Source organism: Halichoeres trimaculatus, unplaced genomic scaffold (assembly GCF_033239565.1).
Source record: "Halichoeres trimaculatus isolate MK-OKI-2021-1 unplaced genomic scaffold, fHalTri1.1 fHalTri1_scaffold_8, whole genome shotgun sequence".
Taxonomy (NCBI): Eukaryota; Metazoa; Chordata; class Actinopteri; order Labriformes; family Labridae; genus Halichoeres; species Halichoeres trimaculatus.
Window position 1 is genome coordinate 7,351,498 of NW_027437186.1, and position 138,352 is coordinate 7,489,849.

Sequence of the window (138,352 nt, forward strand, 5' to 3'; positions counted from 1 at the left end):
TGGTAAGTGTTAACAATAAATATGCACTTGCATTACTGCACAAAAGTTTGATCACTTGCACTTTACTTTTTGCAATCACAAACAGTTTTTATCCATTTCACAAACTTAAAATGCTGCAGATGATTTTCAAAGAATGATCCACTTTTTTGCAACTTTCAGTCCTCTGCATCAACTCCTAATATGGCTGCTAATCTAAGTTAATCATTTTATAAGGCTAATTGATTACAAAACACTTTTGAAACTGTGTGGCCTAAAACAGTTTTACTAATAAAGGAACACAAAGGGAGCATGGCAATCTTCAAGATGAAGTTTCTGCACTTGTTTTAGGTTAACAGGCTCAAAATGGCAAGGAAAAAAAAGCTGTCTTTAGGGGCCTGTAAGTTTATTGTTGTGTTAAAAAAGTACAGCTATTTAGTGCTAGAAATCATGAGACAGAACCTTTAAATCTCTTAGGAATTGGTTAACTACTCCCTTCAGAGAGCAGCACAAATTGACTTGAACAGAGACAGATATAGGAGAGGGAATCCTCGATGCACAACTGTTTAAAACAAATATCTAAAGAGTGCGTAGTTTAATACAAATAGGCCTTACAGGCCCTCAAATGGTGGTTTAGCAGTAGTATGTTCTTTTATTTAATAAAGAACATCAGAAATGTGTCAAAAAAAGGTCAAAGTGATTCAAGGATTTACATTAACATACTTTCAAATATGTTTCATATCTTCACAGGCTGTGGATGAGCAAAATGTGCCTGGCTACCAGCATGTGGACAGACTTGCTGAGTTTTTGGTGGAACTGCGGAGTCAGACGTCTTTGTGTCTCACCAACCAGCAGGCCAGCACCATCAAAGCACTGTGGGAAAGCCTGGATGAGCACGACAAGCGGCGGGTCATATACGCAGCTCGACATCAGGAGAGACTCTTGAGTGGGCGGTTTCGAACACCGAAGAAGCCCACAACTACGCCTGGTGTTGAGAGCACCACCCGCTGCATGTTAGGAGCAAGTAGCTCACCTGCACAGTGGCCGGACTGCTGTCGGTTGGTGGAGAACATTTTTATAAGACTCTGCAACCTCCACACAGGCCCAGTGAGAAGAGGGAAGAGGGCAGACTCAAGGTGGTCCCTTATCTTGAGGGATTACCACAAGATAAGGCAGCTGGTCCTAGGGAACTCGCTAGTGATGCAGCAAACTGAGATCCAACTGGTGGAGGTAAACCAGAACACCCTGATACAGTGGCACAATAACAGGCTGAAAAAACAGGAGCTGTCTGTGCTGCTTCAGGGTACCACCTTACCTCCAGCCGTCTCAGCTTCTGCGGAGCCTCTTCAGGATGCCAGAGTGCTACCTGCTCACCCTGTACCAGCACAGCAGGAGCATCAGTACTGGTTGCCTGAGAGCACAGCTGGCCAGGCACATCAGAGGCAGAGAGCTCCCAGTCAGGTCCAGCGCAACATCTTGCCTAAACCAACAGGCAAGAGGCCTTTGATTGTCAGCCCCCCTGCACCAGGACCCTTGCTGACCACACAGCTTGTTGCGCCTGCAGGACAAAATGTGGGACTGGTACCAGTTGTCTTGGCAGTTTTACCGGGTACCAGTCCACAGACAGGAGCACCTACCAGCAGCACCATGGAAGGAGTGACTCCTAAAAGGCCGTACCAGCGGACAGTGGAGGCAAACACTTGCAAAAAGTGTGGTCAGTTCCGCACTGCTGACACTGGACACAGCCAGTACTATGGCAAAGTGTACTGTCCTTCCTTTGAAACGAAAACCAAGAAGCAGTGGTTGGAGGAAATGAGGAAGGCAGTACCCAAAAAATAATTTAAAAAATTATTTGTAGTGTAAATATTGTACATATTTTTGCAGTGTAAATATTGTATATATTTTTGTAGTGTTAATATTGTATATATTTTTGTATTGTAAATATTGTATATATTTTGTAGAGTTTCATATTGTAAGTTATTGTAAAGTATGAGTGTTGTTAGTATTATTTTAGTATTAGTGTTGTGAATAAAATAGCATAGCTGTTGTGTATATATGTGTGTAAAATGTGTTGCATTCAGATTTTTTTATTACCATAGTTTATTATCATAGAGGTGTTGTGTTTGTTCTTTTTTACGTAATCTGTAATAAGTTGTTTCTCATTCTCTTCCCTGTGAATAAACAAAGCTCGAGCTAAAAGTGTATCTTTATTCAACACTGGTAAACACACACACAAAAAAAAAAAAAACATACCCATTGATTTTAACAACAGTCAACAACTGTAATAAAGAGTGTTATTTGTCAATGTTGCAATATCTATAAGATAATGATCTTTGATACAGAAAAAGAATTATGCTAGAAAGAGGGGTTATTTAGTATCATATAAAAAGTGGTTTGCAGTAGACATCAGATAAACTCCTGAAGATCTCAGGTTGAGGAGCTGCTCTTCAGGTCATATGGTGGGCTTAAGGCAGCTTCTTTTCCTATAGAAAAAGGAAGAAGTAAACAACGATTATTTCCGATGATAAAAATATTTAAAAAATTATTTTAACGTTATTAAAATGCATTATTATCATTTCAACATATGCATTTTCAAAAACCTACCATAAAGTGCGAGACATAATAAAGCAATCAGTTAGGAGCACACTTGACCGCCATTAACCCTAATTTTAAAACTGGGGAATCCCTTTGTGTTGACCCGGAAGTGAAGTCCATATATGGGTATGTGCGTCACACGGCAAAAAGTGTAGCGTCAAGTTATCCGTTTATGAAGTTCGTCGGTTCGTGTCCCGTGCGCTACTTGTTCAAATATCTAAAGTTTTAAATCACCTTCTGTAAGCATTGAAAACACTCTTTTAAAAGTTAAATTGCTGAAAAACCTCGGATTTTTTCGTTTTCTTTCTCTTTTTCTTCTTTTCCTCTTTTTTCTTCCCTTTTTCCTTCTTCCCCCTCCTCCCCCCTTCTCCCCCTTCTTTGACGGACGAATGTTCCCCAGCTTGAGCGCAGGGCGTATTCAGACCTGGACAGTCTGGTCCACTTTAAACGGACCAGGGTTCGTTTCCCACGCTGGTGCGGACTCTTCCTGCAGGTGTGAATAGACACAAACGAACCCTGGTGCGGACCAAACAACCGGACCGAGACCCATTTTTTGAGGTGGTCTCGGTCTGCTTCCAAACGAACTCTGGTGCGGTTCGTGGTTCTCCGGTGCAGGTCTGAATACAAACCAAGGTCCATCCGAACTAACTACAGGATACATGCGCCTTTTTGGCCTGTAAAGCCACTGTAACCTGACCGTCTTTGGTCCATACCTGATCCTCCGTCTTCTGTTTAGCCACGCTGTTGCTAGCATGTTGTGGGTCAGGACACTCAGAGCATAGCGTCTCTTTGCTGCGCGCATTCGTCTTTGCTGTTCCAAAATCTGAAACGGTGTTGTTAAGCCTGCTTTGAAGGAGCTGCTCTTGAAACTGAAAATGATTTAGCAGCTCTAATAAGAGCACAAACACACATGTTTACCTCCATTTCCGGGTCTGTATTCTGTGTGTCGCCCTTTGTCAGTGCTGTCCAATGAGAGCACTGATCGTCACACACGTGGTTGTGTTTACAGAATATAGTCCACTTGCTAAAAGTACAATCTGAATACGAACCGCACCAAACAAAAAAAATAAAGTCCGCTTTTGGTCCGGACCAAACAAGTGGACCAAAGGACTTTTCTGGTCTGAATACAGCCTAAAAGACATAACCAAAGGCTAAAAGCCGTTTGCTTTTTGAGCGGTCGGCACTTCTTCTGAAATGAAGGCTTTTTCCAATAATAAATCCAACTTTAACATAGTACATATTGTTACAAAACGTTCAACAACTGCATGTTGCATCCTTACCTGCCCAACAGAAAACAGGCAACTTTGGCGTCGTTCTTCAAACATAAGTTTGTGGTGGTGGAGGTGCCGGAAGATGCCAAGCACTGTGTTTTCTGGCAACAGAAGTCAGCGCTTTCTGTGCATTCAGCGTGGCTCATAATGCTGACAGTGCACACAATAGTTAGCAGCAGCAGTGCATGTGAGACAGGCTACGATCATTTTCTGGAGTTTAATGAACAGATCATAAACACAGAGGCTAACGGGAGAAACAGACTGTGCCCACCATAGCACACAGGGATTCATTTGTTTTGGGAATAGGTTTGAGGGATAGGGACTAAAGCAGAGGTGGCTCTACTGGAAAATGAGAAAGTTCATTTTTTTGGATCATGATCTCATTTAAAAATTTTAAAAAATATACAATGACCATAAACTACTTTGTTTAAACTGGTCTGAACTGAACTTTGAGCGTCAACTTACCCACTCGCTTATCTAACCCTACTCTACTGTACGAATCTGGTTAAAAAACAAACAAACAAAAAAAATCAAGCAAATACACATGCACTACAAGTTCAAAAGAAAGACTGATACTTTGGTTTTCAAAGGGAAACCAAGAGCCACAAAAATTACTGTGGCACTACAGAGAGCCACATCACACATGTGGTCTTAAAAACACACTTCCTCTCACACATAAACAAAATGACATACAAAATGAAAATCAATACATTTCCAATTTTTTAAAGCGAGGTTTATTGTGTTTGTGTGTTTAAATTCGTACTAGTGAAGAGAAACTGAAACTTAAGTATCAATCCCAATTGATCCCTATGTTGGCATCCATATGTATATATATATATATATATATATATATATATATATATATATATATATATGTGTGTGTGTGTGTGTGTGTGTGTGTGTGTGTGTGTGTGTGTGTGTGTATGTATATATGTATATACGTATATATGTATATATATATGTGTGTGTGTGTGTGTATGTATATATGTATATACGTATATATATATATATATATATATATATATATATATATATATATATATATATATATATATATATATATATATATATATATATATATATATATATATATATATATATATATATATATATATATATATATATATATATATATATATATATATATATATATATATATGATATGTAGTTTAGATTGATGGCACACCACTACTCATAATGACATGTATTTTTTTGTGAATGGATCAGAGAGCCACACACCCAAAGGCAAAGAGCCACATGCGGCTCGCGAGCCACAGGTTGGCCACCCCTTATCTACCATATGTAATATGGGTAGATTGTGTGTTATTTAAGTGTTTTAGGTGTTCGTATATCATCTCTCTTCACTGTGCTGTTTGACTCTTGGCTCCATATGTCAGCGCTGCAGCATTGAGTCATCAACAGTTTAACATAAACCTGAGCAGACATGAACTGCACCTGTTGTTTCCATAAGTAACCGAAATAAACCTCCATGATTCGAAGGCCAACACTTTATCAATATCACTCCTGTTCCTGTACAGACATGAACATGTGAACACAGTATTTATTCTGCTCTCTGTCACAGTAGCTAGCTCCATGGTTAACAGCAAACCATTACTCTCAAATAGTTCAAACAACATCTACAAGGTTCAGGTGTTCCACAGAAAAATGAAGAAACATTCAACTGATCAACTGTCTCTCAACATGTAACTCTCTGTGCCTGACTCAACCTTTCTAATGGCCTGTGAAAGAGACTTTTGGTTTAACAACATTTTGAGGACGTTAGCAGCAACCCAATGATTTTTTTTAAATCTCTGTTTAGGCTCATACTGATTATGCTGCATTCAGGGTCAACTCTGAAAGCAGATATTTTTCCCCAGTCACAGCAGTGGACCGGGCTGGAATTGCCTATAAACTGATGTCAGGGGGGCTGTATCTGGCCTGTGGGCTGTTCATTCGAGACCTCTGGTTTAAGATGTGAATACATTATTCTCATTTCTGAGCCCCTAGACCAGGCGTGGCCAACCTGCGGCTCGTGAGCTGCATGTGGCTCTTTGCCTTTTGGTGTGCGTGTGTGATTGATACTTAAGTTTCAGTTTCTCCTCTCTACATGTGCTCATAGATAGATGAATTTTCAGCAGTAAAAACAGAAATTTGTCCTCAACACAGCTCCAAGTATAAATTTAAACACACTTACACAGTAAATCTCACTTTGAAAATTGGAGATGTATTGATTTTCATTCAAAGTCATTTTATTTATGTGTGAAAGGAAGTGCGTTTGTAGGACCACGTGTGTGATGTGGCTCTTTGGAGTACCATAGTAATTGTTATGGCTCTTAGTCTCTGACTGGTTGGCCACCCCTGCCCTAAAGGAAGCATGTAAACTTTAAGTTCAACCGTGATAAATATATCAAGATTAGAAATATTAGAAATATTTATTCACTGGATGAGAAAGAAAGAAAACAATGTGGATTATCTAATAAGTTGGTATGACAGGGAGCGATAAAGTGTCAGGAACTCATGTAATAGTTTCTTCTAATGTGGAGTTTAACAGAAGAAAATGCCAAAACATCATGTTTAAGATATTTCTGTCTGAATGATCAGCTCATGTGTCTGAAGTTCCTGACTCAGGATGCTAATGTTAGCGCTAATGCTTTACTGTAAGCTCTGTTGAAAGGCAGCTAAAGCGTCTGTTTTTTGGATCATTCAGCAGACCACATGTACTCCTTGTATTTAAAGAGTCTGAACTTAAAAACTCAGTTTATTCTCTGCTTAGCCAAAGCTAGCACCTACTAGCTTATGTTAAACAGCCAAAGCACTCATAACAAAGCTAATGGCTTGATTTTTTTCCCTTTTGACAGTTTTCTATAAATTGCTGATGTTACCAAGCCTTTTTAATAAACCACCTGTACCATCACTCTCTCTGTTTGAGCTCCCAAAGGATCATCATGACCTCAGATCCTCCTCATACCCTCCAAAGCTATTTAAGGCTAACCAAATAAAATCCTCCTTAACCCTGAAGATTCCTCTGAAACTGGAGATCTGATTGTGAATCTGAGCAGCTGATGTTACTTTTTTTACTCAAACAGTGTGTTCATTATGTTTTTTAACATTTCCAAGCTTTTATGTGTTTAATGGCAGTGCCTTGATGTTGTTGTTTTAATATGATAGTCTTACATTCAGCACTGTTACTCTGAAGCTGTTTGGTTGACATGTTTAACGACTTTAAGAAAGAAAACTGAAATCCCAGGTTGTTGTTTTTTGTATTCTGTGATCATCTGATGTCTGCTGGGTTGAACGTTTTAATTATAGTGTGATATTACATCACAGTGTTGGAGCCACAATAATAAAAAAGAGCTAAGAGATGAGAAATGAGGTGAAGTGAAAATATTATTCTAAAAAAATGATTTGAAGAGAATAAAGTTGTACAATCACCAGGATGCTTATTCCAGATGATCATGTGCTGCCGATGAATTTAGTATTTAGTTTAACTTCAGAAGACACTCCATGCTCATTACTCTAGCATTTAGCTGGCTGTTCTTCCCACACTCCTCTTCTAATATCAAACAGACTAAAACAACAACCCAACAAAGATATGAAGCTAGTTAAAATGTTCAAAATAAACTAAACAAAAGATCTCTACGGTTGGGACAGAGACATGTTTATAGTTGTGCCTCATCACCTCTTCTTTTGACCACACTCTGGAGACCAGTTTGTGTACCCCAGGGGCGTAGCTACAAACACAGGCAGTTGCCTGGGGCCCCAAGATTCCCAGGGGTCCCCAGAGCATCTCTTAAAAACTGATTTATGAAGTTCTCTTCAATTGAAAGCATTTCTTTTTTCTGAATCTTACTTCACATGCATCAAAATACATCAAAAGGCTTAATCTTTAATTATGGTTTTGGGTACTCCCCCTCCCTTCTTATTCAATGGGCTATTCCATGTTACAACACATCTGAAAATTTGATTCAGGAAGAAAGTGGTAAAAAACACTTTTTTTCCTATTTTTTTTTCTTATTTTCAACCAAGTCGGAGATAAAAACAATGTTGCTCTGAGATCTGAGATAAACATATCAGACTTTCAGGATTTTAAGGACTTTATCTAGCCCCGGAAACAGGATAATTTTCTCAAAATCAAACTTTTTGAGTTGGTGATAAACATTATTGTACAAAATCTCTTTTTTTGATACATAACTCACTGGACAGGGGGTCAAATAAAAATACATTAACTTTATAAAATAATAGTACCAAAAAGTATGGTAACTGTAAATATCACCTCTTTCAGTAGATTTAGATTTTTTCCAGTTTTATGTTGTGATTGATATTTACATATTTTTTCTTTACTAAATTATTTTTTTCAATATTTACCTATTGTAATGTTTTTCACTTCATACTTTCTTGTTTGTTACTGTTACTCTGTAAATTCCCCACTGTGGGACAAATAAGCTGTCAATTGACCATAAAAGATTTCAAATCCAGGACAAAGTGGACTAAATTATGTATTCACTTTTTTCAAAATCAAACTAAAGTACAGAACTTGAGGAAATGCATTTAGTTGCGTTAAGTTACCATGTACAAGATTAGCACTGTCTCGTGCCTTGATTCTCAGAAAGAGACAGTGGACCCAGGGAAGGCCAGTCTAGCTCTGAGGAAGATGAGTTACAAGGACATGGAGGGCCCCATTGACTGGGTTTGCCTTGGCCCCCAAACGACTAAATACGCCCCTGGTGTACCCATGAATGTTTCTGGAGTCTAGAAAGTCAAACATTGTTCAATTTTTGGCTGATAGAAGATTTCAGCTGCTTAAGTTCATAGCATAAACATTCAGCATTGTTACTTTATATGTTCAAATATGGAGAAGCAGAATACCCCCTCTTTAAGTGCATATTCTAACTGACTACAGTAAAACAGCCTTTGTTTGAGGTCCTAGTAAATTGTTGTTAAAGCTAAACTGAAATGAAAACACACCTAAAAATGGGTAGCCGAATTAAACTTGGCGATAGTGAATAAAAGCTGGACAGGTTTCTGGTGTTTGATTTTGAGGTAGTCAGACATACGTCACACAGTGCTTGTTTTCATTTTTATTTGGAACATAATCCTATAATAACGACAGAATAGTGATAACACTTATCAGTTCACATCAGACTTTTTCCATAAAGACTGCCATTACAGTAAATCAAAAACTGAACAGCCTTACAAAAGACATGGTCACAATTTACATTACATCTCATGTCATTACACGGGAGTAGCACTCATGAGGTGATATTTTCATGTACAAAAGAAAGACACGGAAAACAAGAACTGTTCACTGAACATGTCATTTCTTTGGCAAGAACGGTGTGAGTCATTTTGGTGGTGAAACATGAAAAAGCTCTTTGACATTTCGAAGGGCACTATCTAAGTAGAAACTTTGAATTTCCAGAACATGTGAAGCATTTTGCTTTTCGTCCACTCAACCCCTGATGTCTACAACAGGTGATAGTAAATATGTCCCCATTTATTCCCGGGCTGGAACAAGATCGTTGCAGTGGCACATTCATGGTTCGAGACTATTGTAGAAGCAGCACAGGCACTTAAAAGACATTTACACTGGCATACAATCTGGTACAACAGTCATGCAGTGTTATTACTTGGCCAACATGACCTATGAGGTAATAAGTATGACTAAAGAGCTGAACAAAGCATGGCCTATATTGATCCAGCTGCTTTTGCACTTGACTGACCCCATTGAACTGTTGAACACCGTGCGACAGAAACAGAAGGGAACCAACTTCAGTATCAGAGAACATATATACAGTCTTTGTGAAATATACACATCAGTTGACTGTACATGAAAATAAATATACAGTCAACTTCGAAACAGGCTTGAATCGTGTCTAGCTATCAAACTTGTCCACAGCTTTTGCAGGTGAAGGCAAAGCCATCCAGTTTGCATAAACACTATCATTGGCATATCTTGTAAAGACTGGATTAGTGGCATCATGTCTGTTGAGTGGTACCGGGCTCTTCTCTGGCCAGTTCGGGTATGACATGCCTAAAAATGAGAACACATCATTTTTCTGAACTCAGGGAAAGACAAACAGTGTACAGTAAGGCTCCCAATTCAAACTCTGTGCCATCTCTCTCTGAAACAAAGACGTGTAAAGTCAGAGCTTTGCATACGCTGCATGAACTGATATATATACAGTTTATTTTTACACTTATTAACTTATTCTGAGACTATACTTTTGCTCATGACTGTGTATAGCTGCCTTCCTGTAACTTTTCAAAAATGCAAGCTGAAGAAAATGAACAAATCCAATATGTTCTTGACTTTAAATCAAGAGAGTTGCATTTAAGAGCTTTACTGTGTCTCTGCTCAGCATTGTAAAATCATTATGATTAATTGCTAAAACACACATTAAAAAGACAGGACATTTAGGAAATCAAAAACACAGAGAGCGATTGATTAAGCATGGACCTGTTTCAAATGTTATGCTCCCTCAGTACAAACAAATAAAGTAATGATAGCAATGGGAATGTGATGGGATGAATAAATAGCCATCTTAAAATTATAAGCACATGAAGCATGAGTTTGGGCAGTGCCAGTTAAATTAAAATGAAGTTACATTCAAAATTTACAACCTAGCATTTTGGTCAGTGTACATTAGAAGCAGGTCCAGACGAAAGACAGAGATCAACACAATCATTTACACTAAACCTCTCATTTACAATGGAAATGGGAGATATGTCAACAAAAAGTCAAAGTCACAGAGATGTGACTTTGGAAAGCCAAAGGCAAATAGTTTAAAAAAAATAGTGAGCTTTGGTTTTGTGTTCTGTTTCTAAAATCTGGTAAATGCGTGGGAGATTCTACCATAGAGCTTGTTTTCAATCCATGTGGAGGGGAGGGTTCGAGGGAGAGGGGCGTTATTACAGTCCACAAGTGGTGTGTCCTCTTCAGAGAGGGCGTCATCATAGAGCAAGGCATCTGCTGGTGTGGATGCCGCCAGGTCCAGGTAATCCTGACAGAAGCAGATCAAGGTGTGATTAGGCTGGTAACTATAGGAACTACAAGACAGGGCTTAAAGACTTGAGTCGACTGAGAAGATCCTGCAAAACTCCAGATAACATCTTTTACCAACCTTTACTTAACCTTACTTTAACCCCTTGATTAGGGCTGAACAATTTATCGTTTTCAGATCGAAATTGCAATTTTAGACAATGCAATTTTGAGATCCCCAAAGTAGCAATTTTTTGCAGCGCTCCTGACTGACTCAGGATCTGTTGTGTCAAGTATTATACACATTCTGTTTTACAAATTTGTAGACAATCTATATGTTAAAAGTGCTGGTAAGCAGGTCAACAACACAAAGCCTCTGTTTAGGAGTAGAAGTTGATGAAAACAGATTATTTATCATCATTATTGATGATTAAAAAATCGTGAATTGCAATATCTGCCAGAAAAATTAGATCTTTTCCTAAAACCGTTCAGCCCTACATGTGAATATCCCAAAGCTTGATTTGAAGAAAATCGTGAATCGAATTGAAATCACAATATCTGCCAGAAAAATCGCAATTCAATCTTTTCTTAAAATCGTTCAGCCCTACCCTTGATGCATGTTGTCTCAAATTTGCGGCATACCCTGTCAGGTCTTGATGCAGCTGAAATGACCTTTGTATCTCATTATTGCCTATTGATTCATATTCTACACAAACCAAAGATCGTAGCAGATCCACTATGTCTCAATATATTGGTCAGGAGATGAACTTCTCAGTTATAACCATTGTGTGAACTATACTCAAATTTACAATATCCACTTAATTTAACATCTGTAAGACTGCAAAAAAAAACAAAAAAAACAATATATTTTTATAGTTGTTAGTAAATTCTGTCAGTAAGGGGTTAATGGGCATGTCTACAGACATACCACACATTCTAGAAAGAATTAAAATGTGGCCACAATATTGCTATAGCTTGCACACAAAATGCTAATCAACACTAGTATTATGATGCCTGGACAGCCGGGTAAGCAAATTGAGCGCACCTTCTCCAGAAACTAAAATAGCCGATTTAAAGTCTGCAAGGTGAGAATCCTCTTGTTCTTTTTCAGTAAAAATCTAGTTATCCTAAATTTGTGCAGTTATTTAATCAGATTTATGTTTGGTACTTTGTCACGATGGGCAGCCTATCTGCTGACTTTCCACCTGACTAACAAACTTTTCATCCTCATCCTTTTACTACAGGTTTTCCTGTTACTTTTCATGTAGAGCTGAGTGGTGTACTACTGAGCGAGGTATGTTGCACAGAGTTTTCCGTGTCACAAAGGCGTCTCTCTTTTAACCTGGCGAGAGCAACAGATAGATTCTGATCACTGATGGGCCATAGGTTGCCTTGGCAACGTGATGGATACAGCGAGCGCTACTCTAACTGTACAGTTTTGTTCGATGGCATCATTAAAGGCTGCGGCTCATGTAGCTGAGAGTCTGACACACATGATGATACTTTCAAAGGAGATGATCAATGACAGCTGACTTAATGCTCAACATACCTTATTTCATGACCACGAATTAGTATTCTGTGCACAGGTTATAGCTATACCGTGGCCACATGTACTATTTCTTTTTGCCCCTGTCATGTCTGGGTCTTTGTACCTTAACTTCTCCTTTGCCTCAGTTTAACACCAGAGACCCAACACTAACTACACCATTGATGAAGGATGGCTCTCTGAACACTTATCACGCTATCTAAAGGGTCCTGAAAGAGTGAGACCTTTCAAAGTGAAGCACTGTCAGAGAGCTAATACTGATGTGAATGTGATTAAAAACAGTAAACTCTAATGTAGTCCAGTACAAATAATATTGTGCTTCACAGACATGGATCAGTTACTCCCACATCTTATTGTAATGTATTGTGTGGCATCACCATACTCGACTTTTCACCATCATCTTCTCCAGTTCTTTGCTGATGTCTGAGAATAACGGCCTCTTGTCTGCTTCTTGTTTCCAGCATCGTATCATAAGGCTGTACCTAAAAGAGAATAAGAACAGTGGGTGTTAGAGTCACAGAAATGTATTCTCTACCTCTGACAGACTCTTAATGCCCAGGGAAGAAATAAGGTGATGAAAGGCAGAAAAAGACAGAACTCACATTTCCTCTGAGCAGTTCTCTGGTCTCTCCATCCTGTAGCCAGTCTTTAGCAGGTTGAAGAGGCGTTCAGGGGCGATACCTGGGTATGGATTCCCTCCAAGCGTCACAATCTCCCACAACAGCACACCAAAGGACCAACTAGAGGTAAAAACAGAAGCTCAGGACAACCGTCTCATCTACCTGTCCGTCTGCTGTGTTTTATCAAGTCCAAAGACAACACAGCTGGGTATCAGGAGCACTTCATGCTGTCACAGCTTGACTTGGCACCTGTCCACACTGCCAAAACTCACAGCAACAGTTAAATTGTTGTGAAGGAAGCTGAACCATGTACTTAATGATTCATGTGGATAAGCAATAAACATCAACCTGTAAACAAATATCTTGAAATATTTCAGTTGACATATTTATGAACAAAGAACAAATGAAAATTCACCTTTCCAAATTCAACTATTTAAAAAATCTTTTGAAGGATTTTCAATATTTTTCGTATGTAATTGGGACACTGGCTTGTATATATATATATATATATATATATATATATATATATATATATATATATATATATATATATATATATATATATATATATATATATATATATATATATACTGAACTGGTTTTGTCTTAAGTGATATTTTTAGTAATTTTGCTCCGGTGTTTGTCTGGAGATCCTACACGTAACCATGACTGCATTGTTTACATCTGAAATCAGCTGTTAGCAGCCTGTAGCATGTCAATGCTAACTGGTGCAAGGCCTGATGTTTCCCCACAAGGTGAGGAGAAGAAGGTGAGTACAACGTGCTGGTTCTCAGGTGTGAGCTAAGACATGACGGCATAGACCTGTCCTTCCATCCAACTTAAGATGAGTTTGAGTTTGTACTACTGTACCTTACTAAATGGTCTCTACTAATGGTGGGTTAAGATGAGATCAGACTCTGGTTTTCATGTTGAGTCTTTGCTCATAATATAACATTAGCAGATCTAGACCTGGGAAACTCTTTCAAAGCGTCTTCAGATAATGTGATTCGTTGGCATCATTTTTTTGCACTCTTCCTGACTGCACTGTTTTACGGTCAACAAACTGTATAGGGTGTATAAATTAAATATAGTTTTAAAATATTCACTACCTCTGGCACTACATTTTTAGATGTCTGATGCATTTATTGATGAATTTTATTCTTTTAGTTATTTGTAATGTGACTGTTTTCACCTGATTCCTGTTTATTCCAGGCTAAGATTACAACCAATTTAAAGTAGATTTGTATCTATGAAATCGATATGTGGTGTGTCAACCTTATCTTACTTGTGACATGATAATAACTGTTGAACTTACACGTCACTTTGTGTTGTGTAGATGTGATCAAACAGAGACTCTATCGCCATCCATTTCACAGGTATACGGCCCTGAAAATCAGACACAGACCATGTTAGCCTTCATTCAAAAGTCTGTGGTACTATCAATGAAATGACAGCTTCTCTGTTTAATACCTTGCTTCTTTTCACATATGAATCCTCTTCGTACACATCTCTGGAAAGACCAAAGTCTGAGATCTTCATCTTCCGTCCTTCAGCCACGAGGACGTTTCGTGCTGCCAGGTCTCTGTGAACAAGCTGTGAGAGCAGATTTCTCATTAACGTGCTGGTCACTGGTCAGAAAACCAAACAGCATTTTAAACCTACAATAAATGATTAAAGTGGTAGTTTGTGTGGTAGGGACATTTTCATAAATGTGTCTATTTACCACACAATCCAATGAAAGAAAAAACAATATAAGCGAGAGCGACAGAAACTACACAAACACTGACTCGTGGTGTCCTTCATCAACAGAGACATTCAGAGCTGTCTTTCCTGAATCACACAGCCAGAGCAGAGAGCTATGTGTGGTGGATCAGCACAACAGCTCTGACTGCAGATGGTTAGGGTTGTTGGAAACAAAGTTGTGTCAAACACCTTCTGCAGTATGGATGGTAGCAGGTGCTGTGGTCTCAATCCTTCCTCTGCTGGGCCCTGCCTGGTGATGCTTGGGGCATCTTTAGGTAAAACAGCTTTCACCAACTGAACAGTTGGAAAACCTAACCAATTTAACCCACAGATTCTTGGATTATCCCTGAGACTCAGTTGGACTTCGGTGCTTTGCTACATGAAGTGAATTTTCATTTAACAATTAGAAATCATCATTACTATTACATATTCTTTCATTTATTTTATAATTTACAACTCTATTCATTTTTACATTTTTTATTTTATTTTATTTTATTTTATTTTATTTTATTTTATTTGTGTATTCATAGTATTTGGGCACAAATTTTGAATTTTGTATGGGCATGTGAATTCGTATCTGTATTCTATCTATGTATTATTCATGCGCATATATATACCTGTTTAAACGTAAAAGATAGAATTGAAAAAATGATAAAATAAATAAATAAATAAATAAATTAATTAAAACATAAATAAACAAACAAATTGATAAATAAATAATTAAATAAATAATTTCTGTGGTATGACTGAATAATTGGTTAAAGAATGAAGAATTTTTAGGTTTAAAAATGTAGACATCAATAATTTGAGAGTGAGAAAAGCAAAAGCTGAATTTTATTTGAGATGAAGAATTTGGACAAAGTTTGACTTTGCAGAAATAATATTGGTTAATCATGTTTTTCTGATGGTGTTTAAACTTGCTGCTTTTTTTTAATTTGCTTTTTAATAATAATAAAAAAAAAATATATATATATATATATATATATATATATATATATATATATATATATATATATATATATATATATATATATATATATATATATATATTTTGTTTGTTTGTTTATTTTTTTACTTATAAGAAATGTGTCCAGTTCTCTTTTGAGTGGGTGTCCCAATCGGCATTTTTTGCACCGGATACTGGTCTGATTTTTAAAAGTTTATCCAATCTATTTTATATGCTCTCCTGTAGGACGCCCCCTGAACTTGTGTGCATACGTTACAACACGCTTAAACCCGAGGCTGCCCTGACCACAACTCTCCTGAGACGATGCCAGACTATGGACGAAAACATTAGACACTAATGCGATTATCTCATGTTTTACCCCTTTCATTGAAATGTTTATTTTGCCACAAACTGGATTACAACTTTAACCTGAATCATCAAAAGTAAAAGAATCAGTCCAGTGTGCTGTGGGGCTCAGCAGGCACATGGGACAAACATCTATTGTTTGTTCTCACCTTTTTAAACCATATGTCCCTGGAGAGTTACTGTTAGATGCTTTATAGCAGATATTGTTGCTGTGCTGCAATGTGTCTGATTGTGCACATGTGCTCTGTAAAGCAAAGTCTGGCTGCTGTTCTACATTAATGTTCCTCTATCTTATTATTTGGGTTGAGTCAGAGCGTAGTCATAGTGACGGGTCAGCGTTCAGCGGCAATTTTTCCTCACTAGATCACTTCTGGGTGACACCACACATGTTGCAGTTTTTCTCAAGCTAAGTGAGGATGGCAGTGTTTCCACCAGGGGGCGACAGCGTGCTGTGTTTGATGTAAAAGGTTTAACTTGTTGATAACAGCAGGAGTGTCCTAAGTTCACAAACAGGTGGTAGAGGTTCTCCAGAGGAGCCTGTCTGCCACAGATTTAATGAATTGTGTAATATTTTTCTGTCAAAGATTGCCTTTTTATTTTGTAACACTGCATTCACACTGCTAATTCTAAGCTTCTTTTGGTTCTCTCTCTGTACAGATGATCTGATCAGATGTAACGTGTGCATGTTACTGGCAGCATACATCAGAAGCCTGAGGGGAGAGGGACCAGTGTGGGGTATCTATGACTAAAGGAATTAAAAATAAATTGGATTAAATGGCTGATGATGATGTAGATGATGGTGTTTCAGGTTACCCTCTAATCTCATTTTGTGGTACAGCGCCCCTGACTGTTAGGACCCACTGATCTGAGGTCACAGTGGTCAGTGAGCTGACTGCTGAACTCAGACTGACCTCTCCCAAAAATGATTAACTTACACCTTAATTTCAGTTTAACTGCTTTTCCTGCTCATTTTTACCACAATCTGACAGTTGCTTCATCCGTTTCAGTGTATTTGTGCAGCAAACAACAGCAGACTATCTGAGGATTACCTTCATTTCAGCCAGGTACTGCATGCCTCTGGAGATCTGCCATGCGAAGGAGATCAGGTCCCCCATGGTGAGGGCCCTGTCGTCTGGGTTCTCCAGGTAGCTGGAGTTTCGGTTGGCGTCCCTGCCCATGTAACTTGGGCCAACTTTCCGACTCTCCCGCAGGAAGTTGCGGAGTGACCCATACTTGGCATACTCCACGATCAGATACAGAGGGCCTGTTCAGAGAAACGCAGCACTCAGGCTTTGTTTGGACACATACAGGGGGGGACGAATCTTACACTGTCAGGCACACTGAGGTCTTACCGTCCTGGCTGCATGCTCCGTACATCTTGATGACGTGGGGATGGTTGACTTGTTTTAGCAGAGTAAATTCTGACAGCAGGTCTCGCAGCTCACTGTTGGAGGCATTTTCTGGTACAGAGGAAGAGGAAGGTCAGCAACCATGAAACCATTCACTCCTCATAAAGCAACAATTGTCCGATCCTTTTGGTCATGTCTCACCTTTAAGCATTTTTACAGCCACGGTCGTGTAACCAGCTTTTCCTTTCAGCCTAAACGCTGTTGCTTTGACAACTTTGCCAAACTCTCCTTCGCCCAATGTCTTGCCAAGTACAAGGTTTTTACGAGGAAACTCCCACTTAGGATCCTCCTGTTGAAAAAAACATACCAGCATGATTGACATCTTGAGCAGTTCTTGATACATGGCTGACCAAAAGTCTTTCACAAGCTGTGAGAATCGACTTACAGGTATTTTAAAAGTGTCCGTTTCGATGGATTCCTGTGAGCCTCGTCTGACATTGTTTGCAGGGAAGCTGATGGGGTAAGCTTGGGCCGGCCGACGGAAAGTCATCTCAGCAGAGGCGATCGGAGGCTTAGAGGAGTTCTTGTGGTACCGACGGATGAAGTACGATGACATGATGATTGAGACGATGAAGGAGAGGAGCAGCGCCGTAGCAATGACGGTTTTACACATCTCGTCACAAAAAGACTCTGGAGGAAAATATGTTTCACAACAGTCATTTCTCAAGAAGGCAGAGACCCTCTTCTGGTTCATTCTCAGAGGCAGAATTTCACTTTATAACTGACTAACTACAAACACTCACCCTCGATATCTTCCTTCTCACAGAAGCAATTCTCAGGGAAGCAGTAGCAGGTCCCATAGCCGGCCTGTATCCCATTCCTCAGGCCTCGTTCATGTCCCCCGATTACGGCTCCCTCTAAAGAAACAAAAAGTTACATCCCAAATGCTCTTATTCACAAAATTCTGTGAGAAAGTGGGCTTTTCAACTTGAATCCTCAATGGCGAGACTTGTTATTTTGGGGGAAATCAATATTTCACCCCACTTTTTGGTAGCTTTTGGGTCCTTAATGATGAATCAAAAACAACGTGCCCCATGCCAGAAATTGTTTTGTTTCCTCAATGCAACAACAACAGCACTTTTGGCAAACTGTAGAAATCAAACTGTTTTGTATTGATTTGATATTTATCAGTATCCCATTCATTTCCCAATCATTTAGGATACTACTCATGCATTAGGAAACAATTTCACATTTCCTTTCTCTTTCAGTCTGACTGTTCGTGAAAAATAAAATGTACAAAAGTAAAATCAGAGCTCCATGAACTGCCCCTTAATGTAGTGGAGGGATTTGCATGTCAATGTGAACCTGGAAGCTTTGTTATTGGGAGACTGGCCTTTAATAGCGTCCCAAAGTAGAGGCTCCTCTGTGCAAGATTTCTGCTCCCCACTCTGAAGGGCATCTTGCGGGAGGTTGGGAGATTGGTGACACGGAAACCCAGAGGTCATTTTTTAGGTCTTTATTGTGGAAGAGGCTGCTTTAGGTTGAGGCCTGAAAGCTATTGGCTCATAGGTACTGGTTTTTAGGAAGGCAGCAAACTCTTGGTTTGCAAAAAAGAAGTCCTAACAAACTGTTGGGCAGATAAGTACAGGAAAGTAAAGGACAGCTGACCCCAGCAGGGTTTACTATAGAGCCATTGAAGTTGAATCTGACTCACACATCCTCTGAGCTGAGGAGATACAGGCTGTGTCTCAATCATATACTTCTATGAGTACACAAAAGCTGCATTTCCACCAAGCAGTCAGGGTCGGTTCAGTAAGGTTTGGCATGGTTTGGTACAGTTAAGCCTGATCCTGTTCGCGTTTCCACAGCAAACTGTGCCCCCCTGTGGTAGGCGACGTGTAAGCCTGATGCTGAAAGCCGCCGTAGCAGCATGACACAAGTTTACCCCGCTAATAAATCCAACAAAGAAGACAAACGCGACACAGTAAACAAAGAGCATAGATGGAAGACGTGCAGCATTTCATCCTCTCTGTGATTGACATGTAGCTCTTTGATACAAAGTGTAATCAAGCTTTGTTTCAGAGAAGTCTGTGTGCTGCCAGGATAAATACAGCAGCTGTCAGGGTAAATGACAAATCTTTTGATAATTCAATGATCTGCAGTGTTGTAGCTCCACCTTCTGAGAGCAGATCAATTCAGTCTGGCACCCATATGAAAGGGTCCCAAAAAGTGGGACGGCTCGTCTGGGTCATTTGGGGATCTGTCCCGGGATAAGTCTGTGGAAACGCCGCAAAATGCGCGCCGTACCCAGACGAACCGGTCCGGTCTGCTTGGTGGAAACGCGACTTATGATTGCATTGCACAACTGTTCACAGTTGTTCTTCTTTTAATCATTAACTACAACCATCAACCATTATCTGATCCATTCCTGCCACTTCCTTTACGTAGTCAAGACAGAGACCGTTGAGGGTGAGCAGTGCCCAGTGTTTCACACTCAACTTTTTGACCAGCTAAGAATTCATAAGCCACGTTTCCACCAAGCAGACCTGTTGGGTTATCTATTAGCGGGGTAAACTGTGTTGCGCTGCTACGGCGTCACGCTATTGTTTAACAGCTGGGGCTTTCGGCATCAGGCTTACACGCCGCCTACCATGAGAGGGCACAGTTTGCTGTGGAAACACAAACGGGATCAGGCTTAACTGAACCAAACCGTGACAAACTGTACTGAACCGACCCGGACTGCTTGGTGGAAACGCGGCTAAAGAATAGTGCGCTGCATTTTTCCATACCGTCAGTGTGAACACACTTGTACACTGAAAACAGTAAGTGTGAGCTCAGACGTACGCAATTTGGGACACAGCCACAGACTGAGTTTCAAGGGTAGGACCTTGTCTGTTTCCTTGACAAAGGATGCTGAGGTGGTCTAAAATCTTCTTAGTGGCAGGGGGCCAGATGTGGATGAGAGATACTCTGAAAGGGAGGGCCTCAAAGAAGGGCCCCAGGACTGTGTTAGAGGTAGAGTGAAAATATTGTTTTCCAGGACCATTAGTAAAAGTTCTCTGGTCCCTGTAACCAGGTTTCTGACACAAGACTTTGCTCAGGACCAGGGTTGAGACCAATGTTTTAGCCTCAGTGATATTGTTGCCCTTACTTGTGCAATCCTGTGGACAAATTGAAGAGTCTTTGCTTTCAACTGCATCACAGAATCCATCCGGACATGTCTGCAGGTCAGGAGAGCACGTTGAGTAGTTTTCTGATATTCCTGTAAATAAAAAGTGTCAAAAAAAGAGAAGAAAGGAAGTTTTACTTTATTTGGCAAGTGTTTCTTTTTTGGGTGTCTTGCCTCCTGGTTGTCAAAAAGTCAAAGGAGCCTCAGGTCTACGTGTATGACTGACATGATCTGGATCACTCCTCTTGTTTCTCATATTTTATAAAGTTTTAATGATCTTCAGCTGAAGTGTTGAGTCAAGCTTACATAGGTTTCTGTGTAATGTACCTTTGTCATTGCCTTGCCTCCATTGGCATCTCCCAGTGGTGGCCCCCAGGCCCCACACAGAGTCACATTCTCCACGATTTTTGCTCTGTGCACAGGACACAAACGTCTGCTCCTTCTGGCTGGATTTGTGTGCTGCAGTGACGCCAAGCAGGCACATGAGGATGAAGTAAAATAACATTTAAGAATATAGTTAGCGCCTCTTTTCTCTTCAGAAGCTTGTGAATGTCCAATCAGAGGGGAAATCAGCTGTTGCTGTCTTACCTTCACCATCGAGTATGATGTGGATCTGTGTGCTGGTCTCTAGCTCTGTTTGCTGCTCTTGAGCTACAACTATGTACTGCAGGACCTGGCATTCAGGTCTCTGCAGCGCCTGGGAGTCATTCACATAGAGCAGTCCCCACACCTCGTCTGAGGCCTGAGTGATGCTCACGGCGGAGTAGCAGGCCTGCGCGCTAGCAGACATATTCCTGTCAGGCACCTCGAGCCGGTAGATGATGGAGAATCCATCGAACTGCTGACAGTTTTCCACACAGACTCTGCCAACCTGAGAGGGAAGGGACAAGAGATGGAGCTCTTTTAATCCAAACTGTCGTGGGCAAATTCTGTCGAACAAAATCCCATTTAAAGACTGTTGTTCAGGAGCTACATACTTTAATGACTTATTTAAGATCAACCCTTATAAAACACATCAATGCTGCTGCTGATTTCATACAAAATAAAAACGCCATCTGCTGTTTCAAACCCCTCAGACGGAGTAAAAGTGTTGGGCTTAATCTGCATTTAATCAAAAAATAACAGAATGTAAAAACTCTCTGATTTAAGTCTCTGACCCAGCCCCCTCTTCCTTTTTCTTCTCTCAATTTTTAGTCTCATAAACTGACCGTTAGGTTTTTTTTTTCTTCATTTTTGCTTTCCTGCATCTGTCAAAATTCTGAACTGGAGAAATAATGATGCTATGTTCACTGCAAAATCTAAAATCCAAGCAAGTGTTTAAGTCCTATTTTTAGTAAGGAGACCAGAGAAATTCTTTGAAAATTCTGCTACTAAAGTAAGAAAAATGTACTTGTCAAGTTTCATGAAATAAGAATAATATCTCATTTGGCTTTTTTGGAAAAGCTGCCAATAAAGACTGTATAAAACATTAGACACTAACCAAAACATGTTTGTATTGGAAATGAATGGAGAGCAGATCTTTTTAACACTATTTTTCTTTGCTCAAGACATCTTTTAACCAGATACAATGTGACGTTGGTAAATACTTGTTAAGTATCATCTACCAACTCCAACCTCACCAAGCAGAGCTAACATAACCTCACTCTTCATTTTATTGATAGACTCAAGTTTGAACAGACCACTGCAGAATAACTGCTGACTGTGGGTTGGAATGAACATCATCATAAACAGCTTAGCCCCTGTGTTAGCATTTAGCTCGTGCTCTATCACTCTCCTGTTTATCTTTCTTCTGCTCTTCTGTCCTTTTTCTGACTGACAGTTAGGCTCCTGTGTCCACCATCACTACAAAATTAATCACAGAAATCATTTCCAGCAGAGGAAAAACACTGTTCTCTCTTCTCTCTACTAAACTTGGTCAGCTGGTGTGGTGTTGTCATACAGATTTAGACGTGCCGTAAATCAATCCTGTCTTGCTCGACCCTATTAAGAAGCTGAGAAGTAGCATTGCGAAATAACCTACATTGGTGCTGGTAATCTCATTTTAAAGTATGGATTACGATCAGGCATTTATCTAGAAGGAAGACTTTCTCAAGATCACAGTCTCCTTAATAGGTACATTTTTCTTACCTCATTGGCAGATTTTTATCCTCTGTAAAAGCAATTCAGGCGTCATTTATGTCCTTAAACTCTTAACAGAAGATATTTTCTGGGTTGTCAAGTAAATGTGACTCATACGACATTTTTGATTATTTTAGGACATAAACACTCTTCGGCAGGTAGCTCACAAGCCCTCAATAGGTATTAGTAGTTGTAGTAAATTTTAAAGAGTAAAAAAGAAAAAACAAAGAATCAACGACAACTCTATTTACTTACTACAACTCTTAGGGATAGGTACCGAATTAGGTATTTTCATAGGTACTGACCGAATTCTGTCAAAAGCACCGGGTACCGATTCAGGTAAAATCAATCAATTCTTCTGTGTTTCTTCACTGTTATCTCTTCCTTATTTCTCTTCTCTACTTATTGAGTATTTAACGATGTCTGAAACAGCGCCCTAATAAATGTTATGTGGCAAATGAGTGGTGAAAATAGGATATTGCACACTTTTGTCTTCAAGAAGGCCAAGCTGAGTTGGCGTCCCTTGGTAAAAAAACAAAACAAAAATGATTAACCAATCAGATGAGGCTCTGGTCATGACACTGCTCACCTGTGATTAGCCAAGACTGTGGCCATTTTTGAATTTGCATACTATACCAGCAGTGCCTACTGATTCGACCAAAATGTCATATGCAGTATGTAGTATGCAAACAAATGTCAGAGTGGTAGTATGAGAAAAACACCCGGATGACGTACTGAATCAGGAAAAATCCACAGTATGCATCGGACCAGTCTGCTTCGCCTACTGTTACCCACAATGCAACGTGCCTGGTCCCATATCAGAAGTGAAAATGGCAGAGAGCAGAGCAACAACAACCGGAGTAGCAGAGGAATATAAATATAAGAGCCATTTCTTTTTTATCTTTAAATCCTCGTCATCTCCACCACTGAAAGTTAATATAAAATGCTCTCTCTGGCAATATATTTGCAGATAAGTTACTCGTGGTTTGTTTAATTTCTACATTTTCAATAAAGTTTTTTTGGGGAAAAAAAGTCAGCCGTAGCCAACTTCCGTTTTCTTCGAACTGAAAACCAGTGTAGCATACTACAAAAATTAACCCAACTGAACAGTCATACTACATACTGCTTATGAAAGTAGTATGTAGTAGCAGTGCCTACTACATACTATTTTCATTAGCAGTATGTAGTAGGTGAATTCGAAAACAGACTGTGTCAAGGGAAGCCACCCCGTCTTTGGCTTCTAACCAATCAAATCACAGTGTCGTCATCATCAAACCACTGAAGGAAATCAGGGAGATTAGCACATTAGCAGTGGCTGGTTGTGTGTTTGAGTGGGCGGTTGAGTAAATTAATACAATGTTTAAGATAAGTCAAGAGGATAATGTACGTGTGTGAATGAGTGAGTGAGGGTGGGAGAGTGAAAGAGTGTGTGTGGGTGTTCAAAGTAAGTAAAATGAGCGCTCTCTGGGTGCTCCAACAGGTCATTCCATTACATGAAATAGCGACATACAAACTGCAACATAGTCTTTTATCTTCCCCACTCCCTAAAAAACATACAGTTTAGAGGCTTTGTCTCACTTGGCTTCCTCAAAAAAAATCCCCATGCCACGCCACCGTCTGTGCTTTAGACTCTCTGTGAGCTCAGTGAGGGAAACAATAATCTAAAGCTCTGTCAGTCCTTCTGACCAACAGCTATCTGACATTTTACAAGCAGTGGTGGAAAATGGGCAGATATTTCATGACTGTTTAAATGTAAATCATCACATTATTACCGCGCGGAGAGAAATTTTATGGCCAGTTTGTTGAGGAGGCACCTTAACAGCAACCAGTAATTCTTTTAACACACCCGCTGCCACGTGTAAAATGTTTTCCAAAGCGCGCACACAAACATACACAGCAGCAGCTTCTAAAGAGCATTAAGCAGTGACTTTACCTGAGCATAAACAGAAGCTTTGCGTGTCAGCGTGAACATGTGAGTGATGTTAGCAAAGCGGATCTGGACCGGTAAGATGGTGACGTTAAAGTGCAGCAGCACAGTTCCTTCAGGACCAGGGTAGGTGGTATCATTGACCAGGTAGTCCAGCTGTACAGTGTGGTTCTCAGTCACCAACAGGTTTCTCTTCAGGACCAGCTCTGAGTCCAGAAAACAGGAAAAGTATGATTGAGAAATCAACTTCCATAAAAACAGATGGATCAGTGTGACCCTGAGTTACTCACGGTAGTTGTGGACGGTCTCTCGTACGCCTCCAGGAGCAGCTTTTTTTTCACTGAAGGTGTCTTTAATGTCAAATGTTTCCTTTATCCATGGGTCAGCACTGAGCAAGGTCCCCACATACTTATTGTGAGTCTGGTCTATGGGATAGATGGGGGTCAGATCTCGGTCAAAGACGTACAGAGTGCCGAATGTGCCACCCTAAAGGGGAGAAAGGAAAACATGAATCCTTGGATACGAAATATTTCTTTTAACTGTCAGTTTTGGATTTCCTTTCTTTTGATACCTTAGTACGATTGAAGCTGATGATGATATCCGTTGAGTCCGAGCCGTTAATGAACGGTGCATTGTCGTCCTCGTCATTAACGAAAACATCCAGCGATGTTTCCACCTTGGTGATGACAGTTTCCGTCCTCACTGTGCACACCAGCAGGAGTCTGTAGCGCTCATTCTCTTCGCGGTCCAGGGGAGACGTCACCATCAGCTCTGTGGTGTTCTCATTCACCGCAAATGGTGCCGGCGTGTCTGTCAAGAAGAGGACATCAGAACCGTGTCTGTAACTGACAGTAAAATGCTAAACTGGTGTGAGAGCAAGAAGCAGACGCTGAAGTTATCCTAGAATAGTCTTCAAGCTTCTTGTCCTGTTAGACCAGGAGTCCACTTCACTGCTTATAAATTCAACCTTTTAATGTGAAAAAGCATCTCTGTGGTGTTTCTAACCTGATTCCACATCGTAGGTGATGGTGTAGTTGGGACAAACACTGAGTCTGGTGAGACGCCTAAGTTGTCTCAAAGCCTCAGGGAACCTGTTCTCCATGATGTGAGGGTTCGAGGTGTCTCTGTGTGGGAAGCAGAGCTCCTTCATGTCCGTCTGCTCACACTGGGGGATGGTGGAGTTCACGAAGTCCAGGACGATCCGAGCAGAGTTTCTGTTGCTGCACTGAGACCTCTTGGCGGAGCCCCGTAACACCATGGCATGAAGCAACAACTTCTTCACAGACCACGGCTTTTGAGCTGACGAGACACACAAATCAAAAGAAGCAGCATGTTCATAACACTGATAAAAAGTGTGTTTTTGGAGACAGAATGTTTATGTATTCAGCAACCCATCAGCATTACAATGAGTCCAACTCACAGAGTAAGGCGAAGTCGCTCTCCTCCAGGGTTTTGTTCAAGGACAGCACTCCAGTGCTGACGTCCAGGTTAAACCAGGAGCTGTAGGCCGGACGTCTCAGTGGACTCGTCCAGCACAGGTAGAAATGCGGCTGCTCGGATTGGCTGTCGGACATGGCGTGGATTTGGAGTAGAGGAGCCCCTGCCGGCTGGCCGACGTACACTGTCTCAATGTACTCGTTCTGAGGGAAGTACAGCCCAGCTGCTCCTGCAGGAACGAGACGTGAGAGGTCCAGATGTTACAGATACAGGCAGCCAACTCATTAACAGCCTGATTTACAGTTAGTTAGTTTCAAATCTCTTTATGGTCTCACTTCTTCTTATTCATCAGACATGCTTTTACTTTATTGAGAGAGCCCTCAGAACCAAAGGTCAAAACAAAGAGACACAGTAAAGTCGCTTTCTGTCATTATAGTTCTACAGCTCTACAGTTCTACGGTTTCATTTGTCCAAAGTGACACAACACAAGCTAGAATTTAGACAGAAGGGAAAACCACTGGTCAGTCAGGAGCACTTTGTCAAAGTAATCTTTATAAACTTGCACAGTTTCATTTGGCGGTATGGTTCTGTTCTGGGACTCCCTGCTCTTCTACATGCTTGCGTGGAAAGCCTGAGGCAGGTAGAGCACACCTTCCTGCCCATAGTGAACAACATAAGCAGGCAGCGCAGCAGCAAAAATAAAAACCCAGACAGAGCAGAGCAATCAACATGAATACATTAACAGGAGGAGCTGGGGTGGAGATTGGTTGCAAAATGCCAGCAGAGGAAGCAGGAAGAAGGTTGGTCTAGAGCTGTTTAAGTAGACCGCTCTGAATGCAATTTTCAAATAGGAGGTGGACATGGGAGTCGCTGAGCAATCAGCTGATCTGCACCGATGACGGCAGCTAAACTGTTAGAGCTTGACATGGGGCCTGCCTGAACTAACGCTACGCTTGATTTAGTGCAACAAAGCGCTACAAGTTATTCGGCTGCAGGTGCTGCCATTAAGTGCAGGACTTTTTTTTAAGTAGTGTAGAATAATCTAGCCAACAAACAAAAATCCTATCTTATGTGACACCATCTATTTATTGACCTATTTATCATGTCCCAATTTTAGTTGGTTTCAAGATCCACATACTGTAGACTTAGTTTCATTGCACATCTTTAATACTTTTTTATTTCTACAGTTTGTTAGTTTTTTATTAAACCTTCATTTTTAGCTGAGTGATTCTTATCTATTATCTTTTAGTGTCTTTTTTATCTTATTGATGACCTTGTTTTGTTTGTCTCAGCTTTCTATTATCATTTCTAATACTTTATCTTATCTCCAGTGTCTTTATGAGCCTGACTGTTGCCTGAGATCCTCCAGCAGGGTCCTACTACCTAAATCTAGACTGGTCACAAAAGGGGACAGAGTCTTTGCTGTTTGGGCCCAAAGCTCTGAAACTCCCTGCTGGAGGGTCTCAGGCAGCCAAACTTAGTATCACCTTTAAATCACCTCGTAAAACCCACTTTTATTATACTGTTGCTTTTTAATGACCTTCTACTTCTGTTATACTGTTTTATGTATTGTTTTATTGATGTGTTTACATTTGTTACAAAATGAACATGATGTGTACATTTTGTTTTATAGTCAAGCACTTTGTAACTTTGTTTTGAAAGGTACTTTACAAATAAAGCTGGATTTTCCTTTTACTCTGTTTCTATTTTTTTTTTATAATGTTATTTATTTTTACTGTTTTATTTACTTAATTCTATCCTCTTCCTTTATGCCCTTCTTCATTTTTATTCATTTATTGATAATTTATCTAATGAGGAAAGTCTCACTGAGATTAAAAATCTCTTTTACAAAATGTCCCGGTCAAGAAAGCCTGGATGACTGTCTTATCTAATTATTTTTTCTATATTCATTCATCACATCACTATTGCTATTTGTACTTTTGGCTCTCTCTGCTATTATCATTAGGGATGGGTACCTTTCACATTTGAAACTATACGGTGCCGATGCCCGGTACCTGGCAATCGGTACCAGTACTCAACGGTACCAATTTTTGTTCCTTTTTGTGTATATGTGGTAAAAAAAAACAATTTGTTTAATAATAAAACTTTTTTTTTATCAAAAACATTTATTCTTCACTACATATCCTTGCAATGCTGTTCATGTCCAGCATGGGGAATCGCCTACTCTTCCACTCCCTCACAGTTACAAGGATGCATTTAGGTACCTAAACATGGTACCTTTTGATTTTATGTAAATCAGTACCCGGTACTTTTGACAGAATTCCGTCGGTACCTTTAAACGTATCTAATCTGGTACCCATCCTCAAATTATCATATCTTTTATTTCCCTTTACTTGCCTGTACATTTTATGATTTATGATATTTTTATCTTTCTCCACGTTTCCATCTTCTTATCTCTTATCCTCGTGTTTTTGGTCAATGTAGCAGGGTTCTTGTTCTGCCTGGGTGTGTTTTTATTTATTTACTGTACATTTTGAGGGTGTATCTCTGATAACATGTTATCATTTCAATGTCTGTTTACTGACTTAAAAAAATCTTTAGCTTTGTCTTTTTGGGACTTCTGCTATAAGAATGCCCTGTAAACTGCTTTTTGAAGTATTATATCAATAAATAGATAGATAAATAAATAAATAAATAAATAAATAAATAAATAAATAAATAAATAGTTTCCTTATGACAGCATTTCTTCTGGTCATCTTTTGTTTTTCTGAGTCTTTTTTTTTTTTAAGTTTTCTTGAGTTATATTTGAATTGTGTTCTGGGAGGAGTTAAAGTCTCACTAATGGTTTATTTCCTTTATTTTCATGTTTTTTTTCTGCTAGATGGATAATTCTGCTCTGACTGAAAAAAACTCAATGTGAGGATAAAAACCTGAGCTTACCACTGAGACAACGACCTGTAACAAAGCATAAACACTCCTCACTGCTGTGAAAAAGTCGTCTCTCCCCAGAAGACAGCCTCTGCAGCACAGTTAATCAGCCCATGATTAAAAGTTAAGACATAAACTGATCACTGCTCTGAATGTGACAGCTCTTTTATTAGTGCTTTCATCAGAGGGTCAGTGGGGTGTGTCTCTGATCCTCCTTGTATTCACCTTGAGAAACCTTATCACAAAGAGAAACACGAGCCGGTGAGGAATTAATCATTATCTCCCAGATGGAAGTGTGGCTGCGTGTCTGTCAGGGAGATCAATACATCCTGAATGTTTTACAAGAAAATGAATACGTGAGTGTTCCTCCTGTAATTATATCCCTGCTGTGTTCCTCTTTAACCACAGTGCGCAACCATGTAGGGAGCACGCTAACGTCATTAGCAGACAGCAAAACGAGATTTACTATTCCTGCTGTGCAGATGAGGCCGCTGCTCTGGTTTCAGACCTGATTTGATTTCTTGGGGTTGGATGATAGGAGGCCAAACTGATGGTTAAATTAAGGCGTACTTCCTGAGGGATGCACAGATCCTCAGGTGAGCTGTGTTTTTTTTTTTTTTTTATAAAGAAGAGAAAAGAAAAGAAATGATGAAGGATGGTTTTCTGTTTTCTAAATTGAAATTAGTCTTTACTCTGAATATCAGAAAAGATTTGTTATCTCACAGCATGTTACAACAGCTTGACATTTTTACTTTAGCTGTTTCAAAATATAAAAAAAAAAAATCAGTGAAATGATCTGATGGTCCCTGACTAATCACAAAAAGTAAAAATAAATCAAAACTGAAAACTGGCACAGGGAAAGCTTTTATTTACTGTGGAGACACTTTAGGACATGCTATGACCCTACCAGGGCTCCCAGGTCATCAGGTGAAGGTCATCTGGTCATCCCCAAAGATGACATCAAAACCCAGGGAGGGGCCCCCCAGTAACTGTGGCCCTTCTCTCTGTAACAAACCACCTGCTGACCTGAGGGCTATCACAACTGCATTAACCCAATACATTAACTATTCACTCAAGTATACAAATAATTACACTTTGTGTATCTGTGGGTATGTGTAAGTGTTTTTTAAGTGTTGTTTTTGCATGGTTTGTCCCTGATCTGATTTTTGTACCATAAAAGTCTATAATCTTTAAATCCTCCAAGTAAAGGACATTGAGCTTGACTGTTTATTTATTATAAAATATAAATTTGTTTAATAATCAATAAATAATATCTCAATTTTATTTCATTTCAACACATTTATTCTTCAATATATAACTTGCCATGCTGTGTTTATGTCCAGTATGGAAAATCACCTACTCCTCCACTCCCTTACAGTCACAAGGCTGCATTTAGGTACCTATCCATGGTACCTTTTGATTTTATGTGAATCGGTACCTGATACTTTTCACTGAATTCAATCGTTACCTTTAAAAGTACCTAATTCTGTACCCATCCCTGCTGTGACCCCCCCGGCAGGTTGATGGTAACATATACATACAAGACACTAATTACAGGAGGACAAACCTGAGGACAGTAGACAAGTTAAAAAGAAACAGAAACATATATTTTGCACATCCTCCCATCCCACAGAGTCCATCAAGCATTTAGTAAATGCAACTTCTATTGTTTTCGTTTATCTTCTGTATTATACCTTACACACAAGCAATAAACCATTCTATAGTATGACCAACACAACAAAGGATACTGTCAACATATAAACAAGTCTTTCCTGTAGTCCAGGCTTACGTGTATTGATGAAATGAGATGAACTGGTGCATGAATTGATGCAAATAAGATATCTTTATTTAACTATTACAATCACCATAGAATATATGACTGATTTTACTACAACCCTTGTAGACGTGTGATATTTTTGCCATAAAAACCAGCATATTGACCTTTGATGGTTTTAAGGAAGAACTAGTACAAGATTCTATATTCCCTCCAGGTCAGTGTACATAAAATTTATAACTGTTATCTTTAAGTGTCTTCTTATCTTATTGATGACCTTGGTTTGTTTGTCTCAGATTTCTATCATCATTTTTAACACTTTATTTTATCTCTGGTGTCTTTATGAGCCTGACCATTGCCTGACATCCTCCAGCAGGGTCCTACTACCTAAATCTAGACTGGTCACAAAAGGGGCTCGAGTCTTTGCTGTTTGGGCCCCAAAGCTCTGAAACTCCCTGCTGGAGGGTCTCAGGCAGGAAAACTCAGTATCATCTTTTAAATCACCTCTTAAAACCCACTTTCATTATACTGTTGCTTTTTTAATGACCTTCTACTTCTTTTATATTGTTTTATGGATTTTTTTTTATTAATGTGGTATTAACTGTATTTTGTTTTATAGTCAAATATAAATAAAGCTGGATTTTCCTTTTACCCTGTTTCTACTTTTTAATTGTTATTTATTTTTACTGTTTAGTTTACTTCATTTTTATCCTCTTGAACATTATATTTATTTGTTTTTATTTATCTATTTATTTAAAATTTATCTAATGAGTAAAGTCTCACTGAGATTAAAAATCTCTTTTACAAAATGTCCTGGTCAAGAAAGCCTAGATGACTGTCTTATCTTACTATTTTTCTATATTTATTCATCACATCACTATTGCTATTTGTATTATTTGTAAGCCTTATATTTCCATTTACTAACCTATCTATTTTATTATTTATGATATTTTTTATCTTTCTCCACATTTCCATCTCCTTCTTATCGCCCATCCTCGTGTTTTGGGTCTATGTAGCAGGGTTCTTGTTTTGCCTTGGTTCTCTTCTCCCGCCATAGTATGACCAACACAACCAAGGACACTGTCAACATATAAACAGGTTTTTCCTATTGGCCAGGCCAACATGTTATGATGAAATGAGATGACTTGATACATGAATTGATGCAAATAACATATCTTTATTTAACTATTACAATCACAGTAGAATAACTGTATTTTAATTTTATTTAATTTTATTTTAATTACAGCCTTTGTGATTTGAAAATTGCACTCTATTACATTGTGATGTTGGTTTACATACAATTAATTGTTTAGCCCTACGCTACAGACAAACTTCTATTCTATTCTATTCTATTCTATTCTATTCTATTCTATTCTATTCTATTCTACATGTTTTTGGTCATTAACATAGTCAGCATTTAAAGAGGACAACTGGGATATACAGATAGCTCTGTACCCTACTTCTGCTCGACATATTGTCAGGTTTCCAACAAAGAACAGAAAGTTATTGCAGGAACAAAAAGTGAACACAGAAAAGAAGGTAAGACAGAAACCTCATGAGCACACACACGTGCAACAAAAGCAAAAAGCCATACAAGAAAACTTAAAACCAGCTTCCACAGACCACTGAGAAAATCACATCACGGGCTGAGAAAAGGCCGAGCTCATCCACTCAGAGAGTAACAAATGTCGCTCTGTGAATCGTACTGCTTTGAGATGTGTCTCAGGTTGGGTTTCTTCACACATCAGAGTGCCTTATATCAGGACGACAGTAAAAATGCTTTAATGTTTTTGCTCCATCATCTTGGCAGGATCACTTTGAGCTGGATTAATTTATTAGCTTGAATGATTTTAAAACCAGAATTAAGGCTCACTTAACTGCTGTATGTACGTGTTCTGATAACTGATGGGTTGGCTGGAGAAGTGACTGTCTTATTGGTCTTTAACTGTTGACTGGTTTTGCAACTTTATGGGCTCCTGTCTTGGCCACGACTCTCTTGTAAAAGTGTTTTTTTTTTTTTTTGTCTCACTGGGATTATTCCTGGTAATAAAAAGGGTTAAATCAAAATAAATAAACAGATACAAGAGTTTGATAAGGGGGGCTGTAGGGATCAAGAAGCCTCGGGAACAGTGAACTAGGATGAGGGGCTTTAAGTGTTGTAACACGCCTGGGATGCTGTCACACACCTTTGTAAGTCAGTCAACAGACAAGTCAAAACTGTGGTAGGAAACACCTCAAGGTAAAAAAAAAAATAAAAAAAAAAGTCTAACTGTTCAAGGAGTAAAAGAAAAAATGCTGAAATACTCTGAATGAAGCTCAGTTACAAAATAATTAACATGTAACAAGAGGCAGAAAAATAGTAAAGGTTCATGCGATCAGGTGGAACTTGTTCACACTTAAAGTGACCACTAGAGGGAGCCATTTTCCTACAGACTGAGGTCCACAGACAGTGGAAAACTACAGCTTCATTACATTAAAGGACAGTTTCTGTACATTCAACTTAATTCTTTAAGACCCTGGATTCATTCATCTTTGAGAACCAGGACAACTCTTCTCTCTTTGTCAACAAATTCAGGAAAACACCACAGATACAGATGTCCCACACACAGTGCTACCACAGTTCAAACCCAACAGACTAAACGAGGCTCCGCAAACAAAACCAGAGGATGCCATGTGTTACCTAATGAGGCCTGAGCAACGATGGCCTTGGCTTCCAGCCACGGTGGCTGGAACCAATGCAAGAAATTTTATTTTATTTATCATTCAGAATTAAATTTCTTTCCAGGACTGACGCCAAGCAGAAATATCAAAACCAATTAAGTTAATAGATAAGGAAGGCATCTTATTTAGCACGTGGCATCTGTGAAGCCATGAGGAGCCAAAGCATGAGTCACCCACCTTGCTTTGCCCACAGGGTGTGCGGGAAGAAATCAAACGCTGGTGAATTTTCACTCTGTGGGTATACATGTAAAAATGAGACGCAGGTTGTTGTTTTTTAAAGTCTTGATGAGGATCTTACATCTCTTTAACATTCATGTTTAAAAAATGAACAGATTTTGGAGCAAGTTTGATCGTTTTTAACTTCAAGTGTCTAAACATTAAATCCCAGCATGAGTCGAGCACTGGCAGTTTTTCAACAAAGCTGATGCCGAGCAGACAACTGTGTCCACCTTCTTTTCTTTGTATTTAACACTGAAAGAGTGAAAACCCTGAAGACCCTGAAACCACGTGCTCCGTCAGCCTCGGTGAGTCTCGCTCTGAGCTGATAGGGTGGGGTGCCCTTTCTGTTGTCCCAGACAGAGACGGGAACTCAATTAGCTCAATGTGTGCCTCAGCTGATTGATTTACCAGCTATGAGCTCATGTGCTACCCCGACCAAAAGCTTGTAATCCTACCACTATATGGATCCTGTCAGTTAATCTGAATGAAACAAAACCAGAAGTCTAACCCACATGTCTTCACTGAGGATCCATGTCAGCGGCATGGCGGATAAGAACCACTGGATAAATCATTTTCTCATGAATCTTGTTGGAAGCCTGAGGTTGCTCTAGTTAGAGCTCAGCCCACTACCCTTCACTTCCCAAGGTCAGCGGGAGCTGCGTTATTTTGGCCATGTATCATGCTAATCAATGACTCTACTTATCATGGATGCTGCTGATTGTTTCCTCTGGTGAAATATGGCTGCTTTCCTCTCTGACACACGATGAATCCACTTCTGTGCATGGCTGTATCATTATATCCACATTTAACCCTTTGACAAAACTGTGTTGCTGCTTCCTCATGCTGCAACGATTCAGCTTTTATTTTTCAGATTACCCAATCAGGAAGCAAGCTGGTTGACCTTCCAGTTTGGGGTAATTCAGGCATTATATGACAGTTAGTGTTCACACAATTGTAAAGATTCAAGATTCAGCTATGGCCATTTATTAATCAACAGTGCTCACCAATCCAGTGAATGATTCTAATCTACTATCTAGTTCTGCATGGCTGTTGGCTTCAGGCAGCTCAATCTCAAAGAGTACAAAAGCCACAGTTAGATGTTCACATATAAATCAGGATTCATAAGTGTAATGTGCTCACAGGCAGGCGAACATTTTTATTCAATTATGTCTGTGTAGCCGAAAAATTTAATGACCAGCAATGTTTAGCAAAATGGGTACAAACCATAACAGTGTGAAACATGGACGAACATCCATCTGTTCCTGAAAAAGTCAAATGAAGCCAATCCACGGCCGCAGCCATATTGGATATGACGCAGGCTTTGAGCTTCCTTTCTAACAGTGATAGGCTGCTCAGTCACTTATGCTGAACTGAACTGAACTCTAATTTTACAATCAGATTATCCTTTTTTTTTCTTTCATTTTTCAATAAATAAATTAATAAATAAAAAAAAAAAAAAAAAAAAAAAAAAAACGACTGACGATCCAATTATCGTCTAGACTACCAAGTTATGAAAAAATTCACCCCCCATATTCCTCATACAGTGTGTGCCTATAGCCATGTTAGCAATTCAGACAAAGCCATTTTTCAAACCAGGCTGTAAATATGCTGAAGTCTGTTTTTATGGCTGGTTGTGTACATGGTTTCTGGTCTTTCTGCAGCCGGCCTCAAGCGGATTTTAAATGAACAGCAAATTTATGAACTTACGCATAGGCTTCATTTTTCTAGACCAGATGTTTCCCCTTAGTACGAAAAGAGAAATTAGCAGCTTGAGCCAGGCAACACACCGACTGCTGAAACAGGCAGCCCAACCCAGTGGTTAAACCATGTTTTCTGAGGACTAATAGACAAACTTCTTGTTGTCAAACTCAGTGACTCCCAACATGTGAGCTGATGACCCCTGCTGGGCCACTAAGGTATTGCAAGTCCACCAAATCACTTAAAAAATGGGAGGGTAACAGTATAAAAATAAAGATTTAAAGAATAATGTTTAAAATCTCTAAACTCTGTTATGTGAAAATTTCCAAATGTTATTTACATTAATTGTTTTTTCCTCCAAGTATTGGACATATGACAAGCAAATGGGAAACAGGAACTTCTGCACTGAGAACGCATTATATGGCCTCTACATTTATGGGGACGCAAAAACTTATGAGACTTTAAAGTAGGCCCCCGAGTTGGGAAAGGTTGGGAACCACTGGTGTAACTAATGCCCCTCAACTAAAACATGATTGTTAGATTTTGTTGAAATTAAATCTGTAAAAAGGAAAAAAAATCTTTAACATGTTTGTAGTTGATATTTCTAAACAGCAGCGCCACCTAGTGGATATGATCGGAGCTATAAACATCTTTTGGAGGTGAAAACAGATATGCAGCTAGGGATGGGTACCTTTCACATTTGAAACGATACGGTACCAATGCCCGGTACCTGGCAATCAGTACCGGTACTCAACGGTACTAATTCTCGGTACTTTTCTGTGTTTATGTGGTAAAAAAATATACATTTGTTTAATAATAAAATGTTTTTTTTTTCAATTTAACATATTCATTCTTCAATATATAACCGTATAATGCTGTGTTCATGTGCAGCATGGAAAATAACCTACTCTCCCACTCCCTCACAGTCACAAAGATGCATTTAGGTGCATTTAGCAACATGGTACCTTTTGATTCTTGTGAATCGGTACTCTGTACTTTTTCAAGGATTTAAGATAACTTTACACGTGATCAAGTCAATGATCCCAGAAACATACTTGATGGTGATTTTTCATGCAGGAGTTTCTGGAATTTCTTGAGACATTTGTTGTTTGAGCGTAACATTTTATGCTCATCATGTTTAACAAAATGCTACATCCATTTCTCCCGTGTCACACAAACCACGTGGACTCAAATGAGCTTGACTTGTTCTTGTTTTGCTCATTGTTTCAAATGATGGGTCAACACAGCGTGCATCGCCAGGCAACTGGAAAATAACTTGTCAAGACCCATGTGAAACCAGAGGACTAAATGCCCCAAGGGCAAAATTTCAATCAATGTCTCTTTGTCCTTTCACCACAGCAAATTAGATTCTATCCGCGCACTAGAGGGAAATGTGACCCTGAACTGACTAGAGGATCAGGCAGCGAGCTTTGACAGGTAAGAACAGCATCCATGCAACGCCAGCAGCGCCAAACAACCAGGGATGGAGACTGGGACCAAAACCCAGTCCTCTGTAAGCGCAGGGGGAAGTGGTGTCCCCTCATCTGCTGATACAGCCTTCTTATATATGATACACAAGTATGACCAGCACCCAGAGGAGACAAACCCTGTAGGAAAATCTTTTAACATGTTTACCAGTTTATCTAAGAGAGATAGTGACAGCAAGACTGGATTTATGATTCATCCTGCTCAAGACTACATCTTTAAGTGAATCAAACAGCAGAGCCTTCAACGTGAGATTTATTGGTCCTGTACATTGCAAGAAAGCAAAAGACGACGATGATTGTTTGAAGAGATGATAATGACAGACACTGCAGGATCAAACTCTCGGCTCATGAAGCGCTCAGGTTTAGGTTTTTAAGGTCAGAGTGCAAACCACTGCAGTAACAAGGTCACAGTGGAACATAAACAGATCCATGCTTTCATGTCCACACCTGTTCCTCCTCTTGGAGAAGTGGTGTCTGCTCAGAAATCGCTGATCCAGGTTAAATCCCACAAAGTTCACCATAAATTTACTGATCAAAAAACCTGAACCGGTTAAAAGATCCTGCTGACCTGTTTTCAAATGGATAAATATAAAACCCACACACCAGCTAGAGTGGGCTACATTAGGCACTCAGATTCAAACAGAGATGTCTCGTGTAGTTTAGGAAAACATTCATAGCGTTAAGCCGTCAGAATCATCCTCCAAGGTAGGAATCATTAAAAGATGACGTCCTGTACAGCAAAGTCAAACAGATGTGTTTTTTAAGGGACATAAAAGCTCCAATCTGGGCAGTGTGTGCAGTGATATAACCTGGGATATTTTCCTAAACAAAAGCAACAGCAAATGTTTGCCCAGAGATAGAGATATAGGAGCAGCTGCTGCACACCTGCCTGCAGCTCGCTCCTTCGCCTCTCCAAACAAGTGTAGGTCTTTTGTTGTAACACACGCGCAGGTGAGGAGAGTCACTGTTGCGTAGGATGTAGATTAATTACCGTCATGTCCTTGACATTTAAATCAAACTGAACCAGCTGTGGTCAACAGGAGTGGCAGGGACGATGCAGAGGGAAGAATAAGTGATGTGTGTGTGATGGGAGCATAATTCCTAACAGCTCCAAAGCAAACCATGTTTAAAAAAAAACAACCAGACAGCCTAACAACCCAGGAAACTTGAGAGATGCTTCAATAGTTAGAGAAGCATTTGTAGAAACTGCTCCTGCGCAGGCCCTTTGTTTGCTGGAACATGTAGTCCACATTTTCAGGCGCGACAAAGCTCTGAACCATTCAAGTTAACACCCTTTTCACATCTCAGTTACTCAGTTACCTCAAAACCGCGATGATAATCATGACTGAAGAAAACCCTGATAAAAAAAAACAAAACAAAAACAAACATCTGTTGTGACAAGTTTTAAGTCCATAAACAAATCCAGGAGCCTCCCATGTGTCGTCCTTTCAGCACATTTCCATTTTCACAATCCTGAGCAGTGACAGACGGTTTAAACATAGCCCGCATGGCAGCACCGTGTTGGTACAGTTGGGGTGTGGGATTGTGAGTGGGATTATGATATTATGATATATGGCTGTATTCATTTGAGTCAAGGTTTCAATGTGCCATACCACGCATAACAGTCTGAGCCCAAAGCAAGTATCACTCCACAAAACAAAAGAGCGCTGGCTATTTTACATCCCCACTCTTTAACCTCACTTTCCACTGACTGAGATCTGAATTTACACATTTCTTTTTATTTCTATAACAATTAGCTGTTGGTGGAAATCCAAATCTCTCCTTTTTTCTGTTTTTTTTTTTCCTCTATGGAGTTATTTTTAAAGAGCATCTTTAATTTTGCACAATTTAATTTAGTTCAGTTCACTGTTCTCCAACAAATAAGATCTTTCTTGCAGCAGAAGAAGCTTTCAATACAATGTTTTTCTGATTTACTGATGTGTTAAACGGGCAGGGGAAAAGGAAAATGAGGAGCTTGTCTGTTTTCACGTTCAGGGTGAGGAAAACTGGCCTACCTATAGTACAGGACAGGAATATGAGGACTTATCTGACTGGTACAGCTGCAGCTTGTTATGAAATGACACTTAATCATTTATTTGATTGATTGATTGATCAATTGATTGACTGACCTAACTGCTTTTGTTTATTCTTAATTTGACCTTAATTAAATCAACTCCTTGTCCAAGCCCTCCTGTAGTGAAACATGCACATCGCAGGCCTGAAACTGTTGACATCATCTTGTGCACCTTTACGCAGAGGATGGATGAACCTTACCTTCCGGCAGCAGCAGCACCACCACCATCAACACGATGTTTCCCCGAGAGAAACCACAACTTGACCTCATATTCGCGAATCATAAGTGAAAGTTTCTCAATGAAAATGAGACTCGAAAAAGTTCCGATGAAAAAAAAGAAAAAAGCCCCAAGCCAACAAGAAGAATCCGTCGCGTAAACCAGAGGGTGACCCGTGTTTTCGTGGCTCCCGGTAGCCGTCAGTGTCCCATGGACTCGCTGCTGTGTGCTCCACCGACGGCTGCTGTTGGGCTGGCTGGCTGGGGGAGGAGAGGGGAGGAAGAGGAGGGAGACGAGGAGAGGGAGGGGGGTTTACTGCTTCACTGGCCTCCTCACTCCCCTGCTGCTTTCACAGCAGCAGGCGGCCAAAACATGCAGGAAATTAAAGTAAAGGTAAGCACAGTTCAGTCCTGTCATTAACACTCTGCAGGGGGATTGTTAGTTAGAATAATAAACTCGGCTTTAAAGAAACATGCACTCCCTTCAGTTTATCATCCTCTGATTATCATCAGCATCATCAAATAGAGACAAGATTTACATCAAAATAATAATTATTACACTATGACCACATATACCAGGACACTGACACACAGTCAAACTCCTGCTGACCAAATTATTGAAAAACATGCGCACTTGGGGGACAAAACAGAGCTGGCTTTGGGAGCCAAAATGCACTTGTACCTTTAGTACTAAAGGGCCCTCTAATAGGGCTGAACGATTTTGGATAATAATCTATTGCGATTTTTAGCTATTGAGCATGCGATTTTTAGGGGGGTGTATGTCTTCCACATTATTCACTTAACATAAAGAATACAACATTCTGTAGTATGACCAACACAACAAAGGATGTTGACAATATAGACAAGTCTTTCCCGTAGGCCAGACCTACATGTTATGATGAAATGAGAATAATTGATATGAATAATGTATCTTTAAATATTACAATCACAGTAGAATATTGACTGATTGATTCAACTTCAAGTCTTGTAGACCTGTAATAAAATCATCATTAATTTCCTGAAATAAAATCAGAGAAAAGAACAAAGTCCTGCAGAACAAGAGGCCAGGTATGAACAATAATCTGAAAAATCAATATAAATCCTCTCTTCTATAAATCTTACACTAAATAAAGTGCAGAAATGTTAATAAAAACAAAGTTTTGGCACAACCACTGATTTGTGTATATTTGTCAATTGCACTGTTAAAATGCACTTTGAAACTTTATTTTTAATTGCAGCCTTTGCGATTTAAAAATTGCATTGTATTAAATTGTGATAATGATTTAAATTCGATTAATTGTTCAGCCCTACCCTCTAAGGAGCCAAAACACATGCTAAAACCTGCTTTGAAGCATAAGTATGTCGTCTCTTTGGAGCCGAAACACGTGCTCATGGGTTGGGAGCAAAAATGTGCACTTAAGTGTCCGCTTGAGAGCCAAAACAGGCGTAACTTGTCCATTTGGGAGCATAAATGTGCGCTACAGTGCCTGCTTGTCAGTGAAAACATGTGCCAAAGTGCCTGGTTGGGAGCCAAAATAGTGCTTAAGTGTCAGATTTCGAGCCAAAATGCCCCATAGTGCTCCCTTGGGAGCCAAAACACATGCTCGAGTGCCTGCATTGAAGCGTAAATATGTCTTGAAGTGACCTCTTTGGAGCCAAAACACATGCTAATGGCAAAAAGGTGTACTACAGTGTCCGCTTGAGAGCCAAAACAGGCGTAACTTGTCTACTTGGGAGCATAAATGTGTGCTATAGTGCCTGCTTGTCAATAATAATGTGTGCCAAAGAGCCTTATTGGGAGCGAAAATGGTGCTAAAGTGTCAATTTGGGAGCCAAAATGCCCCATAGTGCCCCCTTGGGAGCCAAAACGCATGCTTAAGTGCCTGCTTTGAAGAGTAAATATGTCTTGAAGTGACCTCTTTGGAGCCGAAACACATGCTAATGGCAAAAAGGTGTTCTTAAGTTTCCGCATGAGAGCCAAAACAGGTGTAACTGTCTACTTGGGAGCATAAATGGGTGCTAAAGTGCCTGCTTGTCAGTGAAAACATGTGCCAAAGTGCCAGGTTGGGAGTCAAAATGCGCCATAGTGCTCTCTTAGGAACTACAACTAGCACCTAAGTGCCCGCTTTGAAGCCAAAATATGCCCCTAAGTGCCCTCTTGTGAGCAGAAACCACACTTATGTGCCCACTTGGGAGCCAAAATGTGCACTTAAGTGTCTGCTTGGGAGAAAAAAGTGTGCCAAAGTGCCTGGTTTGGAGTCAAAATGCGCCATAGTGCTCTCTTAGGAACTACAACTAACACCTGAGTGCCCGCTTTGAAGCCAAAATATGCCCCTAAGTGCCCTCTTGGGAGCAGAAACCACACTTATGTGCCCCTTTGGGAGCCAAAATGTGCACTTACGTGTCTGCTTGGGAGAAAAAAGTGTGCTAAAGTGCCCTCTTGATTTGAGAAAACCCACTCAGCTGCCCTGTAGGGTGGCAAAAAGTAGTGTGCTTAAATGTTTTCTGGTGGCAAAAAAGTCTTCCCTTTTGGGTGTTGAGAACATGCTGTATGTGCCTTTTTTTCTTTTTGCCCCTGCCCTTCGAAAGTCTGTGCACGCCCCTGCTGACAATATAAAATCTGTGATTGTTAAAGTTTTCTGTACAATAAAATTCCACTCATCAACAAATGGGCCAACAGGCAGCATTTTGACTAAATGAAGAACTACTGCAGAGCTCTGTTTTGCTGCAGAGATGCACTTTTTTAATTTGTTGTCTGATAGATAACACAACACTTGTCTCTGGGCATTTCCCCCTCTCATGTTTCCAGGCTGTGTTTCATCTCTCTGTGACTGGATGGTGTGTAGTGATGCATCGCTCCATCCCTCAGGGCAGGACACCACTCAATCAAACAGCAATCACTCCCAAATCAATCATCTCTCTGCATAGAGCAAAAACACTGAGCTGCAGAGGGTTTGGAGAGTTTATCTGCAGATTCTAAAACTTACACCTCATGGACATAGACCTATAACAACCACAATCCTACCTGCTGTTTCTGGTTTACCATCGTCTTACCATCATAAACTTAGCTTTGATGAACAGCAGTCAGTAGCTGCTGGATCTTCAGCGTCAGAGGAGAAACTTTACACATTTAATGGGGACACAAAGTTTTAAAACTGTTAGTGTGTCGAAGTGTGTTGTATAAGTCTTGAATGTAAGTTTAAAACCTGCTTTTATGCTGAAAATATGTACGGAAAAGTCTAATTACATCCAATTTGACTATTTAATCCATGCTTTGAGTGCCTTGAACATAAACAAACATTTATTGAGCGTGGCAGGTTCAGGCAGGCCATGAGGTCAAGCTCGGCCCACAGAGTATCAGCTGATCAGCTGATGAGGCTGGCATCCTTTCAGCAAATGGCAAACTTGTTGATGTGGTTAAACTACTTTAGCCTACCTTCTCTTCCTGCTCCTCCTTTTATGCTGTGTCTGTTTTACCAGCGTTATACATTGCGAGTACTTGATACTCCTCCTATTCTATGTTTTACCTCAGCGGTCTTTGCTGCTGCTCTCCCTGCCTTGGCTTGTCATGTATGCACATGAAAAAGAGGGGAGGTGTGCTCTCCCTACCTCAGGATTTGCAAAGCGCCTCCAGAGCAGAGCCGCAGTGCTAAACATAACCAATTGCATGCAGATAAGAAACTCTTTTGTCCCATGTGGTCCTGATAGAAACGAACGTTTTTAAGTAAAACCCTTATTTGATATAAGTTAAACAATCAAATATTATCCAACATTCATTGGAATTGTTGCTTTTCTGTTGATGTATTAAAGATGCTATAGGGAGGAACTGATTTAATTGAACTCCCTTGCCACCTTGTGGCCAGGAGTCTTACACACACTGTCATTTTAGCGAGGTGTGTGTTCGTTTTGGAATTAAATGGAGATCGGATTGAAACAAATTTTCTTTGTTCAAGACAACTTTTTACTGGATACAACGCGCTGAGGTAAGGGACTTATCAGTACAGTTACGTAGCGCTATGGTTTAAAACGTGACATCGAGCAAACGTTGTAGCAACCAACTATGTAGTGCTATTGGCAGCCCAGTGCTCTGAGGTATCTGTAGGCTAAAGTGACAAGAAGTAAACAGTGTTGGTGTCCTGCCCATATACTGTACAAAACATGGATGTAGCCTCTGTGACATCACCTGCCTGTTCCCGATTCTGTGAAATGAAGCAAATCCACGGACGTAGCCACATTCAAAATGATGCCAGCTTTGAGCTTCCTTTCGAACAGCTATAGGGTGCCCTTCAGTCACATGACCTGCCTGAGCTGTGTCTTCTTAACCACTAAATTAGAAAAACATTCACTTACTGTACAGTGTCTGCCTATCAGTGAAATCAGCATTTTAGACCCAACCTGTTTTTGAACCAGGCTGTAAATATGTTTTAACGCCATAAGAGTCTGTTTTTATAGCTGGGTGTGGACGTGACTTCTGGTCTTTCTGCAGCTAGCCTTAAGCAGATTCTTGATGAACAGCAACTTTTAGCACTTCCGCATAGGCTTCATTTTTACTAACTGGATGTTGCCCCTTGGTCCTGCCAGTCATCGACCAAGCAGAGCTAACGTAACCTCACTCTTCATTTTATTGATAGACTCTCAAGTTTGAACAGACCACTGCAGAATAACTGCTGACTGTGGGTTGGAATGAACATTAGCACAAACAGTTTAGCCCCTGTGTTAGCCTTTAGCTTGTGCTCTATCTCTCTCCTGTTTATCTTTCTTATGCCCTTACCTCCTTTTAGTCCAGCTCCAGTGTCCACAATTACTAAATAAATCCAAGAAATCATTTTCAGCAGAGAAAAACACAGATTTCTCTTCTCACTGTTAAACTTCGCCGGCCAGTGTGGTGTTGTCATGGGGTGCGATGCTGAAAATCAACCCTGTCTGACCAGTTAGGAATCACCTATTCTGGCTCTGACAATCTTATTTAGGTTGTGGATTATGGGCAGGTAAATATCTAGTGTCATGGTTTGGGTTTTCAGTTGGGTTTTGTGTTATGCTAGGTTTTTGACTTGAGGTTCTTGGTTTTTGTAAGTGATTCTTGTCTTGTGTTTCTTGTGTTATTCTTGTTGAGTGTTCTGTGTCTCTTATTTTTGTCCTTAGTTTGTGTTCCTTGTGGTTTTGATTTGGCTCTTTTCATGTGTGTGTCTTTTTGTGATCATTTTTAGTGTTTCGGTGTCTTTAATGTATCTTGTCTCTGTCTTGAGTTTCCCTGTGTTTGACTGAGTTGACTCAGTTCATTGTAGCTGTCTCCGTATGTCATGCCTCGTGTCCCGTGTCTCCTGTGCCTCTCGGTTTTGTTCTGTGAGTTTCTTAGTACTTTTGATTTTGTTTCTTTTGTCAGAGTTTTTGAGTTTTTGAATTTAGTTGAAACAAAAGTTTTTGTGTCATCTGCGACTGGGTCCTCCTTTCTTTTGTTCCTGTGGTTCCCATGACAATCTAGAGGTGGGACTTTTTCAAGATCACTTAGAAAGTCTTTACAGGGTCTTTAAAGAGAAAATAATCAAACATTCACAGTCCCTGAAGTCTGGAAAGTCTTCTTTAGTCATAACTGACAGGTGTATTTGATGCTTAATGGGACCTGGTTCACGATGCTGATTCAGATACTCCTCACCACTCTCACTCTAGGTCAGCTGAAGGCTTACACTTCCATGCAAAGCGTTATCATTGTAGGGATATAATTATACCTCTGTGGTGAGTCTGTATTGATTCCTTTTCATTTAATGAAGATGTTGCTGTGCATTTCCATTGCTGGCACAGTAGTTTGGAAAAGCAATTACAGACTTGAGTCATGTCAAAGACTCAAAGTGATGTACCTATGGAGACTCTAACAATAAGAAACAACAAAACACAATTATCAAAACCACTAGACTACACATGACAGAGTATGATGGCTTCTGAGGATGTTGAAATGTGATATCGTTCAGGAAGAAGAGCATGACACTCCACATTTCATTAGCCAGAAGGTTACTACTTGTTATGATCTCCATAACACCTGACCTGACACTGAGGGCACACTCATCTGAGCATGCTCAGAACCATCATCCTGCAGCACGTTCAGGAAAAGCCTCTGAAAGTTACTAAACCATGCTGTGAGCCTCATGGTAGAATGAGAACCTCCATGTGAAGACAAAGCTGAGTGTGTTGAACATAAAAAGGGCCGAGGTGACTTTAAAGGGCTCAGAGTTCCTGATAAATTGGATGTTTGTCATTTCCCTGATTTCTTACACATTGAGTGCACGATGTTTCTGCCACCGATGACTCCTCTGCAGGCTGTTCATCTTGACCCCTATTAAAGTACTGTCGCTCAGACAGCAGATGGTACTGGTGCACAAACACACAGATACAGAAGTGACCATGGTAACAGACTCATAATGGCTGGCCTTGTGTATAATGGAATCACTCAGCCTAATTTGTTAAGTACCACTTTGATATATTTGGTTTAATAAGTCTATACAGCACACAAAACAAGTGGCATCAAATAAATCCTCAGCTGCACGCTCCGTCAGGAGATCACATGTGCTGTTGGTGATGTTTGATAGATTTCATGGGTGAAGGCTTTAACACTCACAGCTTAGTTTGACAGATTCTCAGACGGCTTCGACTCAAGTGAAAGCGTGTAGGTTGGATTTCATGGAAATATAAACCACACATCTGTCAAACTCCTGCAGATGTTTTATTTATTAACTCAATCACACATTAAAAAGTCATAAAAAGTGAAATAACAGCTTTAACAGAGGGAACAAAGATGAGCTGATCCTGTTTCATATTTTGAGGAAGAACTTCTTCCTGTACAGCAGGTAAGCAATGAGCACCCACAGCGCAGTCCCCCACAGGCTCTGAAAGAGCCACTCCCAGTGGCTCTCTGTGATGTGCATCTCCCAGCTGAAGGGGAAGTAAAAACCCAGGAGAGAGTGTCCGACGTAGACCAAGATAGAATTCATCCCTGGGATCGAGAGAAGCACATAAAACACAAGCTGCTGTTTAACAGGACAAAACATCACCACACCAACCCTCAGTGAGCCAGAGCTCTGCAGAACAGATAACAGGTGCCAAAGTTTATCATGAGCAGAGGTGAACAAACAGAGATCTGGTTTATCAGAGGAGCTTCTAGGAAAAGTAGATCACAGTGTGCTTTAGTGCTATTTATTACAGAGCTGTCACATTAGTTAACAAGCCAGAATCTTACAAGCGACAGCGTTTCTGATCACATGTCTAAGAATCCATTATTGAGCGTGTAAAGCAATTCTTTCCAGTGTCTTGCTTTGGGAATCACATTAATACAATCTATTTTACGATCTTAACTTTTACATTCATTATTCAAATATAGAGGCTGCACTGCTACTCCAGTGTGAAGGAGACATCCCTGTTCCTCAGACCAACTCCCAAAATAAATGATTCCCTGTGTGCTATTACAGCACCACAGACATGTATTCAGGTCAGATATTCATTAGCCTCTGTGTTTGTGATCTGTTCATAACACTCCAGTAAATGTTCAAAGCCACTGCTGGTCTCACATGAACTGCTGCTGCTAACCAGATCGTGTGAAGTGTCAGCAGGATGAGCCATGCTGAACGCACGGACAGCAGTGTTGATAACTCCACAGTTAGGAAATTTTGCTATTGGCTGATTCTGACAGCTTTGAGAATGCTAGCTCAACATTTGACCTGCGTTTTGGTAACCACTCTCTTGAATACAGATTTTAATGCTCACTATCTGCATCGACAATAAAACTCCTTTATTATAACACCCTACACGTTACATGTGTGCCAGGCGTGTTTCCAAGGTTTTTATTCCACTTTAAAAAGCATCATTTTGCATGAGGGCTCTTACCTGGGAATATAAAAGGCTGTCCACCCCACCAGTTCTTGGTATCAGTGATGAAGTACATGCCTCCCAGCAACAGGAAGGAGAAGCAGCCCATACACATCACGTAGGACAATGACCTGGAGGGACCATTAAGGATACATTATAACAGCCACATTTGTGCTCAGATCTCACAGGCAGCACACTCTCATCTTTGTCCGTTTCTTGTAATTTTTTTAAATATCTATTTGGAGTGGGTCGTTACTTTGGTTCATTGTTGGTCATGGACACCAAACTAGTTTTGTCTTCAGTGATATTTTTCATTTTTTGCTCCTGTGTTTGTCTGGAGATCCTACATATCACCATGCCCGCAGTATATACATGCAAAATCAGCTGTTAGAAGCCTGTAGCATGCTAATGCTAACTGGTGCAATACCTGATGCTTCCCCACAAGGTGAGGAGAAGGAGGTGAGGATGACGTGCTGGTTCTCAGGTGTGAGCTAAGAAGTGACGACATAGACCTGTCCTTCCATCTATTGTGGGAATGTAAGATCTATCTCCAATAAGATGGACAAGCTAGCCATGCTAACCCAGCAACAGAGGGAATACCAGAGGGCAGAGTAGCATCGTGCTATTCACAGACATGGCTAATGGAGCTCACACCACACACTAACGCCACACTGGAAGAGCTTCACCTGCTGTGAGCAGACAGGATCCAGGAGACAGAGACTGAACAGACTGCTGAGAAAGCTCAGTCCTGGACCCTGTAGAGGTGGAGGCTGACTGACTGGACAATGATGGAAAAGCTGTCAGCATCTATTTTCTAATGAAGTTTTTAGATTTTCTGTACACTTTCTTACTTTTTTTCTTGTATTGCTATTGTATTCTATTCTAAACGGTGGACCCATCTGCTGGACTGGCCTTCAAGTATCAGCAGCGGATCCTTGGCACGTGCCCCGTGGAGCCGTGCCAGCCAGCCATGTCCTTGTCTGCTCCTAAGTGCAAGAATGTTTGATGTAATACCACCTAATGTAAAATGGCTGCCTCCAGGAGCCTTCCTGCACTGGGCTTTTTAAAATTTCATCTCATCAGAAGTGGGGCCAAAATGGACTCTTGGCTGAGATGTAATTACTTCTAGACATTCAGGCAGGGATGTGGGCAAGAGCTCAATAACCTTTGCATGATAAACTGCCTATAAAAGCCAGGCAGGTAATAGCGAGGGATGAACCCCTGTGGATCATCGTGAAGAATTTGCTTACACATCACGGACCAAATGGTAGTCTTCCTGCTACAGCATTAAAATGATTGACATCATATTTAAGCTAATGCAGGAGTGCATCAAACGCTGCTCAGGCTGTAAAGTTATATCTGTCTCGGGTTGTAAATGCTCCGCAAAACTATAATGCATCAAAATCCTGTGTTTTACCAGAAAGGGGTGTGATAGTTTGGGAACATTTAGACCACACTGTCATCACACACACATGCTCTTTCCTGCAGCCTGATCCCACTTCATCACGCAGTGCTGGTAAAATGTGTGCTGAGTGCCTCTTGGGTAGACAGGATAAAGCATCCTTTCTCCTGCTGGCTGTAAGGAAGAGTTATCATGTAGGATGTATAACTGCTCCACCTCACACTCCGGACAGTCAGGGTGATTATTTACAGTTGAGGCTGTCGTAACAGGAAAGTTAGAGTGTGTCTTAGCATCCTTGATTTGTGCCTGCTGGAAAATCCATCCTTTCTTTTGTGAGAAAAGTGGCTGTATTAAGAGGGTCAGGAAGCACTTACCAAAGGTTTTTATTGACAGGTATAAATCCTCCATCTCGTGTGCACTTAGAAAGGATGGCTGCAGAGATTCCCTAGGGTGGAAATGAAACAGATTTCAAATCGATGTCGGGTGATAAAGCAAGCTACATTAGGCTGCTAAAACGTGAAGCAACTGAATCAAGCGAGACCGGCAGGTTAAACGATTACCTGAGAGTCAATGAACACGGTCTGTGAGGTAACACAGAAAATCATGAGCTGTAAATATGCTGATTTGATTGTTCACAGAGTGGTGACATGCTCTACCAGAGAACAAAGAGTCACAGATGTTAGCCCAACAACCTCAATACAACAGTTTGATCCAATAAACTCTACAGAAATAAAATATTCAATCTTACTAAATCACTTTTACATCTCAGTGAGATGCTTAAGAAAACATTTCTGTTTCAAAGAATAAACCCAGGTCTGTGGATCTGAGTCCAATCATGCTTGTAAAAGTGGATATCCATCATGTGTATAGATGACAGAATCAATTGTGTCGAAATAGCCCGGCCGAAGCCGGATTGAGTCTCCAGGCTATCCAGGCGGCAGGATGTGGAATGGAGCTGGTATGTGGGACATTCGCTCAATTTCAATCTCTCACTCCTGCAGCCTGATCGTTGGGCTTTAATTAACAGGGGCTGTTGTTTAATAAGAGGAAGATGCACAGCCGCCCCCTGAATATCAATCCACTGCTAAAAACTGTACTACAGTGTTGTTGATCACCGCGTTAGCACTCTCTACCAGCCTCTTTTGCACAGCATCAGCTCTGTGGTTAGGAGGCATGCAGACGTGAGCTGCTCCACTGAGGAGGCGTGCTAATGTTAAGAGCACATGTCTGAAAAAAAAAGAGGTAGTTCAGCTCTGCTTCCTGCCTCCTCTCAGAGGTGAAAATGTATGAAAAAATCAATATGAAGAGGCTCATCTGTGAAACAGATTTTACTGGGTGAAAACACTTGACAGGAAAAAAGTAGGTACCGACTTTTTGGATCAAAACAAAGGAACGACTATGACTGAACATAAAACAGGAATGTTAAAATCGCACTCAAAGATTCTGTTAAAACCAACATTAAATTTGATGCTCTTCTAGAGGTGTGTTTAATTCTTTGGTGTACACCATGTATCAAACACCACCGTCTTTCATTTCTTCTCTGTTGGAACATTAACTTACTAAACCATGCATGACATTCAGAGGAAAACATAAAACCCTCCAGCTTCTGTATCCGACCCCTCTGAGTTAATTATTCTCCTCCTCAGGGAGTAGCCAGATGGATTTAAGTTCATTTGTGCTGCCTCAACGTTTGCCCCATTATAACAGTTAATACGTTTCAACATGTAGTGAGATAAGATTTAGTGTCACAACAGAATTTCACTTGAATCTGAAATGATCTGAGCAGATTTCTTCTGACTCACACAACCAAAAGGTTGACCACTCAGACTTCTGGATCTCCTGTGTTGTAATAACAGACTTTTTGACACCTTTGGCTGTATGAGGACTCTGTTTCCCATGAACACTATCACCCACTGCTGAAAAGACGTTACTCCTACCAAGGTTTTTTTTTTTTTATGTTCATTTCGTTTTTTTTGGAGAACGGATCTTCTTTTTTTTTTTTTTTTAACTCTACACTGTTAAAAAAAATGTAATTTTACAGGAAATGGTCTGTAATTTTTAAAAGATTTTTCCTGTTTTCTTACAAAACAACAAAATGCTAGTAGATTTACAGATATTCTAGTAATTTTACACAGTAAAAAAAAACAAAACAAAACAAAACATAACAGAATTTTGTGGTTATTAGCCCTTCATTTTTAAGTTTTTACTCTGTTTTCCAAAAACATTACACAAGACTGTAAAATTACAGAAATTATCTGTAAAATGACTTCCTGGATGCTTTCTTTAGGCATTATGCCAGCTGAACCTTGGGCCCTCCTTACTCATGGTTGCAATTCACTGATTAAAAAAAGAAACAAACTTAAAAAAAAAACAAACAAACAAAAAAAAAAAAACAGTAAAAGTGCTGGCAGCAAGTTTCCAGACAGATACCGTAAAATTACACAGCTGGTTCACACAAGGTTACACAGACAGCATGTTCCCCCAATGCAATATTTTAATGTCCAGCAGAGTCTTATATCCTCTGTGCGCCCTCCTCACTCACGGTTACAAAATGCCATATCACAACAAAAATTATTTTGCTGTAAAATGGTATTTTTCTGCAGAACTCTTTGCATTGTCACTATATTGAAGGTGTTTGACTGTAATAATTAAGTAAAAATCAGTTTAATGATGGTATTTTTCTCTAAAATTACATATTAATACTGTAAATCTGCAGATATTTACCTTTAGTTTTACGTATGTAGTTTGTTTTTAAACATTACAAATGTGTTATTGTACATGGGAAAAATAGTATTTTCACAGGAAATTACTATAGATTGATTTGACCATATTTTTAAAGTATTTGTCTGGAGACTTTGCTGTTAGTGCTTTAACCTTTTTTTAAACATTTTTTTTACAGTGTACTTTTCTTTGCTCAAGACAACTTTTACCAGGATGCAAAGCAACAAGGTAATGTATTTATTTAATGTTTAAAATGTGACAAACTTAGTTTGTAGTTCAGTGTCCAGAAGTTGAGCAGACTGTTTAGTGTTCCCCTCAGACGTGTCTGTAATGTGTAACGTTAGTGAATCCTGGTCATGTCCTGCCAGTCATCTGCCAATCAGAGCTAACGTAACCTCACTCTACATTTTATTGATAGACTCTCAAGTTTGAACAGACCACTGCAGAATAACTGCTGACTGTGGGTTGGAATCAACATTAGCACAAACAGCTTGGCCCGTGTGTTTTAGCCTGTAGCTTGTGCTCTATCACTCTCCTGTTTATCTTTCTTCTGCTCTTCTGTCCTTTTTCTTTTTGACAGTCCAGCCTAAGTGTCCACCATTACTACAAAATTAACCACAGAAACCTTTTCAGCTGAGAGACCTTTATACTGTGTGATCCATACTATATGACCACAGATCTGAAAAATAGCATTTACAAGAAACTAATTTAATGCTGTTATGAACAGACTTGTATATGAAAGTGAGTCTAATGTAATATCACTCATTAAGTCCTTACAGGACCTTTAAGTTATAAAACTTATTTTAATAATGTTAGAGCTTGATATTAAACAATGACCCAAAATGTAACAGCAACCAGAAATGTAGTTTTAAAAAAAAGTAAAAAACAAAACAAAACAAAAAAAAAAACCAACAAAAAAAAACAACAACACCAACAACAACAATCAGAACTGTAATGACTGGTTCATAATGTAACAATATATTATGGAGTTAACGTAAGTTCATGAAGGACACGGAAGTCATACGCCCAGCTGTGATCAGCTGACAGACTGATGTTCTAACCTACCCCTCTCAACCAATCACAGCGTGCGTCTAACAACAAGGCGGTGTATTTAAATCACGTCTTCATTCTCAGTTATTCCTGCTACCTCATTGTTGCTCAGCTGCTGCTGTCACAATCATCCCACCTCCACCCCAGCCTCCTCCTATTTAGCCTCATGTATGTATCTTATTGATCTGTATGCATTCATTTGTTCTGTATGTATACGGGGGGTTTGCTATGCACTCCCTGGAAAGCTCGAGCAAGCTGCTCGGCTAACCCAGGGAGTACTCTGAAAAGCAGAGCTTTAACGCCAATTCTAACTGTATCCATTTGGCAATAAATGGTTAATCTATGATGAGAGTGTTCCTGACTGAAATATTATATTAGTTATTTTTATTATTTTCTATAACATTTTGGGCCGTTACTAACAAATAAAACATTTTCTTTTCATTTAAACCATCTCTCCTCTTCTTCCAGAGAAACCAGTCAGCTGGTATAATTAAGTTTTAGTGAAGAACACAGAGCACATTTGTCATCATCTGATTCTCCATCTAATACCAGCATCAAGCTATGTTTTTGTCTCAAACTTTGTTGTCAGATACTTTCTTAACCTTTTAAAACACATCAGAGCCCATTTTACAGGTGAACTTTGAACAGGAGGGAGTCTGTTCTCTCCTCAACTTCTAAGATTTTTTTTTCTGAAATCTGATTTTGTTTTTTCAGAGTTAAGGAAATTAAATTAAAGGTTTTAGCATCTGTGAGCTCTGCTTCAACCAAAAGCCTTGTCACTTAGCCTATTTTATTTTTTCTTTTAATGACTGTGACGATTTCTGCTGCTTTCGACTAAAATAAAATGATTCATTCATTCATTCATTCATTCATTCATTCATTCATTCATTCATTCATTCAGTTCCTATGATGTGCTTCCATAAAAATCTTGTAGAAGGTTGGGCTTTAAGAAGGGAAATGTGGGAACTCGAGGCGTTATTTTGAAAATGTCCCAGAAATGTGGGAACATAAGGCTGGCTCCTTTGAAATTACTGTAAACCCTCAAATGTTTGGACTAGCAAAAAATTTAAACAGCTGTTTTGCTGGTGACTGCATGACTAATATCAACTTAAAGACAGAAACTGACTTTTCTTAAATAATAAAGCTTTGCAGTGCTTCCAAAGAGTAACAGATACTAGTGTGGAGGAAGCTGTAAGAGTACAGGACTCCTTAATGTAAAGGTGTCTGTTTCTGTGTGTTTCTAAAGGAAAACATGCAGAGAAGTGCTCGTTTCCCTCCTGCACAGTCAGATTTCAAAGGCTGAGTGACGCTCCAGCTCCTCCGGCTCCATCATCACTCTCGGTCACAGGGCTGCTGGTTCAGGATGCCGGCCTCCACAGCATGAAGACTCACTCTGATGACCCCGTTTTGAGAGCGGTTTCATCTCTGGAGCATCTTCCTGTCCACTCATGAAAACTGTGTCCAGGCACAGTTCAGCAAAGCTGGGCCTTTTGACATGGATATCTGTGGGTCTCATTAAAGCAGATTAACAGCCTCCTGTCACAGGTTTAGAAATGCAAAACGGGCCCTCTCATATAACGCAAGCTTCTCCCTCTGGGACACATTCCCCCTTTCAATGAAACAGAGGACAGCTTGCCCCTCTTCTTGTTCACAGACCACCCAGAAAGAGAGACGATCTAAAACAACAGGATTCACTTTCTCTGAGCAGATTTATAAAATAATTCCTTGATTTTTAGATTTGATGGACTTTGACCCATTTACAAGTGCTGTTCCAGTAAACCCAGTTTTGTTGATTTAATGGTCATGTCACTTAAAACCTGCTGTCAGTGAATGTTTGAGGCTTATTATGCATGTTTATGAAATGATCACGCTGATCTGCTAAACCCCTCTGATAAAAATAACACATGTAAAGCAGCAAAGAGGGATAGTGTGTATCCCCCTGAGGAGCTGGATACCCGTTACTGCCCGGAAACTCAGCCTCACATGGATGTTGTTTTATTGTAATGAGATCACACATGTCCTCTGCAGTGTCCCGCTAATGAACGGCTCAGCAGTTACCTCTTATATCAAAGTGGCAGGACAACACTCTGCAGATTAGAGTCAAACAGCCAGGGCATTCGAGTGCTCAGCTCTGACAGTCGTGGAAGCGGGGAATGTTTATTTCTTTTTTTATGATTTATTTTCTGGTATTAAAATTATCATCTGGATTTTATGTCCATTTTTTATTTCTGTTTTAATTTTCCTTGGTAAATTTGATTATTATTTTAAAAACGATGTAAAAATGAAGCATGGAAATAAACATACCAGGATAACAGCCCACACCAGGAACCGACAGAGGATGTGGAAAGTCCGTCCTTTGTAGAAAACGATAATTTTCCCAGCCTGTGGAGAACAAGGTAAACATACCCACAGTCAGCACAGCTCATCATCACACTTTTAATGAGAAATACCCTGTAAACACTGTGTATTTGCCCTTGGGTAACCAAATAGGCCTGGGACGTGGGCGTCAGTGCCCGTGACTTGGCGGTCCCGTTTCCCCTGTCCCATTGAGGCAGATGTGGAGTGTAAGTCATCTGCAGCATCTGATTAATTTGGTGATGATGAATATGTTTCAGCTGAGGACTTTGGTGTGGATGAACATATAAAAGAGGGCAGCAGACACCTGGCGTCCCGCCTAAGTCTTGCTGACGGATGGGGTCAGTGCAAAGCACCATGGGGAATTGAGCAATGTGGCTGTTTTTCGCAGGGCAACTTCCCACAACACAAATGGTTACAAGAGACAGGGTTACAATGTTTTGTCATTAAAGAGAGACAGCTGTACATTTGAAAACAGGCGCCAAACACGGCCTCCTTTACACAACCTTTACTAGCGAGCAGCTCACATTTTAGAAACTGAGACCTTTCAAGACGAGGCACAGATACTCTGAGAGAAAAAACTTAAAAGACATTCATTTCATGAGCAGCACATTGGGGTTGTTTTCATTTTCAGAAACTGTGTTTTTGAACTAGTTTTTTGCATTAAGTCTTCAAAGAGCAGAACTGGTTCAGTCCAAATTTAAAAAAGCTGTTGAACTCATTGAATCACTGTTAATCTAATTATTTTCAATGTAAAGCTCAAAGACGGTGAATAAGAATCTGGGAGACTTCATCTCACCCAGGTTTGCTTCCCACCAGGTTCCACTGAAGTATCTGCAGTACACATGGCAAAAAAAAATGAGATCAAATCAAGTCTTTATGCCTTGTTTTTTTTTGTAAAAATGGTCTTATTAGACTAAGTAAGAGCCACATTTACCTGTAGTGATGAAGTAAAGCAATGAATCAGTAAAGTTAATTCAGGAAAGTGATATGTTCAAAATATCCTTTCAATGAATCGTTCAGTATTCCTTGCAGCTCTGCCTGCAAATCAGAATTTAATAAGCTGAAAATAGCAGAACATTAGGATCTGCTCATGTTTATACTGAGAATGGCTGGTGTTGGTTAAAAAAACCAATGTGCTGAGAATTTAGTGAGACAAATTCACAGTTTACAAACTAAAAGTGTTCATTCATTACACAGATCACTCACTGACTGACAGAGAGAGAGAAAGACACTCAGAGGCGGAGCTTCCGTTCAGTTCATTCTGGGGACGATTGACTGAACGTAAACATGCAAGACTGTGAGTCACTAGCTTCAGTCAAACACACTGTACTGACTGAAATATGATTGAATTGAGGCCGTCGCTAGTGGAGGTAAGAACAGTCAACTGGAATATATAAGCTGTTGTTGTTTAGCTGACAGCAGCTATAAAAAGAACACACGGTTTTGTGGTACAGAGATGTTGAGCAACACAACTGACTCCGACTTGTTGATTCAGTCAGTACAATCTGCTGACATAAAAGGGAGAGGGAGGGCTTGCACTGTAAAAAAAGGAATCTTCAACCAGTTAAAGTGATGTAATTTTTTTAATCAATCCAACTCAATATTTTTAGGTTAAGGTTTCCAATGTATTTTTGTGGATTATATCAACTTGAAATTCTGCGTCACTGCAACTAATAAAAAAGAGGCAGTCGGACCAACTTAAATGAATTGCTTCAATAAGTCACACCTAAATAAATTAAGTTCTTTGAAATGAAATTAACAAGTTCATTTAACTCAACTTAATAGGTCAAATAAACTAAATATTCTAATTATTCCCAAATCTTACAAATTTGCATCAATCCAACCAAAGGGTTTAAGTTGTTTCAACTCAATAATCTGCAAAACCCAAAAGGACAAACCATGGATGAGGAGGTAACGCTGTGGATATGAGACCCTGATGCACATTTAGATACCATGTGGGGACAGTGTGTCTGGCATGGACCAGCTGGCTGTCTGTGCTCCATGACAGTGAGGGCTCCAATTTAAATACTCTCTCAGTGATGGTAATTTGAATTTATCTGAGGACAAAACCCAGCTTGTCATTTCTGATCATAGTTTTATCCCATCAACACATCTCATTTATTAACATATAAAACATTAAACACGCTCAAAGGTACACGGCCCATGCCACAGGGCACAGACAGCCTGTGCCCATGGCAGGTTAACATCTTAATGTGCAGCGGGGTCTAATATCCACTGCATTCCCTCCTCACTCACGGTTAAAATTAAGTGAATACAATAGGCTGTAAAGTAAACTTTACAAGTAGACATACAGTAAACTCAACTTAAGACTATTAGACATGTTTACTAATCTTTTTAGTAAAATTGTTTTCCTAGATTATTTTAAGTAAGCTCACTTTGCCACATTTTTACTGTGCAATTAAGTATAAAAACACCTTGTCAGGTTTTACTTTGAGGTTTTGCAAATTATTGAGTTGAAACAACTGAAAACCTTAAGTTGGAGTGATGCAAAATGTTGATTTGAGAACAATCAAATTTTTAAGTTCATTTGACTTAATCAGTTGTGTTGGTTGAACTTATTAACTTCATGTCAGATGACTGAATTTATTTAGGTGTGACCAAATGAAGAAATAGTTGGTCTGTTTTCTTTTTTTACCGTCTTCAAAGACAAAACCGAAGAGAGGAGAGCACAACTGAAGTTGGGAAATGAACGACTCTTTTCAGTTCAGTTCATTCACTCAGATGACCTGTTTGTTTTGAACAAATCACAAACAATGCATCATTTTTCACTTCCACAAGTCATGAAAAATGTATTATTTAAAGATTTCACAAGAAAAAAAACTGACACCCAAATTGCTTGTAAAGAATAAAAAATTTCCAAAGAGGTAAGAATGCTTTGCTTGTTTAGCTTCTTGTTCTTGCAGTCTCTTTAAAATGAGGTAGGGTTTTTCTGGACTTGTTAATGTATCTTAAAGTAAGTCCAATAAGACAGTTCTTACAAACATAAGACACAAACACTCGCTTAGGTTCAGATTTTTTTTCAATGCAATGATCTTCATTTTTTTATCAAGAGGCAAAAAAGTATTATGTGACCCTTTTATCTGTATTCATTATTACTGAAGTGATAAACTTTAACTCAGCAACCTAGTTTAAAAAACTGTGTCTTATACCAGTGATTCCCAAAGTGGGGTTGGGACGACCTGTGGAGGGGGATGGTGAAATATCTTTCAAAGTTAAAACAAATTTGATCCATAATTGTAAAACTAGCAACAAAAACAGGGGTTTAAGTTTAAAAAAAGGGTGAAAACAGAACATTTCTTTGTTGAAGTCCTCCTAGGTGACAAAGTTAAAATAATGATAGTACCAATGGAGGCAGATGAATTTTGGGAAAACAGAAATATGTGTACAGGTAGTCTAGCTTTTAACCCATGAGCAGAATTGAGTTCATTTTTCTGGTTGCTCTTGTCACTTTTTGGATTGCATACCCCCAGCAGAGGGTTGCTGGTCTCTAGGGCTGCTGTTTGGAGGTAACAGTCTATAAACCATCACTCTCTGACTCATACAAGAAAGAGTAAAAGTTTGTCTTACTTGCATCCCCAAGAATCCCATGACGATTGAGTTGATTGTACCTAAAACCCCCTCTGGGTCAAAGGGCTGTGTGGTCAGATACAGCTCCTGGACAGAGCCACATAAATAAAGGTTATTCCACGTTTACTCCACAGGTAAGCTTTTTGGGGGGTAAAATAAAAGATGCTTACTTTGCATGTGGGGTATCTGTACATGTTGTCACCAAACATCCATCTGTCAATGTAACCTGCTGCTCCTCCTGTGCAGTTTGGGTAAAGACCGTTATCACCGATTCCACCAGCTCCCAAATAACCTCTGCTCACAAAGACAGAAACAGGATTCAGGTTATAAAGATGCAGAGATAGAGAGATTTAAAGACAGACTGTTGGGTAAGATGAATAAGATTGATGCTTATTGTTGCTGTCTGATGGCAAACATTCTCACCTCTAACCAACAAATAAAACAAAGATAGGATGGGTGAAGAAATACCAGTTTTGTGAGGACAGGCAGCTCTATATAATGTTTTTGTTAATATTTAACAGTAGTTAGTTTGAAAGAAGAGGAAAAACAAAAGGCAGCGCTGAGCAGAAGACACGGAGCGAGGAAGATGGATCTTCTGTCTCCCTCCTCCTCTTATTGCACATGACAGACTGAGATTGGGTAATTATTCCCCTCTGAAGCATCCACCTCATGCTCATAAATCACCGTGCTTCATAACATCAGCAAAACACAAGGTGCACACACCCACACACACACACACACACACACACACACACCTCTGCTGCACCATCAGCCCCAGCTGAGGAGAGTGACTGCGTCAGAGAAGAGATCAGACCCACTTTCATGACGGCAGCCTTGCTGGACTTACGTTGGGCAGCCGGGTACGGGCATTAGCAGAGTGAGGCAGAGCCACAGAGTCTCCAGCAGGATGATAATCAGCCACTGCTGCCAGTAAAGGAGCACATCCTGAACAGGGCTCCACCAGTGACTCTGCATCATACAGAGCACAAACCATGTTATCATGAAGTGAGGAGGGGGCAAAACAGCACATATCATCTGACAGAGATGAAGTGTTCATTTGGCCAGCTCTCACTGATGGGAGTAACACAGCGCTATGTGAAAGGAGTGTGGACTTTTTAAAAAAGTATGTGTCAGGCTGGTCTCTTTAAACTCCTTTTCCTCAGTGAGTAACAACTGACTAAAGTGAACCTGACAAAGCCGCTCACTTCTCTCTGAGGGATTTCTTTCTGGCCCCAGAAAGTCTGCAGGAGAGACAGAACAAAGTAAGTAAAGCCCAGACGCTGCAGCACTCCAGGGACTCTCAGCCAGGACAGGGAAACTGAAAAACAGCCAACAACAGAAAGCAATGAGCACTCATACGAGGCTGAGACTCAGAGATGATCATCACCTGTCACTGCTTTTAAACCTCCTCCAAGTTTATAACATCTGAAACTTTAACTCCTGGTTTATTTTCTAAGTATCTTTTTTCATGTCTAATATACACTGTAAACCTGTATAAGTTGAAAAATGCTTGTAAACCCGTTACCTTAAAAAAAAAACTAAGTAATTAAACAAATTGATTTAACTCAACATCTTAAGTATTTACAATTATGATGGAAAATCATTCTACTGAACGACTTTAATCACATAAACCTGATGCTTATTTGTTACAAATTGAAATATTGAGTAATGTTAAAAAATGTTGCATGTCACTGTAAAACATAATAAGTTGTCCTTACTCAAAACTGAAAGATGCAATATCAATAAATGTGTCTTATGAATTGAGTAAATGTAATAATAAAAACTTGAAGCAGCACAACTAAATTATTTAACATTTTAAAATACAGCTGGGTCTCATATCCACAGTATTCCCTCCTCACTCAAGGTTCAAAATGCCATCACAACAAAAATCATCTCTAATTTCCTAACTTTAGTAACCGTGAGTGAGGAGGGAAGGCAGTAGATATGAGACTCTGCTGTTCATTGAAATATTGTTCATCAGGGGGCACAGGTTGTCTGTGCCCCACAGCATTGACTGGTGGTCTGTGCTCCATGGCACTGACTGGGGGTCTGTGCTCCACGGCACTGACTGCGGGTCTGTGCTCCATGGCATGGGGTCTTGTACCTATTGATTTTGCAGTGTGCCTGATGGTTAATGTATTAATTAATAAAATCTTTGACTGGTCTATCACACTGTTTGGGCCAATTTTGAAAGTGTGAAAATATATATTTATTTTGGATGCTAACAGTCAGTCCGCACCATGTAGAGCATAGACAGCTGATATATGCCCCTAGGAGCACAGACAGTTGGTCCATGCTGTGACGCACAGACTAACAGTCTGTGTCATGTGGAGCTCAGACAACCTGTGCCACTGCTGCACGTCTAGAAGTTCAGCAGGGTCTCATATTGACTGCATCCCCTCCTCACTCACGGTTACAAAACTCAGTCACAGTAACCAATGAGTTTAAGTTGAGCTTACTTAAACAGTAACAAAAGGTGAATTATTCAGAAATCATCAGTTTCAACACTGAAAACTCAGACATTTGATAAATTGAACTGACTAACAAATTTTAAGTTTTTACAGCTTAATCCAATGGAGTAATTTGAACTTTGGGGTTTACAGTGTAAGCATGGACAGGGGGTTAAATCATGCACCACTTCTCCTGTTGTCTTCAGATCATTAAAAACCAGGAAACTGATCCTATTAATCACGATAACATCTCCTCCTTCACCCATTACCGCTGACAGAGGATGACAGTCAGCAGGACACTTATGCTTCCAGCCTGGAGGATATGGACTTGACAGGAATGTGGGAAGCTAATCAAAGGTCCTCAGTTATCTCATGGTCTCAACAGGGAGAGGATGGCCTCTGGTTGAGAGGTTGATAGTAATCTACACATTAGTTAATTGGAAACCTCTTTGCTGAACAAAGTGATGTAAAAAAACCCCAGCATAGCTCCAATAATTGATCGGAACAAATCAAATCAGGGGCAGACTTAAGAGGGAAGGAAGCTCTTACTAATGACATGTTTGTTAAATCTGTAGATTAATTCCACGAGCAAAGTGAAGGCTTGGGTGTGACTTCCTTCATCTTCATCTGGCTAATCTGTCCTGTCATCCAAAGAGCAGTAACTACTCTCTGCACACATTTCTACCACAAGCAAAACATCATCTTTGATTTTAGGAATCTCAAGTTTCCAAAACAAGGAGACAAATCCACATTTCACCTCCGTATGAAGCACTAAATCCAAATACATTTCCATCTCTTTGAAGTAAATCATAACTGATGTGAGAGGTTAACGTCTTTTCTTCCCTGTCTGACATTGAAACCATTTAACATATTGAGTTGAGATCATTCCTAAGTTGAATTTATTCTTCCCACAGACCATCCAAGGACGTCCTTGGAAACAGAGGGCAAAGCAGCGGTTTATGGTAACTGTCTCTGTGACGCTACGCTCAGCTTCAGCCGCAGCCTGGCCAGCAGCTGCATGGCACTAAAGGGTGTAACACTATCTGTAATCATCCATTATGTCCCGGTTGTTTTTGTTTAATCTGCTTCTGTTAAACGTCCCCTGGTGCTGGATTTTCAGACTGCAGAACAATAATGATATTTTTGTTAACCCTGTTACGCAGACATCCACCCAGGAAAGTCCATTAGCTGTGGGAACGGCTAATGTGTGGAGGGCGCCCATAGCATCCCCAGGTGGATTGTGAAGCAGGGTTTTTTTTTCTGCTTTTTTAGCTTCTCCTCATTTAACCCTCACAGCCCTGCAGCTTTGGCTTTTTACAAAAATCTTTATGTTTGATGTCTTGTGACTGTGAGGGCTGTAAAACTTAGCAGAGTTATTGGATCATTAGTCAGCTAATCTCCTTTTCAGGTATTTAAAGACATGATTGGTCTGTGAAATTTAAATAACAGTGAAAGTTCTAATGAGTTTTTACTGAAACCTGAAATTTATGTAAATTTATTTTTTTTTTCAAAAAAAAAAAAAAAAAACTCGAGTATATTTATTTAAAAACAAGAAATTAAAATATACAGACTATATTTTTGATTGTCTCAAAATTAAATGAATGAATGAATAAATAAATAAATAAATAAATAAATAAATAAATAAATAAAAATAGTAGTTTAATTTTCTGTAAAAGCATCCACTGATTTTTAACTACACTGCAAAACCTGGAAAAAACAACAACAAAAAAAAACAAACAAAAAAAACCCCCAAAACAAACAAGTGTCGTGTTTCTGGGCAAGAATGTCTATTTGATTAAAAAACAACAACAAAAAAAGTATTTTTTTTAGATATTAAATGTAGAAAAATACTGCACAAATTGCTTATAAAGACTGAAAAAATATCTGCTTAAAGGATAATAAAAAAATGCTTTCTTAATTTCTTGTGCTTGGATATCTTAAAATAAAATATTTTTTCTGGTCGTGTCAGGTGAATGTGTCTCATATTATTATTTGACTTAAAATTAGATATTAACTCTGGCTTAAATTTCTTGTTTTTTAGTGTAACTTTTGACATAAGATGTAAAACATGCTTCAAACAGATGTTTCTCAGTCTGTGTTTTAATGCATTAGTATCACAATAACCTTCTGCCATCTCCATTAGGGATAATTACTAAAGTGATAAGTGGACCTAATGTTAGACAGCCTGTTTTCCAGTTATTTTCTCCACAGAGAACACAAAGCAGTACATGAGAAGAACAACCACAGAGAGCACATTTGTTTCATGATCAGCCCTTTGCTCCATCTTTGCTCTTACGTGCTCCGTCTCTGGGAGAGTAGTTCAGGAAGCAGAAGCCCAGCAGGAGCAGGACGGCTGTCCTCCAGGTGATTTTGCGCAGCAGCTGCAGCCGGCTCACTCCTCTCCTCTGCATCGATCTGAAAGCTAACACCACTGAGGTTCCAATAATAAACACAAACCTGGAGGAAAACACAGCATGCCACTGTGAGCACACTCAGACATTCAAAAACACCAAGGGTTAAAACAGAATAGAAATGTTTTACAGTCAAAGTGGGACAAACCTACCACGGCATGACGAGATCTGCCACAGTCAGACCTGCAACCAATCCACAGACATACACACATTTTAACTGACAGACTGAGACCTCAATTTGGTCTCACTTTACAGGTTCATAACTGTTACTCTTCTCTAATCGCTTACAAATAACAAGAAAACTCATATTAGACTTGGTATGAGCCACATTTAACAGACCAGTCCAGAAAAATGTCCTATTTCAAGATGACCTGACTAAAATGACAAATATATAACTTTTAAAAAAATCTGCCAATGGGATAAAAAAAATTTGCTTGTTTAGTTTCTTGAAATGATAATAAAAACCAAAAGCAATCCCAGCTTCATTTTTGTCTTTTAACATCTTGAAATAAAAACATTTTTTTGGACTTGAATGTGGCTTGTATAGAGTCTAAAAGGACAACTATTACTAGAAATAAGACACAAACACCTTCTTAGATTTCATGTTTTTGCTGTAAGGAATGCTGGGTCCCAGAAGTGATGCACTGATTATCATTAAGCTCTTATTAAAAAATGTGTGGCATGTGAATATCTGTACTGATGTCAGTTTCTCTGAAGCAGAACCAAGATGAATCAGACCCTGCCAGGAATCAAACCCAGCCTTATGGCAAAGACACTTTGGCTGAATCACAATGTCCTCCCTGAACCCTCAGGCTGAAAGGGCTACAAATGGTAAAACCAGCAAAGACACAGCACTGAGCAGCCTCTTGTATAACCTGCATGACATCACAGCTCACCTCAGTAGTGTTAGGAAGTCTTATTGTACAGCTTCTACTATTCTATCCTCAAATCTATCAAAGGGCCACATTAATTCAAATTATAACCATTAAATTAAAGATATATATAAATATAAAAATATTAATATGTTCTGCATAACCACACATGTGAAAAGATTTGTTTAGGCTGACTGTGGCTATTTATATCTTTATATTTAAAGAGAGACTTTTATTTTGAAATATAAACATTTGTTGCACCTTCCTTGCAACTTGTTAACAGTCTACTCTCTCTCTTTCTTTAAATTTCAGTTTTAGGGCTTTCTTTCACTCTGCCATGCTTGTGGGCTCTCTCAGGAAACCTGTGTTTTACATCACAAAACTATGGGATTCTGGGTAATTCCCTCATACAAAGGCTGTTTTTAAAAAAAATGCCTACTACAAACTGCTTACATATAAAGTGTGCAGTATATACAGTCATGCTGGCTAAAAATTTTTTGTCGTTTAGTTCAAGGGTTCCCAAACTTCTCAGCCCCCGGCCTTCAAAGTGTGCTGCAGACTGGTGACCCCCTGCTGTGGGGTTATACTAACAGGCCAATAAAAAAACAAAAAAACAAAAAAAAAAACAGACAATCTTAACCAATGTATGATGTGAGGGGTCAATTTGACCTGTTTCTGTTATCATGTTGACCGAAGTACACTTGTTCTTTCTTTTTCTTCATGAAATTTTGTGACTTTGACCTGAAACCTTCAATATGGGAAAGCTAGCTGTCCAGATCCAATATAAAGAGGTTTATTTAATATACTTTATTTTCATTGCCCAGTTATTTATGTTTTGACTGCCTCTGAATAGAAATTCAGACCCAGAGACCCAGGTGTGTGTAGAGAAGGAACTTTCTCTTCCTTGTCCTTATCACTGTTCTCACGTCATCTCCATATAAACACCAAAAATTAGCTCAGATATGTTTCCAGCTGAAGAAGTCCCATCACAGATTTTGATCTGTGAGAGTGTTTCAGAGGAAATATTTCAGAGACAGAGCACGACATTATTGATAATCCAGATTTTCAATTTTCCAACAAAGAGGATTCTGAGGACAAGGCTGCCGTTGTCTATCTATCAGAAGGACAGGGCTTCTGAAGATGAAAATATGAAATGGTCAACTTCACCGCTGGTGTGCACTGACTTTTTGATGGGAAGGGGCCAAAAAGAAGAAAAGAAAAAAAATAGAACCTTTAAGCACACCTGTTTTCACCTAAAAAGGCAGTTTATTATGCTTTAGCCAGCCAAGTGTGTTTGCAAACCAGGAGGGCCCTTTAGCACAGGTTTTTGCTCCTTAGACAGCACTTTAGTGTGTGTTTAGGCTCCAAAGAGAGCACTTTAGTGTGTGTTTAGGCTCCAAAGAGAGCACTTTAGCACAGGTTTTGGCTCCTTAGACAGCACTTTAGTGTGTGTTTAGGCTCCAAAATGAGCACTTTAGTGTGTGTTTAGGCTCCAAAGAGAGCACTTTAGTGTGTGTTTAGGCTCCAAAGAGAGCACTTTAGCACAGGTTTTGGCTCCTTAGACAGCACTTTAGTGTGTGTTTAGGCTCCAAAGAGAGCACTTTAGCACAGGTTTTGGCTCCTTAGACAGCACTTTTGTGTGTGTTTAGGCTCCAAAGAGAGCACTTTAGTGTGTGTTTAGGCTCCAAAGAGAGCGCTTTAGTGTGTGTTTAGGCTCCAAAGAGAGCACTTAAGTGTGTGTTTAGGCCCCAAAGAGAGCACTTTAGTGTGTGTTTAGGCCCCAAAGAGAGCACTTTAGTGTGTGTTTAGGCTCCAAAGAGAGCACTTTAGTGTGTGTTTAGGCTCCAAAGAGTGCACTTTAGTGTGTGTTTAGGCTCCAAAGAGAGCACTTAAGTGTGTGTTTGGGCTCCAAAGAGAGCATTTTAGTGTGTTTTTAGGCTCCAAAGAGAGCACTTAAGTGTGTGTTTTGCCTGGTCTGTCCTTTTCAAGAGGACAGTCAAACAAGTTCTGTCATGCCAGATAATGAGATGACAGAAAGCACACAGTGACATTCTATCTAAAATGTGGAGAACATTGAAAATGTTGAACCAGGAGAATCTGAGAAAATGGGTAAGTGAATGTAAAATAAATGAAAAATATGAATTTGCAAAGAGGGTAAAACTCAAATTAAACAGTTATTAAGTATAGTTTGGAGATTGAAAATGGGTTTTTTTTGCCTCTTTTCTTAATGTTTATATAATCTAAAACATTGTTTTTACCTGTTTTTTGACTGTTCTAAGTGGATTTACACAGTGTGGGTCAAAATGACCAGCAACATAATCAATGTGATTTTTTTTTCTAACATAATACAAGGGTTAAGAAAAACCAACGATATTTAAATTAACTGATGTGCTCACATTATTATGTTTCCTTAATTAATCTGCCTCCCGTGACACTGTTGCTATCCTGGTTTGGTCCCCTCAGGGGTCTCCAACAAAGAAATGTAAAAAAAAAAAGGATAAAACATTTTCTGTTTGCATGGCTTTTATAAAATGTAATCCCTGTTTTTTTTATATTTTAACACTAATGGTAATGAAATATGCTGTTGTGAACATTTTTTTTTTGTATTTGTAAGATATTTCATGAACCCATCAGTGTTCCACAACCCCCACTTTGGAAATGCTTGATTTGTGGTCAGAGGTGCCGTGCTGGAGGGAACCTGAAGAGTTACTGCTGCTGACCGCTCCCTGCTTTTATCTGATGATGATCTAACACCGACTGCATTATACTCACCGTTCCACGGGGCGTGTTGGAAGAACCAGTAACCTCCTCCACCATAGTTCACAAAAACCATCACTGTCAGAGAAAACCTGCAAAAACAGAGCAAGGATACAATGATAACGTGAAACAGTGAGTTACACGGTGAATAACTGCCTCAGAGAGCTGAGTGAATTCTAAGATATCAGTGAATACGTTTTCAGCAGCTTATCAACATGTTAAACTCAGGACAGCATGTTCCTATGTGTGTTTTCTGCCCATAGTAACACATGTGGCATAATATTAACTTCTTAGTGAAAGCTACAGATGCCAAAAGAACGTTTTACTCTGTCGCACTCAAATTGCAAGCTAATGCAATCTAAGCTTTATGAATCACTCTGGGAATGAGCACTTGTCCTCTGGATCTCCTCGAGTCGGAGTGCTGACTCAAGACTTTGCATCTAATATATGATACACTTTATGCTTTAGCTCTGGCCAAGGCTGATGAAATACTCCGGCCCATGTGATCAAGTGCTTCTCTGAAGCAGAGATTGAAGGGGAAAAAAAGGTGTTTGCTTTGCATGTCAGGAAATGGGCAGAGACCATTACACAGTGTAATGCCAGCATGGTGCAGCTCTCTACAAAGGTTTGATTTAGTCCTTTCAGGATTCAAAATACAACTCATATGCTTTAAACCATGTGTTTTTCTTTTCTTTTTTCTCTTTATTTTTTATTATTTATTTTTTTTCTCAAGGAGGAGCCTACAAAGTCCTTACATGCAAAACATGTAAAACTAGAAAAGCAGACCTCCACCAAGCATATTGTGATTGTCACCAACACTTTAGTCCTACTTTAATGTTATACTCCCTTTCAGTAGACTGTCTGCTACAATTTGGTGTTAGTTGCAGGTTTGTATGACAATTTGTTACCTGGCATTGTTGAAAATGATGATGACCCAGTACATATTTTATATTCCAGATCTTAGTATTTAGAATATTGCCAGGATCTGGATCGTACTTTTACATCTGTCAGAAATTATGGTGACCTTGTCTTGTATTGTTTTGCAAAGCAATCCAACCATTTATCCTGGAGTTATATACACATATGGTGAAAACAGCCCTATCTCACAATGATAAAGAATCCTTTAAAAAAGTTCTGGATCCAGACGGTGATACAGATCACCTCCAAAATGAAATCACTTCTTCCTTATCCCATTTTGAACACTTTCTGAAAATTTCATCAAGATCTATTTGTTACTTTTTGAGTTATGTTGTCCACAGACAGAGTTATTACAATACTTATACAACACAATACTCAAAGCAATTCAGGCCTCCTTACTTTTATATATCTTATGCATTTTGACCACAACTTCTTAATTTTTTTCAGACTGTAGTTTCAAAGCGAAAGTCAGTCTTTCCATAAATTCGATTTCATGAATAGTTCCTTGTCAGACCTCCAGTGTTGGTGTGCTGGGTTGGCCACTTCCTTTTAACAGCTTTCCTTCCTCTTATCAATAATATCTTCATTAAATAATTGTCAGCTAATGATTGGAATGTAATGCCATGGTTCAAAAGTACAGTGAGCAGATATCAAATGGGACAGTAGTTTGACATGCTGTAGATATTCTTGAATGTCAGCCCAGTATGACAAAAGTTTTGGACAACCCCAAAATATTTGATAATTATTGGCTAAATCTGAACCACACATCTGCAGCACTTCGCTCCACCGCAAATAAATAATCTCATAATGCGCTGCCCTGTTGGCTATGGCTGCCTTTTGCAGCAGCTCTCTCTTCTCTGTCCCTTTCTTGTAATTTTTTCATCTCTTTTTCATAATCTTTGTATTTGGAGTGGATCATTACTTTGTATGGTTCATTGTTGGTCATGGACACCAAACTTTTTGTGGCTTCAGCGATATTTTTTTTACTACTTTTCTCCTGTGTTTGTCTGGAGACCCTACATGTAACCATGGCTGCATTGTTAACATGCGAACTCCACTGTTAGCAGTCTGTAGCATGTCAATGCTAACTGGTGCAAGGCCTGATTTCCTCCCACAAGGTGAGGAGGAGGAGGTGAGGATGACGTGCTGGTTCTCAGGTGTGAGCTAAGAAGTGACGACATGGACCTGTCCTTCCATCCATCATCATTTGAAACGTAAGATCTATCTCCAATAAGATGGACAAGCTAGCTGTGCTAACCCAGCAACAGAGGGAATACCAGAGTGCAGAGTAGCATCATGCTATTCACAGACATGGCTAACAGAGATAACATCAGACACCAACGCCATGTTGGAAGAGCTTCATCTGTTGTGAGCAGACAGGATCCAGGAGACAGAGACTGAACAGACTGCTGAAGAAGCTCAGTCCTGGACCTTGTGGAGGTGGAGGCTGGCTGAACTGGACAATGATGGACAAGCTGTCAGCATCTATTTTCTTATGGACCTTTTTGCACTTTCTATACACTTTCTTACTTTTGTTTTCTTGATTGCTGCTGTGACTTCAATTTCATTGTACTTGTTACAATGATAATAAAGTTCTATTCTATTCTATTCTATTCTATTCTATTCTATTCTATTCTATTCTATTCTATTCTATTCTATTCAAATGTTCTTCCACCCAAACTCACACCACATATGTCAAGTTGTGGTTTTCCATTGTAATTTACAAATGCTCTCCCATTCATCCTCAGGGAAAAAAAGCATGTGGTTTTCTATACAAAAAGAAGGACATGTATAACATCAGGGTGTCTGTGGGAGGGGAAAGTCGACTGGGACAACATCGAGGATGAAGATGGTCTGATAAGGTGCACTGTACTCTGTGCTTCCTCTTGTTTTTCTGCCAAGACTCAATTAAGAGGTGCACCAGAGCCATTACTTCTCTTTTAGCCCAAACCTGCTGATACAAGATTTAATCGGACACTATCATCTCAAAGGGCTTTTAAGTAGAGTAAACCCTGCTGCCTGTGTCCGTGTACTCTCCCCCCTCTCTCCCTACACACACACACACACACACACACACAGACACACTCACACACTACCACATACTAATTTTGAAGAACACATCCATTAGTCACCATAGCTACAAAGACAGAGGTTAAGTCACGAGCCAGATGAGACCTGATGAGAATCATTGAATTATGAGGCTTATATGGTCTCTTATTGGCTCATTGATTTGATATTAAAGCAACCTTGGTGTTTTGTTGTTAATGTAAGCACCATTAGGCAGACTACATCAGGAAAACAAACACATGCTACACGACCAATTAGGGTTAAAGGAGAGCAGAAGTGCTTGAACAGTATGACGTTTGGTTGAACCACAGCAGGGAAGCGCCATTCGAGCAGTCACAGCTGAGCCCTCGTGAGCAGGGTATCCGGTTATTGTGACTAACAACTACACCCCAGACCTGACACAGACACCGGGAAATGAGCTACTACTGTCAGATTCGTTGTCTTCCTGTAATGGCTGTTCTCTCTGCGGTCCAGCACGGCTAAGGTGAGATTTTCAGCTGTGAGGAAACTGGTGACGGGCTTTTAGCATTGTGGCTCAAGATTAAAATCCAAATGCTTTTAGAAAATTAATGCACAACAAAAGCTGAGTGTTCCCTGTATATCATGTCAGTGGAGGCTGAGCAATGATCAGAAAAACCTTTCAGCCCAGAGGAAAAGCAATACGCCATCAGAAATGCCTCAGCATTTATAGCAGATGACTGATGTGTCTGGTCTCTGTAGAAAGTTGTTACATATCAGGAGTATGGATCATAAACCACAGGACTGAGGAGGCACGGGCGGCATTGATCATGAGCGCTGAGTCATAGATTGATTAAGTATGAGATTTCCTCGTTTAACCATCCAGGACATCAATGTACAGCAAGTATCCGTTACTGCAGGGTGATATTTTCTTTACTCAGGAGACATAAGACAGTATCTCCTCATGCCTTCTCCTTTTTTAAATGTCCATCACCTCTTATTGCATGGTTTAGCTTCTACATGTGAAGCACTTTTATATCTAAAGTGCATCATACCTGGGACGCATTAAAATAGGTTGGTTATTCCACCTTAAAATGGTGATGTCTGCAGGTGCTCGTGCAGCCTCTCAGTGTAGATGCTGCCAGTGTTTTTGTCTGTGTTTCCACTATGTCCTGAAGACTGAGGCACATTATGTTAATCACACCAGTGATGTCCATCCATCCATTCATTCATCTTCTCCCACTTATTCTGTTCAGCGTTGCAGGTGGTTGGAGCCTATCCCAGCTGTCTTCAGGTGAGAGGTGGGGTACACCCTGGTTGCCAGTCACTCACGGGGCTGACACACAGAGGCAGACAACTTTTCACGCACACACTCACACCTATGAATCAAATTCAAAGCTCTTCTTCTGGTTTACAAAACAGTGAAAACAATGACTCCTTCCTACCTGGGGTCCCCCATCCAGGTCTACACCCCTTCTGGCCCACTACGCTCTGCTTGTGAAAGACGCCTGGAGCTCCCAGCCCAGCGCGGCTCTAAATCTCTAGCCAGACTCTTCTCCTCTGTTGTTTCCAGATGGTGAATGAATTACCTAACTCTATATGATCCACAGAGTCCCTTTCTACTTTAAGAGATGTCTGAAGACTCATCTGTTCATCTGTTAAGCCCTTAATCTGACCTTTCTCCCTTTTGTCCTCAGGGGTAGAATGAGTCAGTAGGTCTCAGACCAAGTTCTTAGTGAATTTTCAGCACTAATTACTGTATGTTGTGGAAGGTTGAAGTATATTGTTGCAGCAATTAATTGTGGCTAGCCGGCCACATTATTCTACATTATTCTCAAACAAAATTAAATAAATAATAATAAAAAAAATCTTGCACTTGATGGCAGCACCTGCTGCCAAATAACTTGTAGCACTTTTGTTGCACTAACTAGGTTTTTTTCCTTCTGTCTAAATTCTTGCTTGTGTTTAATGCGTTTTGAACAAAAGTGTCTGCTAAATAAAACTGTAGATCTGCAAAGTTTAGAATCACCAATTAACCTGATGAGCATGGTTTTGGACTGTAAGAGGAAGCCAGAGAGTACGAGGAGAACATGCAAACTCTGCACAGAAAGGCGCACTTTACCTGAACCAGGATTTGAACTAGTAAACGTCTTACTGTGAGGCAATGGTGCTAACCTCTGCACCACCCTGCAGGCCTTGCTAGTGTTCAAATAACTAGCTTGTGTATATGTGCTTTGCTAAAATATGATCAAAATGTGCTCATATGTGGTCATAAATTAACAAGTTTCTTTACAGATGGTTTTAAGCTCCTGAGAGGCTACAGATCACCCAGAACTAAAAAGAAATAAAAGTCATAATTTGAGGAATTTCTGCAAGTGTAAGGGATAAAAACAGGAAGTTCAACTGCATAAGTGAAACTGTGGTTTTGAGAAAAACAGACATAGAAAGAAAGAAGTTAAAGGTCTGTCTTTACAAAGGCCATGAGTGTATGCGTCTGCAAGTGTCTGTATGTGTAACTCTCGTCTAGGAAATCTATGGTTGTCCTGCGCCCGAAGAGAACAACAACATGAACGAGCACAGAGGCGGTGATGTGTCGCGCACAAGAAGACTCAGACTAGGGAAATGACATGTCTAAACTAGGAGGAGCTGAAAAGAACGATAATAGGGTTCGAGGGACAAGATAGGGGGTTCTTTTACCCCAGCATATGTGTGATGACAGGGAAAGGTAACAGAACCCAGATCTATCCTATATTTGTCGGCTTGTAATCAATAAATCTCAGTACCAGTTGAGAACTGAATCGTTCTTTGTCATCTCTTATCATCATCAACAAATGCCAGGAAATAAGGTGAGGGAAAAAAAACACCTTGTTTCCAGCACTAGTGATGAATGGGGACAAAAAAAGGATAGGCACTGCACAACAAGACCAGTAGGGGACAGTAAGACAGCTATGGATGCCATTCATCGAAACATTGCCGGTTAGCATGGAGGATATTCAGTGTGAGCTGATTTAGACTACAGACAGATTCACTGAATCAGCATTTTGAAGGAGACAAGTGTTAGTGGCAAAATACCAGACCACTCCTCTGTCTCATGAGTGAAGATGACGGAGATTGACCATGTTTAGACTGAAAATAATAATGGACACAAACCTATCTTTTGGCATCACTGCCACATTTTGTAAAGATACAATCCACTGAGCTTTGAGAGCTTCATGTGCCTCTTCCTCCTTAAATTAGTTTTTAAATGTGTTAATAATCTGTTCCCTGAACCTCTATCCAAATCTATCTGAAAAGAGAACAGCACAGTAACAAAAGCACAGTGAATGGAAAATGTGACTGTCAGCCTTCGCTGTTAAATACATTAACGCTGGAATACATCACCAACTGAAATCAAACTAATCACAGATTAAAATCCTTCATTACAGAGGTCTACAGAGGTCAAGTGCTGTAACCATTCTTAGTCTGCCATGCTTTAACTTCCTGTTTGAACAGGTTTATAGGATTTGTTCTTTTTTATGTTAACGTTTTTTTTTTTTACTGTTACACTGTAAACTTTTGTGCCATTTTATGTTGTTCAAATTTCAAATATGAGCCCCTTGATTGACGACTTTTAACGGGATGTGTCCTTTGTAAACAGCTTTAGATTATTATTTAATATTGATCTAATGAGAAAATTTAAACTTGTATAAATGAAGACTTAATGAGGAGGCATTCCCAGGGACGACTTCTGTGTTTGAACAGCTGTTGTAAACTGGATCTCCACTGACATGTTCAGCTGAAGGTCTCCATTTTACAGGGTCACTCTTTAAACTGGAACACCAGGAGCTGACAGAGACACAGTCACACTGTCAGGCTCAGAGAAGACCATTGTTTAGGAGGTACTAAACCAAATCCATCACAGCTGGGGATCACCTTATTAAGGACGGAGGGAGGAGGAGATAAAAACACTGTGGATGCTCCACCAATCAGAGATGTTCAGCTTGAATGCTCCACCCCTCATGGTTCCGACTACTACCTCAAGACATTTAATACCTTGTGGTTGAAAAAGCACCTTTAATTTTCTGATTCACCATTATCTTCTCTAAATAAAAATATTTCCCCTTCCTACATGTCAACATATCAACTCTTAAACTGAGCCCAGTCCTTGAACTTCCAGCATTAACCACTTGAAACTATGCAGTGTTTTAAAAGCACAATGGTTTCAGATGTTTTCCTCTGTCCAACAGGAAGCCGCAGACAGAGGAGATGCCAATCGTGTCCTGTGTGCTGCCTTTGTGCTGCTGCTACATCTCCCTTTCCATTTTGCCAGGAGATCTATGGCTGTGTGGATGTGTGCTGATATGTTGAAGGTATTATTACATCAATTATTTGGTTAGGGGAGGTCAAAGCCACACCAGCATCCTGTTTCCAGCGAGGCATGCTTTGTCTCTACCCCTCGGCCACAATTAAGGCCAGCAGAGAGCCCAGATTGAATCACATACATCAGTCCTGTCCCATAGAAACGCACTGTTCCAAACCCGTGATGGACTCGTATCAGGAATCAAGCCCACAGCTAAACTGCCTGATAACAAAAGCTTGAGGGATTGTGTAGCCAGACTGTTAGCCCTGGATTTATTTATTATTCTAGATCTTAATCAGGACCGCTCAGACTGCTCTAAAATGAATTAACATGTGAAGGAGACACATGTGGTGACTGAGAAGTAACATCTGGCTGTGAAAAAAAAGAAGCTAAAGATTGGTGTGTCTAGAGTGTCTGTTTTGACTGAAATTGATTGAGTCAGCTTGTCTAACGTGACATCCACCTATGACAGGCTTCAAAAATCTGCCCCAGAAACCAATGGGTGACATCACAGATACTATGTCCATGTGACACATAGTCTATGGTGGTGACAGATTCATTAATGATGAATGTATGTGTAGTTGTTGACAGTGTTCATACCCTCGGAAAGTGTCCAAAGAGCTCAGACGTGTTGGTTTGGATTTGGAAGTGTTGTGCTCGGCTTCAAAAGCTTCAGCCTGTGGACACAATGATGAGACAGAGACAGAATAGTGTCAGAACTTAGGTTTTTAAGAAAAATGACTTAATATTATGGCAATAAGAAGCAGTCAACATCAGTTTACTCATGATGATCTAGGTCAGTGTTTCTCAAATTGTGGTCTGCAGACCACTAGCAGTCCACCAGAGCCCACTAGTGGTTCATCGTGTCTGTGAGTAGAGTGTTTAAATGGAACACAACAAAACATTGAAAAAATAACACAAAAACAAAACAAAACAAACCAAAAAAAATCCCAACAACACGAGTTTGTTGGGATTCACAAAAATGTCCTTAAATCCCTCAGGAAAACAGTCAAGCTTAAGTTACTCTATTGACAAGCCTATGGGCAAAATCATCATGTATCAGTGGCTAAAGACGAGGAAAGCAAAAAGGAAAATCAATGAGGAAGAGGAAACATCCAACACTGGGCAGGAGGAGGTCCAGGGATCGGATGATCCACTCACAGTGTAAGCTAACAGCACGGAAGCTAACATGAGTGCCACAGTGCCAGTAGTACCAGTGCAAGTTTGCCTTCATCTAGCAACAACTCTAAACCAATGTGTGAAAACTCAACCTGGACATGAAAGTCCACTTTTAAAGTAAAATGAAAAATACCAAAGACTGTACATACAATTTAAATTTTTGGACTTTTCCAGGACTTCTCAGCTCGGTGGTTTGAGATTTTTTTTTTTTTTTCGGGGGGGGGGGGGGGGGGGGGGGGGGCATCAGTGTTTCTCACACTTTGAGAAACACTGATGTGGAGAACACGTTTTTACCAAGCTACAGCTTCAAAATATGAAGTCCTTGTCAAAGTGTAAAAAAGTGTTTAAAGCTGCACTTTCCAAAGTGTCCTGGCTTCAGAAACACCAAAAACCAAAACAGCTGACCTTTACAGGAAGAAAAAAATGTTTACAGTCTGGTTCAAAAGACACTTTTGGTCTGAGGAGTTAGTTTCTCTATCGGCACTGAATGTTTTCAGAACTCTTTATTTTTTAAGCTAACTAACAGGTTTTGACCATATAAGGGCATGACTGACTTGACTGACAGGTGGGCACCCTGTGGCTTTCTACAAAGAAGCTAAAGGCCATGTCCATATGTAGCCGGGTATTTTCAAAAATGAATATCCCCCCCTTGTTTGTTTTTAAAAATACTTCTGTCCCCACGCAGCAGGTAAGTCCACCGGTGAGTGCGGCTCCAGGCATGCCAAACCCATAATGGGCAGTATTTTCCAGACGTTAAACCCATTTCAGCCAACCAGAAAGAGCCATTATTTAGCTGTGACTTTTAAGAACTGAAAACTCCATTATTATTGGCATCCACAGGAAACCATGAAACCGGAGTTTTCCAAAATCTTCACTTTGGCCGGAGTTTTTAGAAAACATCGTTTTTGGTGACGTAAAACTGCGGTTTCGTGTGGACGACAGGCGTAAACGTATAAAAATATATGTGTTTTCCTAAATACCCAGCTACGTGTGGACATGGCCAAAGACCTGCCCCTTTACCTCATCCTAACTCAAGCAATGCTAGTTCTGCTACATCCACATATCATACAGTTTATGATTTGTACACCTGCTGCATCACATGTTCAGCAAACATGGAGAAATATAAGAAATTATTTTGGTTCCAGACTACAGTGCACATGCACATTAGCACATAGGCTAACATTAGCTACATTCACAATACAGACTGGTAGAAAAACATTTAGCCAAAACATACTGAAAGTATGGTCAACCAGGCTGCTCCTGTTAGTCAGGTATTTAAGAAATGTCTTCACATATTCAGAGAGGCATCTTATCTTCCCAAAAACAACGGGCAAGCTAGTGCTGGTCAATAGGGTGAGAGGATAGTTTAGCCTTCAGCTAAGCACTCAGACATTAAAGTGTTTGCCACCATTACCACTTTGATGTGCAAGTATTTTCAATGATAATATAATTAGCCTTCTGATTCTGATAAGAAATCTACAACAAAATTCTCCCTTCTTTTTGGACAAACTAGTTATGGCTATGTTATGACTTCATTTCTCTCCCTTACATCATTGACATTATAGTTTGCACCCTTTGTTCTTTAAAAAGGTTTGACTTCAGAATTGAAAAGACTAGACTGTCTGAAAACAGAGGAAAGACCCCCAACATTATCACTTATCAGACAAAAATGAAATGAAAACTTGTCTGAAGTTTTTCTATAATTCTCTGAGAACAAAAAAAGTTGACAAACTCCAAAGTGCCTTAGGATAATGTGGGTTTCTATCCGCCCGGGTCAACTCCTGTGCTGTGCAGTGGCGCCTCCACTTCCTCTCCTCAGTGAAGGCAGCACAGAAATGACTCTGGCCTGCTGCCCTCTCAGTTGGATTAGCCTAACTCTCTGGCCTCCACACAACAGTTCAAAGAGCCAGATCAGGAAGACACCAGGACTAATATGTTATGATGGATCTGCATGCCATCCACACGGCAGATGGAAAGCAAAGACATCTTGCTGGAAAAACTGAGAGGAGCCATTCATGCTCACCAAAAATACGCAGCAACTCCTGCCATCCAGCAAGATTAATGGACTGATACAAAGCTCCACTGCTGCCACGTGAGTCCTCTGTACAATTGGCTCTGCTAACATTTATATCAATCATTCCATTACTGTCTCCCAAAGGGCTCCATGACTGGAGTCTCAGAGCAATCCCAGCCCACAAAGATGCTCAGTGAAAATAATGCAATGTAACGATTGGATCACACACTGCAAAAACTGGAATTTAAGCAAGTGTTTATGTCTTATTTCTAGTAAAAACATCTTATTAGACTTAATATGAGCCACATTCACCTGAAAAGTCCACAAAAATGTCTTATTTCAAGATATTAAAGACATGAATGCTGCCTATTTTGTTTGTAAAGGGTAATAAAAAAATGTGCCAGTGGCAACAAAAACATTTATGTATTTCTTTGTCTTCAGAGATTATCCTTTTTTCAAGAAACTTGAAGTTATTGCTCTTACCCTATAGGCAGATATTTTTTTAGCCATAACAAACAATTCAGAAGTCATTTTTGTCTTTAGATATCATCACCCTTTTAAAATAATGGCCTAAGTAATTTTTTCAAGCTTTTGGAAAAACACAAAAAACTCTACCAAATACAGAGCATATGATATTCAATCATTTCAATCAGAAAGACCTTCACAGTGAATGATTGTTGACATGCAGAGAACATTGTGTGTCAATCTTGAAACATTAAAGAATAAAGTGACTTAGGTCAGTTTTTCTAACATTCCTGTGTAACGTAGGTAACTTAAAACCTGGCTTAAGCTGACCTTTCATTCCATAGAGCAAACTCCAAACTGAAATTACCTTGAGTTGAATTAGACAAACTTCAGGTAAATCAAATTAGTCAGGAGGCAGTCCCTTTCCTCACTTCTCCAAGTTTTCTTTGCTGGTTTTTATTGAACTTAACCCATTTCCAACATCTAGTTTGGACAACTTTTTGAAACCCTGACCATTAACTGACTTCTAATTCCATAAAGCGAACTCAAAACGTGAATAACTCCAACCTAAATTAAACAAAAGTCAGGTCAATCATACGCTGAGTAGGCATACTCATACATCTCCTAACAAAAAGCAAAAACATTTCTTTAATTTTAAAACTTTGAGGGGGGTTATTGCCTTGTGCTCATTCATGTTTGGTTACAGGAATAAGAAACCAGGAACAGGTAGCTAGCTAGAAGTGGCTAAAGCTGTAGTTAGATTTTAACTTGTGAGAGTTAGACTAGATTACTACACGACATTACCCCATGGCCTTTATGATAGTGAACCTGATCACTCACAAGTAGAAACTGATTCAAGAATCATGTTAACAGCTTCTTCTGTACTTAAGTTTCTGTTTCTTCTTGAAGCAGCTGCCATCATGAAAGCTTGTTAAACTGCCCAAGTTTCACATTTTATCCCAAATAATAAAATTTTTTGACTCAGGCCAGAAATAAAATGGCCTCAGTCACCCTCTTAATATAGGTTATTGTCCTATAAGGCGAGATTTAAGATTTAAGCGATTTTACCAGAGATGGCCAGCATGATCAAGAGATGATTTAAGCCAAAAACTCATTTTCTTTAAAAAAAATGACATAGGCCGTTATAAGGCGACAGTATCTTAAAATAAACACATTTTTGGACTTGTCAGGAGAATGTGGCTCATATGAAGTCTTTTACACCATTTGAGCTAGAAATATACTTTAGATAGATACAACTTGCTTAGATTCCAGTTAGATTTACAGTGCAACAGAGCTGAGTGCAATACATACATACATACCTAAATAAAAAATAAATTACTGAATAAATAAATAAACAAGTTAATTGAACATTATACATTCTTGAAGTATATTACAGAGGTATTCATCCTCAGATGCACACATTGGGTTGAACATTAGCATGGGTCTCATATTTAATCCTGAACAAACTGAAAGCTCTAAAACCTGCTGAGACTACAAATTGAAAATTCATTTCAAAATTAAACGAATTAGACTTTTTGTGACTGATCTGAATCTAATAAACCAAATCATCCTCTGTTTTTACTGATTTGATTAACATACTTATGAGAAGCATTAATAAGACGAAGCACATTACTCACATCATCCACTGAGTACTGTCGGCCTTGGCAGCAAATGGTCTTAATAAATTTTGATGTACAACGGCTGCTGTAAATTGGAGAGCAGGTATTAATCTGCCTGGTTATGATGTGAAGTAATCAGTGCAGTTTGGTCTTTTCATCGTGGAGGATGGAGTAAAAACTGTAGTGGTACCTGTAGATGTGGGGCACCCCGATGAATACAAGAGAAATAACAGCGAGTAAGAGAGCTGCCACCAGAAGAGCTGGAAAAGAAGAATAGAGAATAAGAATAAATTTTTATCAGTGGTGTTGAATTTTTTTTTCCATTTTTCTGAATCATGTGTAGATTTATTTACTCTTTAAAAGCGACTCAGGCTCCATTTCAGTCTTTTAATTTCTCAAATTGAGTCAATTTCTGGACTTGCCTGCTGAATGTGGCTCATATAAAGTGTAATGAGACATTTTCACTAAAAATGAGACACAAACGCTTGCTTGGATTTTAGATTCTGCTGTGTAATGACTCTAAAAATAGAGTTTGACATCATATCCTGCAACCATCTCACTGTGTAGCGTCATGTTTGGAAGAAATGCAACATGAGCAGAGCTGATCACTCCTTTCGTTGCACCATTAGAATAAGAATGTCACAACAAAATGAAAAACTTTAGTCATGTTTGTTCATATTTGGATGATACAGAAACTTTCAGTACATATAATCTTTAAGGTGTGTTGTGGGATAGATCACACATATGATCTGTTTGAATCATTTATATATATGAAGGCATGTACTCGGTAATTATTTAATTATTTCTCTGGAAATTTGTGCAGTCACCAATTTGTGCAGCTAATGGCTACTTGGCCCCAAAGCCTGATCTCCACTATAATCTGAAATATTGCTAAGTAGAGGGTGCATTATAGAGAGTGATGCTTTTAAAATCCCATTACGCCATAATCCTTCCACGCTACCTAATGTATTATCACAATCCTCCATGCGTGGAGCCAGGCCTCCAAAACAAACAGAAAAGCTTTCATTTAACCCTTTTCAAGAAAGCTCGCCTCACTTAATCAATGCACGCGACGTCCCAGGAGGAAGAGGAGGAGATGCAGACGAGTCCTGTTTTATCAACCCAATGAACTCAAGAGCACTTCAGAGGTTTGACCTGAGCTCAGGTACGTGTTCCTTCACCTGCTTACTTCAGCAAATTACTTGAAACGATACATTATTTTTAAGTTCTATGATTCTGCACTGCAAAAAACTGCAATCTCATCAAGTGTTTTTGTCTTATTTTAAGTATATTGTCTTTTCATACTCGATATGAGCCACATTCAACTAGTCAGTCCAGAAAAGGATTTTATTTTAATTTGTTTAAAGACAAAAATGAGGTCTGAATTGCTTGGAAAATTTTTAAAAAAATCTACCGATGGAACAGAAATTTGCTCGAAATGTTGCTTAAAACTGGAATAATGTCTTAATATGAGTGACTTTTTTCTTGATATAAGACATTTTTCTGGACTGGTCAAGTGAATGTGGCTCATATTGAGTCTAAAAGGGCATTTTATACAGATAATAAGACAAAATCACTTGATAAGATTTAGTTTTTTCCAGTGTGGGTTTATGAGCACTTACGCAGGTATGCATTGTTTGGTGATTTCTCCACAGTATGACTGCAGCTTGGATCACTGGAGGCCTCTGGCATGTGGATCCAAACAGTGTAACGACCACCTTCTCCATACGTCTGACTCCACCTGCACTCAGTGAAGCAGATTACAGACACAAGCTGGACCTAGAAGCCCATGAAGGTTCAACAAATCTGCTACTGGAGCTCCTCTGGGGTTAGATTTCCTCAGAGTCGTCCTGTAATTCACTGTGTAAAGGTCTTCCTCTCTCTGTGTGATGGTTTTATAACATCTATGAAGCTCAGGAGCACCATCTACAGTCTACAGAGTCAAAGTGCACCCCCTTTGTCAGGTCACTGAGGCTCAAAAGCAGTATTGCTCAACTCTATTGATCCTCTGCAGGGATGATATACTAGCTATCACTCGGAGTGCTTTTTCAAGGGAAGAGGAGAATCAATGAGAGTCAGTTTGGTTAGAGACCTCAGCATTGATGTAGGACACAGAGGGCCAGACCTCTGAAAGGTCAAGAGAAAGCACAATAAGCCCGTGTTCCAGTGGGGAATCTCACTGAGAGGTGAGGTGAACCCTTAATGAGGAACCCTTCACCTGGGAGTCGCCTCAGTCTGAGTATTTACACATACAGCTGCTGTCTCCTACAGAAAACACGCTCTTTGAGGGTCCCTAAAATCAGGAGGCTGTGAGCTTTAACAAGACCATTTAATCAATAATGTATGTCAAGTCTTATTAAGCCCAAAAGGGTCTTAATCAATACACAGGGAGGGTATCATTAAGGTCCAGAAAGCAGGTCACGATTGCCCCCCAGCTCTAAATAATCCCACAGACTGCTGATACAACCTTTAGAAGACACCAGGCTGAGTTAATACAAGCAGACAGGAAATGAATACATGTTTTACTTCTGAGGGTTGCAGGTGAAATGGGTGTTTGTATAATGCACATTGTAGTTTTAAATGAGTTACCTGCAGAGAGTTTCATTCCTGCTCCTCACTTGTATTGTTAAGGTAAATTTAGTGCTGACGACTGCAGAGTCATTCCCGCTGCTGGGTTTCACTGTGACCATGTGCTGATACACGCACTAAGAAAAGAGAAAACAGAGTGAATGCTCTTCATGCTCAAACATTTTGGATATACATTCATTAGTCTGGGCCCCTCGAGTCACACCAAGGGCTGTTGGTTAGCTACATAAGTTTTGCAAGATGTAAAATGCAATGAGATTAGTTGAGCAAAGGAAAGGGGGAAAATGGAAAGGAAAAGGAGACTATGCACAGCAGTAAACAGGCATGCACACGTCACAGATGGAGGTGTGTTGTGACCTCTAGCTCTCCTAACGAGCTCTCACACAGCTCACCTGTCCTCAGTCCACCCAGCTGCTGCTCATCAGCCTGGGGAGTATTTAAGAGGAGGATCTTTCCCTCAGTTAGGTGTGTGACACCAAAGAGCCAACACCTTTAGTTTGTTTCTTTTGGTTTGTCGGGTGAATGTTTTTGGGAGCAAATGTGTATATCAGAGAAAGAGGGTCTATATACAGTGGGGAAAATAAGTATCTCATCTGACCAGACAACATTCTCCCAGTATTCTACAGGCTTGTCAAGATGCAAACTTTAAACCAGCTTCAACATGCCTTTTCTTGAAGAATGGAGTCTTGCGGGCTGAGCGTCCATAGAGGCCATGGCGGTGGAGTGCATTGCCTATTGTTTTCTCTGTAACAATTGTACCTGCTGCCTCCAAGTCTTTCTGGAGCACTTTCAGGGTGGTCCTTGGCTCGTTGAGTACTCTTCTGACTATCTTTCTGACTCTCTGGTCAGAAATCTTGCAGGGAGCTCCTGTGCGTGGCCTGTTGATGGTAAGGTGGTGCTTCTTCCACTTGTGAATAATGGCCCCAACGTTGCTGACTGGAATATTTAGGTGCTTTGGTATAAGTCTGTAACCAGTTCCATTCTGATGCTGAGCAACAATCAGGTTGTGAATGTCTTCAGAGAGCTCTTTGCCTTTACCCATCATGAGGTGTTTCGTATGTAACTTCTTGGTAAAAAAAAAAAACTACCTTTTTTATAGGACCATCAATTTGCTCTAGCCCAGCTGATGTTGGTTTGCACTAATTGAAAGTTCAAGTAATAAATACTGACTGATTTCAGGTGGTATGGTGCATTTCCTTGCCAAAGTATACGGTCTTTCCATGGTGTGTTCAATACTTTTTCCTTGTGTTATCGTACTTAATTCACCATAATCATTATTTATGGACCTGAACGTTGTGATTTCTTTTCATGTGTGGATTATTTGAGTTAATACCAATGTCTGGGAGAAATTTTGATTGAATTGCATCTTTGGAAATAAATGTAATGAGAAAAAAGTTGACATGTTCAATACTTGTTATTCCCACTGTAAGTGATCTGAGAGGGTTGATCTCAAAGGAAATCTCTTTTTGCACTTGTTTAGTTTCTAGCATCAAGACATTATTCTTATTTCAAGAAATTATACCAGCATATTTTTTTTAACCCCAGTGAAAGTTTCTTTCTGTTTTTTTTTTTTTACCCTTGTGACTGATTCAGACACAAGTTAGGTCTTTTAATGCGTTGAATTGAGACATTTTTTCGAGACTTGTCAGGTAAATGTTCCTCACTCAATATATCGAAGATCACAAAAATGATTTATGAGTTACTAGAAAGATTTAGAAAAGCATGTTACTATCAAGTCAACGAAGAGAAACAGCATTTTTTTATTAACTTATTGACATTGTTGTCACTGTCGCCTGATACATTTTCAGACTGATGTGTATTCAACAGGCACTCTGCCATGTCTGCATGTGGTAAAGGCAAACAACGTAATGCACAGAAATAATTCTTTACAACAGCATACATATGTCTCATGGTAGCTCAGTCACAGTAAAAACAAATACTGTGGTGAACACATCCTGTCAAGTAACTTTGCTGGCTTGTTTATATCTTTATGAGCAGAGGAACAAAGATAATCAGATCATCAGATAAGTAGATGGAAAAACAGTCAGTTCATATTTTCTCACCTTGTAGCAGAAATCTGACGTGTACAAGACCTGCACCTCTTCTGTCAGCTGGTTCTGAAATGTCAGTAAAGCCTGGTCCATCTTCAGGGGGGTCCCTGTGTGAAGTCAAAGCAGAAACACACAGACCATGGGACATTTTTATCATAACAATGTGTCTGTACTACTGATCGGTAACTGCTAGAATTCACGAGTTATAGTTAGTTTTGAATTTGACTGTGAAGACCAGACGCTGATTGTTAGAAATACAGAAATGACTGTGCTGCTGATTTACTGAATCATCTCTTCAGGCACTTTCTAAATAAATGATTTAAACAGATGAAACCAACGTCTTCTGTTCACCGTGTAAACTACTCACCTGGTTCAGAGTGTCCCCCATGGCTGCTGCTGAATAAAATGAATAAAGTTAGACTTGCTTGGAGCAGTCTCCCGGACTTCATGGTGATATTTGAAAACGGCCACTTTTACAGCTCTCCTTTATAACACTGACTGCTGAGTAAAGAGAGACCAAAGGGCAGATTATCTGCTGGAAGAAGAGTCCTCAGATGTTTGTGTATCATGAAGCAGGACTGCATAGTGAAGATGATTAATCTAGTTTGCAGCAAGATAATGACATAAAATTACCAAGCAACAGAAAAGAATAACCACATAAAACAGTAACGATCAGTCATTAAAACACTAAGCATGATATAAAAGTACCCAGGCTCCACCAATCATAGTTTAAATGATGGAGAAGAACAGCATAAAAATAGAGACATAATAGCTCCAATAAAAAGATAAAGGTACTTTGATGCTAATTAATGTGCAAATATCATGACATATTGTTTAGTTTGATGACAACAGAAGGAACAAAGCTGTTTTTCTCTATGACCTGCATGATGGAAATGTAAACCTGCTGTGTTAAGGTTGGGAGTCATTCCATATTGTGGTTGCTGACTGCTGCACAGCAGAAACAGAAATCCAAGCAAGTGTTTATTCTTAATAAAAATCTTTTATCAGACCTTATATAAGACACATTCACCTGACATGTCCAGAAAATGGTTTTATGTAAAAAAAAAAAAAAAAAAAACCTGCAAAATAAATGCATACTTTTCATTCCTTGGACCTCCTTAGAACATAATATGCATGAAGGTTTTTTTTTTAATATTTTTAATATTATTTTTGATAATATTTTTATATTGTTTTATTATTATTATTATTATTATTATTATTATTATTATTATTATTATTATTATTATTATTATTATTAATAATAATAATAATAATAATAATAATAATAATAATAATAATAATAATAATAATAATATTCTATTTTATTTATTTATTTATTTTTTAAAGTGCAGCAATTATTTTTGCCAGTGGGATCAAATGGTATTGAGTATAAAAATGATGCCTGAATTGCTCATAAAATCAACAATAATCAAATAAATCTGCCAGTGGAATAAAAAAAAGCGCTTATTCAGTTTCACGTATGAAGACATTATTTCTATTTTAAGAAACTAAAGAAGACTTTTTTTTTTTTTTACTGATCCACCTCAAATGGCAGATTTGTTTACTTTAAATAAATTGTAACTCAACTCTTGCTTGGATTCAGTTTTTGCAGGATGGGTATGGCTGTGACTTAATAATCTGCAGACTAGACCAGTTCAATATTTGGTTTAAGGAAGAAAAAATATGCACTGATGTGAAATATAAAACATCTCACAACATTCCCAAACAACCACTTGGCTAATCCAGTTTGTGTTCTTCTATCTTAGCACCAAGTATTTGGTCTCATTTCCTTATCTAGTCAACTGTTAAACGCTTGTCACATCCTCTCTCTTTCCTCATTTAATTAACTAGTTCATTTCCTGGGGCGCTGGCTGTGACCGAGGAGTTCAACGGTTAAACCTCACAGAAAGAAGCAGCTCATTAACCTTTGACATGAACTCCAGTCAGCGGGAGGGCAGGGCTCATTGGAGAAATCTGTCTTCCAGATGAACAGAGAAATCGTTAACTGTGAATTCTGATTTAGGTTAATGTTTACAAGTCTGCAGGATTCAACACATGAATAGATGATTTTCCTTATCTTCTGCATTTTGCTGCTAAAAATGCTGCTCTGGGTTCTGAGTGGACTCAAAGTGACCGGCCTCTCTTGCACAACAGATGATGGTTTATAATTAAACCAGTGCTGACAGGTTGGCTTTGTGACCAGCTCTGAGGATTTCTACTCAGGCTCCTGCAGGGGCAGCCCAGTAGGACCCACATGTGCTGAATGGATTCACTCCACTTGCTCTCCCTCTAGCTGCCATAACAGATTTGCGGCTGTGCAGCAGGGAGCTGAGGCTGAACCACCTCTGTGCATGAAAACACTGTGCAAACATGGTGAGTAAACAACCTCTTCACAGCAAGCGTCTAGTGCTGCCACAGAGGACTGATCACCTCCTCACACACCTGAGTGTTTGTGTCTTACTGCCAGACTGCTCAGTGCTTCTCTACACATGCTTACAGGAACATGTTTAATGCAATGTTTGATTCTGTGTGGATAGAAAAGAGGCAAACACACACTCTGACATGTCACTGTGTGTGAGTGTGTGTGAGTGCATGAATAGGCCAGGCTTATGGGTATTGTCTCCTTGTGTGTGTCTGTGTGTGTGAGAGAGCTCACTCCTCTGATTAGTGGAAAATGTGAGTGTTGCTAAGATACCATTTGATGTCATACCAGCTGCTCTGTCCAGGCTGAGGTTGTGACTTATGTTTGCTCCTATGGGTGTTACACGCCTTTTAGGACAAAGCCGTCCTCTTCATGTCTAATATAATCATCATTTTGGGAGAAGGCTGTAAAATGCTGAGACCAGTATAAAGCAGACAGGCCTGAGCATTAGTGATTTTAATTCATGTGATCCTGCATCATGTGTCAAGATTAGGGACTGGAGGAGGAACTACAGCAGGAATGCAGCTTCTTATTGTATCCAGATGGGCTTACAGGCAGCCAATCAGAGTGTGTGTTTCTGAAGCTGCCCCTCTCAGACCTGCATCACTGTTATCCCTACTCTGTCCCACCAGGCTGGTAAAATCCAGAGTCTGACTGAGGAGGAGAGGACACACCTTCTACCTCTGCTACGCAGCGCCCAGTGGGTGGAGGTGGTGGGGCGGGACGCCATCTACAAAGAGTTCATTTTTAAAGACTTCAACCAGGTCCCCAACACATCACTTCTTATTTAACATGACTCAAACTGTAAGTTAAATACATGACAGATGATTTAAGAGTGTCATGTTGTTTCCTTTCAGGCGTTTGGTTTCATGTCCAGAGTTGCTTTGCAAGCAGAGAAGATGGACCATCATCCTGAGTGGTTTAATGTTTACAACAAGGTAAACAACACAATCAATGACTCAAACACAAACAGCTGGACTATGCCCTGATTGGCTTTCCTCATTAAAGGGATGTGGTCACATACTGGAGCTTTAAAGAGGGGGATTTTTATTTTTTGTGGCTGCATACTGTCCTTCTGGTGGCCCTGTGTTAGCTTTACATCATTTACGGCTCAAAAAAACCCCTTTATTTTTCTTATACTGGTGTTTTAAATGGATCGTTTTAGCTGTTGTCTTTTTGAGGCCCCAACAACTATTCATCTGAAAACGCTGAAATGCAGTGAATAAAATATGCGTTGAAAACACTGTAGTAAGCATGCCAGGCCTGTAGGTGGTGCTATATCTGTCTTGTCCAGCAGGGGCTTTTGATAGATCTTCACCGAAGTAGAGTTGAGCCGATCATCTGGTGTATTGGTGAATACTAAGAGCAGAAGTGGAGCAACAGATGCTCATTTTGTATAAAGACAGTCAGCAGATTTTGCAGATTGAGCAGCACAAGCACAACCCAGTAGTTCACGACGATCGTAACAATACTGTTGTCCTGTTGTATGCGCTCACGCAAAGCAGAGTGTGACGTCAGCGTTTCCTCTGAAAACGTCATCTGACTGTTTACACGGCAACGGTGTCGCCAGCTTTTCAGAAAAATCCCACTCTGGAGGCCGTTTTTTAAAAGTTTGCATTTTATGTCGGCTAAAACCCTGGTTCTATGTAAACACGAGGCTGAAACGCAAAAAGAAAGTTTGCGTTCACCCTAAAACTGTTGTCGTTTAAATGGTCCCTGAGGCTGTTAGCCCTCTGACTGGTCAGCCCTCTGGAGGTCTATCAGGAGTTTCAAGAGGAGGTATTTTGGATATGAGTATCAACTTTACATGGGCACACATTTTCAAATCTCTACATTTTCATATGTTGTAGAAATCTCCGAATTCTTTACAGGCTCATGACACATTGGAGGGGTGGGCCTCAAACACCAAGGTCTGCCCATGGCTCTGCCCTATACAGGTCTCTAGTGGGCTGGCCAATCAGAAGGAAGGGGGTTTGCGGAGCTAGAAGCCTTAAAGAGACAGCGGCTAAATCGAGGGGTATCAGAAAGAGCATGAAATTTTTGTTTTCTGAAACACTAGTGAGAGAAAAATAATGAACATTTTTAGTTGTAAATCATGTAAAGCTAAACTACAGGGGAACCAAAGGGACAAAATAAAGCTTAAAGGAAAAAAAAATGCTATAACTTTTCAAGTGTTTGTTTGTGAACAAAATCATGTCAATGAATCTTGGATACATGGGGGACAGTTTTCAGATTTTTCAAAAAAAAATTGGCTCATCCCATCAGTGATTAGCTGAATTTGTTAAAAGGGGTCACCAGAGTCAACGCACAACAGTGTCATTAAGTTACAGAAAATCTATTAGATTGTTTCCTAAGCAAATTTGTCTCTTCTCTGCCTCATTTCACTTTGGATGTCCAGGTGCAGATAACTCTCAGCACACACGACTGTGGAGGGCTGTCCCAGCGTGACATCACTTTGGCCACCTTCATCGACCAGGCATCACTGATGTGAGAAACACACGCCTGAACCTCAGCAGCTGGAGAGCTGGAGGTCACAGCTCTTCATGTTTCCATTCCCTGACAGATCTTTAAGGATGTGCCTTACAAACCCCAAACTGAGGGAGCAGTTACTGATTACTGTGAAAAGTTGTGCTCGGTGTTACACTGCCAGGACCAAATATGTTGTGAAAATGTTGATGCATTCCATCCTTCCTCTTAGTAATGCCTTATGTGCCAATTTTATCTCAGTGTTGATATGTTGTCCTTGTCAAAATGTTGTCTCCTGAAATAACGACCATAAAAAATTCTGTAACCTCGAAGAGTGTTTTTATTGGACAGAGAAAGTGAGTGAAAGAGAGGAGGTTAGTGTGAATGAGATGATTGTACTGGGAGGATTAACAGGTGGTTCACCTGCTTGGAGGAAGCAACAGGTGTCCATGATGTAAAATAATCAGCTAGATGAAGAAACACTAACATCTTGGAGCCATGTCACGATGTATTAATCATACCACTGAAATGAATCAAACTCAGAATGATGCTGTCAAAATCATGAACCAAACCAAAGTCTGTCCAGTAGCGTTTTACTAAACTACATCTGGGCTGTGCAAAAGCTCCTTGTATGAAGCTAAAGTTACGATACAGTGTAGAAAAATAGTTTAGAATTCAGAATAAGAAATATTTGAGGCTTAAAATGTTGTTTTCAGGTCAAAATTACAGTGGCCCTGAAAGCTCACTGCGCTGCAACTTAAGAAAGCACATGCAAAAACACAAAATAAAAGCAAATTAAGAAAACATCATCGATTTGACAATGCATGCGCAGCATTTGGAAAACGCACTCAAATACACAACACAACGGAAATGTTTCCAGAGGACACTTAAAGTAATGCACATCTGTCAACACACTTGTTGTTGTCAGGGATTTACAGTCACAGCTGTATTATGGTTATCTTTCAGTCAGTTGTATTGGGAAATGAGGTAAAAAATGCATGTTTTTGATTTATTTAACATTGTATCAAAGTAAATACACAGATCGCTTCACTTTACCGAGAGGTGGCTTAAGCATTTCCAGTTACTGAAAGAAGGAGTAGAAAGTGAGAGTAGACGGTGTTATAGTGGCAGAGTTAAATAAATAAGGTGTTTGCTGGAGTTACCTAAAGTGTCTGACAATAATATACAGAGAACTGTAAAGGTGTCAAGTACAACACCATTTAACAAGTCATATAAAGGCTTTAAAATGTATGTGTTTTTATTTCTTTGGAGATTTGAAGGTAATTTGCTAACACTACCTAGCCTGAGCTAGAAGACTTGATTTCAGGTCAATCATACTTTAAAGTGAGTTAGATAATGTGTATATAACACTCACTTGATGTGTTTGTACTTTTATAAAAGTAAAAGGTAGAAACAGGGCAACTAGAGACCTCCATTAAAGCTCCATAATGGCTTAATACAGAACTCTCTTACAAGAGATTCCTATTTCATACATTTAACATGATATAGCTCTTAATCTACCAAAACGCTAGCTTGGCGCTAGCTTGGTGCTAACGTAAATTGGAAAATACTAGCGGTTAGCATACATCGATACAATGTCATTTTTCCAGCAAAATATCAACTTTTATCACCGAACAAATAAATGTGTACATAACTTCATCACAAGAGATTAGCTGTGAATCTATTCAGCACATAAACTGTATATAGAGTAGACAGCGTGGCTCTGCCATTTATTATTGTACGGTTTTGAAGCCAAAATACCCCCGTCACAGGCGCAGCCATTGTAGCAGTTCGGAGCCAGAGTCTGCGCAGTAGAGACAATAAGGGATTCTGAAAGAATCTGAGTGGAGCTGGGTGACAAAATTAATAATCATTTTTTTCTTTCGAGAGTCTAATCACTTCTTGACTCTACCTCCCAACATATTTTACAAACCCTGAAAAAAATACAGAAGAACAGCAACTGTCAATCAGCGTTAAACGTTACATAAAGCCTCGTTTTTGACATCGTATAACTAATGAAAATGAAACTTTTCGGAAAAGAGAGGATTTAATTACAATACAGCCAAATGATATCTTCAAATCACCACAACAATTGGATGTGAGAAACATTTCTACTAGGAGTATTAATTTTTTAAAGTTTGACCACAGCCCATCTGGAATGGCTGGAAAGCCGTATTTTTAAACCTATACTGCAGCCAGCCACCAGGGGGAGCAGTTTTTGTGGAGACCTCACTTCGAGGAGCAAGATGACGTCCATTTTTTTTACAGTCTAGGATTCAGCATGTTACATCTCTCCTACAACACACAACAGTGGTGTGGAGAAGGCTGAAAGAGCTGTCATTCTGTCTCCTTCAGCGCGTAAAAAAAAAGCCATTCTTAAAAACATCAAGATAAATATTAAAATTAACCACACAGTAACAACGAAAATGCACCGTTTTGGTTGATTTGACGACAAACATTCAGCTGTGACTGTAAATCCCCAGCAACAACAAGCATGTCAACAGGTGTGCACCACTTTAGGTGTCCTCTGGAAACACTTCTGTTGTGATGTGGTCTTTGCAGCGAGTTTTCTAAATGCTGCACGTGTTGTCAAAGTGATGAAGATGTTTTCTTAATTTGCTTGAGTTTTGTGTTTTTGCATGTGCTTTCTTAAGTTGAGCTTTCAGGGCCACCATACAAAATAGTCTGGCATAAAAACATCCTGACGTATTATTCCTGTGTTGCCCCCTGGTGGGGAACATTTTCCTTGGTCAGAATCAGAGTTTGATGATGCTTACACATCTTATAGCACTGCAGAAAACTGACCACTGATCATCTGGGATCAAGAGACACCTGAGGGACAGGTAAGGTTTGGTTTCATCAGTCTGTGATGATGGAACAAGGATGTTTGAGCACACATGGTGACTGATGATAAGAAAGCCTTCATATGTTACTTCTACAGTTTATAGTTATGTCAGTAAGAGCTGCTGGACCTTTGTAATGTTAACAAACTCAAATGTGTTCCTCTTTGGAAACAGTTTGGATTTCCCTGTGCTGGAAGAAGAAACAAACATGAGTGGAGCATGAATGAAATCTTTAAGATGTCATTCAGACTCCAGAGAATTACAAAGTTTCTCAGTTAAAAGACTGGGGAATGGAATGCACGCCTGAACTTCAGACGACAGATTAACAGGTCTGGTTGAGGAGCTCATAAATATATTTAGACCTCGTAATTATTGAAAGAGGAAAACTAGAAGAAGAACCTCAAAATTTTACATTTTAGAGTGGTTGTGTGATTTTTTTCAGCTCGTGTGAAAAAATATTATCAGGTCCCAACTTTGGAGGCAAGGCACACAGACAAACACAACTTCCTCTACAACAAAACCTAAAACCCAAAGTAAATTTGAAGCCAAAATTATGTGCCCCCTTTATAAAATCAGATAAAACTCCCGATTTCTCCATGGAAATGACCATTAAAAACAAGTGTTTAAAGTATATCTGTCTCCAAAATAACAAAAACATAATTTCCACTTAGTTTGATTTGGATATTTTTAGGATGCAGTGAGTTGAAAAAAAGAAAAAAAAAAGAAAAAAAAAGAAAAAAAAAAGAAAAAGAAAAAACAGGAAAACATGAAATACATCCTTGTGCCAGAACAGTTCCAGTTCAATCTCATCAGCATCAAGCTACAAAATAGCTCTGGTGAATGTCTGATTATATCAAGTTTTATCAATGCTGCAAACACTGGGCAGCATTTTAGGAAAATGTTCCATAGGCAAAGAAAAGGAGAAGCCTTCAACCTTACGAAAAACAGTTCCCACAGTCAAACATGGTGGTGTGAGTATTATGCTGTGGGGCTGTTTTGCAGCCTCAGGTACAGGGAGCCTTGTTCAGGTGCATGGTATCATGATTCTGAGGGATAACATGAAGAATTCTGCTTAGTCTAGTCTTAGGTCGTCACTGGGTCTTCTAAAAAGACAATGACCCAAAGCTTACATCAAAATTGGTCCAACAGTTCCTAAAGGACACCAAAAACAAGGTTCTGGAGCAGTGCTGCACGATTTGGGGAAAAGTTGCGATTTGCGATTAGGTGGACAATATTGCGATTGTGCTTGCGATTTAATAAAAAAAAGTTGTGTCATGATGAGTCTACAGACTTGCTTGGTTATCATGGAGAAAAATCTTAATTGCATGTGCTGACATTGTGATTGCGATTACGATATCCTCTTTTGCGATTACGTAATTGCATGTGCTGACATTGCGATTGCGATTGCGATAATCGTGCAGCCCTATTCTGGAGTGGCCCGCAAAGAGCCTGGATCTCAATCCTACTGAAAATCTGTGGCAGGTACTCAAAGTGAATCTCCATGTTTTTGGAAACCACACAATTTGGACCAGCTGGAACAATTTGCAATGGAAGAATGGGCCAAAATCCTGAAGGAGACCCGTGCCAACCTAGTAAAGAACGGGTACACTATTGACCATCAATGGACTGGGGGCTAATAATTGTCAACATCTCATTTTTGCTGTTTTCTGTTTCAACTCAGTGCATCAAGAAAATGTCCTTATTAAACTTACTGGAAACTATGTCTGTTATTTTGGAAACAGATACACTAAGAACACTTGTTTTTAATGGTCATCTCCATGGAGAAATCAGGAGTTTTGTCTGATTTTATAAGGGGGGTGGGTCAAATAATTTAGGCCTCAACTGTATATACAGGGGGTCCATAAAGTTTTTAAAAAATATATCAGAAACTCAATTGATGGGATATCTTGATCAGATTTGTTCTAGGTTCTCAGGAATTTTCAAAGTTTAAAATCATATGACATTTGTGTATTACTCATGGTTTACTGAAACAAAAAAATCCAATATGCAGTTTCAGAGAAACTACAGTACTGAAGAGATCCACCATTGTGTCTGTCAATTTTGTGCAAGGCACATGAGATTTGACAGAGTTTGATAAATGGAGGAGTGAACAACCAGCGGACACCTGAGGAAAACGTTGGTCATGGAAGATAAGCTGTTCAGAGCTCTCCTATTAAATAAGTTTAAAAAATGTCTACTCCTCATTTTGTAAGATTTCCACATATTTTTCTGTTAGTTTGCTTTTGTAATATATTTTGTAATATAATTTCTAATTTGTAAAGAGGCTTTATGGACACCCTGAGTGATTTCAGTGTATCATTAATTCACGAGTCTATACTCACTCAGTAAATGGTTAAAGTGAAAATGCATTAGTTTTTATTTCTAAAAAAAGAAGTTATTGCCATTCAGCAGTCAGAGTTTTTGCACAGTTATGAACAAAAACAGGAGTGGTACATGATGATCTGATTATTACCTAGGCACTGACTTAGAGGGGAAACTGTGCACATGCAAAATCACAGATACATTCATATTCAGCCACCCCTCAGTTTGTACAAACACAAATTTAGAAACACAATCGCTAACAGATAAAGTAATTAACACAGAGAGGTCATAAATGATGCTTTGCTACTTTCGACTGAATTCTGGACCACAAAGAAAACCGTTTGTTTCATTTCATGAGGAGAAGTTAGATATTGCACAAACGTGGAATTTTATGACGTTACAGAAAACAAAAAGGAGATACACGGAGGAAAGAAGGAAAACAACACAAGGTTCTTTTGGTTACTCGTCTCCCTGTTAGTGAATGTGTGCATGTTTGGCTAATGAGTGGGTGTTATTATGACACACGCTCACACACTCTGTGGTGATGCAGTGGGTGATCAAAGGCCTCCATCAGTGTCAGTCTATCACACTGTGTTAAATAACAAATGACCATTCATTACAACACACATGAAACAATAAAGGCGGCTGAACTGTTAGAACATTTTTAATCATTGGATAAATGAAATTTGCATTGAATAAAAACTGAGGTAGATTGAATTAGGAATCAAATTACTGAACCACAGTGTTGCACCAGTGGCTATGCAGACGATGAGAGGACAAACATGATGAAACACAGAAAAACCTGGGTGTGAAACATCGACCAACCTGGTCTGTTAAAAGGAAGAATCCAATGATTTATGTAAAATGATGCGTGAAGCCATTTCTGATTATAACAAACAATCATTTACAAAACAACTCAGCTGATAAACAACCTCTAAAACATTCAGTCTCCCTGTTTCAACGAAGAGACGTCAGTGAATGTTAATGACATCTAAAACCCCCGATTCTAAAAGCAGTCACTCCCCGTCACAAATCTGACGAGATGGATCATGATTGCAACCCTAAAACAAAACATTAACCCACATAGTGCCAAAAACAAACAAACAAACTACCAAACAGCAGGATTGCAGTTTGAACTGATTTACAGATTAATCTAACATTCACATATTGCACACACACCCTGTTTAAGTCAGGACACTGCAGTGCTTTAACCTACAAAACTCATAAACAATATACACCTTCAACAGGTCTCTTCATGTAGTCTGTCTCATGTAGTTAGTCAGGTTTGACGCTAGAGGGCAGCACATAGCTTTGATTAAGCTGTGTGCAGCAGGCAGCTGTGTGTGTGTTTTTGCTTCGTCATTAAAAACAGAGAATCATGAGTAAAAGCAAACTGAAATGTTAAGGCAGTTAAAAGTTTTCCTCTTCAATCATTCCAAATCATGACAGTCGTACGTGTAAGAAACGTTAAAATTGAAATGAACCTTTAAAAACAAAGACAGACACATTTCCCGTTCATTAAAAGAATAAAAATCTAAAACCTGTTTGAGATCAGAAGTCTGATCCACAGTGCTGCGAGTGGTTTTCCTGGGCTGCTTCAACTGCTAAAGGCTTGTGCTTTAAGGATCTGTCACACCGTTTGTGTATGTCGTAAACATGCATGGTAAGGCAACCGTTGAGCTTTGGGAAGAGTCAAGTGTTTTCCCTGCATTTGATGGCGTTCAGTGGGCTTTGCCGTTGCCGTTCATGTGGCTGGTGTCGGACTTGCGCAAGTCAGTGCTGTAGAGACAGTCAAGGAAACCTCTGGAGATTTCCGTCACCATTGATCTGTCGGGGATGGACTGGGCCATGCCGTAGATCGCTCCCTGGGATGGAAACATGACAACAGTTAGTCCAGAAACAAACAGGGATGGGCTCATATCTAAAAGTGTGTAAACACCAAGATCTTCACAGTGATCATAGAGTTACCACACTGGTTTTTTTTATAGCAACATTTTTAAATGAATTCTATGGATGGTGGATCTATAGATGACAGCTTGTAACAAGCGACAACCTTCGGTCACATGTTCAAACTGCAATTTATCAAGTGTCCACTTGGGGCTGGCTTCAGAAACATTAGCCACGGTAACATGAGGAGTTTTTCGTCTTTCCGAATGGAATCTTTCCGAATGACTTTTCCGAAAATGGAAAGGAATATTCCAATCTCTGTTCTACATGCGCCGCTGTAATTAAACAGAATAGTCAATGGGGCATGCACAGAAAAACGTTAACATCATGAGATTTATCAAAGCTGGAGGACGACAGTTTGTTTATCACAGTCTTGCAATACTTCGTATTGCGAGTTTGTCGTCCGTCCAGTCTTGAAATTATGTTCATTTCTTTCAGAGTTTGGATCAAAAACAAACTTTCCACAGCAGTCCAGTGCTGACTGCTAACCGCCATTTTTAAAGTTGAGGAATGTCTCCAGTTGGGATTGGCAATTTTCTTTCAGAATGAGGTGTATACAAAGGTCAAATTCTTTCTGCTTGAGCAAATAAACCGAATGCAAGCGGAATATTTGGGTCCATGTAAACGTAGCTACTGTTAACCACAAACGCACCAAGACAGAAGAAGATGATCTTTTCAGCAAAAAGCACAGGATGGTCTAATCCCAGCTCAATGACTGGTGAATTTTGCTTCACAATGTTAGGAAGAGCCAACATTGAAGGATCAAAAAGTGACGTCGCTTTGAACGCTTGGCCACCACAAGCCAGTTATCCCTGTGATAACTTTTCTGGCACCTCCTGCTTAAAACCTCAAAGGTCAGAAAAACTCTGGCCCCCTGCACACACACACTGCATGGGAGGTCTGATTTTTAATAAGTAGTTATTTTCTAACTGCTTCAAAACTGTATCAGAAACAAAAATGCAATGCCACAGAGACTACGTCCATGTATTAAACAGTCTATGATTTGTGATGGATCGTGGAGGAAGTCACATCCTCCATGGGTCAGAAACAAAGATCACTTTGTGAAAATGCGACGTGCGTCATCACTGAGACAAAAAGAGAGAATGTTGAAGTTATTCACAAAATAACTTCCTGTTTTTTAAAGCACAGGCACTTTCTGTTCCTCAAATGTCATCATGTGTCACTTTAATCCTATTTGTGTCAAACTTTTATAAAGCAAAGATCAGACAAGCAGATAGAACAGTTGCTTGATTTTTATAAAAAGTTTTGTTTTAATGATGTACAACAGAAGAGAACTTAAACCTGAAGTTAAAATCTGAAGCACATCATCAGCAGAGATATCTGTTAAATCTTATTTGCATTCAGTGTTGCGTTTCAATGGAAAACAGGGAAAAGTCAAGAGTTGAGAGTCTCTGACATGTTTATTTCAAGGCACCCTGCAGCACTCAACATGGTGTGTTGAACATCTGAGGAAGAGTCCGATCACCAAATCAGGACAGAATCCAGCGGGCAGGGATGCACTGATACCGATCCTGGTACCAGTGCTCCTCAAGGCTGGATCAGTATAGGTTCTAAGAGGCCGATTCGTGGTGCTGATCTCGGCAACTAGCTCTAAGCCTTTATTTTTACTGGCGCTCTTTGCTGCTTGATTTGAAAAGCTTGCATTCGGTTTATTTGCTCAAACAGAAAGAGTCTAACCTTTGTATACACCTCATTCTGAAAGAAAAGTGCCAATCTGAATGGACATTTAATCGGTTTCACAGGGGTGGAATATTCCTTTCCCCAAACAGATTGAGGTTTCATGTATCCACTCAAATGGGAAGTTGTCAGGGTGCGTTCTTTCAGCGCATGCTCAGATATGACGTAAGACGCAACTAGAGACGTTCCTCAACTTTAAAAATGACGGCGAGCAGTCAGCACTGGACTGCTGTGGAAAGTTTGTTTTTGATCCAAACTCTGAAAGAAATGAACATAATTTCCAGACTGGACGGACGACAAACTTGCAATACGGAGTATTGCAAGACTGTGATAAACAAACTGTCGTCCTCCAGCTTTGATAAATCTTGTGATGTTTGCGTTTTTCTGCGCATGCCCCATTGGCTATTCTGTTTGATTATAGCTGCACATGTAGACCACAGATCAGAATATCCCTTTCCATGTATACTATTGTTTTCGGAAAAGTCATTCAGAAAGATTCCATTCAGAAAGACGAAAAACTCCTCATATAACCATGGCTATTGATACACTTTTTTGTTCCCCGTGGCTCTGTCCAGCTCCCGTTGGATCCTGTCCTCGGCCACCAAACCCAAAAAGGTCTGGACCTCGTCGTTGGAACAGGGAGAAATATGATGGGACACCATTCCTCCAGTTGTTGTTTAAAAATGCCGAGTGGCTCTCGTCCTCTTATGTCCCGTCTTTTTTTGGGCGTCGCGCTCATGACTCATTGATGACGACATTGTCTGACCAATCAGTAGCCGGCTGCCGGTGACGTCATCTTTTAGTATCGACTCAGCTCGCTTGGACCAGAGCGGAGTAGGTCCTAAAATTGTCTTGTTTAGGAGATACCAGGCTAGTGGAAACACGCCGCTAATCGAGTAGGGCTGAGTAGAGTAGGGCCAAGGCGTGCTAGTGGAAAAGGGCCATTTGTTAGTTTGTGTTTCTTTACTTTCAGCCCTTTGAACAAGGAGATGTTGAAACCATCTGATCCACATTGTCTTTTAAGAAGCAGATCCTCAAAGGCAGAATGTTTACCCGAATATTCAACAAACAACACATTTTATGAATATTGCCAAGTTTTCAATGCAATGACTTTAGAGACTGTCAGTGATTTATGGCGAGGGGCTGAAGCATAAAGAGCTCTTAAAAAGCGTCCAGTTTCAATCCGTGTAAGCTCTGAGCGAGCTCTTTTTTCCTGTGACTCTACAGATTGCTTTCCGTGTTTAACTGTAATTTAGGATTTAATCTTCAGAGGATTTTCCACACATGACCTTGGTTTTCCTCTGAGTTAGTCACACAGAGGACATATTATTCCTGGGTGTGCTCCTGACGAACCAGATCAGCATGGTGCAAGTTTGAGCTTGTTCAGATGAGTCTGAGCTTTATTTACGACTGACACACTAATCTGCACAATCACGGTGTGTCAACCTGAGTCGACAGATTGTGCAGACGGACACACGTGTCACATACACTCAGAGTCTGGCAAACACAAGTCGACAAACTGTGAGCTGTCTGAAGAAAGATCTTCAGTTTGCCGTCAAACGGGGATGCAAAAAGGTGCTGGTTTGGCTCAGCTGGTGGAGCAGGCGCCCCATGTACAGGAGCTATAATCCTCATACCATTGGTTGTAGGATCAGTTCCCTGTCCTCATATGACTGGGGCATGTTATTCCATCTCTCTCCCACATTTCCTGTCTCTGACGAGCTTTTTTTACCAAATATAAAAAGGTTTAAAAAATGGTTGAACATCTCTGGTTTCGAGTGTGTGCGTGTCTCTATGTGTGTCCGCCCTGTGATTGACTGGCGACCAGTCACCACCAGGGTGTACCCCGCCCCTTGCCCAATGACAACTGGGATAGGCTCCAACCACCTGTCACCCTGAACAGGAGCGGTATGGAAAATGGATGGATCTCCGGTTTCTTTGTACTGTAGGGTGACTAATGGACATGAGTCAGTCTGAGCCAGTCCATTATGGTGTAGACTTGGTGCAACACCAAACTTTATCAGAATGGAAAACACTCCAAAAATCTAAAATCTTACCCAATTTTTATGACTTAAATTTGGTAGAAATTGTTCATCAGACTCAATATGAGCCACATTCACCTGACAAGTCCAGAAAAATGTCAAAATTCAAGATTGAAAAGACAAAATGACACCTGAATTGCTTGGCATCTATAGACGTCAATTTGATGTCAGCCGTTTACTGCATCTATAGAAGTGAATTATGTTTTTCAGCAGGGGGAGGCGGGGTCTGGCGGAGCTTGTCAATCAAATCCTGCTCGTAAACTACTGTGGGTGAGAGCGGTGCACTCTTTGGATGAGAGCTCAGCATGGATATGAGGAGAAGATGTGAGATAGGTAGTTTTGGTGTTTACATAGTCGGAGAAAACAATATCATTTGGGTTTTGAAAGATCATTCAAGATGCTCTGAAAATGGCTGGCGGTGAATGAGTTTAAGAATAAAAACAGCAAACGGGATAAGAAAACATTACAGAGAACAGCGTTAGTAACGCTGCTGTTTTCACGCTGATAGCGTGTTTATGCAACTTTTTTCAACAACCTGCATGGTGTCACACGTGGTTTTATTTAGTTCTGTAATGAAAATCACACAGAACTTATTCTCTCTTGTATCGAACATTCAGAGTTACCTTGTTTCGTGCTGCCATGTTGATGAAACCTTGAGATGTTACTGGGACTATTTTTTTAATCAATTCACTACTTCAACCATGGCTTGTGACTTAAATCAAGCAGGAAAATCAAGCTCACCATTCCTGTCGTTTTCTCTTTGGGGTTTTTCATGATGATGGCGACCTGCTCCTTCACGTCACTGATGAACTGCTCAGCCACGCCGGGTTTTGTGTGAAGAACTGTGCAGCAGATGTGGATGCTGTGACAGACAAAGTCATGTGACCCGCTTAAGTTATTGTTTTCATATTTTAAAACTTCATATATATATATATATATATATATATATATATGTTTTTAATAAATACCTTGATGGGTACTGCAGCGTGTTCAGATTCCATCCCTTTGACGTCAGAGCATTAGACAGACGGAATATATCAAAAACATCTGATCCTATCGCCACCACAGAGACCTCTGGATCCCCAAACACAAACACACCTTTGATCTTGCGCATTCTGTCAGGATGAATGAATGAAGAACATAATAATCAAATTAAAAAGTGAACAAATGAACAAAGATTTTAGTGTTGGGAGTGATGAAGAAAGATGAGTCATACTCTGTCTTTATTTTGCGCGCTGTGCTGATGATCTTCTTAGTGGCGTCGATGTATCCGTCCTCTCCCATGTGCATCATTGTCGCCCAACAGGCGGCGATGATTCCTCCCGGCCTGGAGCCTGCGATAGACGGGGACGCGTAGATCCCTCCCTGCCAGTCTGGAGCTACAAAGTACTGGTAGTGACGGTACTTTTTGTCACTGTAGAGGATAACTGAGGAACCTTTGGGGGCGTAGCCGTACTGCAGAGGATTGTCATAAAACACACAAAGATGTATTTAACAGGAAACAGAGCTGTAGACTGATGAAGTCTGTGCTTTTTATCCTGTATTTGTGAAGTTAGAAGAAAAACAGAAATCTGAGGTGAGTCACTGAGAAGGGATAAAGAGCAGTGGTGATTACCTTGTGGGTGTCTGCGGATATGCTGGTAACACCTTTTATCCTGAAGTCAAACGGGGCAAGTGTGTAACCAGCCTTGGCCATGAAGACAATAAGAAAACCACCGAGACAGGCGTCTACATGCAGCGGGAGGTTATAGCGTACAGCCAGCTGGAAAACACCAAGAGGAGAATCAGTGAATGAGACTTCTACATTTTCATCTCAGGACCTAATTGAGCCCAACAGGATTCACTCCTGACCTTGGCAACTTCCTCGATGGGATCCATGATTCCATGAGGAAACTGAGGCGCTGAGCACACCAGCATGGCGGTGTTGCTGTTGATGGCTCTCTTCATGCTCTTTAAGGAGGAGAAACAAACAATATGAGACAAACTGAAGAGAAGTGATCAATGAGCGACCGCTGTTTGTCTTTCCTCTACCTTTACATCCACTTTCATCGTTTTCTTGTCGAGGGGAATGTGAACAAGTTTCATTCCAAAGTAGTGCGCTGCCTTGTCGAAAGCTGCGTGGACGCTCACAGGAGCGAGACTGTAATGAAACAGCAGACAGGAAATAATGGAATAACTTTTTATCAACGATGGACAGATGTGTTTTTTTAGGGCTGATACTGATTATTAGTAGTCAATGAGGCCGATAACTGATATTTGGCGCTGATATTCATTTGCAGTAAATGTGAAAATGCAGGTGCCAAAGTTTTGAAGAATAAAAATTCCAACACTTGACTTTGATTAAAGGCCTTATCTTTCAAACAAAGTTAAATGAAAACTTAAAAAATAAAAACTCCTGAAAGTTTTCTAAAGAAAATAAATTTTTCTAAAATTTCAATATAAATAAAATGTTAAATCATGTTTCACTTATCTTTTTTTTTTTTAAGGACTTGAGGTGTGGTACTGTGGGTGGGGCAATGAGTGAGTGCAGACAGAGGCGTGGCTGTAGCATAGCCAAATAATCTGGTTTTAAATTGTATTCTTATTGTCCCTATTAAAAAAAGGCTGATGCCAATATGCCTCTATATGCTGATAATACCCCGCTGATCATCGGTCTATCCCCACTTTTCATGTTCCCTATTTCCTTAGAAGCTAACTCCACGTCATTCTTACAACTTAACCTGAACTTGAGGAAGTTTTTCTGTTACAATTTCAACAAAAAATGTCTTATTTATATAAATATGAGCCATATTCACCAGACAAGACCTAAAAATGTCTTATTTCAAGATATTCAGAGAAAACAATTACATCTAAGTTGCTTGTAAACATTTAAGACAGATAGGTCCGCTGTTATAAATGTATTATACACAAAGGTACATTTATTCTAGAGGTGTCCCAGTCCGATATTGATATCAGATATCGGTCCGATATCAGCAAAAAACAAGTATCAGTATTGTATTGGAATGCATCTAAAATCTCAGATATAAGCAGTTTCTGTTACCCATTGGTTAATAATAGATGGGTCAGTTTTTCCTCATACCTACTGTTGCTGACTACTGTTCTTTGTTTGAATAATATCACTTAATCAAGCCTTTTCTAACATGACAGACATACTACAAAATTAGTAATAAAAGTATGCATGTTAAATGCTGATATTGTATTGGATTAATATCTGTATCGGCCAATACTCAACGCTACAGTATCGGTATCGTATCAGAAGTGAAAATGTAATATCGGGACATCCCTAGTTTATTTACTTGTTTTGGTCATGTGACCACATTCAAACTTTCTGGAAGGGGGTTCTCTCTGTAATCCAAGAGGTCACTGGCAAACATTTTTCACTGACTCCTTCTTTCTGTTTATCTAACCATGCTCCAGAAAAATCTTCAGACTCAGACACTGCATCTCTGTTGATAATTCTTTTGTTTCTGGCTAAAAAAATGTATTTTGCTGCGGCAGTGTACTCCCCAGGCCCCTACAGTCAACATGTAGATCTCACAGATCTCTGCCCTCATTCCTCTTGAGAAGTTGACTCATGACCTTAATCAAAAATCGGACAAGTTCTGGAGGATCTGGGAACCACTGCACTCTTTTGTACAGAAAAAGTAACTTCAATCTGTATCTGGAGGACAAGGACTGTGTGGTCTTTCATTTATCTCTTGTATGTGCTTTTTGATTACCTGTCTCCTGTCTTCTTTTTATTTCCATTCTCTTTTTCATCTACTTATTTCTCTTGTGTTTATGTACAGTGTAGCACGCTCTGTTAGTTTGGGGAGGGGTTTTTTGTTTGTTCTGTTTTGCCATGTGTCTTTTTATTTTTGTTCCAATGTTTGTGCATTTAAAATTAAAAAATCAATAAATAAGAATAATGATAAAGCAGATAGGTCAAGAGGTTAGTTTCTTGTATGAGACATTTTTCTTTTTCTAAAACAATATTTTTTTTACCCCATTGGCAGATTTCTTTAAGCAATTCAGGCTTCATTTTTGTCTTAAAACCTCTTAAAATAAGACATTTTTTCTGGTGAATGTGGCTCATATTAAGTCTAATAAAACTATTTTGATGAAAAATAAGACAAATATATTTGCTCAGCTTTCAGTTAGAACATAATTTTGGAAAAAAAAAAAAGCCGGAAGTTGAGCAATAAGGAACAAAAGCAGCCCTTCATTTGAAAAGTCTGACCTCAAATAACCTGAATCTAATCACGCTCTGAAAACTAGAAAAGAGTGACAGTCAATTAATTTCTCTCTTTACCTCTCAACTGTGTCATAAAACATTTTTTAAAGTATACTAAAATGAGAGTAGCGGAGATAGAAAAACATACAACTTCATGAATGAACAATATTTATAAAACTGCCATTGAATTCACATCTCTAAAAATGCTTCTCTTACATTTCAGGGTATTTGACCCCACGCTCATGTGCCATGTCTCTGTACGCTTTGCAGGCCATCAGGATGCTCTCAGTCCCTCCTGAGGTGACCTGGGTTCAAAGACAGAGTCAAGTTTTTTAGACTTTAATCCATGATTTGACTCTTCTGTGAGTAACTCAACTCAGAATCTGTTTGTGGAAACTTACTGTGCCGCAGGAGTTGGGTCCCCCGTGGAAAAGTGTGCAAGCCATCCTAACGACCTCTGCCTCCATCTTTCTGACACCAGGGAAGATGTCTGGATGTAAAGGGTTACTCCACGCAAAATCTCCATAAACCTGAAGTGACAAGAGAAGAAAATGAGTCTGATGTTCACACTGAAATGTGTGAGTAACCACACAAAGGGAAAAAAAAAGTTTATCTTTTGTTAACTTTAAAGATGATTACAAATATTCATACCTTTACAAGTAGTTTGGTGAGTGTTTCATCTCCCCAGTACACTGCGCCTGAGACACACCCTTTCTCCCAAGGAACCTCATCTGAAGGCACACACACAAAACAAAATCAAATCAATGTGCCACGAGTTTTCTTTGAGTAACATGGACTAGAAATTGACTTCAGGAAGTCAGCTGATGGGAAAATGAACCTTGACCTCAGGAATGAGCGATGACTTACTCAAAGTCTCATACTCTCTAATTTTGTCCAGGACTTGGCTCTGAGTGAGTCCTTTAGCAGGCAGCTGTTTGGTGTAGCTCATCCCGTTCTTCAGGGTACACAGACTGGCAGACATGTCGTCCAAAGCCTTATTGAGCTGGCCTTGGATCTGTCAGGGGGAGAAGTTCATTTGTTGACATCAGCTGTCTCAGAAATGAGGTAAAACAACTTAAAGAGGGGAATTTTGCTTTCTCATATTCTATATATGGATATAAGGTAATAAAGCTGGATTTTCATATTAAGTACAGATTTTCAAACCTCTACCTATTTGTTTGTTGTAGAAATCTAAAACCTGAATCTGTCTGTAAACTGATCAAAACAGTCTGAAATTAGCACAAGATCTCTGTGAGATTGTCACATAACTTTCTGAGACAATGAGGTCATTGAATAATGATCTCCTAACTGGCTCATGAAGGTGTGGTGGGGTTCAAACACCAAGGTTTGCCTATAGCACCACTCCCATAGGCCTCCAGAGGGCTGGCCAATCAGAGGAAAGGGGGTTTGTGAAGTGGGGAGCCTTAAAGAGACAGCAGCTAAAATGAAGTGTTTTGGACGGAGGCTGAAATAATAGTTTTCTAAAACAGCAGAGTGAGGAAAAAGATTGAAAAAAAAAAATTGAAATATAAAGTTACTAAAGGGTACCATAGGGACAGAATAAAACCTGGAAAAAACACAATACCCCCTCTTTAATGTGAACTATCTGCCTTCACAATGTTTATTTTTTAATGTTATTTCATGTTTTTCAAACACCAGATTGTAAGTTAGCGAGAACACTTATTACATCCAGAGTCTAAGGTGGTAACAAATACTGCTGACATTCTAAAGAAACACATTTAAAGTACACAGATACAAAATCAGCAACACGCCTTCAGTTGTTTCAATATTTCATGAAATCCTCTGATAAAGCTCGATGCTGAGAAGTGCACAGGTACAGTAATGTCCAGAAGTAACTAACTGTTATCACCAGGGCCTGATGTTAAGTGTGCCAAAGGTCTGCTCCCCCAGCATGCTGTAATCTATCATCCAAGAGTGACTCACAGCCTCAGACCCGACAACAGAGTCATCTCCAGGGAAAAGAAGGAACAGATTCACCACACATACACACACTCACACACACTCACCGCTCCGCCAACAAAGGGTATTTTTCTGATGAGTCGAAAGCACTGCTTCTTGATTCGTGAAGTGAGACCTAACAGACAGAGGAAGCTTAGGTCAGGGTTGGCACACTTTGGTCCACAAGCACGACACATCTGACTACAGCCTGGGATCACATGTCAGGTTAGGACATGGCTTATGAAAAAAACTAGAGCCAAGGTCACAGAGTATTGATTTGAGCTGTGTTATTATACACACTGAAAATATGAAGAGAGATCTGATCTCAGAGCCTCACTCTGAGCAGCTTGGACTCTACAAACAGAGGAGTGCTCTGCTCACTGTTGTTGTTGTTGTGAAATTTTATGACTGGTCACTAATTGGTAACAGATCAAGAAAGGCATGTTGATTGAAAGCATTTCTCAGCCGAACATACAAGGGAAACTAATGCCAGAGGAAAGGGAGCTTGGACTAAAGGATTCACATTGGAAACTGTTTCATGCTCAGACCAAATACTGGAAGACAAAATGAAAAATTGTATTATTAGACTTCACATGAGCCATGCTGAGCTGCCAAGTCCAGAAAAATGACTGCCAACAGGGAGATTTATTTTTGTTTCTTGTATTAAGACATTAAAAAAAATGTAAAATAGTCCTATTGGACCTAAATTGAGACAGGTTTTTCAAAAAGAGAATAATGCCTTAATACAAGAAACTCATTTTTCTGACCCCACTGGTAGATTTTTTTAAAATTCAGGTCTTCTTTGTCCTTAAATATCTTGAAATCAGACATTTTATTCTAGTCTTGTCAAGTGGATGTGACTCCTATTGAGTCTAATGAGACAATTCTTACTAAAAATAAGACAAAAACACTTGGCTAGTTTTCAGTTCTTGGGGTGTAAGCTCTTGTTGAGTTTGTCTGCAGTATGAAACCTCAAAACTTGACTTCAGCATTGAACAGTTTTTAATGTATCCTTCACTCCAAGGTCCCTCAAACTCTTTCAGTAGAGTACTTTGTAGACATTTTTAATTTTCTTTGCTCCTTTGTCTCCATCTAAAAGTGTAGCTGCTTACTTTCTTGCTGGAACAGGAAGCCTTTTATCCAGACTGCTCCCAGTGTGGTGATGACTGTGGCACCGATGATCTGCCACGGCTCCAGGTCCACGCAGTGGGAGTTAATCTGGTTCCGGCCCCGCTCCAGGTACAGCTGGACCATCTCCTTATACACCTCCAAGGCACTCTGTGTTACACAAAGGATGTTTTTAATAGAGCCTGACTGACATGGGATTTTTGGGGCCGATGCCGATACCAATACTGGGGGCAAAAAAAAACAAAAAACAATATCCGATATATCGACTGATATCTGATATATTGACCGATATCCAATATATTGGCTGATATATATAATAAATTAATTTATATACATAGGATATATACTGTATATGAACACAATTTATTATAACACCCATATGATTCAAGACAGAGACAGAACACTATTAAATCAACGAGTCAAACTTTAAACACAGTAAGTAGAAAAAAAATAAAAAATGTAAAGACACAATGAGCAAATTACACAACGTTAAAACGGCGTATTATAGTCTTACATTAGATGATGGTGGACGTGTGAAATAACAGTACCATTTATCTCTGTTTATCTCTCAAAAAGCAACTAACTCAACGTTAAAACGCCGTTCTATAGTCTTACATTAGATAATGGTGGATGGAGGGGGCGGGCACTCGGGCAGTATGCAGCCCAACACACAGACACACAGGAGAAGGAGTGACAGAATCTCCGTGGAGCAAAAATTTTTATGATCGGCTATATTTTGGCCGATGTTGATTAATCAGTGACAGGCATAATCGGCCTGATTAATCCGCCCGACCGATTAATCGGTCGGGCTCTAGTTTTTAATCAGCTGTCCTGGATCACCTTTACACTTATCCAACTAAACATAAACATATGTGTGTCTATGAACGCAGTATGTATTAATAGTCTTTGAAAATATTGTAAAAGGTCCAGGAAACATCAACCTAAAAAACTTCACTTTAAGTAACCTCATAAACCAGCTGTGTTCATACTAATGACTGTTTCTGAGACAAATGTTAATATTCCAACATGTTCCATGTATCATCTGTGAGATGAGGAAGTGTACAGATTAATAAAATAAAGTGACTTTTTCTGCTTTTATACAACTCTGTACATCAAGCTTTCAATCCAGCGCAAGCTTTTTGTGTCATACATAATTCAGGAGTCTGTCTGAGAGCTCAGTTAGTAAGTCTCCAAAAGAAAACAAAACAAGTCAAACTGAGCCAAAATTCCCATGATACACGATTATCATTAGTAAATAACACATCTCCATTCAGCACGTTTATGATCATCTCAATAAGATAACCTAAATTACTGTGCATAGATGTTGAGTTTTATTTTATTTTTCCTTAAAGTCTCACACAAAACTTCAGTACTTACATCAGACATTATCGTCAGACCGACAGAGTTCGATACCCTCACCACACAGACACTAGCAGCTGTTCCTCAGACTGTTGAATTGACAGCTGTCACTTTATTCTCGGAGTGTGAGACGTCTCTGAGCTAACTGGCTAACATAGGACTCCTCCCAGCATGCCACCAGTTAACGTGTCACGTTAGAGGAGGGATGTTTTATAATCAATCCTGATCAGATAAGACAGGAAGTTCACCTCAAGACAGAATGGACTATAAATGATACGTAGTACATCCTTATCCTGACAAATATCAGGGAGATTCAGCCTGGAGAATCTGAATCTGACTGATGACTTTTCACCTTGTGGTGACGTCTTTCTGATCCCTAAAATCACAGCTGGGTCACAAGAAAGACCTCAGCACCATATCAAGCCAGAGGTCCAGGAAAAAAAAAAGTCTTATTTCAAAATATTAATAAAGAGTTTTAAAAAATCTGCTGGTGTGGGTAAAAAAAAGAAAGAAAAAGTGCTTGTTTTGTTTCATTTAGACATTTTAAGGCATCATTTTTTGTCTTCTATCATCTTAATTTGAGACATTTTTCTGGAATCTTCAGGTGAATGTGGCTCATATTTAGTCCAATAGATTATTTTCTACTATAAATATGAGGTAAACACTTGCTTAGATCTCAGGTTTTGCAGTGTGTGAAAGCAGTTTCATAAGTGCAGAAATGTATCTCTACTTTATCTCCCCAGAGTTGTTTTTATGACACAACAGCAAGCCGTCTGATAGTGAGGACACTTGTTTCTCAACCATTATCAGATGGTGAAAGCTGAAGGTTCAAAAGACAATACCTTAAGTAATCCAAGACTTTGCTGCGTGAAATGAAACTCTTTTACCTTTATAAAAAATAAATTCCCTTACACAGCTGAGACAGCGGCTTCATCGTGCCAGAAGCTTTCTCTGTTCGTGTCCTAATCTGAAATAATGTGGGGTTATGTTATTTCAGGGTTTCCAGTGAGCCGCAGCAGTCTGACCCTGCCAGAACTAGATCTGTCATACTTGCTTTTCTAGATAACATCATCTCATACAAGTTTGGCGAGATCAGCTGCGCAGAGCCAAGTGGGGACGTTACGAAAACTCAGCTGTGCTGAAAGCGAGGACTGACTGCGGCGTTATCACCAGGGGACTTCTTGTTTGTAAAGGTAGAGAGCAGACGTGCAATTAGGTGAGCACTGTGTCATAAAGAATAGATTAAACGGTGTTGTCTGACATCAGTGCCAAAGGCAAGTCTGCCCCTGAAGATAAAGGTCTCTCTCAGTTATCCAACTCTTTTTTTGGCTTATGTTACGCTTCAGGTTCAGCCACTCTCCCATATGAACCGCTCAGTGCTTTCTTTGCCTCAGGAAAATGAAGAAAGAGTTCAAACAAAGACTATTGTATCCATACTGTCAAAGTCATTGTTGAGCAGTGGACGGCGCCCACCCTTTTTTGCTTCCCCTCATACAACATTTGACTATTCTAAAAGGAGAGCTTTTGTTGTCTCAGGGGGAAGGTCATGTTCTCATGGAAATGTACTGGGTGTGAGGTGGCAGCTCCTGGATACATAAAGGGAAAACAGACTGAGTGCATCATCATGGCTGTATGACAAAGGCAGATCATGAGATCAGATCAGAGGGGGGAAAGTATATCTGCTGTGTGGTTGTTTCCTGACATCTACACTGTCTTAAAACTATCCTGACATAAAGTGACAACAGCAGGCTTTGGATTAAGTCCCCTATCATTCTTAAACTGATAAGAATCTGCTGAACTAGAGGAGTCTGTTTTATGATTTGGAGATTGATCAGTTATGCACTGATAGCTTATTTGTGTTGGATGAGGCGTCTTTTTTAAAAACCCCTCAATGAATATGAACATTTTAAGATATATGAGTATTACAATATCCAGTTTAAAGCAGAGTTTTGAGAAACAGGATGTCTTTACCTGAGAAAAAGTCAGTGAAGTAAACAGAAACCCACACAGCAAAGAACTTCCCACCAAGTGCAGCACAACAGAATAAAAGGACATCCTGAGTAGTGAACATGAAGACATGTGAAAGGTGTTTACAACCTCTCGACTTGAGCTTCACCCATCCAAAAGTAAGAAGAGTCACATTATAAGTCTAATTTAACTGTTTCCACTAAAAAAGAATGATGAAATTAATGTTTTGATCACAAAGCTCTCTGTGTGTCAGACTCCTTGAGCAGCTGCATCCCAGGGAGCAAAAACAAGTCAATGATACACTACCCTCCTTGTGGTTACACTACCTCCGTCCTTCTTGTTTCCCCGCATGCTACATTCACAGAAAACTAACAAAAGTGAAGCGACACCTACCCAGTAATCCATGTTGTCGAGGTAAACTGTCTCCGAAACTTCCCTTTGCTGTCTGTTACCCAGGAAAGTCACCTGAAGCCGCCTGCTGTGAGAGTCAGGCTCTAAACTACATGCTACATGCTAAGCACCAAGCTAACACCGAGTCAGGAAGTGACCGACAGGGAAACACAGCTGTGCGCGGACTCAGCCACCGTAGATCTGATAAGACTGTGGATGGGGCTAATGTCCTCACGGACGCGCTCTTGTGTTGCGCTGCATCATTTTTAGATCTACTCTCAGCGAAGCGAAGCGTTGCTCGTTTTGACCTCGAAAATGGATTGTTTACCGTGTTGTGTTCTGATGCAGCTCGGAAACTCAAAACCACAATCACGTTCACACGTTCAGATGAGGCTGAAAACAAATACGAAGAGGGGACTGTTTGGGAACATAATAATAATAATAATAATAATAATAATAATAATAATAATAATAATAATAATAATAATAATAATAATAATAATAATGTAAAAGCCTCAAGAGACAACAGATGCAGATGGTTGCTCTGAGTACAATAAATATCACATGAAGTGAGTCCTGTTTTTATCTACTCTTAACTTTTGATATTTGGTTTGACCACCCTTTGCAGCAGTTACAGCAGCTAATGCCTCTGACATAGTGTCAAATGTATTTCCTTATCCCATGACTTCTGCAACTCAACCCAAAGGTTTTCCTTGAAAATGTATAACAGATGTGTCCCGTACATTTTTCCAACTTGCACAAATTTGCTGAGTGGGGTTCAGGCTTTGTCCTTATGATGGCCCTGTTCTTTGGTTTATAGTGAGTGATGATGCAGCAAAGATGACTGAAGACGTTTCATTTGTTCTGTGGGTATTTTAATGGCCAATTCAAAAATAGCAACTGAAACCTCTTCAAATATAACAAATGATTTAAAAATGTGTCTACTTTTTATCTTTTTTTCTGTATATATATCTGAAGGTTTTTATTTTACAAGAACATCTGAATCTTTTATAGTCCAGGAAATACAACAATCCTCATTTTGTCAAAATCCATTACCAGAAATTTAAACTCATCTAAACCGTTAATTTCTTAGGGGAAAAAAAAAAATAAACAAGTGAACAAATAAACAAGTAAAAAACGCTTAATTTGTTTTTTTTGTTTGTTTGTTTGTTTGTTTGTTTTTTTTTGCTTTGTTTTATGTTTGTTTGTTTTTTTCGTTTTTTGCACTTGGCTACTCTGTGCACTTCGTTGTTACATTATCTGCTGGTTTGTGATTGTGAATACTTGCGTGAAGTTCTGTGTTTTCACAACAGTACCTTCCACCAATCTGAAAAGAAAAAAAAACAAAAAAACAATTGACACACGATTATCATATTTTCGATATTACATGAAAGCATCACTGCTTTCGTAATGTTGTTTTGATTTTGGGAGTGAAAACGGCGCCTCTCTGTGGCCGAGCACTGCACTGGACATATCTAACAATAATAAAGATCCATGCTGCTGATGGAGATCTTTCTCATGAGATAAAAACCGTTTGTTATTTTCCTTTTGCCTCGATAGCAAAGCTGCAGCAAAGTCACAACAGTGAGGATTTACGTATGTAATCTATTTCATATTCACTTCTCTTTGATGTAGGGTTAACGTTTTTGAGACAATGAGTGAGTACAGTCAGCTGTGGAAGAGATAACGTTTACTTTTGTGGGTTTAATGAAAACACATTTGTGTTTCTGTTAAGTCCTCGACAATTACGGTTTTAGTTCATCATAATTTTACCACACCCCCAAACTATTTCATGTTAACTATTTCATTCATGTTTTATTCTATTTATTCTCCCTGGATAATCTCTAAATTTAAAAAAGATAGCATTGGGGTTTCAAAAATGTAATACTTTTCCCTTTTTTTTGTTTGTTTGTTTTTTTGTTTAATCTTTTATTATTATTATTATTATTATTATTATTATGATTATTATTATTTTAATTTTAATTATTATTATTTTTATTATTATTATTATTTATTTTTATTTATTTTTATTAATTTTTTTAATTTATTTTTTTAAAGATCTTTTTATCCTTAAACCTCAAATATTTACTTTTTGGTTGATTTCATCGTAAATTTTAAGATGAAACTGGAGAAAAATAACCAACAGTCACCCTTGCAGTTGCAGCAGAAAGCTAGGCGCCCTTATGAATGATTTAAATTATTGATCTACTTTATGTCGACCGTAAAACTGAGAATAAGTATGAGTAAAGTTTATAATGGACATGCTCCGTGATGTTCTGGCGACCTGCTCAGGTTTTCCGCCTCTCACATGACGCCAGCTGGCACAGTTTCCAGACCCTGGACAGGATAAAAGGATGCATGGACATGGATAGGTGTACCACAAGTTTTTTTGTTGTTATTGTTGTTGTTTGTCGTTTTTGCAGACCAAACCTTACAAGACATGTTGATTTTTTTAAAATAAAATTGTCATTACTGAATTATTATTATATTTAAATGGCCAAATTGAACATTTGAAAGTGAGCATAGTCCATGTATAAAGTTTTATTTCTAGTATCCATTTGTGTCAGAGCCACGTTAGTTTTAACAATCCACAAGCAGACACGGTTTAATTCTGTAAACATGCTATAAACATGACGAAAAAAAGAAACCCTGTGTTTGTTGAGTGTCTGAAAGGAGGCGACTTGCAGCCACAGCCCCTTTGGTGCTCCAGATCTCCAGTCTTTAGTGAAAGACAAACTGCCTCTAAAAGATATCCCACTGTAATTGGTGTACACCGTCTTCAAAAGCTGAGGTGAGTGGGTACAAACATTGCGTGTGAAAGGAAACTGCAAAGCACATTAAAAGTGAATTACTTCTTGTCTAAAGTGTGTTTGGGGTCATTCTGGTCAAGACGTGCGCAACTCTCCAAAAGCGCACACGTCTCCAAGGCGCACTCCATACTTTTTAAAAGGCTGTTACATTGTTGAGGGGTTTCACAAGAGGTGTACATATGGCATCCGGGTTGCAATTAAATGTTTTTAAGATGTTTTTTTTTTCTTTCTTGAAGAACTTTCTTTTTTCCTTTTTTTCCTCTCACAGTAGCTCTTTGCCAAAAAGAAGGAGAGGAGTGGGCCACATTGAATGGCTTCTCCGCTAGTTTGGGATGACAACAATCTGGTTAGCGAGTTGTTAGACTTTGATTGCCCCCTGAAAACGTCCTTCAAACAAAAAAGCTGAGGACGAAAATAAAGCCCCACCTGGTAGCTCTGTTTGCTAAAATAATAATAAATAGATTTCGTTATATAAATAAGCAGTAGGGTAGTGGTTCAGGGTGTATTACTCAGAGACATCAGGCAGGTATCACCTGCTCTGAAGCTTGCTCATTATATTGTTCAATTACTTTTCGTACCAAGTCTGCTCTGATATCTGCTATTTCCACACTGGGCGCTTGTGTTTGCCTTTGCTTTGCATAACAAGCAGGATTCTACAATACCCTGATAAAAATCGACCACAGACCCAGACTAGCTAAAACCCACACCTGTCCGTGATATCCCAATATGGATTTGGCATCAATGATTATTTGTAAAGTAGTAATATTTAGTTTACTCTAGACGTTTCGTGACTTTTATAACAGCAAGACACAACCTCCTATCTCAGTGCTGTATTTGCCTAGTTTGTTGAAAGCATATGGTAACCAGATTGTTCCCAAAACACATATTTAGACAGAAAGTTAAAGAGGGCTTTCTCTAATCTTTTGTTGGCGTTTGTTAATCATATTTGAGCTTTGTTACACTTCCCCACTCACCCCAGGAGAGCCAAAACGTGACTGCAGGTTGTTGACACATTTTAGTGTCTTTAAGCTTTCTGTAATCAAAGATAATTTATATGAATATTGTGCGCATTAGAGTTGGAGCAATAGCGCAGGTGGAGATGTGAAAGCGCACAGAAAAGCTCGTGTTTTGAAAAAAAGAGTCTTTAAATTTTTTCATCAAAAACAACAAGACCCTTTGTGCTGCCGGTCCACACAGCAGATTTCACCCCTGCTTATACTCTTTGTCTGGAAGCTTCATGCGTAATTGCACTCGCCATCGGAGCTCTGCGCCCTAACGCATTCAGCAAATGTTAGTCCAGTTTTATATGAAATTAAAAATACTTTAATGAGCAGTTCCTAGATTTTATTTGAGCCAACAGAGAAAAGTTCTTCTTACAACATCTCTCTGAAGAACTTAAACAGTTATATGCAGCAACAGATTGGGAAACTTAGTGTTACATATCACAGCGCGTATTATCGCGCAATAAAAGAGTGATTCACACACAACGATAGAAATGTTTGAGATGTATATAAACTTAGAGTTTAACGTAGGTTTGTCTGGTCGTCATGGCTACAGTGTTAACTGCATGACACGTGCCATTGTTATGGGTTCGTGAAAATAAAAGTTTGTATTATTAATTTAAAAAATTAATAACGTTTTGAAAAAGCAATCCTGCACCTTGTGCTCCAAGTATACTTTACAGGACGATGTTTTCCAATGAGGCTGCGCATGAAAAAAGAGGGGGCAGCCTAATTAAAGGGTCCTTGAATCAGAAAAGATACATTTTTATTTTATTTAACAACAGATAAATAAGGAAGTGGAAAAACTTGCCCTGAGTTATTTAAGAGGAGCCATCAACTCTAATGTACCAAGACCTGGTTCGTCAGCTGTGAATGATATGGATGTGTCAAAGGAAGAAATTTACTGTCCTTTTTGTTTTATGTACCATTTCACGTTTTTTTATTGCTTTAAAAAAAAATAAAAAAATAAAAACTATTATTTGTATTTCATAATTAGTTTTATCTGGAAACTCTTGGTCTTGCACTTTGGCTAAAGTGTGAATGGCAGCTCTAAAATCTTCATCTGATTATATCGTGTCCTGAAGCTCTGTGTAAAATAGTTTTAAACCAAAGCCTCCAGCAGTTTCTCTGTGGAATGAAGCAAAAATGGCATCAAAACAAGATGTTCTTTTTACATAATGAACATTAAACCAGCGTATAATAACAGTGAAGTGGTAATGTTTCTATGACTTATAAACAGTTTGTTGCCCACCAGCGGGGAAAAAGCTTGATTTAACTCGTACTTTTTAAAATCAAATTATGTCCAATAGAGAAAAAAATGTGTGGCCATTTATCAAAGACAAGATTTCAATAAATAACCCTGGAAAATCAGCTCTGTTAAGAATAAAAGAGCGGAGAGAGGCGAAGGACTAGCTGCCTGAAGCTGATTGGTCACTTGACAGGCGCTGTTGATTCAGGCGCTCACCACGACAGAAGATAAGATAAAGGCTCTATAAAATAGCAGAGATGCTCCTCCATCCCGCACTGTCAGCCCATCGAACTAAACCTCCAGGGTCTCCATCTCCAGAAGAGGATTTACGAGGACAACTCACAGAATCCTCATCCAGGTATCATCTGCCCAGTAGGTGCTCATGTCTTATCCGGCTGAAGCGTTTTATTGTCATTTGATCATTTCAGAACAGGAATCAAAGTAAGACGTGTCCGAAAGATATTACAAAACTTCACTGATTTATTAATTCAGCTGAGGGATAATGATTGATAGAAGATAGAAGTTGCTTTAGATGAGTGAGTAAATAAATAAATGCCTCTTTGCTGCCTTAAAACATCCTAACTGTTAACTGAATTGTGTATCTATAACTGTGCATTACAGTTTTTAATCACTTGTTACTCACAGGATGTCTCAAGATCTGTGCGCTTTCAATGACCTGCGCACATCCAGTGACGCAATGACGCTCGGGATGCTTTCTGACCGCAGCCCCGTAGGTGAAGCAATTGAAGACTTCGGTGAAAAACTGAGCCGAAATCCCCTGACCGTCAGACTGAGAGACCCCTCCGTGAGAAACGTCAAACACGTGGCCAGGTGCGCGCGCGCTGGGCAGCGCGGCAGGCGCAGGTTAAAGGCGAACGACAGAGAGCGCCACCGGATGCACAACCTGAACTCCGCCCTGGATGTGCTGAGGAGCATCCTGCCGGCGATGCCTCAGGACGCGAAGCTGACCAAGATCGAGACTCTGCGCTTTGCGCACAACTACATCTGGGCTCTGACGGCAATTTTGCGCATGACAGACCAACAGGGACTGACACAGGGATACCCGTCAGTGATGCCTGACACTGGCAGACCAGCAAGCGTTTCCTCTGCTGAGCGGGAGCTGATCTCACCTGCAGAGTCTGACGTCTCCTTTGCTGAGTTTGAAATATCAGCCCATGAAACGAACTGTGAGATTTCACCAAGGGATCAGTCCTGTGTTCTACCTGTAACCTTTTATTTCAGATCATTCTGTGATTAAAAAATATCTACAACACACAGTTGGATGACAGATGACTTGACATAAGATATTTTAACACTGCTTCCCTCTATGGGTTCAAAAGGTTCACAGATTGATGCAGCAATTTCAACTCACTGTGTAGACTGTTTAGAAATACTTTCCAAAGTTTGCAACACAATTCAAATGAAGCAGACATTGTGTTTTGGGACTGATGTAAAGCAGATGTTGCACTTAGCTTCACCATGACTCTATCAATGATTTGGGTAGCTGAGTGTTTAAAACATATAAAGCATCATGACTGTTGTTGACCTTTTTCTGCTTAGTTAGGTCTATCTAATAAAGCTGTTGGATACATTTTTCTGTTGGACTGTTAAGAGTCTGTTTTGTCTTTCATCATTCAAAGAACAAACTGAGTCAATACAAACAACCACAGGAGCCCCAGTGCCGATAGAAAATTGTTTTTTAAGAAGAGAGAAAAAGAATGGCATCATCTTGTAGTAGTCATAGACCCTCTTTCATACTTTCCATGATAATGTGCAAATCAACCTTTTAAAAGACGTGGTTCATTATCCTCCTACAAGTGACTGCTCTGAAGCAGCATGCTACAGAAGAACGTTTCGGATTAAAAGAGTAGCAGAAGCCCAATGTTGCGTTGTCTTGGATAGTGTCGGTGTCCTTTATTGGCATGCAGTCCAAAGCAGAGCTCACTGATGGCTCTACTTGGGGTAGACGGTGACTAAGTCGTAGCCCTCAGGCGGAGTCATTCGCTCGCGTGCGTGCTGCTCACAGTAAATCTGCTCCTCCACAAAGAAATGTCCCTTCTGTTTCAGGTTGACGTTGCAGTCTGTGCAGGTGTAGCAGTCCGGGTGACGGAACTTGTCTTTGAGCTTCACCACCATCCCCCTAAAGCAGAGACATGAGATCACATTAAAGTTCAACCAATCTACTTTTTAAGCCGTTCCGGTTCAGGTCCCATGGACAGGAGTATTCTGATGACTGAGCATCAAAAACACAGATCCGGATCATGAAACACCACTGGACCATTTCAAGTCACACAGCTTTGAACTTGTGTTGGCGATGTACTGAGCTGTGCATGCAAGGACAACAACAACAGATTTAGTTACACTGCAAAAACAGAAATTTAAGCAAGTTTTTATGTTTTATTTTCAGTCATAAATTTCTTAATTGACTTAATACGAGCCACATTCACCTAACAGGTCCAGCAACACGTCTTATTTCAGGAGACAAAATTGAAGCCTGAATTACTTTAAAAAGTAAAAAATCTGCCAGTCAGGTAAGTTAAATGTCTACTTGTGAAGTTTCTCGAAAAAAAAAAAAAAACCTTATTACAAGAAACTGAGCAAGTACTTTTGGTAAAGTAAAAAACTCTTAGAGAAATGAGTTATTCCTGAAGTAGCCACAGAGGGTCTAACTACATCTGACATGAGAAGTATGCTGTCAGCAGAAAAAAAAACAAACAAACTAGGGAGGCACTCAGAGAGCTCAGACCTCCAACAAGCATATTGTGATTATCACCAACACTTTAGTCCGACTTTAATGTTATACTCCCTTTCAGCAGACTGTCTGCTACAATTTGGTGTTAGTTGCAGGTTTGTACAATAATTTGTTTCCTGACAGTGTTGAAAATTATGATGACCCAGTACATATTTCATATTCCAGATCTTGGTATCCAGAATATTGCCAGGATCTGGATCATACTTTTACATCTGTCAGAAATCATGGTGACCTTGTCTTGTACTGTTTTGCAAAGTAATCCGACCATTTATCGTGGAGTTATATACACATATGGTAAAAATTTCCTTATATCACAATGATAAAGAATCCTTTTAAAAACTCCTGGATCTAGACAGCAATCTAGATCATCTCCAAAATTTAATCACTTCTTCCTTATCCCATTTTGAACATTTCCTGAAAATTTCATCAAGATCCATTTATTAGTTTTTGAGTTATGTTGTTCACAGACAGACAAACTCTCCCAAAAACATAACCTCCTTGATGGATATAAATATCCAACACAAGTGGCTTTTATTTTAGAGGATCCTGGCTCCAAAAATCTAGAATTCAAGGTAACAACAGGATTTAACTCACCACCTAATAAAGCCACAAGGTGGAGACAAATTCTTTTCCGCTCTGTCATAACATTTTATCAGGGGAGGGTAATTCTTTATAACAGTAGGATATAAGGTATAATATGTGCAACCTCAGATCCAAAATTAAAACTCATCTTTTAGATCAATAATTCATCAACCCCTAGATTTATTTGGCTTTAAATTTGTGATGTATTAATAGAACTCTTCTACTACAGAGCCATGTTGTTGCAGTCTGTGTAGATGTTTGTTATTTTGGGCCCATGCGGTAAGTTCCACTACAGAGTCAAGTCTGTTTTAAATGAGTACATTCATCAAGTGTTGGTTTTGGTCCCATGTGAACAAATTTCTCCAGATTCTTTGGGTCTTTTGATGAATTATTTACTATGAATAATGACAAGCCTACATGCTTTTTACAGTTTGACTCTGAGGAACATTATTCTGGTTTTATGAACTATTTGCTCACGCACTCACAACCTTTTCCCACTATTCCTTCTCATAGACTCAGCCTCTCTGAGGATTCCTTTTTGAACCCAGTCCTCTTACTAACATGCTAACCTCATTTTTGGAGACATTTCTCCGGGTGTCTTTCAAGTTTTCATTCAACTTTCATGTTTTAATTTTGATTTGTTGTATTTGTGCTATTTTCTATTAAATATTTAGTGAAGATGATGAGTCATTCATTAAAATGGGTTTTTAGCCACATGCTCCATATCGTCCCAACATTTTTGGCATTGAGGTTGTAGATAATGGGGACAGAGAAAAGTAAGGGTTTATATCAAAGATATGCTTTATAGTTGTTAAAACAAAAAGTTAGGTGTTTTTTTAGGACCTGTTTACACGACAATGTTTCATCTGAAAACGCTGAAATGCAGTGAAAAAAATCAGCGTTTACACAGAAACACCGTAATGTTGTAGTAAGCATAACAGGCCTGCAGGTAGTGCTATAACTGTCTTGTCCAGAAGCGGCTTTTGGGAGATCTCTGCTGAAGTAGAGTTGGGCCAATCATCTGGTTTGTGTTCAAAATCATTTACTCATTCCCTACTTACTACTCACTATATAGTGAGTAGATGTAGTGGACTTTATAGTCCACTCAATCAGCTAAATTAAAACAACATTTCGGACACTACTCTCTCACTCTGCAGCTGCTGACAGTGATGTAATTAATCTTGTCACTCACGCACGGCTGGGGATTCACCATTATTATTTTTCTCAAACACTGTAAAACGGTTTTTATTTTAGTGATAACTAATGTTGTACTTAACGAATTTTCCGCAACAGTCAAATATAATAGAAACATTTATTACACGTTATTTCATAAAATTAATAAACCATATATCCAGGTCCAGTGAGTGCATCACTCGCCATTAGCGGTTTAGCGGCTAATGTCTGTGTTGTAAAGTTTTGAGACGTGCTCGTCTGAAAGTTAAACAGAGAGCTAAGTGTTATTCCCTGACAGTTTTAATGTTGTTTCATTTTACCAGTAATCATGTAATCAGCCGTTCCTTCTGTTTGAACCGCAATGCATGATGGTATCTATTGCTAATATAGTGAGCATTGCTAATACACTACTTTTCAAAATGCATTGTGGGATACATTGAGTGGACTATATAATGAATGACCATGCTCACTCAAATTTTGGACAGCACTACAAAATGGTGTATTCACTATATAGTGAATAGGGAGGGATTTTGGACACAGTCCAGATGTATTGGGGAATAGAGCAATAGATGCCAGTTTGTGTGAAGACAGGCAGATTGAGCAGCACAAGCACAATACAGTAGTTTGCGACGAGCGTAATAACTGTATTGTTGTCCTGTTGTACGCGCTCAAACGAAGCGGGGCGTGACGTCTGCGTATCCACTGTAAATGATGCTGACTTACTGTTTACACGGCAACGGTGTCAGCAGCGTTTCAGAAAAATCCCACTCTGGGGGCCGTTTACAGATTTGCGTTTTAGGTCGGCTGAAATGCCATTTCCGTGTAAACGGGAGGCTGAAACGCAACAAAACTTTTGCATGTCACCCCAAAACCGTTGTCGTGTAAACGGCCCTTTAGATGGGTAGTTTGTATTTTTTTGGTTTTATAGTATTTAATATGAAATTTCTACTATTTTTAACCAATGAAAGAATCGGTCCCTTAAATAGTCAAATGGTGTAACCACAAAAGCAAGAAACAACAAATCACATTCCTAGAAGATATGCAAGTGTACTGATAAAATAGGTTACTTGTTGTGAAATATGAACTCAAAGTGTGTTTTAAACTATTAATTTATAAACTTGATAATATAGACTTTGTTGTACCAAGTAGGTCAGTATGCTGTAAACATGAATGTTGTTTCTATCTTTGGGTAAGTTGGTTTTAAATCATTTTAAATCTCACTTTTACAGAGCGGTAGACAGCTAAAAGTCATATATATAGAAACATTTTTGAACAATATCAGATTTTTTTTTTTATAAGAAACATTAGTTATGCCAAGTGATATTTATAGATTACACGTCTTTCAGGCACGTCCTCAGTGCTGTTAAAGGACTGAGGAGGGATAATGAAATACTTACACAATCCCAGATCCACATTTGTCACAGATGGGCAGCTTCTCAGCGTTCCCCACAGATGATCCAATCTTTGTTGAAGGGGCTTTCACACTCCTGAACCCTGAGGGTTTATCACTGTCCCCTGCAGACAGATCGACAGAGACACACACACATTAACAACAGATGCACCAGTCGAGAAGAACTAAAGAACTATGATGCTCTTTATTGGTGGTAAACCCAGAACAACCTGAATTTATCAAAGCAAAATCCTTTATTCAAGTGTTTTAACAGCAATAAGTCAAACATATTACTGACACACCAAGTAGTTTAATTCAGACTCTGAATGTCATTGAATCTCATAGGAAAGAATGAAGTCTGCTGTCTCTGCGGTGATGCATGCACACCTTGCACTGCCTGTGTGTGCAGCCTGTCACTGCTGCTCCTCTTTGTTCTTTCTTTTTCTATCATTTTACTCTCATGTGTTTTTTCTGGAATAAAGTTGCTTCCTCTCTAGATGTCAGGTAGGGAGCGTTGCCGACTGTTTTTTTTTTTTTAAGGTTGGAATAAAGTTTTAACTCGCACTGTTGATGCTGTGTTTACACGGTGCTCAGCTGGTAGCTCTGAAGCTCATTGACCAAAGCACAGAAGCTGCAGAGCTCTGGATATTTAAAATGCACAGAGATGCAGAGGAGGAAAAAACTATACGGAAAGAAAGCTGCTTTAAGACATCAGAGGCTTTTGGAGAGGAGATATACAGTGGGGAGTGTAAGTATTGAATGTGCCAACTTTTTTCTCATTACATTTATTTCCAAAGATGCAATTCAAAAAAAATTTCTACCGGACATTGGTATTAACTCAAATAATCCACACATGAAAAGAAATCACAACGTTCAGGTCCATAAATAATGATTATGTGGAATTACGTACGATAACACAGGAAAAAAGTATTAAACACGCTAACTGAGACTCATCTAATACTTAGTGGAGAAGCCTTTGTTTGCAATGACAGCTTCCAGACGCTTCTTGTATGTTTTCACTAATGGCCCACACTGCTCAGGTGTGATTTTGGCCCATTCCTCTGCACAGATTGCCTTTGAATCTTGAATATTCTTTGGTGCCCTCTGGTGAACCCTTTTCTTTACTTCTTTCCACAAATGTTCAATTGGATTGAAGTCAGGTGATTGACGAGGCCATTCTAACAGATTGATTTTCTTTTTTTAAAAACCATTTGAGAGTCAACTCTGCCGTGTGCTTTGGATCGTTGTCCTGCTGGAAGGTCCAGCCACGTCTTATCTTCATCATCCTGGTGGATGGCAGCAGATTCATATCAAGAATTTCCCCATACATGGCTCCATTCATTGCTCCGTCAATTATATGAAGTTTGCCGATACCATGAGATGAGAAGCAACCCCATGCCATGATGCTTCCACCTCCAAACTTCACTGTTGGTGTAGTGTTTTTTGGGTGATGTGCAGTGCCATTTCTCCTCCAAACATGGTATGTAGTATGACAGCCCAAAAGTTCAATTTTGGTCTCATCTGACCAGACAACATTCTCCCAGTATTCTACAGGCTTGTCAAGATGCTGTTTAACAAACTTTAAACCAGCTTCAACATGCCTGTTCTTGAGGAATGGAGTCTTGCGGGCTGAGCGTCCACAGAGGCTGTAGCGGTGGAGTGCATTGCCTATTGTTTTCTCTGTAACAATTGTACCTGCTGCCTCCAAGTCTTTCTGGAGCACTTTCAGGGTGGCCCTTGGCTGGTTGAGTACTCTTCTGACTTTCTTTCTGACTCCCTGGTCAAAAATCTTGCTAGGAGCTCCTGTGCGTGGCCTGTTGATGGTAAGGTGGTGCTTCTTCCACTTGTGAATAATGGCCCCAACGGTGCTGACTGGAATATTCAGGTGCTTTGATATAAGTCTGTAACCAGTTCCATTCTGATGCTGAGCAACAATCAGGTTGTGAATGTCTTCAGAGAGCTCTTTGCCTTTACCCATCATGAGGTGTGTTGTATTTAACTGCTTGGTGAAAAAACAACCTTTTTTATAGGACCATCAATTTGCTCTAGCCCAACTGATGTTGGTTTGCTTTATTTAGAAGTTCAAATAATAATTACTGACAGATTTCAGGTGGTGTGGTGCATTTCCTTGCCAAAGTACACAGCCTTTCCACGGTGTTTTCAATACTTTTTCCTGTGTTATCGTACTTAATTCCACATAATCATTATTTATAGACCTGGACGTTGTGATTTCTTTTCATGTGTGGATTATTTGAGTTAAAACCAATGTCTGGTAGAAATTTCGTTGAAATGCAGCTTTGGAAATAAATGTATCAAAAGTTGACGTGTTCAATACTTATTTTCCCCACTGTAAGTTGTGTTTCCTCTGTCATCATAAGCAACGTCAGATCTCTGCTGAATCAGATGGATCAGCTAACAAGACAAGTCTGACAGAGTCTCCCAGAAAGATGTTTTCTTTGTTTTACATTGCTGTTGCTTTGGTTATGTCTGTTAACTTGAGTCATTTTCTCAGTTTTTTAATCTGTAACAGATATGCAGACACCAAGGAGCCGGAGCAACGAGTGAGTCATCTGTTTATTATGAAATTAAAATGATAAACAGAGTCGCGCCCACGTGACATACCCTGTGAGGGAACAGTAAATGTTTACCTGTCTCAAGGATCTCTTGCAGCACTTTAAATGAAGCAGACTGTCGAGGAGGTTCATCAGACTCTTGGTTCTCCTGCAGCAGCTTGTAAACCTCAGAGTCTTCTGTTATGTGTGGACGCCTTCCTGTCTGTGATGGATCTGATGGAGCTCTGTGAAGCAAAGAGTCAGACAGTCAGACATCTGGAGATACAAGCTGTAAAGACCTCCAAACAGACCTGGGCGAGAGCAAAGCCCCAAATTACATCCCAGATTTTATAACTCGACCCTGCCTTTTGTCTAGGAAAGGGATGCATGTAAAAACACACAGAAACCAGTCAGGGGAGAGGAAATGAGAAAATCTGTTTTAAGGGGAAGGATATGGCCTTATTCATGATGTCTGGATGAAGACTCAATATGAAAAAGACATCGCATGCACATGACTGTATAGAAGAGTATAACAGACGGGGATATTGGAAGAAAATAAAGGATGAGGAAATTCCTTTTTAATGTAAGCTTTGAGAAAAAAGCTGAAATGTCCAGAAATATAAACATATTTTATGAAAAGAGAAACTTAAATTTAATATTAAGCAATAACATTCTGTGTTGAAATATTACTTCAATTTTTTAAAATATTAAACCAAAATCCAAACTTCACTCCAAATTTAAAGAGGAGGTTTGTGCCTTTACATGTTTTAAACATGGATATAAAGTAACAATGTTGGATGGTCAAACTAAACGTGAGCAGGTTTTCAAACTGCAATGTATTCATATGTTGCAGAAATCCCAGATTCTGTCTCTAAACTAGGGATGGGTACCGAAGTAGGTACTTTTACAGGTACTGAGCAAATTCTGTCAAAAGTCCCGGGTACGGATTCACATAAAATCAAAAGGTACTATGTTTAGGTACATAAATGCATCCTTGTGACTGTGAGAGAGTGGAAGAGTAGGTGATTTTCCATGATGGACATGAACACAGCATTGCAAGGTTATATATTGAAGAATAAATATGTTAAATTTAAAAAGATGACATTTTATTATTAAAAAAACAATATTTTTTACCACATAAACACAAAAAAGTACCAAAAATTGGTACTATTGAGTACCAGTACCGTATTGTTTCAAATGTGAAAGGTACCCATCCCTACTCCAAACTGATTAAAATGATCTAAAAATAGCACAAGATCTTCACAGGACTTGTTAAAATGATGACGTCATCACATAAGGATCTCCTAACTGGTGCAAAACACTACAGGGAGCTGGGCCCTGTTCTACGAAGCAGGATTACTGCCTAGCGAGGTAGCTTTGAGGATAGGTTTCGGATTCCCTGTTCTACGACACAGGATCACTCCTCATCGAGGCGAGTCTCCATGGCAACATACGCTGAGCGGCTAACCTGCTCCGGGGCAGGTTAGGTTCCAGATTGAACTCGCGGACTATAAAAACCCCGCCGACTGACCAATGAGCCCTCACGAAAAAATGGCTTGTCCGTTCTTAGAGGATCCCGTGGACATCGGAGCTCGCATTGTCCGAGGAGCACTCCGGCGTGCGAGAGTTTTCAGGGACCGCACCGACCCACTCTCTTTTTCGGATGACCACCTTTATGAAAGTTACCGGTTTTCCAGGGGTTGGTAGTACATGACACTTTCTACAGGTAGTTAAAGGGAATGAAGAACTCTCATTGCCGTAATAAGATCTTCAATGCCAACACTTCTGTTCCATGACAATATTCTATTGCCCATATTAAAATTGTGACAGGAATTCATGTAGGGCTCATGTGGGCTACATGTCTCACAAAAAATGTAAACACGATAGGAATGAACAAATGAATAAATTCATCTAACAAATAAATTAGGTATGGTGCATGTTACAGTAAAAGTGCATGGTGAACAGTGCTATTTCAGGATGATAATGGCACAAAAGATTTTATTTGCACTACACTTACGCATTTAGACTGTCAGCAATTTTCTGCCAGCACTCCTTCCGTGCTTTAGCAGCAGCGACCGTTTTGCTTTTAACCTTAATTACATGTTTCACCTCGTCATACTTCCTCATGATCACCTCCTGCTCCTCCTGTGTAAAGTATGCGGTTCTTCTCTCTCCGGCCTGCTCTGACACTCCAGACTGCTTCATGTTCGCGTTTGGTCAGATGCAGCGGGCTCCGCCTTATATGCATGCACGCGCTCATTGCCTAGTTGGATCCACTTATGAGGTTGATAACCAGCGTCGTCAAACCGCGTAGCGAGACCGCCGGCTACCGCCCTCAGTTCAGCGAGGTAGCTCCAAGGCTATCTCGCTAGACTGAACTTGCTTCGTAGAACAGGGCCCTGGCCTCAAACACAAAGGTCTGCCCATAGCTCCACCCCCGACAGGCTTCCAGAGGGCTGGCCAATCAGAGGGAAGAGGGTTTGTGGAGCGGGGAGTCTTAAAAAGACAGCAGCTAAAATGGAGTGTTTGAGACTGAAGCTGAAGTAAGAGTTTTCTGAAACACCAGTGAGAGAAAAAACAGGGTTTTTCATCTGTAAATCACGTGATGCTAATACAGTGGTACCACAGGGAGAGTATGGAGCCTTCCAAAAGCACAAAAACCCCTCTTTAACTTCCCTGTAAACTTTTACAAACTGAAATCTATTCCAATAAATCTTAATCTAATAACCCTGTCCTGCCCCCCTCTTTAGATACTGTCTCTGTGTGGACAGATTTAAATGTATTTTGGGCCTGACTTACTTGGTATCAGAGTCTTCAGCTGTAGCCATGGTTTTAACTTCATCCACAGCCGAGTTGAAGTCCTTGATGTTTTGAGAGGAGTACAGACCAGACGGGTTGTTGTACTGGTTGGTCACAACTTTGGGACCAAAACCAGCAAACGGCAGAGCACTCCTGTTGTGGGTTGAGCCGATGTGTTTCACCTCCTGCATGAAAGGAAGTTACCGTTAACTGTGAGAAACCAAAGGCTGGTGTGTGAAAGTGAAAGATGACAGTGAAGGAGTGCAAAGTTCTGTGCTGTCTGAATCATGCAACACTCAGAGTGAAAAATCTATGACAGGCTAACAGCAGCTGGTGACAGCCTTTGGCTTTCCTTATCAATGTAAAAACATGCAGCTTTTAATGTTTGGTGCAAAGAAATCTATAATGCTGCAACAACTAAAAATACTAATCAGGGCTGTCAAAGTTAACACAACAAGAAGAAGCTAAGGCCTTGTTTCCACCAAGCAGTCCAGTTTAGATCAGCACGGTTTGGAATAGGTTGGCACGGTTAAGCTTGGTCTTGTTTGTGTTTCCACAGCAAACCGTGTCCCCTCATGGTAGGCGGCGTATAAGCTGGATACTGACAGCCGCATGGAGTGTGACGCCATAGCAGCGTGACAGTGTACCCCACTAATAAATCCAACGAAGAAGAAAAACGCGACATACTAAACAAAGAGAAACAATGGAAGACATCCAGAATTTCGTCCTCTCTGTGATTGGCAGTGATGATTCATTTGACCAATTAACAGCCTGCAGTGTTGTTGCTCCACCTTCCGAGAGTGGGTCGGTTCAGTATGGCACCCATACGGAAGGGTCCCAAAAAGTGCGATGGCTCATCTCGGTTATTTGGGGATCTGTCCTGGGATAAGTCAGTGGAAACCCCACAAAATGCGTGCCGAGGTGAACCGAACCGGACTGCTTGGTGGAAACATGGCTAAACATCAATCTTTTTAACCACATGCATTTTCTTGTGACCTTCAGTCCATCCAATCAGAATAAAGTGATGGCAGCAGCAGTAATACGGTGAAGGCAAACAGAAACAAATACTGCTGGGCAGACATGAAGATATAAATGGTTCTTCTGCAAGAACCAAGTTAAGCCACAGAGCCCTGTCAGAGAACCAGAGCCCTTACAAATGATAACTAGGACACATGCCACCAGACCTGGGAATTAAATGTTGATAAAAACTGAATTCAGTGGTTTGCAAATCATTTAAGTTTATATACAATTCTTTTTTATTATTATTATACTTTTAAGATATAAGATTATGTGTCTAATGTTGCGACTGAAACACTCATAGTTCCCTGAAAAATACCTGCTAATTCCAAATCTGATGCTGGCAAAATGTTTCAGAACAGTTTGGACAGGGAGAACAAAACCCTGACAATGTTTTCTAACGCTTGTAAACAAAAAAAAAAACTGTTTGTTACAGTACTGAGATTTAAAAAGACACTCCAGAGGGTCTTTGAGAAGGAAAGATGGGAAGAAATTCAACATACTGTATAGTTCAGTCATTTTAAATAGTGCTCCTGAGTATAAACTCGCAAAGAATTATTTGGTTTCAGCATCAAATAAGTTCATAAATCATCAAAAATCAGAAACAGAAACAGACATGGCTCTAGGGATGGGTGCCGAATTAGGTACTTTCATAGGCACTAACCTAATTCTGTCAAAAGTACAGGGTACCTGTTCACATAAACCCAAAAGGTACCATGTTTAGGTACCTAAATGCATCCTTGTGACTGTGAAGGAGTGGAAGAGTAGGTGATTTTTATGACCACAGCATTGCAAGGTTATATATTGAAGAATAAATATGTTAAATTGTTTTTTTTATATATTTTATTATAAAAGGTCCCATATTATGCAAAAAACACTTTATTAAGTCTTTTAGTGAAATTTGTGGGTCTTTGGCTTTTCTCCCAGCCCACGAAACGTGATATTTAATGACAAAACCTGCACTTAGTAGTGCTTGTGAATGTAAAATCCTGACCTAAAGCGAGCTGTTTGGAATTTCCGGGGTATGCCGAGTCAGCGAATCCTTTTTTTGAATAATCAGGAGCAAGTCTGACCTGATTGGTCCACCGGAGCAGATACCCTCGAACCCCCTCCCCGCCCACTCCTGCCCCCATCTGTGGAGAAATCTCTCCAGTGGCGAGTGGCTGTTTTTGGCTGTAAACAGCCACATAGTTCCATGCTCAAGCTTCCCATCTCAGAAGAAGACAAGACTAAGTGGCTAGAGTTCATTTATCAAGGAAATGTGCCAGCTACACTCAGTAAAACTGTGCATGCGTGTGCTAGTCACTTCACGGCCGACTGCTTTTCCAACTTTGGACAGTACAACAGAGGGTATAGACTGGTCCTGAATCCAGGTGCATTACCAACCATCCACCAACAAACCTGGGACCCTGGAAATGTGAGTATTTTAAATGCTGTGTGCTGTGGAGCAGATGTAAGAGCTTTTCCTCAGCGTCCCCCCTGTGTTAGCTCCAGGATGCTAACTCTATCTGTGGTTAGCCTGTTGTTTTAGCCTGTAATGTTATGGTAAGCAAGCTTCGATGTTTTCTAAACACTGTGCACTTGAAGCTCGTGGCGCCGCTCTCAGTGACGTGGAAGAGAGGGGCGGTATCAGCGGTGGCTCATTTACATATGAAGGTCACGCCCACTAAATCAGAGCGTTCTGAACAGAGGGGCTATGAGAGCCTGGAAACAATGCTGCTGTGCTTGATTTATTGGCTTTTTGGACCAAAACATGTTTCTACCATTTCATGAAGACATCAATGATCCATATTAAACTGCAGAAAAGGAGCATCATATGTGACCTTTAAACAAATTGATATTTTTTTACCACATAAATGGAAGTATAAATGGAAGTATAAATGGAGTGCCGAAAATTGGTGCCATTGAGTACCAGTACCGATTCCTAGGTATCGTATCGTTTCAAATGTGCAAGGTACCCATCCCTACATGGCTCTGTAGTGAAAATCACCGCATGGGCTCAAAATCACTTAAAAAAAACTTAACGCCTGTGAGCACAGCTTGACACAGCATTTATAAATGCAAAAATGGACTGAGAGGAAGTGGGAAAACTGTCCTGTGGTTGGCGTGTTTGAAATGTGACATTCATGAAGTTAGGGTTTGGAGATACTGGAGATTCTGCCATCCAGGTGATGCCTTTTTCAGGGCAGGTCTTACAAAATATGGCCTAACAGCATTCTGCACATTTTACAACAGCATGGCTCTGTAGTAGAGGAGTCCAGGTGCTTAACTGACCTGTCTGCAATGATGGCTTAAAAACATTAGGAGCATCATGAAACAAAAGAGACCATGATCTGTTGAGCAGCTAAAATCCTTTATCAAGCAGGAATAAATACGTCTGATGATCCAAACTCCAGAAACTGGTCTTGAGGGTTTCACAAATATTTACTGTGTTAAAAAAAAGAGCTAATAATGAAAAACATGTTCCTGAACCAACTGTTTAAACATGTTGCCGGGCTCATGAGTGAATATTTTTTAAGAAACCTTTTTAGTTTCAACATTTTACTTTCAATCAATTGAAGGCCTTAAATGATTTGCAAACCATCAAAATCTGTATTTAACAAATATTTATGCAGCACTGTTTTTGGTCATGAGACAGTTAGGTCAGTATGTCTATCTATGAGTTTGTTTAGTTGTGTGTTTAACATGTTTCATGATTATTCTGGAGAAATTTCTGGATATTGGAGTTAAAAAATCTTAAGAAATTTTATTTACAGTGCTTTCAGATAGAACAGATTAAAATGAGTGATTAATTTGCAGTTTGTTATAAGTTTAGAAAGCCAATCTTGTGATTTATCAAGATGAAAATGATAAAAACAGTTTGACAGCCCTAATGTTCAACACAGAGCTACAGAGCAGGTTTCTCTGCTTGTTTTCCACTTATATTTTGACTTTAAAGTTGAACAAAGGATTCATGAAGCTAAAGTCTGACTATGTTTTGTCTGTATTACAGCCAGCTGTCTTTGAACACATCATGACACCCGCATGCTTTCAATGTGGGCACACACAAACCTACAAACTTGCTTACACTTTCCAGTGGGAACGCAGAAACGCCTTCAGATTTAGCTCATGCTTCAGGCATGTGAAATTTGAAAACCTCATATTCTCCTGAAGCAAGGAAAGAAACACCAATATATTTAATGGCTAACATGAAGGATGGCCTGGAGAGTGAAAAGTCATGGTTTAAAGAAAATACATCAACGTGCCTGAGGCCAGAAAAGAGGCCGTAACATGTTATTACATGTGAGAGCAAAATTCATCAGGAGCTGTGACACATTCCTCCACTTCCTACACACACTCAGACTTTGGCCTCGACATTCAGCTGAGCGGGAAGGAACTGAGGCTGACATCAGTGCTTGGCTGATAAACTACCATCTCCTAGGAAACCTGATGGGATGTAAACAATGACTTCATAGTTGGTGGTATTGAGTTAAAAAAGTCTCTGTGCTGAGAAAAAGGACTGTGAAGGCTTCCAGGAGCTTTAAGCTGCTTGTTAATTCTCCATCTTCAATCTAAATGACAGGGTTTGGACAGTAATAGTAAGAGTTTAATTGCACATTTCACTTTGATGCTGAGACCGTACACACACACACACACACACACATACACATACCCGTGGCTCTGACGCAAGGTTCATCTTGTATGGATGTGCCCTCCCTTCCTCAGAGGAAAGTGGTGACCACATTTTAGCTTCTGACCTGCAGAGGGAACAAATGACAAGAAAGCTTAAAGAAACATCTCTGACAGCACAAACACGAAAGAAAAATTCTCTTCAAACACGGCATGCTGGGTGCTGTTTGTTTCTAGGTGAGATTCTTCTCATGCTCGTGTCTTTAAATTTAACAGAGCTTGGCTTTCTTTGCTGTTTACCCCACCCTGCCTTCACGCGCCCTCTTCATGTGCTTCAACATGCCTCTTGAGTCAGTTTCAACATCTCGGCTGCATGAAATCATCTTTCAGCAGGAAGTTATAAAGCAACGCACTGACATGGCAGATTACAATACATGCACTTCTTCAACTTAAGGTTACAGCAAAAAGACTTGTCCTTGAAAAACCACAAACACAACGTCACTCCCTGAACACCTGGCTGTCTCACATTACTCAGTGTTCTTTTGGCCTCCGGCAAAGCAGATCCGACTGACGCATGTTTCCACAACCCACCTGTCAATCGAGAGCACCATCTCGTCTGTGCACCCCTTAATCTTGTTCTGCGCTTCCAAGTGAGTCATGCCCTCTGTTGGTTCCCCATCGATAGCCAAGATCATGTCTCCCATACAGAGGTTGGCCTGTGCAGCTTTGCCCCCTGGAGTGACCTACCGGGAAGGAAAGCACAGGGAGTGAATGAAAGGACACTTTTTAAACACATCAGAGCTCAGACTGTGGTACTGACTGCTTAAAGAACCACTGAAAATGAGTTAATGTTCTTCACCATTTCACATACAAAACAACAATAGACAGCATATCAGGGATTATAGAAAATATAACTATCATAAGCATTTGGGTAGATTTAGGGCACATTATTTCATCAAACCATTAATTATCTTTTTTATGTGTCTGTGTATATCAGGGATGAGTTGGGGTTTTCTGAATACTCAAATTGTTGTTTTTTTTAGATAGGTCATGTGACTATTTTTTATAATATATATTTCCATTGTTTTTAGCTGCCCCTACCTCTAATGTATACGTTTATAATAACCACAAGACGGTGTTTGTGGAGCATCTTAAAGCTGTTTTCTTACTGCCATTAATGACAAAAATGTCCATGAATATAAATATGAATATAAAAATGAATAAAATAATAAAATTCAATGAGACCATGATTAAATTCCATTATACCATGAAACAGCCTAAGTGACGACTTCCACTAGGTGGTGTCATGACAGGTGCCGTAGTATGAGATAAGAAAAACGGGATTATATAAAGTGGCAAACGGTTCTTGAGGGAACTTCTACAAAAAAGAAAAGTAAAGAAAATTAATAAAAACGTAAATAAATAAACCAAAAAAAAATAAAAAAAAATATTTCTAAAAAATTAAATAGAAAAAATAGAAAATTAAATAGAAAAAACAGAAAAATAAATAAATAAATAGTATCTATCATGGAAAAGATCTCCTAATGTCTGCAAGGGGCGGGGAACTATTCCATTTATATGTGATAGGCTAATGATAACAACAACAACAAAAACAACAATAATAATAATATGAATTGTGCTTTTGCCTTGAAATGCTCAAGGCATTGTTCCCCATAGAGAGATGTTTCACTGTCTATACACTACAAACATTGAGGGGTTGAAGCAGAGAGACTCTGCGACCCTTGAGGAATTTCTTATCGCTTTTCCTGGGTGGAGTGGACACACACATTCTCAGACAAAGTGCATGCTGACTAATGACAACAAAGGGGACTTCAGACTGCTTTAAAAAAAAAAGTGGCGTCTTCTTTATGAATTCTGTGATTTTGAAATTAATAACATGCGAAACCCAAAGTACTGGGGCCGACGTGGATCAAAAATATTCAAAATGACGTAAAAGCAATGATTAATTCTATCCCTGTCGATACTGGTCAATAAGTTTACTGTGTGCTAATCTTAAACCCGATAAACACATCAACGTAACAGTGTTAAAGGTATCTAAAACATCTCTCTGTGGAGGAATGAGATGAACGTTTTTACGCACAGGACTCGTGGAGAGCACGCAGCCTGAAGCTGAAAGTAAAAGTCCACATTTACAGCAAACAAGACAGTGTGACGATAGATAACTTCTGCTGTAAGCACTGAGAGCATAATTTACACTTTTATAAACTCAAACTCCTCATTCAGACTAGGCCAGCTGTCTGAGCCGATAGCAACCCCGTGCTCCTCATAAATCGTCAGGTAACAACCAGAGGTGAGCGCCTCGTCGGGACAAGCCCAGGTAACTTTATCCAAGAGCTACATTTAACACAGGCAGCCAACAGACAAACTCACCCGAGAAATAGTGAGAGGCTGGTCGAAGTCCTTTCCCCCAACCAGCCTGAAGCCCCAGGGTCCAGGGCCCTGCATCACTACCCGAAGAGGCATGGTGTTGGAGTTGTTTCTAACAAACACAGGTCGTCTTTAATGTGTCTGAAGATGTCTCCCAGCAGACCAGCAGCAGTCTAGTCACTCCCTCCAGCAGCTGACATGGGAAGTGATCGATAAGCTAGAGGACGGGACGAGGAAGGGTGGACCCTCAGGTTGTACTTCGGCGAATAGATTTAAGTTTCCAGGCTGAAGAGTGAGAGTACAAAGATCGTGTACTAGAAAAATGGACCACTCTGTAATCGAAATGCAGGAGGAAGCTGACTTCTTGGTGGCCACAGTTGGAACTGCAGCTCAACTTTTGACCTACTTTAATATGTGAAGTCCAATAAGCTGAATTTATCAGCTAACAAATCCTTTTGCTGAGTTTTCAAAAAGAAAAGAGAAACTTTACCACAAGTTTACTTTATTTCCAGGCGTGATACATTTATTTGTGCCACATTTCAAAGAGTGAAGACAACTGAAGCTTACAGCCACACTACGAATTATTTGGCACTTGCCAAAATTTAAACTCATAGAGTTAGACACATTATAAATGTTTGTTTTTTTAATGTTTGATTTTACAGTATAATCTTTGAAAAGCTGTTGAAATAAGTTTTATTGTTTTTTTTTGCCAAAAATCTTAAAAATAAAACTTGTGTCAAGATTCAGTGATTTCCCTATAATGCTTACTTTAAGACCAACACATAAAACATCAGTTGGAAACACATTCTGACTAACTGAATGGTTCCAACTTGTACGTACACAGGTATATAAAAACACTGAAAGAGACACCATGCAAGCCAGACCATAACTCCTAATACAGCTACACGTCCTACAGCTCCTTTTTACAGGCAATATTGGCACATATTTATATATTTTTACATATTTACGTTTTTTTTTTAACTTCAATTATATTTTTCTTGTCCTTATGTACTATTCATACCATTATGCTGAAAATAAGGTGAGAAAATTTAAACTTGAATTGTTTTGTAATTTTTCCACTTGCTTTTGTGTTTCAGGTTTGTTTCTGATCTAAAAATGATATTTTACTTCTTGTTAAATGACTTGGGAATAGTGGTCCATTTAATATTAGATTTCATGTCAGATAAAAATTAACTTGTTTCATGAACATATTATTTCACTATCTTTACGATTTTTTTTTTTTTTATCAAATTGAGTTTTTATCTCATATCAAGGCTCCAGTTTTTTGCAGTGCATAGCAAATTAAAATAATTGACAAATATGAAGACACTGATAGCATCTATTATGATAATTCAAAAAAAAAAAAATCACCCAGTAGATTTAGAAGATGAATTTAATAAGGGCACTGATTGGTTAAAACCCAGCTCAGATATAACATCTTAGATTACACAGAGTATATCTCTTGAACTCATTGGAAGATATTGTAGCTATGTAACTGCATCTATGATATGTCATTGAGTCAAAATTGGAGGGGGTTTTTTATTAAAAAAAAGAAAGAAAAAAAAAAGAAAGAATGAAAAAAGAAAAAAGAAAACCCCCCACAAAATTCAAGATTTCATTAGTAACATTTTAAACTTTTAAACCAATTCAATTATTATCTTTTTTTTTTTTTAAGTCTAACTCAAAGGTCTTAAATGGGATAGTGTTTGATGACCTTAGAAATCAAACGCTTTGAAAGTGCAGCAGAGTGATACCTCTCCCTCTCCTGCTCCTCTCATGTCAGGGCTCGGTTAGAGGCTTGCACCGGTGCGTCACCGTGTTTCATACTACTTTACCATTTATGGTAGAGCTACATTTCAGGATGTGGAATGTGCCGCTCCCAAAACCTGAATTCCTGCCAGGGAATCCTGACTGTAAGAGGAGAGAAAAGGAAAACTGGGAGACAGACGCACGTCCTCTATTGAAGAATTTACAATACCTCATCAAAGAGCTATCCAGTAAGTCAGTCAAGTCGCTCAAACTGTAGTTAACAAGAGAGGTCTTTGAATGTAATGGAAAAGAGCATTTGATAGGCAGTGTCAGAGAGCACATCTGTCAGCACCAACATCCTCTTCAAATATAGTTCCACTCCATTCCTGAACTTGTGCCTAAAGGGCAGAAGAAGGTCAACAGTATTACTTTCTGACATTATGTGACTTATTCTCCAGATTTCCAGCTTTTTTCTCTTCTTTAAACAAAAAAAGAAAAGAAAAAAAATGTCCATGAAGTTGTTTGGAAAAAGGGAAGAAGAAAAAACTTTGGCTGTATTCACTGAACAACACTTCAGCGCATGTAACGCCTCCCTTGCCTCTCAGCTCTCTAAAATTAATGTCACTTAAGGTCCTTGATCCTCGGCTGAACCAGTTACACACCTACCATGTTAAAGAACTCCCTCAGCTGCTACTGCGGCTCAGAGGAGAGAGGATTCAGAGGAGAGGAGGGAAATCAGAGGATTGAGAAGAGCTTCCCTCAATGAAGTCTCTAAGCTTACATCAGTCCTGTGAAATGTTTTTCTAACATTCCTGAGAGCACTTTCTGAAATGTTGTAGACCAAAAGTAGCTTAGTTTTTCCAAAATTCCCACACCATGGCCATAAATTAGTCTTACAAGACATATGTTTTAATTCCCATCTTGCCAGGGGTGTGCACCAGGGTGGGTCGCAGGGGGGCTACATTGCTGAAAAACACATGCTCATGTGCCCACTTGATTGGTAGCTCACACCAAACTGTCCTCTTGGTTGCCTATGCCTAGTTTTTTTTCTTCTTGCCTCTGCCCTTCAAAATGTCTGTGCACAGGTAATTACTGCATCTTGCAGTAATTACCGTATAATACACTGCAGCTTCATATTTAACAGATCACCAACTCCAGCATGAAAACATGGATAATATGTTTGGAGCAAGCAGCAACAGATGAATGAAGCTGATGCATGATGAGTGCTAAAAACTGCAGTTTATCAAGCTTCCACTAGAGGCTGGCTCCAGAAGTTCCCAAAACTACAAACAAACCAATCCAGAAAACTGATCTTTGAGTTATGAGTTTTGCATAATTAGAGGCACAGCTGACTTGAGCCACAGTCTGGCTAGATCGACAGAAGTCAGCATTTCCAGTGTGGCACCCCACAATAGGTGTCAAACCTCTATGTCAGAAACAAATGGATGACATCACAGAGTCAGTGTCCATGTATGACACAGAGTATGACTCAGAGCTGACACAGTTCACTGGAACAGGGGATAAGAAATTGCAGAAACTTGTGATAGGGGATTTTTCTACAGAGTAATATGGACGCTCCATTTCAGAGGTAGTGAGGAGAATTAAGAATGCAAACATCAAGTTACTTTGGTCTTTATGAGTAGTGCACTTTATAAGGTCTTTAGTTAGAGTGTGCTCTTTTACAAGGCTGAACATCTTTCTGACCCCTTATCAACGTGTAATTGTGAAGCGTTTGACTCAGATGTGACGTCTTTCCCAGCTCCAACTTCTTACTTCCGGAGTAAACGGACCGCTCTGAGAGGAGGGAGATAAGAATGAGCTGCTGCTGCTGTTTTTTCATCAAACAAAGAGCTGTCAAAATGGCACTCAGTGTTTCCTGGATAAAACATGACATTTGATACGCAAGCTTGCTCTTACCCACCAGGTGGCAGGATTACAAGAATGCAATTTGGCACTTATCTTTGTCAGGGAAGGGGAATTTTATCAACGCCTGAGGAAGTTTGGACCCTGTGTGTTTTGAGTTAAAGCAACTTTCTGTTTCATAGTGAGACATCAAGCGTTGACAGGCTGCCAGACCCTTGGGATTTGACCAAAGAGCTTTCCTTTGTTAGGGTCTTCCTCAGTTCTTTAGAAAGTGAATCATTTAAACCACCTACAAGAGATTAATCCCAGTGTGACCTTTTGAAACTGGCTTTAAAGAATCTGAGAGGAGTTAGGTACAAGATTTAGAGATCTTTTCATTTTTAGTGTCTCCTCAAACTCAAACACAGGTGGACACAAGTGGACTGATTCCCACCTCCTAGAGGAGTCAATTGTCCATGGACGTGGCAACCTTCACATTTTCCCCCTTCCCTCTTAGTATAAAGGGGTCTGAGATACTTTTTTAAGGTCTAAGCGTTGTATGTATGCCCAACAAGTTTCATGTTACTTGGTTAGACATGTTGTGGGGTGTGAATTTTGATGCAGGGGGCACCATTGAGCAAATTAACCACACTAAACAAAAACTGCATTTCTTCTTTTTACAGAGATTGGTGAGTGGCTCTGAAAATGGTTTTCTGTTCTGAACACTTGAGGCTCATCATGGAGGATGATGGGGACCTTAGGATGTAGCAGCTTTGTTCAAGCTTCAACTTAAACACTCCTTAACCTCCATGTAAGCCTCTGTCTGAAATACTTCATTTCAGCTACTGTCTCTGTAGGCCCAGCTTTTTGGAAGCCTCCTTCACTGTTACCATGCAAGATTTT

General features: G+C 39.6%; 6 protein-coding genes across 8 annotated transcripts; 2 read left to right on the top strand and 4 right to left on the bottom strand.

Moving 5' to 3' along the window:
• Nucleotides 1-8,912: 8,912 nt before the first annotated feature.
• ret (ret proto-oncogene receptor tyrosine kinase) lies at nucleotides 8,913-39,353 on the bottom strand. Its single transcript, XM_074675913.1, has 20 exons — nucleotides 39,105-39,353; nucleotides 26,026-26,271; nucleotides 25,611-25,904; nucleotides 25,177-25,415; nucleotides 24,896-25,091; nucleotides 24,612-24,811; nucleotides 21,149-21,431; nucleotides 20,888-21,019; nucleotides 20,543-20,653; nucleotides 18,195-18,308; nucleotides 17,837-18,081; nucleotides 17,593-17,740; nucleotides 17,395-17,502; nucleotides 17,092-17,306; nucleotides 14,458-14,580; nucleotides 14,303-14,373; nucleotides 12,970-13,107; nucleotides 12,750-12,849; nucleotides 10,696-10,843; nucleotides 8,913-9,873 (listed from the first exon to the last, which is right to left on the bottom strand). Exons 1-20 carry the CDS (start codon nucleotides 39,172-39,174, stop codon nucleotides 9,716-9,718), a joined length of 3,339 nt encoding a protein of 1,112 aa, XP_074532014.1. The 5' UTR covers nucleotides 39,175-39,353; the 3' UTR covers nucleotides 8,913-9,715.
• Nucleotides 39,354-45,828: 6,475 nt separating this feature from the next.
• On the bottom strand, nucleotides 45,829-84,228 carry LOC141795137 (heparan-alpha-glucosaminide N-acetyltransferase). 3 transcript variants are annotated; one of them, XM_074675916.1, is made up of 18 exons: nucleotides 84,147-84,228; nucleotides 83,792-83,886; nucleotides 81,732-81,847; nucleotides 80,765-80,883; nucleotides 79,333-79,402; nucleotides 79,161-79,227; nucleotides 74,466-74,542; nucleotides 66,599-66,675; nucleotides 63,107-63,137; nucleotides 62,840-63,000; nucleotides 59,299-59,411; nucleotides 58,941-59,062; nucleotides 58,264-58,387; nucleotides 58,094-58,180; nucleotides 54,452-54,529; nucleotides 48,751-48,821; nucleotides 46,993-47,105; nucleotides 45,829-46,105 (listed from the first exon to the last, which is right to left on the bottom strand). In XM_074675916.1, exons 1-18 carry the CDS (start codon nucleotides 84,226-84,228, stop codon nucleotides 45,924-45,926), a joined length of 1,785 nt encoding a protein of 594 aa, XP_074532017.1. In that variant the 3' UTR covers nucleotides 45,829-45,923. The 3 variants fall into 3 exon arrangements, with proteins under 3 accessions (XP_074532017.1, XP_074532015.1, XP_074532016.1); XM_074675914.1 differs by lacking the exons at nucleotides 83,792-83,886; nucleotides 84,147-84,228 and adding an exon at nucleotides 82,121-82,194; XM_074675915.1 differs by lacking the exons at nucleotides 83,792-83,886; nucleotides 84,147-84,228 and having other exon boundaries at nucleotides 79,161-79,224; nucleotides 81,732-82,036.
• Nucleotides 84,229-85,991: 1,763 nt separating this feature from the next.
• On the top strand, nucleotides 85,992-89,007 carry pcbd1 (pterin-4 alpha-carbinolamine dehydratase/dimerization cofactor of hepatocyte nuclear factor 1 alpha). The gene is made up of 4 exons (XM_074676121.1): nucleotides 85,992-86,152; nucleotides 86,834-86,965; nucleotides 87,059-87,139; nucleotides 88,600-89,007. The coding sequence occupies exons 1-4, from the start codon at nucleotides 86,150-86,152 to the stop codon at nucleotides 88,690-88,692; spliced, it is 309 nt and encodes a 102-aa protein (XP_074532222.1). The 5' UTR covers nucleotides 85,992-86,149; the 3' UTR covers nucleotides 88,693-89,007.
• A 4,860-nt stretch (nucleotides 89,008-93,867) lies between these two features.
• Nucleotides 93,868-110,655, bottom strand: sgpl1 (sphingosine-1-phosphate lyase 1). Its single transcript, XM_074676563.1, has 14 exons — nucleotides 110,540-110,655; nucleotides 106,804-106,969; nucleotides 105,760-105,827; nucleotides 104,600-104,747; nucleotides 104,384-104,463; nucleotides 104,134-104,262; nucleotides 103,949-104,037; nucleotides 101,551-101,659; nucleotides 101,371-101,469; nucleotides 101,135-101,281; nucleotides 100,736-100,974; nucleotides 100,488-100,634; nucleotides 100,261-100,381; nucleotides 93,868-95,697 (listed from the first exon to the last, which is right to left on the bottom strand). Exons 1-14 carry the CDS (start codon nucleotides 110,549-110,551, stop codon nucleotides 95,554-95,556), a joined length of 1,698 nt encoding a protein of 565 aa, XP_074532664.1. The 5' UTR covers nucleotides 110,552-110,655; the 3' UTR covers nucleotides 93,868-95,553.
• Nucleotides 110,656-115,449: 4,794 nt separating this feature from the next.
• neurog3 (neurogenin 3) lies at nucleotides 115,450-116,854 on the top strand. The gene is made up of 2 exons (XM_074676621.1): nucleotides 115,450-115,954; nucleotides 116,242-116,854. The coding sequence occupies exons 1-2, from the start codon at nucleotides 115,854-115,856 to the stop codon at nucleotides 116,852-116,854; spliced, it is 714 nt and encodes a 237-aa protein (XP_074532722.1). The 5' UTR covers nucleotides 115,450-115,853.
• Nucleotides 116,855-116,948: 94 nt separating this feature from the next.
• pdlim1 (PDZ and LIM domain 1 (elfin)) lies at nucleotides 116,949-134,223 on the bottom strand. The gene is made up of 7 exons (XM_074676620.1): nucleotides 133,862-134,223; nucleotides 132,062-132,213; nucleotides 131,514-131,598; nucleotides 126,845-127,029; nucleotides 124,142-124,290; nucleotides 121,501-121,618; nucleotides 116,949-117,736 (listed from the first exon to the last, which is right to left on the bottom strand). The coding sequence occupies exons 1-7, from the start codon at nucleotides 133,952-133,954 to the stop codon at nucleotides 117,550-117,552; spliced, it is 969 nt and encodes a 322-aa protein (XP_074532721.1). The 5' UTR covers nucleotides 133,955-134,223; the 3' UTR covers nucleotides 116,949-117,549.
• Nucleotides 134,224-138,352: the final 4,129 nt, after the last annotated feature.

What these genes read in the sequence shown, in the direction of transcription:
- sgpl1 (XM_074676563.1), bottom strand. An exon ending in GACCCAACTCCTGCGGCACA is followed by an intron (nt 104,038 to 104,133) that starts GTAAGTTTCCAC and finishes CTTTGAACCCAG; the next exon opens with GTCACCTCAGGAGGGACTGA. An exon ending in TATCCGCAGACACCCACAAG is followed by an intron (nt 100,975 to 101,134) that starts GTAATCACCACT and finishes AATCCTCTGCAG; the next exon opens with TACGGCTACGCCCCCAAAGG.
- pdlim1 (XM_074676620.1), bottom strand. Translation starts at nt 133,954, where the DNA reads ATGCCTCTTCGGGTAGTGATGCAGGGCCCTGGACCCTGGGGCTTCAGG. An exon ending in ATGGTGCTCTCGATTGACAG is followed by an intron (nt 131,599 to 132,061) that starts GTGGGTTGTGGA and finishes TTCCCTCTGCAG; the next exon opens with GTCAGAAGCTAAAATGTGGT. An exon ending in GCAAGAGATCCTTGAGACAG is followed by an intron (nt 121,619 to 124,141) that starts GTAAACATTTAC and finishes ATCTGTCTGCAG; the next exon opens with GGGACAGTGATAAACCCTCA.
- ret (XM_074675913.1), bottom strand. Translation starts at nt 39,174, where the DNA reads ATGAGGTCAAGTTGTGGTTTCTCTCGGGGAAACATCGTGTTGATGGTG. An exon ending in TCAGCTTCAATCGTACTAAG is followed by an intron (nt 25,092 to 25,176) that starts GTATCAAAAGAA and finishes TCTCCCCTTTAG; the next exon opens with GGTGGCACATTCGGCACTCT. An exon ending in GAGAACTGCTCAGAGGAAAT is followed by an intron (nt 12,850 to 12,969) that starts GTGAGTTCTGTC and finishes ATTCTCTTTTAG; the next exon opens with GTACAGCCTTATGATACGAT.
- neurog3 (XM_074676621.1), top strand. Translation starts at nt 115,854, where the DNA reads ATGCTCCTCCATCCCGCACTGTCAGCCCATCGAACTAAACCTCCAGGG. An exon ending in CTCACAGAATCCTCATCCAG is followed by an intron (nt 115,955 to 116,241) that starts GTATCATCTGCC and finishes TGTTACTCACAG; the next exon opens with GATGTCTCAAGATCTGTGCG.
- LOC141795137 (XM_074675916.1), bottom strand. Translation starts at nt 84,228, where the DNA reads ATGAAGTCCGGGAGACTGCTCCAAGCAAGTCTAACTTTATTCATTTTA. An exon ending in ACCAAACAATGCATACCTGC is followed by an intron (nt 79,403 to 80,764) that starts GTAAGTGCTCAT and finishes CTTCTTTTCCAG; the next exon opens with CTCTTCTGGTGGCAGCTCTC. An exon ending in TGGGATTCTTGGGGATGCAA is followed by an intron (nt 54,530 to 58,093) that starts GTAAGACAAACT and finishes TGTTCTCCACAG; the next exon opens with GCTGGGAAAATTATCGTTTT.
- pcbd1 (XM_074676121.1), top strand. An exon ending in TTTTTAAAGACTTCAACCAG is followed by an intron (nt 86,966 to 87,058) that starts GTCCCCAACACA and finishes GTTTCCTTTCAG; the next exon opens with GCGTTTGGTTTCATGTCCAG. An exon ending in GGTTTAATGTTTACAACAAG is followed by an intron (nt 87,140 to 88,599) that starts GTAAACAACACA and finishes TTGGATGTCCAG; the next exon opens with GTGCAGATAACTCTCAGCAC.